Source organism: Giraffa tippelskirchi, chromosome 2 (assembly GCF_054371585.1).
Source record: "Giraffa tippelskirchi isolate mGirTip1 chromosome 2, T2T-mGirTip1v1.2.pri, whole genome shotgun sequence".
NCBI lineage: Eukaryota > Metazoa > Chordata > Mammalia > Artiodactyla > Giraffidae > Giraffa > Giraffa tippelskirchi.
Genome location: NC_137276.1, coordinates 107,269,913 through 107,411,981, shown reverse-complemented (window position 1 = coordinate 107,411,981; position 142,069 = coordinate 107,269,913). Strand labels below are relative to the sequence as shown.

General features: G+C 49.0%; 3 protein-coding genes and 2 long non-coding RNA genes across 14 annotated transcripts; 4 read left to right on the top strand and 1 right to left on the bottom strand.

Moving 5' to 3' along the window:
• Positions 1 to 7,894: 7,894 nt before the first annotated feature.
• TFF2 (trefoil factor 2) lies at positions 7,895 to 13,463 on the top strand. The gene is made up of 6 exons (XM_081572608.1): positions 7,895 to 8,001; positions 8,647 to 8,989; positions 10,106 to 10,321; positions 10,972 to 11,121; positions 12,249 to 12,395; positions 13,272 to 13,463. The coding sequence occupies exons 2-6, from the start codon at positions 8,968 to 8,970 to the stop codon at positions 13,283 to 13,285; spliced, it is 549 nt and encodes a 182-aa protein (XP_081428734.1). The 5' UTR covers positions 7,895 to 8,001; positions 8,647 to 8,967; the 3' UTR covers positions 13,286 to 13,463.
• Positions 13,464 to 60,971: 47,508 nt separating this feature from the next.
• TFF3 (trefoil factor 3) lies at positions 60,972 to 65,256 on the top strand. Its single transcript, XM_081570284.1, has 3 exons — positions 60,972 to 61,056; positions 62,610 to 62,756; positions 65,192 to 65,256. Exons 1-3 carry the CDS (start codon positions 60,972 to 60,974, stop codon positions 65,254 to 65,256), a joined length of 297 nt encoding a protein of 98 aa, XP_081426410.1.
• Positions 65,257 to 77,384: 12,128 nt separating this feature from the next.
• Positions 77,385 to 136,703, bottom strand: ABCG1 (ATP binding cassette subfamily G member 1). 9 transcript variants are annotated; one of them, XM_081574192.1, is made up of 16 exons: positions 136,538 to 136,678; positions 131,155 to 131,163; positions 129,274 to 129,508; positions 95,365 to 95,482; positions 94,098 to 94,230; positions 92,974 to 93,024; positions 88,903 to 89,048; positions 88,626 to 88,749; positions 87,557 to 87,671; positions 84,167 to 84,315; positions 83,912 to 84,013; positions 82,741 to 82,909; positions 81,765 to 81,865; positions 81,501 to 81,659; positions 80,134 to 80,252; positions 77,385 to 78,455 (listed from the first exon to the last, which is right to left on the bottom strand). In XM_081574192.1, exons 1-16 carry the CDS (start codon positions 136,577 to 136,579, stop codon positions 78,227 to 78,229), a joined length of 2,001 nt encoding a protein of 666 aa, XP_081430318.1. In that variant the 5' UTR covers positions 136,580 to 136,678; the 3' UTR covers positions 77,385 to 78,226. The 9 variants fall into 9 exon arrangements, with proteins under 9 accessions (XP_081430318.1, XP_081430313.1, XP_081430315.1 ...); XM_081574187.1 differs by lacking the exon at positions 131,155 to 131,163 and having other exon boundaries at positions 84,131 to 84,315; positions 88,903 to 89,042; positions 92,968 to 93,024; positions 136,538 to 136,703; XM_081574189.1 differs by lacking the exon at positions 131,155 to 131,163 and having other exon boundaries at positions 88,903 to 89,042; positions 92,968 to 93,024; positions 136,538 to 136,703.
• Positions 120,600 to 129,043, top strand: LOC145539900 (uncharacterized). 2 transcript variants are annotated; one of them, XR_014078038.1, is made up of 3 exons: positions 120,600 to 120,754; positions 125,824 to 125,926; positions 126,275 to 129,043. It is a non-coding gene; the product is annotated as an uncharacterized LOC145539900 (long non-coding RNA). The 2 variants fall into 2 exon arrangements; XR_014078037.1 differs by having other exon boundaries at positions 120,600 to 120,840; positions 125,728 to 125,926.
• Positions 136,704 to 136,846: 143 nt separating the features above from the next.
• LOC145539899 (uncharacterized) lies at positions 136,847 to 138,719 on the top strand. The gene is made up of 4 exons (XR_014078036.1): positions 136,847 to 137,020; positions 137,136 to 137,279; positions 137,396 to 137,529; positions 138,535 to 138,719. It is a non-coding gene; the product is annotated as an uncharacterized LOC145539899 (long non-coding RNA).
• Positions 138,720 to 142,069: the final 3,350 nt, after the last annotated feature.

Below are 142,069 nucleotides of genomic sequence, written 5' to 3'. Positions count from 1 at the left end.
AGCTGTCCTGGACGGCCTCTGCAGCCTGTCTTTGGATGCTGTGTGGTATGAGGGTGTGATGCAATGCTTCATGCAGCCATTCTGTGATAATGAGGAAAAGTCACAGCACTGGAAAATTGTTATCCCTGAAATGCTGACTTGGCCCCAGCATCACCCATCCCAGACTTCATGTTAAGTAAATCTGAATATTCTTATGGAGTAAACCAATGCTGGTTGAGTATTCTCTTCCTTGTCAGTGCTTTACCAAGGCCTGTGTCTTCCCTGTACCTTAGAGCAGTGAGCCTTCATCCCAGATACCATGGATAGGGGCAAATTCTCACCCAAGGTAAATGTCCTCACCCAGTCCTTCAGCCTGAGCTCTTCATCTATTAAAGGAATGTGGGCAATCCGCTCTCTCCAGCACATCTAGTGTTTCATTAACTTTTCATTGAACCATCTGCTTGTCTCAGGCTCTCATGAGGAACCTCAGGCTCAGAATCAGGAGTGATCAGGAGCAAAGGGAGGTGTGTGTGAGGAGAAATTAAAGGCATTTGTTTAGTTTTCAAAGCAAACCCCATTACAAATGTTATCTCACTTTCATCTTCATCCCTGTTTTGTAAGTTGAGAAACATTTAATAACTCGCCCAAGTGAGCAGACACACAGATCAGACTGGCACATCAGATTCTTGTGAACCGGAGAGCCTCCTGAATCCAAGTTTACTAATTTCAAAGATACAATCAAAAGAAAGCCAAGAATGGGGCCTGGGACATGACCTGGGCACACTCCTCCTTTTCCCAGGCACAGCACCGTGTGGGTTACACCATTTTCCAGGGGGCCGTGATGCACAGACTGGGGGTCCTTGGCCCTAAGTACTCCTGCAGTCAGGGTTTCCAGCAGGAAAATGCCTTCCTTCTTGTATATACACCAGACTGTGGAGCAGAGGCCAGGTGATAGGAGGTCAGGTGGGTCTCCTGCTTTCCTTCTGTTTCTCTGGACTCCTGCCCACTGAGGAAGTGAATGGATGGAGGGCCAGTGGCTTCAACCACCACCCCTGCCCACTCCCACCATGTTACACAGAAAAAATCTGAGATCTGTGAGGCACGATGGCTGGACTACCTCCTCTAGTGTCCATCTGCATGGATGTGTGACCTTGAGGCTCTATCATCTGGACACCAAGCCTCTCGGGCTCACCAGTGTGAGGAAGATAAAGTGGGGGACTCCTGCAGAGGCACCCCCACACGGCCCAGCCCCATGCACAGGCAGGAAAGAGGATTCCACTTGGCTCCTGCCACACTGCCCTCCGCAAGAATCACAAAATCCATAAGAAATCTGACAGTGGGGGCAGCTGAGAGCAGGCACCCAGACAGCACATCGGGAGGACCTATCAGAACAGACGCAGGATGCTCTGGATAACCAGGTGTCCTTAGAAGGTGATCAAGCCCGTGCCCGCCTCTGCTGTCCCGGAGGTCCCAGTGTGTCCCAGTGCTCAGGGAGGCTGTGGAGGGAGGGAGGCAGGAGCTGAGGTGTCATGTGTTTCCTATGTTCACAGCCAGGATGGGGGAGACAAGGCAGGAGATGGGGGGCAGAACAGGGTGAGGTCCCATGAGAGTGAAATATCTCCTCACTACTATAAAGGATTGTAGAGAAGTGACCACAACCCAGAGGAATTGACCTACCCCTGTGACCCCTCCCATCATGGTCCCCCATCATCTGCCTCTCCCATCATGCACCCACCTGCACGCCCCCCGCACCCCCCCATGAAGGTGATTGGTTGGTCCCAGGGAAGGAAGTCTAGGTTTTCTGGGAGCCTGGGCCACTGCCCCACCCCACACCTTGCTGCAGCCAGGAGTCCACGGCCAGGGAAGCAGAGCTGACGGCAGGTCAACGGGAGCCTTCTCACAGCCAATATGGAGGCCTTGAAGCATCCGGGGGTGGTGGGAAAATTGCAGGCTGCTTGATAAAGTGCTGTAATGAAAACAGCCCTGCTGATAAGGCCCCAGGAGCCTTTAACAGTTTGGAGAACTTCTCACATGCATGCACACACAGACACATAAACACATAGCTCTAAAAGGGTCTGTGCGCCTCCCACCCTCAATCTTGGACACCAGTTGGAGATGAGCTCTCTTGCGCCTCAAACCCATTGAATTTCTGCCAGAAGAGGGAAGGCCACCTACTATTTTCTACATCTGAATACGTCACTTGTTGGTGGGAAGTTTTACATTTTCTCTTTGTTTTTTGAGATAGGCCTTCAATTCGAGAACAGTACAATGGAGTGATGTGTCTGTGTAGAGTTTTCTTGGTTTTTGCACACGTGAAACTATGAGGCTAACTGGCCGGTCAGCACATCTGAATGACATCCTACGTGCCGCCCTTTCCCTCCATCCTGGAAGCCGCCACCTTGGAAGACTTTCTAGAACTTTCCATGTCCTTGAAGAGCTTCAGATGAAAGTTTAGGAAGTCTCTCATGGGAGAGATTCATGTTTGGGGGGGATGTTTGGAGTCTTCTGGTGGACCACTGTGGTGGGAGGGGGTCATCTCTGTCAGTGGAATGGGTGACAGTGTATAACCCAGGAGCCCATGAGAGCATAGCTCTCCACACAGCCTGAGGGGCCTGGCAGGGAAGGCGGGGATGCAGAGAGGGGCCTGGGGGGGAGCAAGTCCTCACCCCTGGGACTGTCTGTGCCCCCACCCTGGGGTTCCAGTAACACCTGAAGCCATGTGACACCCCTGTCCATTCCTCATCAGCTTGCATTGGTGTCCTCGTCAGCTTGGCTGCCAAGCAAAACACCACAGATGGGGTGGCGTAAACAGCAGGCATTATTCTCAATGTTCTAGAGACTGGAGGTGCAAGATCAAGGTGTGGGCAGCATTGATTTCTCCTGAGGGCTTCCTCCTTGTCATGTAGACAGCCGTTTTCAGTCTTCATTGCCTGTGTGAGTCTGTGTCCCAATCTCCTCCTCTTTCTAGAAGGACACCAGTCCTATTGGACCGAGGTCCACCCCACTGGCTTCATTTTAACTTAATTACCTTTCAGAGACTCCATCTCCAAATAAGATCACGTTATGAGGTCCTGGGGTAACCCCAGGACTTAATGGACTTCCACATGTGACTTTAGGGGAGATAATTCAACCCAGAACAGTTGGTGTCTCTTGCAATCAAGGAACCTCAGTCAATGCAAATTACAAAAGGGCAGGGATCATGACTGTTTGGGACTAGCCAGTTCTGCTCCAGTGGTAAGAAAACAAAAGGACTACATGAGCCTGAGAATGTGTCAAGTACAGACAGTGAGATGTGGGTGACACTCATACAGTGTGTTGTTGTTGTTCAGTCGTTAAGTCATGTCCAGCTCTTTGCCACCCTGTGTACTGTAACCTGCCAGGCTCCTCTGTCCATGTGGTTTTCCAGGCAAGAATACTGGAGTGGGTTGCCATTTCCTTCTCCAGGGGAACTTCCCCACTCAGGGATCAAACCTGCATCTCCTGCAGGCGGATTCTTTACCACTGAGCCACCAGGATGACCACAAAGGACATAAGACATACAGCGTGTTAACAACAGTGAGGGAGTGGGTCACATGTGGGATGTGTTACATGACAAAGAGGATGCAACAGGAAGACTGTCATCACAGGTGGGACTGGACTGAAAGGTCAGCACTCATCTCCAGGCTGACTGCTCCATCATCCCTGATCAGGTTCCCGTTGGTGACCCTTGTGCTGGTCCAGTTCAGGCCCCATGTGTCACCCCAGAAACACAGACTAACATCATGGCTGCTCTGTGAGTCACTGTGGGTGCAGCTGGGCCGGCACTGCTTGCCCAGAGTCTCTCCAATAGAGCCTGAGTGTGGTGGCCCTGCCCAAGTCCTGGCCCCTTGCTCAGACCCCAGTTCTGGTCCTTGTCACCACATACTGATGGGAAGTCCAGGACATCTCAGGACTCGGGATCCAGTCTTTCCACCCACTTGCATCCCATGCAACGTGCAAACCTGCCACCTCTACCCCTCACTTTTCTCCATGTGCTGGAGACTGATTTACTAAAATGCATGGCTCAAACACCGTAACTGGATCCGTGAGCCTTCCCACCCTGCGGCTGGCTGTGTGCATGGAGGTTATCGCTGCTGCCAGATGATTGCCCTCGCAACAACAGGCTTCTGTTCAGAATATGTTGAACTAAGGATCAGACCAGGAACCAACTGCTGAGGCCAAGTTGTGGCTTCAGATCCTATTTGTAGGGTCACTGGGAAGGGTCCTGTTAAAGGAAACTCCCTCACCTTTCTTTGTGTGTGTGGGCAGGGACAGTTTGTGGAAAAACTCAGAGCTTGTGAGCCCGATAGGAATAATCACCCAAGAAGAGACACGTCCTAGGCCAATCCCAGCAGAGGGACTTAATGGAAGGGATCAAACTGTCACCGGTTTAAAGGTTCGAGCGGGCACATCATAGATATACATAGAAAAAATGAACAGTATAATTTTAAAGGTATTTCTTAATTGTTCTCAGCTCTTAATATTGTCCTGAGCTGGACACTTTGGAGTTAGCAGACCGATTAAACTAAGAAAAACCAGACATACTCACATATATTTATGTAGCATATATGTGTGGTACAGTGAGGTTTGAAAGTGTTATTCACCCAGTCGTGTCCGACTCTTTGCAGCTCCACGTACTATAGCCCGCCAGGCTCCTCAGTCTATGGGAATTCTCCAGGCAAGAATATTGGAACGGGTTGCCATTCCCTTCTCCAGGGAATCTTCCCAAACCTGGGATCAAGCCTGGGTCTCCTGCATTGTTGGCAGATTCTTTACCATCTGAGCTACCAGGGAAGCTTAGTAAACCTGAACGTAGGGAACCTCTATGCTGAAGGCAAATATTGGTGGGACTTTCTACATTTAATCTGATCTAGTACATCAGTGTGGCAAACTCAGAAGGGCTGAGGGTTCACCTTATTTGCAGGTTAATGGCTTCACGGGTGCTGGCAGAGGACAGGAGACTCTTGGCTCAGAGATAAAGACCTCACTACACTGCACAGCTAGCAATGTAAGCAGCAGCACGTTGGTTCCCTTGTCCCCACGTCCTCCAGGGGTGACACAGATGAGCTCAGATGGACATCAGCACACACGGAGTTGCATCACAGGAGAGGAAGCCTGACCTCCTGGAGCTCAAATGGCACGAGTGATAAAGAACCTGCCTGCTAATGCAGGAGACACAAGAGACACAGGTTCTATCCCTGGATCGGAAAGATCCCCTGGAGAAGGAAATGGCAACCCACTCCAGTATTCTTGCCTGGAAAATTCCATGGGCAGAGGAGCCTGGAGGGCTTACAGTCCATGGGGCTGCAGAGCTGGACATGACTGAGTGAGTAAGCACACACGTACGCAAGCTTGCCTGCCCGCTGCTCCAGAGGGAGATACCTTATAAATGTTCCAAGGTTGTTGCCACACTAACATCCTTGCAAAGACAGCCTGGAAGAAAGGACAGTTTGGATCACGCCCTATTCATCTCACTGGGGAGGGGGGATTTCCACCCAAGGCTGCAAGGGTGGTGAGACCCATGACACCTGACCCTGGAAAGATGGGATGACAGCAGTTTACAAGTCACATATTGCTCACCCCAGGAGGGGAGGCCATCCCGCCATGCAGGGCCATGTGGGGGTTGCATAAGAAACAGGGTGAACAGCAGGGGCTGCAGGAGGAGCCGTGTAGTATCAAGAGGGTGGGGGGCCCACTCATTCCTGCAGGAGGATGTGATTGACTTGTTTGAGTAAGTCTGCAGGCTGGCAGGGAAGGGAAATCCGCTACTCGGGGATAAGCAGGAACTGTGCCCAGCCCCTTGATAAGAAGGTTGTTTGGCTAAGGGGCCCTATCTGTGGGAGCCAAGTAGGGCAGAGAACTCGTGGTTAGGCCACTCGAGGCCTCTCAATTTCACCAGATTTCAGGGAAGCATTTAACATTCAATTATAATTTTAGGTTCTATACCATCGGGACAGTTAGTGCCTCATTCACAACACGTGGAAACATGAGAGACTCATAGGGAATTGTCTTCCGGCAACCAGAATATTGAATATACCACTTTCACAACAGAAGAGGGAGAAAACACTAAGGCACATTTCTGTAACATTTTATTTATAAAATAAAATACGATTGTTTCTTTCCACTTTTTAAAATTTATCTTTAGAGTTGTAATGAAGTACAGAAATAGACTTTTTTTTTTTCTTAAAAGACCAGAGAGTAGATATTTTAGGTTCCTGGGCCATACAGTCTCTGCCACAGGTAATCAACTCTGTAATTGTAGCTAGAAAGTGGCCACAGACAATGTGTGAATGAATGGGTATGACTGTGTTTTAATAGAGTTTTATTTAAACACAGGCAATGAGCTCATGGGCCATCATTTGCCAACTCCTACAATATAATTTTTTTCCTTGATATGTGGTAATCTAAATTATTTAAGTATTTTTAAGTTTTAATACTACCCAGCTCCCACTCAGATACAAAAGGGATACAAAAAAGACATTTTGAAAGAATGTAAATCTTGGCTAAAGTCCTTCAAAGTAGTACAAGGAGGAATTCCATTGTACAATATATTGAAAAATGCTAAGGTTTATATCCATCCAATTATACCCCCAAATATAATTCATCAAAGTCTCCAATTTCACTCCCTCCCAAACTCAGTACCAAATTCTCAATAGTTGGTTTATCTATTTCTTTCTCCTCCCAACTTTGGCCACTTTATTTTAAGCAAATGAATTGTCTTGGGCTTTGGAAGTGTCTGTGACTTACCCACTCTGTTGATCAGCAGAGTCAAACTCCAGAAAATTGGAATGGTGGGGAGAGAAACTGCATTGGAAACACTGAACACGCAAATGTTGGTAACAAAATTTTTCTTCTTCCCCTAATGACAGTGTAAAAGTGAGATATTATTCTAGTCAGCATCCTAGTGAGGGTTTACCAGGCATATGAGACATTGGAGATCATTTAATAAACCCTCCTTCCGGCTCTTTTTTCACAGATGAGAAAACTAGTCCAGTGAGGAGAAGGGGCTTGCCTTACTTATTTGCATATACCCAGGTCTAAGTATTACTTTAACAATTCCAGGAGGAAATTTGGGTGATCCATGATATTAGGTGGTGGATTCCTGCACCTTATCTCCCGGGTGCCAGTTATCCTCACTAAGTAGGTCTAGTTTGTGCAGATGCTGGGTTAGGTTCTGGGGTTTCTAAATGAAAGAGGCATAGGTCCAGTTCTGTATGTCACCCTATACTTTCTGTGTGTTTGCGAAAACTAATTTTCCATATAGACTATAAAATGGGGGTGATCTTTTTAACTCTTCCTTTGTATTATTGTAAGAATTAAATGTGATATAGCACGTGAAATCATTAGAATATCACCTGGCACAAAATCAACATGCAGGTTTAGCTGTTACGTTCAGTACAATAAATAAAGGAGCCGGAAAAATAAAACTCCACTTGAAATGAAGATGTGACTGTGTGGTGAATCTAGTGAGCTTGTGGGAGGGGTGAAGGGCACTTGTCTTCTCTCAGGGAAGGAGGCCTTCCTGGATGGAGAGACTGCTGAGACAAGAGCTGAAGGATGGACAGGAGTTAGGAAGGCAAAGAGTAGAGGAAGAGTTTTGCAGAGAGACAATGACATGCAGGCAAAGGATCAGAGGTCAGGCTGTGTCAAGAGGGCTAGATACTTAGATTAGGAAGGAGACTTGACAACAGAAGAGGGTGGGGGCTATGAGTGGTCCAGTTCATAAACGGTCTTGCTTTTCATGCTCAGGAAACTCATGCCTGGGCTTTACCCTTCAGATTGGGAGGTGTGAGGGGGTGGCAGAGTAGTGACGTATACTGACTGTCACTTCATAAAGGTAATCAGGGCAACAGACTTACGTCTGGATGGGGACAAAGCTCTGGCTGAGCGATTAGTTAGTAGACAGTTGTACAAACCAAGGGAGATATCACGAGACTAGACTGGGCTGCAAACACAAATGCTGACAGAGACCAACAGCTGCCATAGCTGAATAAATCCAGCCAGGTAGGCAGTGGCTGCAGCAGACAGGAGAACTCATGCCCTGCATCAAGAGACCACCACAGCTTCAGTCACTTTTGGATTCCTTGGAGGATAGGTTGGCAAGTTACAGCTTCCTACAGACTTTGTCTAAAAAATTTTTTTAAAAATTTTATATTTGGTATGTTTTGTTCAATTCGGCTGTGAATCTAGAGCAACTCTAAATATATACATATATATGTATTTTTTTAAAGTATTTTGCTTTTATTTTTGCAGGAATTTTCCATGAGTATAGAATTCTGACTTGACAAGGTTTTCTCTTTTAGCACTTAAATATCATTTTATTGCCTTCCATATTGCATTGTTTCAGATGAGAGATCACTTGTAATTCTTAACACGCTCCCCTGATTGCGATGTGTCTTCGGTTGCTGTAAAACTTTTTCTTTTTGTTTGTTTGACTTAGTTGCAGAATGCAGAATCTTTTTTTAAGGTGCATTTTCAAGGAGCCTAGGTGACACTGTGGCTCAAGGTCGGTGTCCAGCCCCCAGCCTGAGCCCATGTGATGGGAGCACAGTCACCCAATTAGAGGTTGTTCTGTGCACACAGGTCCACGCTCAGGTGGGTGCCGCTCACACTGTAGACACTGCATCTAACATAATGACTTCCCCACAGGTGGAAGTAGCTTGTCTTGAAGAAAATGTGCCTTTTTCTAAAAGCAAAAAGCACCATGTGGATGGATGGTGCCCTGGGTGGGAGCCTGAGCAACTCCACCTAAGATGGAGGCAGAAGGAGCTTCCCAGGGAAGATGCAGGCCAGAGACCAAGGGATTGATGAGCCGTCTCTTTGGTATGGATCAGCCGGTTTCAGCAGGAATCCTGGAAGGGCCCAAATGGGACAGTGGGAAGTTGGACCAAGAGGAAAGAAACAGAGAGGAAAGTGGGGCTGAGAACCTGGAAGAGGAGAGAAGACTCAGAGTCCTGTGTCCTGGTGGTGATGAACGGTGACAGAGACACAGGTGGGGAAAGGTGACTTTTTCAAAGTTTGATAAGACAGAGCCCCAGGGCCACTCGGCAGGGGGATAGGTAGGGGTCCAATCTGTAGGTGCTGGAACTGGAGCTGGCAGAAGCCCTGAGCATGCAGGTCTGCTCTCCAGACTCGAAGACCCAGAGTTCCAGACTTCATGCATCTTCGGGTTCCTGGCTGCTTGAACCGTGCTTGACAGATTGGTGGTTCCCAGAAGTGCTCCAGAGTTGGGGGATCATGAGCTTCCTTGACCTCACACCCCATCTCTCCTCTGTTCCCAGAGGGTGGGGGTGACTTCTCCCCATTTCTCTTTTGTCTCTTTGGGTCCCATTTTCAGACTCCTTCCCCTGGAGCATCTTATGTTCAGCACAGGCTGGTTCACAGGTGCCATCTTTTAGAAGAAATGGTGGCAGCAGTGGTAAAGAACCTGCCTGCCAAAGCTGGAGACTTAAGAGGCAGGTTTGATCCCTGGGTTGGGGAAATCCCCTGGAGGAGGGCATGGCAACCCACTCCAGTATTCTTGCCTGAAGAATCCCATGGATAGAGGAGCCTGGTGGGCTACAGTCCGTAAGGTTGCAAAGAGTCAGACATGAATGAAGTGACTTAGCATCATGCAGGCTTTACTGAAATGAACTTGTCACTTTCACACTCATCTGAGGCTATTCATTTTACCCTGTCAGCCTCATCTCCATGGAGATCCATCTGTTCCCCAAGACAGAGACCTGGAGATACAGACCAGGTATCAGGAGCCCTGGAGGAGGGTCTCCTGCCATCCTCCCATTTCTGGAGAAGGGGTCTGTTCTGTCTGCAGCTGCCTCATTTTCCCTGGTAGCCTTGGGCCCAAGACTTAAAAATTCCTGTGGTGTTAGCCACGAGCTTTATCAGGAGAAATCCCTAACTTCTCCCTTCCTGGGTGGAACCCTGCGAGTGCCCAGGGCCACACGTGCACGTGTGCTATCTTCCACGTTGGCATCCTGGCATGACCCAGCTCCCTGCCTGGGGCAGGGGTGTGGCCTGGCTGTGCTTGCAGAGAGCCCGGTGCCCTGCTCTGTCACCCCTACCCCCCTCCCTACTGGCCAAGCTATCGCAACTCGTTTTCCTAACACAGGCCTCAAATCGTTGGTGTCACGGGCAGAGACGAGGTTATCTTGCTTGTTGAGCAAACAGAGAGAAGCTTATAAAACACCCCTGGCAGCGGGGAGTGTATGCTCTTCTGGTGGCCCTAGGGTGCAGATGAACGTGGACATGGGACCCCGAAGCACCTGGCTCCTGGCTGCGCTTCTCCTGCTGGGTCTGTGTGCCCTGGCGGGGGCTCAGAAACCAGGTGAGTGGAGGTTCGGGTCCCTGAGGGGAAGTGGAGCATCCGAGCCAGCAAGCCTGGGGGCCTTCTAGAACCCAGAGGGTGGGGTGTCAGGGTGTGAGGTCCTTGCCTCCTGCCCCCTGCGATCTCCGTTTGCATTAGTTTCCCTGGAAGAGAAAAGGTGAATGGTGTGTTATGTGGGGAAGCAGGTGGGAAGGTGTCCTAGGACTGGGGATGCCAGCCATGCAGCCAGCTTCTATGTGTGTCCACCCGCTTCCCGCCATTCAGGGAGGACAGTTGGGGAGGGGGGTGAGACCTCCCAGGAGGACCCCCTTTGGGATCGGTCAGGACGGCCTTGGGTGCCGGTGGGCCAGCTCGAGGAGGGGCTGGGCGGGAGGCCCACCAAGGTCTTCCAGCGGGTCCGACTTGCTCACATTCATCTCGATCTTGGCCTGAGTCCATCTGTCCACCCTCTTGCCAGAAGCTTTTATTTTTAAACTAATAAAACACTTTCAGGCGAGCCCTGTCAGTTCCTCTGAAGGACGCTGCGTGGTTCAAACACAAGCGAGATAAGACAGCCTTTTCAGGGCCAGAGTGGAGCTGATGGAGAATCCTGGATGTGCTGGTGGGCGGGGGCGCGTGTCGGGGGCTGGCTGACCTGGGCTTCTCTGCAGACGCCTGCCAGTGCTCGCGCCTGAGCCCCCAAAACAGGGTGAACTGTGGCTTCCCGGGCATCAGCAGTGACGATTGCTTCTCCAGAGGATGCTGCTTCGACTCCAGCGTCGCCGGGGTGGCCTGGTGCTTCAATCCCCTCCCGAAGCAAGGTAATGGGCAAGGTCCCCTCCTGAGCCCCAGCCAGCAACCCAGGACCCGGCTTCCCCAGGCTCCCTAACCACCCAGGCCAGCCCCAGGGGAAAAGAAAATGCCCTCTGCCCCCTGTGTCCACATTAGATCCCGAGGGGGAGCCACGTGTCCTTTTAGGGAGACTTGAGGGATCCGACTGCTTGACTAGAGCGAGTCTCACTACCCCCTTGGCTGTGGCTCCCGAACCAGCTTCTAAGGGACATGAAGGCATTAAAATCAGGATGTTATTAACATAACTGCGAACAGACCCCAAATGTTAAGAAATTAAGTTAAGGCTTCTAGAGTCACCTTTTGAGAGTGAGTTTTGTATCTGTGCATATTATCAACTTAAAAAGACACCTGTTTCAAGGCAGGCACACAAAAAGTTCTGTCTGCAAAGCAGACCCATTTGTGTGGAACTCAGTGCCCTGGTGTCCCATCTACACCCCTCAGGGGTGCCGGTTGGAGGTTCCCGGGCTCTGGGGGAAACGGAACTGACGGCTGGTGGTCAGTTTGTCTATTCCTAGGGCTCATCCAGTACTGGAAGGATCCTTGGGTGTCAATTCTTTGTATTAGTATTAGTCGGTATTAGTCACTCAGTCATGTCCAGCTCTTTGCAACCCCATGGACTGTATGTAGCCCACCAGGCTCCTCTGTCCATGAGATCCTTCAGGCAAGATACTGGAGTGGGTTGCCATTCTCTTCTCCAGGGGATCTTTCTGACCCAGGGATCTAACCCAGGTCTCCTGGATTGCAGGTGGATTCTTTACCACTTAGCCACCAGGGAAGCCACTCAATTTTTGGTCAAATGCTTTATAACTTTAAAGGGTCCTCCCAGGAGGTAGTGTGGGCAACTCCATTTTATAGAGCCATGTCAAGTCCACGGAGGTGAAGCAACTTTCCCTCTGACTTTGGGCATCAGGAAGAAGGGTGGCCACCAGCCGGTGCCCACATTTAGCCCAGGGGTGACAGTCCCAGGAGCCCCTGGTGCTATCCCGAACCTGTGAGCCCAAGGTGCTCCCCTAGCAGGATGAGATGGGTGTGTCTGGCTAACGAACCAGCCTAACCTCATCCCCTTGTTGTCCCCAAACCCGGTGGTGCCCTGCAGAGTCGGAGGAGTGTGTCATGGAGGTCTCGGCCCGCAAGGACTGTGGCTACCCGGGCATTAGTCCTGAGGAGTGTGAGTCCCGAAAGTGCTGCTTCTCCGACACCATCCCCCAAGTGCCCTGGTGCTTCTTCCCCATCTCCGTGGAAGGTAATGGTGGAGAACACAGGCAATTGCCCAGACACAGGCAATTCTCAGGGGCAGTGGGAGCCGGGGTGGAGGAGGTCCTTGGCTGGCCAGGATGCCTGATGTGAGGCCCCCAGACCCTGGGGGTGGCCAGCTCAGGAAAAACCATACTCGTGTGGGAGCTCACTGCTATTGTGAACCATCTCAGAAGTCAATTCTAGAATGTTCTCAACAACGACAGCTTTAAAAAAAAGAGAGAGAACTAACCCTCGGGTCTTCCCACTGTGTCTTTTGTGATGGTTGTATAAAGCATCTCACCCTCAGCCGCAGCCCCAGGTCCCAGCATGGTTGGCTGGTGTCACTATTTTGGGTGCTTCCGAATGCCCCGCCCTGCACTGGGCACCATGAGTAGGACCCAGAGCAAAGCAGACGTGGTCTCTTCTCTGTGGACCCTGATGCTCTCTCCCGTGACCACGGGTGACAGGTCCTGCCCCAATGCCAGACCTGGGGGGCCATCTCCTTCCTGCTACCCCCTTAGATGCAGTGTGTCCCTGACCCTGAGTTTGACAAGGGAAGACCAGATGTTTCCAAAAGATGGGAAGAATGCATCAATCCTTTAAGGAAATCAGGATGTTCCAAAGAGCACGGCTTTTTCTTTCAGAAGTTTCCAAGTGATTTTTTGTGTGACCTAAGGGTCTACTTGGAAAACTACCAGTTGTCTGAGGAGAATGGACCCCCAGAGGGCACCTGGTCCCAGGGGACTGTGTCCCTGCAGGCAACTTCTTCTCCAGCGGGGATGGCTGGACTGAGAGCTGTAGTCCCAAAAACCCATGGAGCCTCTTAGCCCCGGTTCCAGGCTTCCTGGCGCTCTTACCAGCTGTCTTGTGTTTAAACTTCTAGACTGTCATTACTAAGAGGCAGTGGCTTCAGAGAACCCTCCAGGATCCTTGGATGCTCCGAAACAGAAGAATACTCACCATCTTACAGTTTCGGATTTCATGTTTCCCCAGTTCCTGGGTTTTCGTCATCTGCTCATCATCCCTTTCAATGGCTTCAATATGATTTCTTCAAATAAAGAAAGCCCTTAAAATCTGCTAAGTTCCCTGTTGGCTTCATTGACACAGAGGTGGCCAGAGCTTGTGAGCATGTGTGTTTGAGAGAGAAAGTTATTGAGAGTGCATATACGTGTTGTGTGTAATTTTAACATTCTTTTATTTGCTATAAGAGCAAGAATTCATCTAATAGGTTCAGGCTACTCTGACAGTGAAAAAGTATTGTATGTAAGGAACTTCGGAATCCATGATCCCTTTAAAACTCTCATACTCAATCACTGTATAAAAATTCAAAGACTGTATCCGTAAAAACTGGCTTCTCTGGTGGCTCAGTGATAAAGAATCCCCCTGCAATGAAGGAGACACAGGTTTGATCCCTGAGTCAGAAAGATTCCCTGGAGAAGGAAATGGCAACCAGCTCCAGTGTTCTTGCCTGGAGAATTCCATGGGCAGAGGAGCCTGGCAGGCCACAATCCACAGTGTCGCAAGAGTCAGACACGACTTAGCAACTAAACCACCACCACCACATCCCTAAAAGCATATTAGAAATTACATGCAACTCTTGGAGTAACAAATAATTTCAGATTGCAATTACAAAATTGCTTTTACAAATACATCACTGAGTGCTTGCTTTTGAAATTCATGCAAGTCACCCTAACATCGCTTCCAAAAGTAAGTGGGGGACTTGGGCTCCTGTGCATTATCCCCTCGGCCTGGGAGTGAACAGCCATAGCACTGTACTATAATTTGAAAGCTGTTCTAAAGAGGAAGTTTGAAGCTTTCATCAAGGCTTCTGTGCGGCCTATGGGAAGGTCGTGGCATGAAAGATATTTTGGGCACATTGGTGAAGGGGTCCTGACATTCTGCAGCTCAGGGGTAGGGGTGCAGCATGGGTGACCCCAGGCCAGACTCTCTGTGGCCTGCCCCTCCTCCCTACCTCCTCCCCCAGCCTGGGCCCACAGTCACCCCAGAAACCCAGGGCCTCTCCTGTGTGACACTGGCTTTGCATTGCAAGGCAGGGATTCTAGAGCGTTTTTTCCAGGTAGAGACTTGGCTCCACATCCCCTCTCGGGGCCCCTACTTGAGAAAAGGGCCCCATTTGGTCTTGGGTCACTGTTGTGCCTTTATCTTGCTAAGACGCGCACATAAGTCCCATAAAACAATGGCTCTGGCTGGAACGCGGGGTCTGAAACACTCAAGACAAGTGGCTCAGTGGTTGTGAATTGATTTGTCACCAGGCACCGTGTCTTCTCAATTTGTCCTCACGTGCGGTTTATGAGTTCCTGAGTCAGCCTCCCCACCTTCCCACCGCAGGGCCAAGTCAAACCCCACCATTGACGTATTGAGGAAAAGGTTTGACACATGAATTATTCGTACTTGCACTCCCAGACCCGGAATTGGGCGGTTCTGTTGCTGGTGCCAGGCCATCTGGGGTTCAGGATCTGGTGGCGCTTCTGGCCTCAGGCTCCTGTTCCCGGGCTGCAGGCGCACCTGTGTTAGTCGCTCAGTCGTGTCTGACTCTGTGCGACCCCGTGGACTGCAGCCCACCAGGCTCCTCCGTCCGTGGGATTTCCCAGGCAAGAATACTGGAGGGGATTGCCATGCCCTCCTCCACGGGATCTTCCCGATCCAGGGATTGAACCTGGATCTCCAGCATTGCAGGTAGATTCTTTACCATCTGATCCATCAGGGAAGCAGGTACAGGCGCCCTGATTCTTTCGCAGGAATCCTCTTCTCACGCCCCACCCGCAATCCCACCTCCTCTCACAGATTCTTTCTGACGCACTGCCACTCTCATTTCCCAGACGACTCCTCATGGCCCTTCTGATAACTGAGTGAAGATTTTTAAGCTATTACAGTGGCATTCTCTGGGCTTGGGGGTTCTTAGGCCGTTTTAATCTGTGTGACATATTTCTATAGCTCCTCTTGCTCCAACCCCATTGACTACAGAGAACTGCCTGGTATCTCAGTGTGGTTTGGACTGGCCCCCGATCTCCTCCTGTAAGTGGCCTGCGGGCCCGGGGGAGGGGGGTACCCTTGTTGTTCCTGGAACAGCAGCCAGAGACATCCAAACCTCCCTCATCCTTCCCCCTGCCATCAGACAATCAACCTTTCATTCTCCTTCCTCCCTTTCTCTCCCCCTCTGCTCCCTCCAGAGGCACTCACTGCCCGGTGGGGCTCAGCTGGGAGGTTGCTGATGGTGAAGAAGGGCGGACTGGGTGCAGAGGGTCTGGTGGGGGATGGGACTCACTCCCACTGTCCTGGTCTCCAGGCTCCGGGGGTTCATCCAGGTCCTTGGCTGGCTGGTTCAGGTGATGAAGGTGCTTTGAGAGGCGGCCACAGGAGAGGGGACCGGGCAGGTCCTGTGAGAGGGACAATAGGAGACGTCACAGTGCTTGTCACAGTGACCTTGGGGAGGCTGTCTTATTACTGAGGTTTTCAAGTGTCCTGTTTGTCATTCGTGGGTGATGATTGTGTCCCCAGAAAGGTCTTGGTGGAGATTAGAAATAACGTGTGTTAGCTGCCTGGTGCACAGCCGCTCCCAATAAATGGAGCTCCTCCCAGAACCGTCTGCTCCTCCTGTCCTGACACCTAGCGGGCCACTCGGTGGCCTCAGGTCTAACAGTCCCTCCCCCTGCGCTGCAGAGCAGCACAACTGAGTCCAGAGCAGGCGTGGGTCCTCAGGATGTATGTTTATGTGTTACGTTCATTACATGCTCACTGTATATTAAATATACATACAGTGGATTCCATTATTCAAGGCAGTTCTCTTCTATGAAATCATTGACCCTAAATTAGCAAATTGTGAACAATCAGGATTGGGGAAAATGCAGAGCTGGGTGCCTTAGGGCCTCTTAGTCAATTTCATCAACTGATCAGTACATGGCCTTGCTTGATGTGTGTTCTTTGTGAAGACACCTTAGCAGTATAAGTATTGCACCCACAAGGAAGCCAAGAGACAGCGGGAACCCTGGGTTGAGTGGGCTATGGTGGACCCTGGCTCCCTTGTCATGGAAGGCTGTGCAGGTGACCGGAGCTGATGTGGCGGGTGCGGGTGAACACTGAGAGGCTGCTGCAGGAGAATGGAAATGAGGTGACCAGTGATAGAGGATTTGGGGTCACATACCAGCTGGTATCAAAAATCTGCCCTCTGATGATTTCCCGGAACCACTGTGTTTTGAAGCAGAATGCTGAGGGCCGATAAGCAATTATGGACAAGATTTTGGAGGGAAGGCTGTGATGGACATTACAAAATGAGGAACATGAGCATTTTCAGGGACTCTGTCATTTTCACTTGTATTTGCCTCTGTCTCTTTTTCTCTTTTTTTTTTTTTCACAATGGTGAAAGATATTTGTCAGTTTTCACAATCAATCAGTTCAGTTCAGTCGCTCAGTCGTGTCTGACTCTTTGCGACCCCATGAATTGCAGCACGCCAGGCCTCCCTGTCCATCACCAACTCTCAGAGTTTACCCAAACCCATGTCCATTGAGTCAGTGATGCCAACCAACCATCTCATCCTCTGTCGTCCCCTTCTCCTCCTGCCTCCAATCATTCCCAGCATTAGGGTCTTTTCCAATGAGTCAACTCTTCGTATGAGGTGGCCAAAGTATTGGAGTTTCAGCCTCAACATCAGTCCTTCCAATGAACACACAGGACTGATCTCCTCTAGGATGGACTGGTTGGATCTCCTTGCAGTCCAAGGGACTCTCAAGAGTCTTCTCCAACACCACAGTTCAAAAGCATCAATTTTTCAGCCCTCAGCTTTCTTCACCATCCAACTCTCACATCCATACATGACCACTGGAAAAACCATAGCCTTGACTAGATGGACATTTGTTGGCAAAGTAATGTCTCTGCTTTTAAATATGCTATCTAGGTTGGCCATAACCTTCCTTCCAAGGAGTAAGCGTCTTTTAATTTCATGGCTGCAATCACCATCAGCAGTGATTTTGGAGCCCCCAAAAATAAAGTCTGACACTGTTTCCACTGTTTCCCCATCTATTTCCCATGAAGTGATGGGACCAGATGCCATGATCTTAGTTTTCTGAACGATGAGTTTTAAGCCAACTTTTTCACTCTCTTCTTTCACTTTCATCAAGAGGCTCTTTAGTTCTTCTTCACTTTCTGTCATAAGGGTGGTGTCATCTGCATATCTGAGGTTATTGATATTTCTCCCGGCAATCTTGATTCCAGCTTGTGTTTCTTCCAGCCCAGCGTTTCTCATGATGTACTCTGCATATAAGTTAAATAAGCAGGGTGACAATATACAGCCTTGACGTACTCCTTTTCCTATTTGGAACCAGTCTGTTGTTCCATGTCCAGTTCTAACTGTTGCTTCCTGACCTGTATACAGGTTTCTCAAGAGACAGATCAGATGGTCTGGTATTCCCATCTGTTTCAGAATTTTCCGCAGTTTATTGTGATCCACACAGTCAAAGGCTTTGGCATAGTCAATAAAGCAGAAATAGATGTTTTTCTGGAACTCTCTTGCTTTTTCGATGATCCATCGGATGTTGGCAATTTGATCTCTGGTTCCTCTGCCTTTTCTAAAACCAGCTTGAACATCTGGAAGTTCACGGTTCACGTATTGCTGAAGCACAATCAGTAGCCAGACAAAAAATAAAAAATAATTACAGTTGCAGAAGGAAAATAAAATAAAGACAACTGATTTAATATATGTTGTTGTTTCACTAACGCTGAGCTCACCCCAGAGCCCCGTAACTCACACCTGCAGGAGGCTCCTCTGACGCCCGTGCTTTCTCTGGAGGGCACAGCTCAGTCTCCTGCACTTGGGACATGCGACAGCACTGTCACTGTGCTCAGGTCATGCGAAAAGCAACATCACCAGCTACAAGCACAAAAATATGAAAAACAGGCTTGTGAACAGGCCCTGAAAGGCCCCTGGTTTATAGGGTGAGCTGAAACAAGCAGGCAGGGTTGCCCTGGGCCCTCAGTGGGGGACCCTCAGGGTCTCCCTGCCGTGCGCAGGCTCGCAGAGCTGATGCCCGTAAAAACCGGGCAGCACTGACTCTGGGGCTACAATCAAGTTACAGCAAGCTGGTGAGTCTGTAGACAGAGAACCTGCGAATCACCAGAATCCACTGTGTGTTCATAATGGTGGTTATATATTCATTATATATATATTTTGGAGATGGGATTCACACTCATAAACACCCCTAGATGCTGCTTTGGGGTTCAGGGGGCCAGCCCCTCTGCTGACAACCCCTTCTCCCCACCTCTGCCTAATGATAAAGCAGGAGAGGCCACAGCCCAGCCTGACCTCCACGGTGACCACCATCGTGACCGCCTCAGTGCCCCCCACAGGGCACCGTGGAATTAGGGGGCTGCAGTAAGTTTACATACCACATCTCCAATATACATATGTTGGCTCAGTGTAAAGAACCTGCCTGCCAATTCGAGAGACACAGGTTCAATCCTTGGGTCAGGAAGATCCTCTGAAGAAGGAAATGGCAACCCGCTCCAGTATTCTTGCCTGGAGAATCCCATGGACAGAGGAACCTGGTGGGCTACAGTCCATGGGGTTGCAAAAGAGTAGGACATGACTTAGCGACTAAACAACAACATCTATTAATATATATGTATTGCACTTATGTTCTATAACAGTTTCTGTATCAAGGCTGCTTCCTAGCCGTGTGACCTTGGGCGAGTGACTTAGGTGGTTGGTACCTAGTTTTACTCATGTGCAATGTGGGAGGTATTAATAGCACCTTTTTCTGTGTGCTTGTTGTGAGGATTCTATGAGTTAAACCCTGAGATGTGGTTAGACCAGTGCGGAGCACGTGGTGAGTGCTTCGTGAAAGTGACTACTAGTTACTTTTGGATTCACATGTACCGACCCCAACAGTCCAGGCCCCATTACCTGGGGGGTGGGGGGGACAGAAGGGATCTCCCTTGTGTCAGTGCCAGGTCATCAGCCCCTCCAAGGTCCCCCTGCTGATACAGGAAGGCTAATCCCTGCCAGGTCCCATCCCTGGGGAGCCTTCTGTGGCTCTGGCTAAAGTGGTGGTCCAGGCGGGCAGCTGCCCCCACCACAGGCTGCACCCCAACTGCTGGACCCCCAGGAACACCCTGAGGGTCTGCCTGCTGGCAGCAGTCCTCTGAAATGAGAGACTTCATTTTCCCTCTTGCTATACTTGGTGGGGATTCTGGCAAGGATGCTGAGCCTCGGGGCCCCACAGCCTTGAGAAAGCAATCTTGTCTTCCACGCCGATGCATGGCGTCCTCTGCAACCCACGAGGCTACAGCTTCAGGGCCATACACACAGAGTGGAGGGTGCTTCTGGGGTCTGTGCCCCTCAGCACCACCTGGGCGGTGAGCAGCGCCCCTCCCCCTGGCTGGTGGCTTGTCCGTCCAGCCACAGGGAGGTGACACTGTGCCTGCCAGCCAGCTCAGCCAGGCAGACTCAGGGCTATGTCCTCACGGATCACTGCTCTCCCCAAGCTGTTTCCCAAGGCCAGTTCCCACTGGTCAAGCCCCTCTCCTTCAGCCCCAAGCCCTTCTGTTTACAGAGCCCCAAGGCTTGTCCCTGCCCCAAGGCTTGTCTGCGTCTGTGTGAAGAGCTGTAAGGTGTTCCGGGACACAGCTGGGAGCTTCCTAGGCCCCACTGCAGCCCAGATGGATGGTGACCCAAGGAGTCATTTCACTGCACGGCCCCAGGGCTGGATCCCTGCCCCAGACCAGCCAGGCCTCCCTGGCAGCTCAGACGCACACCCAGGAGTCAGATGCCTGAGCTAATACTGTTCTGGTGCTGGGGGACTGGATTTCTAGAAGGTCCCACGGCTGGCAACTTCTATATTTTCTGGGATCCAAAGAGAGCTCAGCAAGGAGATTAAACCAGTCAGTCCCAAAGGAAATCAACCCTGAATATTCATTGGATGAGCTGATGCTGAAGCTGAAGTTCCAATACTTTGGCCACCTGATGCAAAGATCTGACTCATTGGAAAAGACTCTAATGCTGGGAAAGATTGAGGGCAGGAGGAGAAGGGAACAAAAGGATGACGATTGGATGGCATCACTGACTCAATGGACATAAGTTTGAGCAAGCTCTGGGAGATGGTGAAGCACAGGGGAGCCTGGCGTGCTGCAGTCCGTGGAGTCGGAAAGAGTCAGATACGAATTAGCAATTGAACAACAGCAAAAGAGAGCTCCGCACTTAATGAAGGCTCGACCTTAATTTAGCACAGTCAGAAATGAGGCTTCAAGGAAGGAAGGATCGTCCTGTTTGTCTCACTTATGACACAAGGTGAATGAACAGGAGGAGTTTCCCCATGAAGAACCTTCCAGGGCCAGGATGCTCACAGGGCTGCCTGTCTTCCAGCGCCCTCTGCTGGTCACCCTGGGAACAGACGTTCCTACCTTCAGGTGGCAGAGATTTGGCATCTGACAGTACTCAGCTTCCTGATGGAGGATTCCCAGGTGGCATGCTGGTAAAAAATCCGCCGGCCAATACAGAAGAGGCAGGAGACATGGTTTGATCCCTGGATCAGGAAGATCCCAGGAGGAGAAAATGGCAACTCACTCCAGGATTCTTGCCTGGGCAATCCCATGAACAGAGTCCCAGGTGGGTTGCAGTCCATGCCATCCCAAAGAGTTGGACATGACTCAGCATGCACACAGCCTCCTGATGGCCAGAGATTGTAAGTTAATAACTTAATAACCTTAATAACTATGAACTATTAGTAACCTTAATAACTATTGTAAGTTGCTAAACTTGTAAAGTCGAATCAGACTGAATTTATTGACGTGTGTGTTAGCTGCTCAGTCGTGTTCAACTCTTTATGACCCCACAGACTATAGCCTGCCAGGCTCCTCTGTCCATGGAATTCTCCAGACAAGAATACTGGGGTGGGTTGCCATTCCTTTCTCCAGGGGATCTTCCCGATCCAGGGATTGAACCCGAGTCTCCCGCATGGCAGGCAGATTCTTTACTATCTGAGCCACAGGGAAGCCCCAGATTTGTTGACATGGGTTCACAAAGCAGAGATGCCACATTTAGTGCTGCGGTCTAGGAAGTTAAGGACTCTTGCTGGTTTGAAGATGGTCACCGTCTGGCTGTGCCTTTATATGGCCTTTCCTAGGTGTGTATACATGCAGAGAGAGACAGAGGCAGAGAAAGCGAGAAAGACAGGATTATAAGGCCTGCTCCTGTCAGGTAAGGCCCTACCCTGATGACCTCATTTAAGTTTAATTACTTCCATAAAGGCTCCAGCTCTGAACACAGTCGCCTTAAGGGTTAAGGCTTCAATATGGGAATTTGGGGACACACTTCAGTTCACTGTTTTCACATCAGTAATATTGCTAATGGTTATACCTTGAGGTTGTTGTTTTTTAAATTAGTCTCTGTTGTTGTTGCTGTTGTCCAGCCATTGTGTCTGACTTTTTTGGAACCCCATGAACTGTAGCCCGCCAGGCTCGTCTGTCCATGGAATTCTCCAGGCAAGAATACTGAAGTGGGTTGCTAGTTCTTCCTCCAGGGGATCTTCCCAACCCAGGGATTGAACCCACGTCTCCTGCCTTAGCAGGCAGATCCTTTACTACGGAGCCACCAGGGAAGCCCACAATTCAATACAATAAAATTAGTCTATTTTAAGTGAGTCCATTCAGTGAGTTTTGAAAAATGAATCCAGTTGTACAAACATTACCACATTGAAGATATACAACATCTTCACCCTTTGCCTCAATCCACTCAGGCCCTTTTGTAGTCCACACGCACCCCTCCCACATCCAGCCCCAAGTAACCAATGATCTGCTTCCCTTCACTACAGTTTTGCCTCTTCTAGAGTTTCCTGTAAGTTTAGCCAGGTCTTGCGTGGTCATTTGCATCTGTCTTTCTATTTGGAGTACATCTGGGTTGTCCACACCTGTTCCCTGCTGAATAGGGTTCAGTGGGGTCTGGGTAGGAGGCCGCTTCTCTGTTTGTGTACCATCCCCCTTCCATAGGCTTTTGGCGTTTTTTTCAGGGTTGTTTCACTGTTTTAGGAACAAAGCTGCTGGGGACAAGTGTGTGCACATCTGGAGCTGGCTATAAATAAAAGGTATAAATACCTTTTCTCATGGTAAATATCTGCTAAGTAGGATGGCTGAGTCCTATGGCAACTGTTCTGCTAAACTTGATAAGAATCTGACAAATTGTGGAGGCTTCCCATGCCCTCTCCAGCATGACATTGTTAGCTTTTACTTTCAGTTCTGCTTCTGTGTGGAGTGGGCATCTCGTTTCCACTTTAATTTATATTTCCCTGGTAACTAATGATGTCTTTTCAGAGGCTTGTCTTTTTCTCCGTAGGTCCTTATCAGTTACCTATTTTATACATAGTAATCTGTATATATCAATCCCATAGTTTTCATCAGGTGTTTTGTCCTCTTTATGTTGACTTGTAATAGCTCTTTATCTATTCTGCACACAGGACCTTTATCAAATTTATGTTGAACAGATATTTTCTTACCATTTCATTTCTTTAAGTGTCTTTCAAAGAACAAATGTTTGTAATTTTGAAGATGCCCAGTGTTTTCAACCTTTTTTTTTTTTTTTAACGATTCACACTTTCTGTGTCCTAGCTAAAATAATCCTTGCCTAATCCAAGGCCACAGAGATTTTCTAGTATGTTTTCTTCTGGGAGTTTTATTGTCTTAGCTCCTGTATTTTGGGTTTCTGACACATTTTGAGTTAATTTTTTCAGTGTGAATTTGGGCATTTTCTGTTTTGTTTTTTTTTAATTCTTTAGAGCCATTTATCGGACAAGGCAATGGCACCCCACTCCCGAACTCTTGCCTGGAAACTCCCATGGACGGAGGAGCCTGGTGGGCTGCAGTCCATGGGGGCTCGAAGAGTCAGACACGACTGAGCGACTTCACTCTCACTTTTCACTTCCATGCATTGGAGAAGGAAATGGCAACCCACTCCAGTGTTCTTGCCTGGAGAATCCCAGGGACGGGGGAGCCTGGTGGGCTGCCATCTATGGGGTCGCACAGAGTCGGACACAACTGAAGCGACTTAGCAGCAGCAGCAGCAGAGCCGTTTGTTTTGCACTGGGGAGTACTTGGTACTTGCAACTTTATTAGAATTTCCCTGTGAGACCGTCTGGGCATGGAGGGTTTTACAGATCTGTTCCTTGGTAACGTTCTCTAAGTCCTCTTCAGTTGTGTGCCTTGTCGCTCAGTCGTGTCTGACTCTTTGCGACCCCATGGACTGTAGCCCACCAGGCACCTCTGTCCATGGGATTCTCCAGGCAAGAACACTGGAGTGGGTTGCCATGACCTCCTCCAGGGGATCTTCCCAGCCCAGGGATTGAACCCAGGTCTCCTGCATTGCAGGCAGATTCTTTACCGTCTGAGCCACCAGGGAAGCCCAAGAATACTGGAGCAGGTAGCCTATCCCTTCTCCAGAGGATTTTCCTGACCCAGGAATCGAATCTTCAGCATTGCAGGCAGATTCTTTACCAGCTGAGCTATCTCTTTGGTTGATTTGAGTTTAATGCCTCTACTGGAGCACTTTGGGTAAAGTGTGGTTTTTCTAGGAACTTATCTATTTCATCTAGATTTTTCAAAATTAGCTGCATAGAGTTATGTAGAGCAACCTCTTATCATTTTTTAAAGCTTCTTGTATTTTAATAATGTTTCCCAAAGAATTCTTCTGTTGTTGTTGTTTATTTGGGTTTTTTTTCTCCTTTTTTGTTTTTCAATTTTGATTAGGTTAGCTAGTGGTTTGCATACTTTATTTTTTAAAAGAACCAAGATTTCAATTTATTACTTTATTCTTTCTCTCTTAGCTGCCTCATTAATTTCTTCATCTTTGTGTTATTTTACCTTGTGCTCTTATTCTTTTCCTAGTTTTTTGAGTTGGAGATTTAATTCCCTTATTATTGATATGTGTTTAAAGCTGTAAATTTTCCTTTGATTACTGTTTCAAATCTTCTTCATAGATTCAGAAATGTGATGTTTTTATTATCATGATTTTTTTAAAGAAAGTCTATAATTTCAGTTTGTAGTTAATCTTTTAGCTACAGGTATTTAGTAGAGATGTTTAAATTTCCCTTTGCAAGAACTTTCAGAAATGTTGTCATTATCTTGTGGCTTTTTTACATTTAATGGTAGAGTAATTGTGACGTTTCTACCATATGGAATGTAATGCTTTCTTTGTGATTAAATTCCGTGATTATTTCACGTACACTTAAGAAGTTGTGTTATGAAATCTAGATCTGGCTGCTTGCTGCTCATAAGCCAATAATTAGAAAGGCAAGTGTGTGTGGAAAGGAAAAGCACTTTAATCAAAAAAGCCAGCAATCTGGGGAGAAGGTGACTGATGTCTGGAGACCAGCTCTGAAGATTCTGCTCAGCCATACAGTTTTTAAGGAAAAAGGGGAGGATGAGAATCTCAGTGAATCGTTGAAGTGGGAGGCTGGATTCTGCACCCTTCTCCATGGTATGCAGACTGGCTGACTCTCTCTTCACATGTTATCTTGCCTTCATGATCTAAATCCAGGATTGCCAATGGGGGGCAGCTAGGGGTAGAGAGCTAGTCCTTCTTGAACTACTCAATTCTTCATTCTTACTTCTCATCTAGGAAAAGAATCCACAAGTTAGACAATGCCTGGTGTGAATTCAGGAGAACATACACCAGGAGTTAGTTTCAATTGCTTAGGGACCTCATTCCTATAAGTAGTTTCTTTTTAGGTTTAGAGGAAAGAGAAACGGGGAAGAGGAAAGAGTCAAAAAAGCTGCTTTCAATTTCCCACTTGTCAGGACATCACTCCATCTCTATGAGATTGAGGTGAAGGTCCATCTTCTGTAAGCTCTTCATGCTGACATAGCATGCCATATTCTTAAGAGTGGAAGATGTTGACATGGGTCTATAGCATCTCTTTTCTGACAGTTTTAGTTGCCTGCTTACATACACGGGCAGAACAAACTGCGATTATTTTGATGCCCACAAAGATGCAGATTACTATGAGCAATAGTGTTAGTCCCGCTCTCTTGAGGCCCGTTCTCAGAGCTGTGCTAACCATGGACACAGTACTGCTCAAGATGGAGCAGCTATGTCATGGCTGCAGCCTGGGCATCATGCAGTTAGATTTTTCCCTCTGGCAGTAGTTTCAGTCTTTGTAAAATAACTCATAAATGTGCATCAAAATCAGTCTGTGACTCTACTGTTCTCATTAACTTCTTGGTTTTGTACTCGAGGGTAGGGGAGGTGGGCAGTGCCCTGCAGGATTCTGCTCAGTTCCATCTATATTATCGGGACTTAAAGTTGGACATACATGTGTCACTAAACTAAGATCATGGCATCTGGTTCCAACACTTCATGGCAAATAGATGGAGAAAAAATGGAAAATAAAAAGTGGCAGATTTTATTTTCTTGAACTCCAAATTCACTGCTGATGGTGACTGAAGCCATGAAATTAACAGATGCTTGCTCCTTGGAAGAAAAGCTATGACAAACCCAGAGTGTGTGTTAACAAGCAGAGACATAATTTTGCCAACACAAGTCTGTATAGTCAACCTATGATTTTTCCAGTAGTCACGTATAGATGTGAGAGTTGGGCCATAAATAAGGCTGAGAACCAAAGAATTGATGCTTTTGAATTGTGGTGCTGGAGAAGACTTTTCAGAATCTCTTGGACAGCAAAGATATAAAACCAGTCAATCCTAAAGGAAACTAACCCTGCATATTCACTGGAAGGACAGATGTTGAAGCTGAAGCTCCGATACTTTGACCACTTGATATGAAGAGCAGACTCATTGGAAAAGACTCTGATGCTGGGAAAGTCTGAGGGCAGGAGGAGAAAGGGGTGACAGAAAGAGATAGTTGGATGACATCACTGACTCAATGGACATGAGTTTGAGCAAGCTTCAGGAAATAACGGTCAGGGAAGCTTGGCATGCTGCAGTCCATGTGATTGAAAAGAACTGGACATGACTTAGCAACTGAATGGACAAAAGATTTACCTTATTGATTATATTGTTTGTCCTCTTTTTCTTACTTGTTTTTTTGTTCACATAAGTTACACGCAGAATGGGGTCCTCATCAACACCCCATGTGTTTCCAACTAAACATTAGCTGTATTTTTCTCTCTTTCTGCACCATCTATATGTTATATTTAGTAAAGTAGAATACCTTTGCCTAGCCCAGGTGGCACTAGTGGTAAAGAACCCACCTGCCAATGCAGGAGACATAACTGATGCCAGTTAGATATCTGGGTCGGGAAGATCCCCTGGAGGGGGGCATGGCATGCACTCCAGTATTCTTGCCTGGAGAATCCCATGGACAGAGGAGTGTGCGGACATGACTGAAGTGACTTAGCATGCAGCCCATTATTGGTACAAAGATATTTATAACTGTTACACCTTTATTGTGCATTGTGGCTTATAAAGTGTCCCTCTTCATCATGTATAAGTGATTTGTCCTGAATCTTGTTTTGTTTGATGTCAAGACACCTCCTCTGCTTAGTGTCCCATCAATTAAATCACTTTTGGTCATTAGTGTTTTAAAGTTTATATTTTTAGCAATACATTGACTAATTTTTCATCACAAAGACTATTGGTTATAAGCTGAAAACAAAGAAATACTGATCAATAAATACAGAAAAGTAATGAAGAGAACAATCATAAAAGTAGTGATACTGAAAATTCATCTTCAGATTTTCAATGGAGAAGTTATTTGATGAATCAATTTAAAAATCTTATGCATGCGTGTATGCTGAGTTGCTTCAGTCATGTCCAACTCTTTTTGACCCTATGGACTATAGTCCACCAGGCTCCTCTCTCTATGGTATTTCCCAGGCAAGAATACTGGAGTGGGTTGAGATTTCCTTCTCCAGGGGATCTTCCCCACAGGGATTGAAACTATGTCTCATATTTCCTGAATTGGCAGTTAGTTTCTTTACCACTAACGTCACCTGGGAAGCTCCTAAAAAATCTCTTCTTGAAATCACACAAAAAAAGTTGCAATAACTTTGTATGATGTAGGATAAACTGAATTGACATAAAAATATTTTATTTTTGATGTTTCCTTAAAAATGCAATCATTTATATTATGATCCTATTTATTTCTCTAAGATTTTTATAGAGAACATCAATGTTTTTCCAGAAAGTAAAAACAAGGTTAAGAAGAAATAAACAGGACCATAATATCAGTTCAGTTCAGTCGCTCAGTCGTGTCTGACTCTTTGCAACCCCATGGACTGCAGCACACCAGGCCTCCCTGTCCATCACCAACTCTTGGAGCTTACTCAAGCTCATGACCATTGAGTCGGTGATGCCATCCAACCATCTCAACCTCTGTCATCTCCTTCTCCTCCCACCTTCAATCTTTCCCAGCATCAGGGTCTTTTCAAATGAGTCAGCTCTTCGCATCAGGTGGCCGAAGTATTGGAGTTTCAGCTTCAGCATCAGTCCTTCCAATGAATATTCAGGACTTATTTCCTTTAGGATTGACTGGTTGGATCTCTTTGCAGTCCAAGGGACTCTCAAGAGCCTTCTCCAACATCACAGTTCAAAAGCATCAATTCTTCACTGTTCAGGTTTCTTTATAGTCCAACTCTCACATCCATACATGACCACTGGAAAAACTATAGCTTTGACAAGATGGACCTTTGTTGGCAAAGTAATGTCTCTGCTTTTTAATATGCTGTCTAGGTTGGTCATAACTTTTCTTCCAAGGAGCAAACATCTTTTAATTTCATGGCTTCAATCACCATCTGCAGTGATTTTGGAGCTCAAATATGCTACTGGAGATCAGTGGAGAAATAACTCCAGAAAGAATGAAGAGACAGAGTCAAAGCAAAAACAACACCCAGTTGTGGATGTGACTGGTGATGGAAGTAAAGTCCGATATTGCATAGGAACCTGGAATGTTAGGTCCATGAATCAAGGCAAATTGGAAGTGGTCAAACAGGAGATGGCAAGAGTGAACATTGACATTCTAGGAATCAGCAAACTGAGATGGACTGGAATGGGTGAATTTAACTCAGATGACCATTATATCTACTACTGTGGGCAAGAATCCCTTAGAAGAAATGGAGTAGCCCTCATAGTCAACAAAAGAGTCCGAAAGGCAGTATTTGGGTGCAATCTCAAAAACGACAAAATGAGCTCTGTTCGTTTCCAAGGCAAACCACTCAATATCACAGTAATCCAAGTCTATGCCCCTGACAGTAATGCTGAAGAAGCTGAAGTTGAATGGTTCTATGAAGACCGTCTAGAACTAACATCCAAAAAAGGTGTCTTTTTCATTATAGGGAACTGGAATGCAGAAGTAGGAAGTCAAGAAACACTTGGAGTAACAGACAAATTTGGCCTTGGAGTACAGAATGAAGCAGGGCAAAGGCTAACAGAGTTTTGCCAAGAGAACACAATGGTCATAGCAAACACCCTCTTCCAACAACACAAGAGAAGACTCTACACATGGACATCACCAGATGGTCAATACCAAAATCAGATTGATTATATTCTTTGCAGCCAAAGATGGAGAAGCTCTATACAGTCAGCAAAAACAAGACTGGGAGCTGACTGTGGCTCAGATCATGAACTCCTTATTGCCAAATTCAGACTTAAATTGAAGAAAGTAGGGAAAACCATTAGACCACTCAGGTATAACCTAAATCAAATCCCTTACAATTATACAGTGGAAGTGACAAATAGATTCAAGGGATTAGATCTGATAGACAGAGTGCCTGAAGAACTGTGGATGGAGGTTCACGACATTGTACAGGAGGCAGGGATCAAGACCATTCCCATGAAAAAGAAATGCAAAAAGGCCAAATGATTGCCTGAAGAGGCCTTACAAATAGCCAAGAAAAAAAGAGAAGTGAAAGGCAAGGGAGAAAAGGACCATAATATAAATGATTGCATTTTTAAGGAAACATTGAAAAGAAAATATTTTTGTATCAAATCACTTTATCCTGCATCATTCAAAGGTATTACAACTTATTTTTGTAATCTCTAGAAAAAGAGTTTGGAGCTTTTTCCTTTTTGTAGTGAAAAGTGCAGCGTGAAAAGGGGTGGGAAGCCTGGCTCAGTGCCTGCTTCCACAGTCCTTATCACGCTGAACCTCAGAATTACCCCACCAGTTATGTATGAGATCAAGTATCTCTGAATTTTTCTGCCTTATGGCCACACTGTTCTGCAAAATGTACCTTGGCACAATGAGCATATTGAATTAGGGTCCAAATGATCCTCATTAATGCAAACAAAACCAGCGCAGTGCCTGTCTGCTTTGTTTGCTTTACTAGAGTCTGTAAACATGAGATGATAACCAAGGGCCCAGCTGATGGGTCTCCAATCTTTTAACAGCCTTTGGGCGCTGGCCGGAGCCATGCAGTCTGCTGGATGGCTGACTGCTGGCCTCAGAGTGCAGCCCTGGGTTACAGGGCTCCTCACACATGAGCTCCAGCCAGGTCTCCTCCTTCCTTCTCCTCCCTTACCAGTCCCACTTCTTACTGAGGGTACTTCCCTCCCCTGCAGCTGGGGTGCCAGGGAACTGAGCAGAAAGCAGCTTCCAGCTGAGGGTGAAGAGCTGGAAGGACAGGAGGTGCCAAGTACTGGGCCGCTGCTCTGGAGTGAGCAGCCCAGGAGTGAGACCCAGCCCAGGAGGCCAAGTCGAGCTGCAATGAGTCATGATGGATAGATGGGGATGTTTATAGAGTTCGCACCTCCAGGGCATCACAATGTAATAGAGCAATCACTGTGTACGGGTCACCTGTAATGATGTCAGCACCACCTGCAGCCGGCACGGGGATGATGCTTCACCTGTTAGGTGGCCCTGACATCACTGCTCCAGCCTCGTACCCTCACCTGTTAGGTGGCCCTGACATCACTGCTCCAGCCTCGTACCCTCCTCAGAAGAGATCGCAGTTGCCCATCAGGAAACCATGGCTCAGGAGTCTGAGGACACCCACCGAAGCTTCAGTCAAGTCTTCTGTCTTGAGACTCCACAGGACCATCTTCTGTCAGCTTTCCTGCTTGATAAACATGATGTCATGGAGAGTCCAGGTCACGATGCTGTGCTCTGCCCTTGAGCTGCTGCCACCTGGACCCAAGTCCTGGGACCTTTCTGCCCAGGGTTGTCCAAGGTCTCTCCCACCATGGATGCTCTAGTGTCAGGACTGTCTCATTCTGCCCTGATGCCCTGGAGAGAGGCATGTTTTAGCTACATCTTTATCTTGCTCTTCCTCACATTTCGGACACCGCACTGCCTCCTGCCTGGCAGAGCTTGACTCAGGGTCTCTTGTATCTTTCGTATGTCCTCTGTTCTGTTACATTCAGTCATGTCCGACTCTTTGTGACCCTGTGGACTGCAGCACTCCAGGCCTCCCTGTCCTTCACCATCTCCTAGAGCTTGCTCAAACTCATGTCCATCGAGTCAGTGATGCCATCCAATCATCTCATCCTCTGTCGTCCCCTTCTCCTCCTGCCTTCAGTCTTTCCCAGCATCAGAGTCTTTTCCAATGAGTCAGTTCCTCTGTTAGGAAGAGTGCCCAACACCTGTGCTTTCCCTCCCACACGACTGCCTTTGTGTTTTGAGTTTATTTAATTGTGTATTTATTTACTTCTGGCTGCGCTGGGTCTTTGTTGCCATGCACAGGCCTGCTCTTCGTGTGGTGCACAGGCCTCTCAATGCAGCGGCTTCTCTTGTTGTGGAGCACAGGCTTAAGAGCCCACAGGCTTCAGTTGTTATGGCTCAAGGGTTCCAAAGCACAGGCTCAATAGTTCTGGCGCTCAGGCTTAGTTGTTCTGCATCATGTAGGATCTTCCCAGACGAGGGATCGAACCTGAGTCCCCTACACTGGCAGGCTGATTCTTATCCCCTGGACCACCAGGGAAGTCCTGAATTTATTTTGAAATCAGCATATTCACCCACTCAATCCTTCCTAACATAAAGAATATGGAAAAGAATGCATATATGTGTATCACTTTGCTGTACAGTAGAAATTAACACAACCTTGTAGATCAACTATACACTTCAATAAAAGTTTTTTTTTTTAAATTGAGTTTGGGAAATAATAACAGCTTCCACATATGCAAATCAATGTTGGATTAATTTAATTATTCACAAAAGTCTAGGTGTTATTCACCTGTATTCAGATGGAATTAAAAGGAATACATTTAATAGAAAACAAGGCACAAAGTTGGCTATAGATGTTCTTCAATTAATGAGGAAAAAATTCTAGGGTGAAGTTAAACCTCGAGACAATGTTATAGCATTTCAATACACATGACCACGTAAAGAAAGCGAAAGTGTTAGTCGCTCAGTCATGTCTGACTCTTCACGACCCCATAGACTGCATCTCACCAGGCTCCTCTGTCCATGGTATTCTCCAGGCAAGAATACTGGAATGGGTAGCCATTCCCTTCTCCTGGAGGTCTTCCATGCCCTGGGATTGAACCCAGGTCTCCTGCACTGCAGGTAGATTTTTTCTACCATCTGAGCCACCAGGGAAGCCCTACGTAAAAGTAAAGAAATACCGACTACGGTAAAATAAATAAACTGTTGTGTTGTGTATACTGTTAAAGATATAAGCTATTTGGAGTTCAGTGGAGTTTTTCATGTCCTGTTAAGCATTTACTTAATAGCAGACCTCCCCCCCCAATTCTAACAATCAAGTTCCTTCCTAACGCTTGGAGCCACTGGAGGGCAGCAGCTACAGCAGAAAGGGCGCTGAGTGGATTTCGTAGGGAGGTGTCTGGGTTCGATGTCGTGCTCCCTTCATGAGCACAGCTTCCTTATCAACTGCGACCGTATCGTCTTCCTCCTTTGAAGCCTCCCACAATATTTGGGCTAAAGGCTGTGCACACAATGGATGTTTAGTAAATATTGACTGATTATTCTTTGTTCAATAACATATCAGTGTGCGGGAGTTGAACAAATATTAACACTTTGGTAGAACTCCTCAAGAGAGTCAAACATAAGCTATCATGTGAGTGCTACGGATTATGAATCATCTATTAATGAACTTGGTTTTAGCTTCTTTCCATTTAATATGTGAAACAGATCTATTTTGGGTTTGAGAACTTGTGAGCCCCTTTATAACTGAGAGCTACATGTAGCGAGGCATTGGCTGTTGAGGTTGGCTCTGACCTGTTGACATTGCCATTCTTGGTGGTCTCACAGAGCTGTAAATTTACTGATGGACCGAATTCTTAATGAGGTGAATATATTAGAGCAGGGGAAAAGCGGTTTTTGAAACTCTGGAATGATGGTGAGTAAGGAAGATCAACCTGAGATAAGCTTGCTTAAAACCCAACAAATGTTCAAATGGCACCTTAGCACAAACTGGTTAGAATCCCCACGAGCAACAGCCCTGGAGAGGTACCAACTGTGAGGACTTCTCCTCCCCACAGAGAAAGCTCCTTTGCCCTGTGTAGACAGCTTCAAGGGATCCCTGGGAGATTCCGGTCTGTGTGATTGATATGCTCTCTTTGAAGCTTTGATGGTCCGGTATGGTTTTGCTTTTGGTGACAAGTATCTTATAGGATAGATTTGCTTTCAACGTCTTTCTGAATTTCCTAAAAATTCTTCTCTACATAGTTGAGTTAACAATTGTCTGGGATGTGGTGGAAAGAACCAAGAGTGAGATGTGGCTGCATTTTTATGAGATGTAAGAGAAGGAAGTGGCGACCAACTCCAGTATTCTTGCCTGGAGAATCCCAGGAATAGGGGAGCCTGGTGGGCTGCCATCCATGGGGTCACACAGAGTCGGAACGACTGAAGCAGCTAAGCAGCAGCAAGGTACCTTGGGCTTCCCTGATAGCTCAGTTGGTAAAGAACCCACCTCCAACCTGTGCAGGAGACACTGGTTCGATTCCTGGTCTGGAAGAGCCCCTAGAGAAGAGATAGGCTACCCACTCCAATATTCTTGGGCTTCTCCTATGGCTCAGCTGGGAAAGAATCCCCACTTCAAAGTGGGAGACTTGGGTTTGATTCCTGGGTTGGGAAGATCCCCTGGAGAAGGGAAAGGCTACCCACTCCAGTATTCTGGCCTGGAGAATCCCATGGACTGTGTAGTCCATGGGGCCACAAAGAGTCGGACATGACTGAGTGACTTTCACTTTCACAAGATACCTTCAATGCAGACCATTTTTATCCTGCATGGTGGTGAAAAATCTATCAGGATGTGTGTTTGCCTCTGCCGGAACCACATACTCTTTGAACAAATTAGTGGGTCTTTCCTACAATGTAGAAAACATTACCTTTATTTGCTCTGATGTACTTTGAGGTGAAGGATGAGATAGTACATGGTGGCAGGGGGGGGTGTCACACTGAGAGCACTTTTGATCCAAGGATTCATCACGCAAAACATGGTCACTTACTAGTCACTTCCCCACGGGGATGCCAAGTCACTCACAAATGCCATCCATTCCCACCCAGTGACATAGCCAGGTCTTCACTCTTAGTGATTTTGGCAAATCTACTAGAAGAGGAAGTTGGGATTCCTCTGCAGAAGCCCAAGGACCTAGGAATTCAAGTGAGTAAACTCGAAGTGACTTGAGACTTTTATTTACTCTTAAACTGGATGCTGGATTCGATTTCATTGGTCCCCTTCCTCATCCCTGTGTAGATAAACCTCTCTGATCTTGACTGAGCATCTAGAATGAAATGTTCAAATGACTCCACAAGCTAGGTCCCCAGGATTCTGACCTCAAGCCTTGATGCCAGTTTCTCCCAAGTCTGCTCACTCTTATACCCTCCTCCCCCTGCTTCCTGGACCACTCTATTTATTTGGATATTTTTAATGAAAAATTTAAGCTGCCATATTTCAACCCCTTTTGCTTAGATAAACAGTAGGTAATGTTATGTTTATATATATATGTGTGCCACCCAGATTTATCCACCTTCAACGTTGCTTCTATTTGCCTTGATACCTTCCTTTTATAAAAAGAAATAAAACAATAAAGGTGCCCTCTCTTTCCATCCTTTCCCCTCTCTCCCCAGAGTAGACTGCTGTTCTAAAGTCATTGTATTCATTGGTTGATGCTGAAGCTGAAGCTCCAATACTTTGGCCACCTGATGTGAAGAACCAACTCATTGGGAAAGACCCTGATGCTGGGAAAGACTGAAGGCAAAAGGAGAATAAGGTGGCAGAGGATGAGATGGTTATATAGCATCAGTGATTCAACGGACATGAATTTGAGCAAATTCCAGGAGATAGTGAAGGACAGGGAAGCCTGGCATGCTGTAGTCCATAGAGTTGCAAAGAGTCAGACACAACTTAGTGACTGAAAAACAACAACAACAACATTATTCTCATCATGTCCATAAGTAATGAAGAGTATTTGTTGTTTTCAAAATAATCAGAAATGGGACCAAAATAGGCAGTTTTTCATCTTATATTTTACAGCTAACTTATGAAATTTATTTATATTGAGAATACGTCTGGTTCATTTAATTTAACACAGAATGCATTCCCCCACTGATAGGCAATTAGGTATAGTATTCTCAGTTCCTTCCTGTTGAGACAATACCGAGTTGCTCAATTTCCTAGGTATTGCCCAAATGCTTGCCAAGGTGAATGTGTCATTTATGCCGTCACCAACTTTAAGCAAGAGTTCTTAATTCTCTACACTCTTATCAACATTTGGTGATATGTTATTCTAATGTTAGTTCATTTTGTCTTGTGAGTGAGGTGGAGCCTTTTTCCACATCCTTATTGACTACTTAGGTTTCCTTTACTGTAAATATCCTATTTATGTATTCTAAAAACCATGTTGACGTTTTTGGCTTAGTTCATAGGAGTTCTTTGTGTATCTTCATCAATTATGTAGATTCCAAATATCTTCTCTGAGTTAAAGACTTGACTTTTTTTACTCATCTATTGAGTCTTAATAAACATCTAGTCTTGATTTTGAGTCAGATTTATCAACGGTGCATTCATAATTTGTGCTGTTTTAGAAAATCGTGAGAAATCTTGGCAACAACAAAGTTATGAGACAAAGTTAGTATACAAAATCAATTAAGGTTTTATATATTAGACACAAGCATTTGGAAATAAAGATCATCATCTGTGAATAAAGACAACTCTACTTATTCTTTTGCAATTTCTATGATTTTTTTTCCCTTGTCTTATTACGTTTTCTGAACCACCATCATAATATTAAATAGAAGTGGAGAGATTGAGAATTCTCTTCTTGGTCCCAATCTTAGGGGGAGAATGTCCAGCATTTCACCATAAGGTATGATGTCAGTTGTGGGATTTTTTTTGTAGACACCATTTATCAGCTTGAGAATGTTCCCTTCTATTTCCTCCTAGTTGCTGAGAATTTCTATCATGTTCAGGCGTGAATTTTGTTAAATGCCTTTTATGCGTTTATTCAAATGATTGCATGTTTTTATTTTCATTTTTTGATTAATGTGATAAATTATTTGATGCTAAATCTACCTTGTTTTCCTTAGATAAATCCATCTGCATTCTGATATATTATTGTTTTTGTATCTTGCTGGATTCAGTTTACTAATATTTTGTTAGGCGTTTTTGAATCTATGTTCATAATGATCTTTCATAGTTCATAATTTATTTGTCAGGTTTGAGTATTAGGCTCATGCTAGCTCCATAAAATGATTTGAGAAGTATTTCCTCCTTATCATTTTTTTCCCTAAGTTTGCATAAGATTAGAGTTCTTTCTTTGATAGAATGCAGAAACCACTGGAGCCTGAAACTTTCTTTGTATTAACAGGAAGTTTTTTGACAGTAATTCAGAAAGTCTAATAGAAACAGGAATATATTGATTTTCTATTTATTCTTGTGTTCATTTTGGTAAATTGTGTTTTTCACAGAATTTGTCGATTTCATCTGAGTTGTCAAATTTAATATTAATTAATATTATTCTGAACATTACCTATTTTTTCCTTTTAGTGTCTATAGGACTATAGTAATAGCTCACTTCTTCTCTTTAATTTTTTTTTCATCAGCCTAGTTAGAGGTTTATCTTTTCTTTGCCTTTTCAAAGGTTGTTAATTATTTTATCTTGCTCTTTTCTCTGTTTCATTTCTGTTCGATATTTCAATACTGCCCCACAGGTACTGAAGGCTTTGGTATTTTTTAAACTTTCTTTCTTCTCTGTTCTTCAGATAAGATAAGTTACCTTGCTCTATCTTTAAGTTGACTGACTCATTCCTCTGTTATCTTCAATTTGCTCTTAAGATCATCCAATAAGTTTTGATGGCACATATTGGAGTTTTCAGTTCTAGAATTTTTATTTGCCTATTTTTTTTTTTTTTACTGTATTCTCTCCTTCCTTTCTTCCTTTCTTTCTTCTACTGTTTTTCACTTTTCAAACGTTCCTCAAGCATAATTATGATTGCTGTTTTAAAATCTTTATCTGATCATTGCAACATCTGGGTCATCACAATTTGATTGGTTTCTTTTCTTCAGAATGCATGACACATTTCTGTTTCTTTGTCTTTCAGTAATTTTGCTGAAGCTCCAATACTTTGGCCACCTGATGGGAAGAACTGACTCATTGGAAAAGACCCTGATGCTGCGAAAGATTGAAGGCAGGAGGAGAAGGGGATGAGAGAGGATGAGATGATTGGATGGCATCACTGACTAGATGGACATGAGTTTGAGAAAGTTTCAGGAGTTGGTGATGGGCAGGGAAGCCTGGCGTGCTGCGGTCCATGGGGTCACAAAGAGTCGGACATGACTGAGCGATTGAACTGAACTGAATTTTGGATTATATGCAGTATAGAACACTACTAAGTTGTGGAGAATTTGGATTCTGTTATATCCCTCTGAAGAGTGTTATATTTGCCTGTTTGTGTGTTTGTTTGCTTCAACAGGCCATCTGCTTGGCTGGAGTCAAACTTCAAACTCTTCCTCTTGGGTGGTACTCAAACCTCAGTTCTTTTTATCTTTAGCTGGAGTGTGTCCTGTGTACACACGGTTCAGTGAAAGTGAAAGTGATAGTTGCTCATTCAAGTCTGACTCTTTGTGATGCCATGGACTGTAGCCCACCAGGCCCTTCTGTCCATGGAATTCTCCAGGCAAGACTACTGGAGTGGGTAACTGTTGTCTTCTCCAGACGATGTTCCCTTCTCCAGGGGATCTTCCCTTCTCCAGGGGATTGTGCCAACCTAGGGATCGAACCTAGGTCTCCCACATTGCAAGCATATTCTTTACCATCTGAGCCACAGGGAAACCCACATAGTTCAGAGGTCAGATCAAAATTTGAAAAGAGTTTTTAAACATATTGGAGTTTAGGGTTCTCCCTCTGTGATTCTCTTCTTTCTAGGATTTCTCCTTCACTTCCCAGAAGCTGAGCTTGTCTTGTTCGCTGTATGCTAGTTGTTTAGGCTAGAAAGGCTGTAGACTTTCTATTGGGGTTTTAGCCACCACTAGACAGGAACAAGAGATCAAATTGCCAACATCCATTGGATCATCGAAAAAGCTCGAGAGTTCCAGAAAAACATCTACTTCTGCTTTATTGACTATGCCAGAGTCTTATGACTGTGTGGATCACAAAAAATGATGGAAAATTCTTAAAGAGATGGGAATACCAGACCACCTGACCTGCCTCCTGAGAAATCTGTATGCAGGTCAAGAAGCAACAGTTAGAACTGGACATGGAACAGCAGACTGGTTCCAAATTGGGAAAGGAGTACATCAAGGCTGTATTTACCTTATATGCAAAGTATATCATGCAAAATGCCAGGCTGGATGAAGCACAAGCTGGAATCAAGATTGCAAGGAGAAATATCAATAACCTCATATCTCCAGATGACACCACCCTTATGGCAGAAAGTGAAGAAGAACTAAAGAGCCTCTTGATGAAAGTGAAAGAGGAGAGTGAAGCAGTTGGCTTAAAACTCAACATTCAGAAAACTGAGATCATGGCATCCAGTCCCATCACTTCATGGCAAATAGATGTGGAAACAATGGAAACAGTGACAGACTTTATTTTTGGGGGCTCCAAAATCACTGCAGATGGTGACTGCAGCCATGAAATTAAAAGATGCTTGCTCCTTGGAAGAAAAGCTATGACCAACCTAGACAGCATATTAAAAAGCAGAGATATTACTTTGCCAACAAAAGTCCATCTAGTCGAAGCTTTGATTTTTCCAGTAGTCATGTATGGATGTGAGAGTTGGACTATAAAGAAAGCTGAACACAGAAGAATTGATGTTTTTGAACTGTGGTGTTGGAGAAGGCTCTTGAGAGTCCCTTGGACTGCAAGGAGATCCAACCAGTCCATCCTAAAGGAAATCAACCCTGAACATTCATTGGAAGGACTGATTTGAAGCTGAAACTCCAATACTTTGGCCACCTGATGCAAAGAACTGACTCATTTGAAAAGACCCTGATGCTGGGGAAGATTGAAGGTGGGAGGCGAAGCAGACAACCGTGGATGAGATGGTTGGATGGCATCACCGACTCGAAGGACGTAAGTTTGAGTAAGCTCCAAGAGTTGGTGATGGACAGGGAAGCCTGGTGTGCTACAGTCTGTGGGGTCTCAAAGACTCGGACGCGACTGTGCAACTGAACTGAACTGAACTGAGGACAATATCAACCATGGCCTACCCTCAGGCAAAAATCCATAAAGAAAGCAAATTCACTTCACTGCCTTTCCCGTCTTCCAATTGTCAATGACCCTCTAGGATCTTGCAATGTTTTTGTTTTGTTTTTGCTGTGGTTTTCACTCCCCAATGCCTTCATATCGTTGTTTTTATTTTCCAGAGTTTCATTATTATTGCCAGGAGGGTTGGTTCTGGTATGAAGCTGTTGCTTGTCTGTATTTTCTTTTTAATACTGTAAGGCTTACTTTCACTTTGGGGCTTTTCATTCATCTGGAAATATGTTAATGGATTGTAAGTTGTAAATCTAACTTTGCCTTTTTCTCAAGATAGATAATTAAGAGATGCTTAGTGTTGTGATACAGGCATATAAATTTATCTTTTTTTCTAATATGGATGACTGGTTGTCCTGACACCAGGTACTCCGTTGTCCTTTCTTTCCCAATCATATGAAGTGTATTTCTGTTATTATCCAAATTTCTTATGTAAGTGGATCTATTTCTGGGCTTTCTGTTCTGCTGCAGCTGTTTATGGTTCCACCACTGTGCCAAAATTTCTTTGCTTTAAACTCAATTTATGAATAATCTGATTGGATAGATACTTCTACTCTTTCTCTTCTTCCTTTTACTGCTTGTTTTTTAAAAAGTTTTACTGGGTATCTTTGGCTATTTACCTTTACATATAAATTCTATGATCAGTTTGTGGTGTGTCATAAAAATCTCCCTTTGGAATTTTGATTAAAATGCATTAAATCTGTAGTTTAATTTTGAAAAAAATGACTCTCTCTGAAATCTGGTCTTCTCAACAAGTCGTGTTGGGTAAGCTGGACAGCTACGTGTAAACCAATGAACCAGAGGCAAGCCATGGGGTCCAGAGGAACTCTGTGCTTCCCTCTAGGGCTTGTACAAGAAGTGTGAACTCTTGAGATGTGACAGACACCTTAGAGCAACTCATGACATCACCGCATTTCCAGGCGGGGACAGCATCTCCAGCATCACAGTAACGGCAATTTAGGAATCTCTAAGAGCCCCCAAAGAAGCCCCTGAGACAATGAGTTTGTTTTAAACATCTGATGGGTGCAGAAAGGGTGGAGGCACCAGAGAAAACTCAGTTCAGGAAGAACTTGCCTTAACCACCTTTCCCTGCCTTGCCCTGCCCTGCCCCATCCAGGTTTCCTACCCTTGTAGGAGCAAGTCAAAAGAAGAGGGATTAACATTTTCATTCCAGCCAAAGTCCAACATATGTTAAAGTAGAGATGACAGTTTGATGAGGCCCCATGTGCCCATCAGTTAAATTCAACAATGATCAATTTATAGCTAATCTTGTCTTATCTTTATCCACCCCATCTATTTCTCCCTCTTGGATTATTTTGAAGAAATGTACATACAGATACACACTCATAAATCTATAATACAATTATCATGCTACCATTATTTCCTTTATAGCACTGAATGAAACTGAGTTGAGAATTATGATGATTGCATGGAGTCAGAAGCTTCATTTCCTGACAGCTACATTTCATGACTTTAGGGATCATGGGATCACCTGAGTTTTCATCTGAAAAGGAAAAGAAACTGTCCCCACTGAATGTGAGGTGAAAACAAGGCACTTAATGAAATCCCACGAGCCCTGTTATTCAGCACACTGACTACTGACAAGGACATGCAACGGTCTGAATGTTTGTGGCCCTCCCAGACTCAAGCACTGGAAACCTAACACTCCAAGTGATGGCCTTTGGGAGGTGATGATGTCATGCTGGTGGAGCTCCCATGAATGGGATCAGTGCCTGATAGACAAAACTCCAAAGGCCCCAGCCCCTCCCACCATGTGAAGCACAGATGACTCGGCAAGAATTCTCATCTATGAACCAGGAAGATGGTCCTCCAGAGAAGACCATGCTGGTGGCATGATCCTGGGCTTCCCGAATCCAGTTGTTGTTCAGTCACTAAGTCGTGTCTGACCCTACGACCCCATGGACTGCAGCACACCATGCCTCCCGGTCCTTCACCATCTCTGAGTTTTCTCAAACTCATGTCCATCAAGTCAGTGATGCCATCCAACCATCTCATCCTCATTCATCCCCTTCTCCTCCTGCTTTCAATCTTTCCCAGCATCAGGGTCTTTTCCAATGAGTCAGCTGTTCGCATCAGGTGGCCAAAGTATTGGAGTTTCAGCTTCAGCATCAGCCCTTCCAATGAATATTCAGGGTTGATTTCCTTTAGGATGGACTGGTTGGATCTCCTTGCAGTCCAAGGGACTCTCAAGAGCCTTCTCCAACACCACAGTTCAAAAGCATCAATTCTTTGGTGTTCAGCTCTTTTTATGGTCCAACTCTTACATTCATAGATGACTACTGGAAAAACCATAGCTTTGACTAGACTGACCTTTGTGGGCAAAGTAATATCTCTGCTTTTTAATATGCTGTCTATATTGGTCATAGCTTTTCTTCCAAGGAGCAAGCATCTTTTAATTTCATGGCTGCAGTCACCATCCAGAGTGATTTTGGAGCCCAAGAAAATAGTCTGTCACTGTTTCCATTGTTTCCCCATCTGTTTGCCATGAAATGATGGGACTGGATTCCATGACCTTCGTTTGTTGAATGTTGAGCTTTAAGCCAGCTTCTTCACTCTCCTCTTTCACTTTCATTAAGGGGCTCTTTAGTTCCTCTTTGCTTTCTGTCGTAAGGGTGGTGTCATCTGGATATATGAGGTTATTGATATTTCTCCTTGCAATCTTGATTCCAGCTTGTGCTTCATCCAGCCCAGCATTTAGCATAATGTACTCTGCATAGAAGTTAAATAAGCAGAATGACAATATACAGCCTTGACTTACTCGTACTCCTTTCCCAATTTGGAACCAGTCCGTTGCTCCATGTCTGGTTCTAACCGTTGCTTCTTTATCTGTAAATAGGTTTCTCAAGAGGCAGATAAGGTGGTCTCGTATTAATAGCTTACCATGAACCATGTCGGATTCATGATCTCTGAGGAAGATTTAGCTTCGGGACCAGAGACCAGACTTGACCACCCAGAGCTCTTGTGTGGCCGAAGTTTTATTACAGTGAAAAGGGAGAGAGAAACTTCTGACATAGACATCAGAAGGGGGTGGAGAGTGCCCCTGCCCCCTGGCTAGTCTTTAGCAAGGGAATTAGACACTTTTTAAATTAGTTATTACAATAAATCAAAGAATGTCTCAAGGTTGTAAAAACTTTACCAGACCACCCCACCCCCCCATCCCCCCACCCCCCCACCCTTGCCACAATTTACATTTTAGGATAACAGGATTAGAATTTAACAACAGAAAGATTCTACCAAACCCACTCCCACAAGATACATTTTAAGGTATCAGAATTAATCAGAAGGTTTTCAGGAAGGAGAAACTGTCCTCAAGCAGGATACATTGTTGCTATATAATCCCTAGTACAAAGTTTAAACTGAGTTGTTTGTTGTGTAATTATCAGTTCTGGTCTTAAAGAATAAAACCATTGTATGTGACTAAGACTAAGGGAAAAAAAAAGTTTGCTCTTTCTCTCTCCTTGAGAATTCCAGACCCCTATCTCCTCCTCAAGAATCCCAGACCCCTCTCTCCTCCTCTGGGACCCTGGACTTCTTATCAACCTGCCTAGGAATTGAATCTCTCACCCATGCCCCCCACCCCGCCCTTTTCTTTTAGGAGAATTATGTTGCCAAGGGAAAGGGGTGTCGTTTTCATTCTATAACTACTTCCTGCTGTTAAAGGGCATCATCCCTAAATTGTTGAGGCAACATGTTCCCCTAAACCTCATATTGAGGGTCTCTGATCTGGGGCCCCAAATAATAGCTGGAAGAGTCTGTGGCTCTCATAGGAGCCTGGACAACCATTTGTAACTTAAAAGCTTTCAAATGGTTAGAAACAAATCCAGTTACACAGCTACAGGTGCAGGGAGCAAACAGTAAAAACAAGACAATTAGAATTATTATGATTAAGATAGTTTTCCACCATGGGGAGCTAGTTAAGGTTTCCCAAAATGCAGTGACTGAAGCTTCAGGAGAATCCATAGCCTGAATCATTTTGTTCATGTGTTTGATAAAGTGAGTAACATTAGTACTCATATCTGGTATATAGGTGCAACATTGGGTATGAATAATAGCATAAGTTCCTCCGTGTGCGGCTGTTAGAATATCTAAGGCCAATCTGCTTTGTAAAACCACCTTTCTAATTTGTATTTGTTCAGCATTAAGGGCTGAAATATCTTTTTGAGGATCTGGTAAAGTCTGTTGAGTGAAGTTATCAGAGCATCAACTCATAGCATAACATCTGTAGTTCCCAGAGAGGGAAGGAATATTGCAACCAGATAATCATATCAGTGAAATACAGATCTTGCCCAGTGAGTTTTAAGGTTGGCAGATTAGCAGACTTCTCTGGAAGCTCTGAAAATATGAAGCCGTGAGTAAAAGGTAAACCTAGGGTGCATCTCTTTATCCAGCCAGGGGGAAGCCATTCCTATAGGTAAGAGCCACATATCCAGTAGGTCCCGTTTGGAGCAAACCAGCGTGACTGAGGGATCCAGTCCCAATCAGTGCCCAGCCAGAAAAAGGGAGGACCTGAACTGGAATTGGAAAACACAGGAATGGTTACACTGCATATTTCTTGAGGCAAAAATCCCAGTTGTTTCCAATCGTTATAATTTAAGTTGTCGGCTAACTTCTGGGGATGGCTCTGTTTATTCGCAGCATATGGGAGCATTAGACAGTAGGCGTCCCTTTTCAGGAGTTATCCCATATTTGATAAACATCAGGTAGGAAACCACCAGATCTAGACCCATTTACCTTCTTATGTGCAGCAAAATAGTCATTAAACCAAGATAATGTATAATCAAAGTTGAAAGTCACAGTTACACCAGTCCATTTTAGGATTGCTAGATATCATCAGATTAAAGAGAGGCATCACACGCGATTGTTGTTGGTGAAGATATTCACAGAGTTGAAGAAAGTCTTTTTCTTGAAATGGAGAAACCCACCATGGGAAGCCTTCAACTGATGAAGAGAGGAGTACTCCGCAGACCTAGCAATTAGACCGATTGTGGAATGCAGCATAAGAATGAGCCCAAGACAGGAAAGTTTTGTCTTGAGGGTCAAACGGAAGACTCAGGACTTTTAGATTCAGCAGAAGCAGGCCCACATAGATAACCAGGCCCATCTGAAAAGTAAAAGGTGAAAGCATAGAGTATAAAGACATAAAATGGCATTGCTTAATTTTGGTCATGGTGCCACTTTTTAACTCAAGTGTGGTGCACCCACGAATCAATTCCTGGCACCTTGACAGCTGTGGGAGAAGAAAGAACAACCTGGTAAAGGCCTTCCCAGAGGGGCTCGAGTGATTGGCCTCTAGATCCCAAAGTCTTTATCAGGACCTCGGTGCCTGGCTCAAACAGCAGCTTGTTTGACTCAGAGGCTGGGTCAGGGGTCACCTCCCTGAGTTTCTGTAATGTCTCTTGAAAGGCTGAAAGCTGAGTCACATAGTTAATTAATTGTAAGGCTTCAGGGTCTATAACAATGTCTGTGCATAAGAAGGGTCTTCATAGCTACATTCAAATGGGGACAGTCCTTCCTTTTTAAGGGCAGTCTGAGTCCTCATTAAAGCTATGGATAGAACTTTAAGCCAACTGTCCTGAGTCTCTTGAGTTAATTTACCCAGATGTCTCTAAATAATGTCATTAGCCTTTTCTACCGTTCCTGAAGATTGGGGTCTCCAGGAACAGTGTAAGCGATATTCTATTGCTAGAGCTTTTGACACCATTTGAGATACAGCAGCTTTAAAGGCAGAGCCATTGTCGCTCTGGAGGCTCCACAGCAGCCCAAACCTGGGAATAATTTCATGGATTAAAATTTTTATAACTTCCTTAGCCTGTTCACTATGGCAAGGTGAGGCCTCAATCCATCCAGTTAAAGTGTCTACCCAGACTTGTAAGTAAGAAAATCTGTTTTTGGCATAGGAGTAAAATCAGTTTCCCAATCCTCTCCAGGATACTTTCCACTTTGTTGTAACCCAGTTTGGGCTAACTTTTCAGTCTTTGGGCTATTTTTCTGACAAACCTCACATCTTTTGATAATGTTCTTTAAAGTTTTCATTACATTTTTACCCTCAAATAGGTGAGAAGCCATCTAGTAAGTGCTCTCAACACCTAAATGAAAACTCTGGTGTAAACTCTTAAGAATTTTCCATTGAGCATTTTCAGAAATTATGAATCGTCCATCCTCAGACTGTAACCAACCTTTATCAGTAATTTTTGCTCCTCTTTTCTCATATCTTTCGAATTCTTCTTCAGTATATTGTGGTTTTTCCTGTTCAGCAGGACGTGTCCAGAATAGGGGGGTTTGTAGGAGAGGGAGTTCGTAAAATGCTGATTTTCTGGCTTGAGAATCAGCCACCTGATTTTCCTTGGCTACTTTACTCCCATCCCTGCTGTGCCCTTTGCAATGTATATCAGCTACTTCTTTAGGACAATATACTGCAGTTAAAAGTCTCTCAATCTTTTTGAAATGTTTAATAGGTTCTCCTGTGCTGTTTTAAATTGTCTCTCTTTCCATATTGCAGCATGGGCATGTAAAGTCAAAAAAGTATACTTAGAATCAGTGTAGATATTTAGATATCGCTGCCCTCTGCTTAACTCTAGGGCTCGGGTCAAAGCAACAAGCTCTGCCAATTGGGCACTTGTACTGGGGTGGGGGGAAGCTGAGTGCTAAAGAATTGATGCTTTTGAACTGTGGTGTTGCAGAAGACTCTTGAGAGTCCCTTGGACTGCAAGGAGATCCAACCAGTCCATCCTAAAGGAGATCAGTCCTGGGTGTTCATTGGAAGGACTGATGTTGAAGCTGAAACTCCAATACTTTGGCCACCTCGTGCGAAGAGTTGACTCATTGGAAAAGACCCTGATGCTGGGAAGGATTGGAGGCAGGAGGAAAAGGGGATGACAGAGGATGAGATGGCTGGACGGCATCACTGACTCGATGGACATGAGTTTTGGGTAGACTCCGGGAGTTGGTGATGGACAGGGAGGCCTGGTGTGCTGCGATTCATGGGGTTGCAAAGAGTCGGACATGACTGAGCGACTGAACTGAACTGAACTGAACCGGGGGAAAGAGACTTTGCCTCTAAAACCTGTTCAGATGTAACCACAGTGTAACCTGCTCTCCAGTTCCCATTCCGAACAAAAGAACTGCCATCTGTAAATATTTCCATGTCAGGATTGTCTAATGGGGTATCCATTAGATCTTCCCGAGCTTTATAGTTTAAAGTTAGAAACTGGGAACAATCATGATCAGGTGTTTTATTTTCCTTCTCAGGAAGGAAAGTGGCAGGATTCAAGTTTCCACAAACTTTAAGCCTAGTTATTGGTCCTTCTAAAACAATGACTGATATTTAAGAAGCCAACTGTCTGTCATCCAAATATTAACCTTAGAGTTTAAGATTTCACTCACATCATGAGAAGTCAGTACAGTAAGATTTTTCCCATTAATTATTTCGAGGGCTTCAGGTGTTAATAAAGCCACTGACGCAATTACTCTTAGACAGTGTGGCCATCCATGTGAAATTACATCTAATTCTCTGCTCAGATAAGCTATAGATTGCTGGTGAGGCCCTCGAGGTTGTGTCAAAACTCCCAAGTTTTCTTTCAATGACAAACAAATTAAATTCTGACATTTTGGGCAAGCTCAAAGCGGGAGCTTTCAGGAGAGTAGGCTGAAGAGCCTTAAAAGCCTTTTGAGTATCTGGAGACCAAACTAGCTTGTCAGTTTTGACCTGCTGAGTTTCAGTTATAAGTTTATATAAAGGCCAGGCAAGTTCCCCATAACCCAGAATCCAAATGCAGCAGTAGCCTGTGCTTCCCCCAAATCCTCTCAATTGTCTTAAAGTCTTAGGTAAGGGATGATTTAGTGTAGGTTTAATTCTCTCCTGGCCTATGGCCCTAGTCCCTTCTGATATGATTAGGCCCAGATATTTAACAGACTGTTGACAAAGTTGAGACTTTTCTCTTGATGCCTTATAACTGTAGCCTGCCAGAAAGTTTTAAGAAATCTTCTGAAGCTTGTGAGCAAGCTTCCTCTGTCTCAACACAGAGCAGAATATCATCTACATATTGTAGTACCACTGCCTCAGAGCTATTAAAATTTTGTAGATCCCATGACAAATTTTGCCTAAATAGATGGGGGCTGTCAAATCCCTGGGGCAAAACTGTCCAGGTTAACTGAGAAGCTGGCTGAGTAGGGTCTTGAAGGGCAAATAGAAATTGACTTTCCTCCATCAATGGTACAGAATAAAAGTCACCTTTTAAATCAACTACCAAGAAATATTTTTACTGTGCAGGAATTTCAGACAATAAAGTATAAAGATTAGGCACCACGGGTATAAGGGAACCACAGCCTCATTTATTATTTGTAAATCTTCAACTAGTCTCCATTCATCATTTGACTTTTTCACACCCAAAATAAGAGTGTTGCATGGACTATTCCAGGGAATGAATAGCCTCTGCTCATTTGAATTTTCAATGATGGATTTTAACTCTTCCTTAACCTCAGGCTTTAATGGGTATTGCTTTTGATGTGGAAATAAGTGAGGGTCTTTGAGCTTGATAATGACAGGAATAGCGTTTTGTGCTCAACCCACAGTTTTTCCATCAGCCCATACTTTAAGTTATACATTTTGTTCAACTAATGGGAGAAAAAGAGCAGGCTCCATATTTATGAAAACAGAGGCCTGGACCTTGCTCAGTATATCCCTCCTCAGAAGGGGTGAGGGAGACTGGCACGATCAGAAACTCGTGAGGAAACAGCACAGAGTCCCAGTTGCAGCTTAAAAGATGACTGAAATAATAGCATTTGGCTCATCCTGGCAGTCCCATTACAGTAGTGGATTGGGAGGAAAGTGGACTAGGGGCTTCAGTGAGCACAGAGAAAGTTGCCCCAATGTCCAAAAGAAATCGATTGATTGGCCCCCCACAGTTATTAATACCTGGGGCTCCTCAGGTATTATTAGGATGGGAGCTTGTGTGGGGACCCCTGGGCACCTTCAGCCCTGATTGCCCTGAGAGTCCGACCCTTGGGGCCTACATCTCTGGGTGCAGTCTCTCCTACAGTGTGGTCATTTGCAGACTGGACAGGAGGCCGGGGGCAGCTTAGACGTCTGAGGGCAACTTCACTTGAGATGCCCCTCCTTTCCACAGTGATAGCAAGCCCATCCCTTTTCACCTGGGTTCCTCTGGGCATTTTTCCTCAGGCTGTTTCAGAGAAGATCTAACAGCCATTGTTGGGCTTCAGTCTTTTGTCTGGTTCTTTTTTCCTCCTCTATTCTCTACCATAATATACAGTCTGAGCCAGCTATAACATTTTTTAAAACTAATTTATTTATTTTAATTGGAGGCTAATTACTTTACAATACTGAAGTGCCTTTTGCCATACATTGCCATGAATCAGCCATGGGTATACATGTGTCTGATTTGGCCCAAACGCCTGTTTTTGTAACTTACAGCAGATATCTGGAGCTGACTGAATGAGAAATTTATCTTTTAAGATCATCTCTCCCTCTGCACTCTCAGGAAAAATATTAGTGAACTTTGAAGGCCTTCCCAAAGTCTCTCTAGGATCTGCCAGGAGCTTCCTTCTCTCCATGTTCTATGTCAGCCAACTTAGCATAATTTAGAGGCTTAGTTTAAGCTCTCTTAAGCCCTTCAATAATGCAGTTGACAAAGTGGGTCTGCTCCCATATCCCTTTCTCTTTGTGATAATCCCAATCTGGCTCTGCTGTGGGAATTGCTTAGCTCCCCGTAGGGAAGAGAGCTATTTCATATTCCCTCTTTCCCCTTGCCTCATGCTCAAGCCATTCATCTGCAAAAGCAGCTTAGTTCAGTTCAGTTGCTCAGTCATGTCCGACTCTTTGTGACCCCATGGACTGCAGCACACCAGGCCTCCCTGTCCATCACCAACTCCTGGAGTTTACTCAAACTCATGTCCATTGAGTCAGTGATGCCATCCAACCATCTCATCCTCTGTCATCCTCTTCTCCTCCTGCCTTCAATCTTTCTCAGCATCAGAGTCTTTTCCAATGAGTCAGTTCTTCACATCAGGTGGCCAGAGTATTGGAGTTTCAGCTTCAGCATCAGTCCTTCCAATGAATATTCAGGACTTATTTCCTTTAAGATGGACTGGTTGGATCTCCTTGCAGTCCAAGGGACTCTCAAGAACCTTCTCCAACACCACAGTTCAAAAGCATCAATTCTTCGGTGCTCAGCTTTCTTTATAGTCCAACTCTCACATCCATACATGACCACTGGAAAAACCGTAGCCTTGACTAGACAGACTTTTGTTGGCAAAGTAATGTCTCTGATTTTTAATATGCTGTCCAGGTTGGTCATAACTTTTCTTCCATGGCTACCCATAGGGAGGAGAGCTAGTTCATGTTCCCTCTTTCCCCTTGCCTCACACTTAAGTCATTCATCTCCAAAAGCAGTGGCTTCCCCCAAAACTTAAGTTTTTGAATCAGGAGTCTCTCCAAGTAAGCTCATAAAGTAAAGTTAGTCTGGTAAAGGCTTCTATGTACTTTTCTGGATCCTCTAGATAGGCTCCCAGATCTCTCTTTACCTGTTGTACCACTGGGTAAGAAAAGGGCTTATGGATTTTTATGGATTGGTTATTTTTCTCAGGGGGGGCCTCCTGAAGAGGCAGTAAGTTGTTTGGCTGTTCCTCAGCCCCTCTAGCTACCCTTTGCATATGTTCCCAGGGATAGATTAGAGAAATCTGCTTTTTCTCATCCTCATCCTCATCCTCTTTCTCATGCTTAGTTTTGGTTGTCTGTGCCTCCTCTACTTTGACTGTCTGAGTTCCTATTGAAACCAAAGTAGTCTGAGGCTGCGTTGGAACTGGGGTTGTTTAAACTTATATTGAGACTGAGGCACCACTTCCTAGAGGAATTCCTTGACCCTCAGCTTGCTCAGTTGTGAGCCCCGGATACAGAGGCAGAGGCAGAGTAAGAGGACAGGAGGGAGCTGAAGGCTTTACACCCAAATCTATACACTTAGAACATAAGTCTGGCATATCTCACAGAGAGAAAAAGAATAACACATATGGCACTTCTAGCCATTTCCTTTGTCTTCTACCAACCGGTCTAGTTGTAAAACAGTGTCGTAATTAAGAGACCCTTCAACTGGCCATTGTCTGCCGCCCTCCAATGGATATTGTGGCCATGCAGATTTGCAAAAGAAAGTCAAACCTGTCTTCTTTAAACTCTGGGGGTCAAACTTATCCCAGTTTTTCAGGACACAATCCAAGGGTGTGAGTCTGGAACTTTGAAGAGCTCTCATCTGTAAGAGAGAAAAAAAAGTGGCGACCAGCGCCTTTGCATCCTTCCATCAGAGGTGTCCCTCCCTGCTCTAGATGGAGGTGCTCTAGATGGGGACAGATTTTCCACCAAAGCTTCCCTTCCCTGCCTAGACTTAGTCTGTCCCTTACTAACACAGGTGCCTTACTCATTCCTTCCGGTTCTACCAAAAAGGTGTGGTGGAGAAGCACCAGGGGTAGACCTGATGGCATCCCAAATTGATTTCTAGTTCCATACCACCACGACCTTTGTTTGATTTGCTAGAGCAGTTTCCCAGAATGTTTCCCAAGCTAGTACTACTAGGGGAAGCATCTGTCTTACATGTGCCTGTTCACACTCCTGAGTACAGTCCTGACCGAAGAAGAAATGGTGAGTCATAAAGGGATGAACAACAACCAAAAGGTCCCTTCTGAGTGTCACCATGCCAGTATAGCAAAAGAGGTGGTGGAGAGTTAGCCAGCGAGGAAAAAGTGATTTTTGTCCTTGAGCTACTACAGCCAATCCTTCCAGTTCATTTACACAGTTTCCACAAAAGGAATTATCTAAGGAGCTGAGACAAAAGCCACTGGAGAGCTTTCTCTGGTCCACTGAGAGCTAGAGCTACCAAAGGAAGAAGCCCACTGTGCTCCCAAACTGGGATTCCTGACCCATGTTCTTAGAAACCTCATGTTCACTAGCAGCGCTTCCATCCATACAGTGTGGAGGCACAGCTACAGCGAGGACTCACTGGTTCCAGTTAGTTCCCAAACACACTCCTAGCAAGTCTGGGTTCCCATAGCTACCAAGCTTGGTGTCTAAGTCAAAGAACACAGTAACGGCATGAATCACAAGTCCATTGAAAGTCTATGATCCAACAGACTAGGTTAGTAGTTCTAATTGCCCACGTGTCGACTAAAAAAAGATATACAACTTGAGAGTTGTGAGTTAAGCTTTATTTGGGGCAAAATGAGGACCGCAGCCCAGAAGGCATCATCTCAGATAGCTCTGCGAGACTGCTCCAAAGCAGCAGTGGGGGAAAGTCAATATATAAGGTTTTGGTGAAGGGGGAGTTCAATACCATGAAGCACTCATTTTACAAAAGGGTTTTTGTTAGTCATGAGGGTCTGATGTCACCATGAAGGGATTTAGTGCTTCTTTAGATATGAGGAGATGCAAGGATTGAGATCATAAAATCTGTTCCTAAAAACTTCCAACTATCTAAAGACCTGTCCTGCTAGATTCCCTGGAGCACAGCATGCCTCACTCCACCCTGAACTCCTTCAGGGGTTGTTGAAGGTCAACAGCTATAGCAGCATGGGGTTCAATCTCCCTAGAGGCAGATGGCAAATGCCTTTGTTGTTCAGTCGTTGTCAATGCTCTTGGTAAGTGCCAATTTGTAGTTGACACACGTAATTATGAAATGGTCAAAGAGACTAGGAAAAGCTGACCGAGAAAGGAAAGTTCAGCCCACACGCTTTGCCCATTTTGGTTGCTCCCCTCACAGGGACCTTGGGTATCTCTTGGCATTGGCAGGTCTGTATAAACCTCCGACAAAGCTCCCCTTTTTGAGGCTGCCTTCAGTCATTACAAGGTGCTGTGAAACCACAGGGCAGGGCTCACCACTTGCTTCACACAGGGCGTGTCATTCATTCACACGAGCACACCAAAGAGTTAGTAAAATAAAGCCGAAAACGTGAATACTGAGAAAGCAGAGAGGCTAGAGCTCTGAGTGTTCTTGCCTTGTCCTGAAGATCCCAGATGAGCCGCCAACATGATAGTTTACGGTGAATGATGTTGGATTCATGATCTCTGAGGAAGATTTAGCTTCAGGACCAGAAACCAGGCTTGACCACTCAGGGCTCTTGTGTGGCTGAAGTTTTATTACAGTGAAAAGAGAGAGAGAAACTTCTGACATAGACATCAGAAGGGGGTGGAGAGTGCCCCCCCTCCCGCTAGTCTTTAGCAAGGGAATTATACACTTTTTAAATTAGTTATTACAATAAATCAAAAGAATGTCTCAAGGCTGTAAAAATTTTACCAGACCCACTCTCATAATATACATTTTAAGATATCAGAATTAGTCAGAAGGCTTTCAGGAAGGAGAAACCGTCCTCAAGCACGATACATTGTTGTTATATAATCCCTAGTACAGAGTTTAAACTGAGTTGTTTGTTGTGTAATCATCAGTTCCAGGCTTAAAGAAAAAAACCGTTTCATGTGACTAAGACTAAGGAATGCAGAGAAAGAAAAAAACAAAAAAAATCTGTCCTTTCCTCCTCCTCCAGAATTCCAGACCCCTATCTCCTTCTCAAGAACCCCAGACCCCTTTCTCCTCCTCAGGGACCCTGGACTTCTTATCAACCTGCCTAGGAATCGACTCTTTCAGTATTCCCATCTCTTGAAGAATTGTCCACAGTTTGTTGTGATCTACACAGTCAAAGGCTTTAGAGCAGTCAATGAAGCAGATGTTTTTCTGGAATTCTCTTGCTTTTTCTATGATCCAATGGATGTTGAAATTTGATCTCTGGTTCCTCTACATTTTCTAAATCCAGCTTGAATATCTGTAAGTTCTTGTTTCACATACTATTGAAGCCTGGCATGGAGAATTTTGAGCATTACTTTACTAGCGTGCGGTAGTTTGAACATTCTTTGGCACTGTCCTTCTTTGGTATTGGAATGAAAACTGACTTTTTCCAGTCCTGTAGCCACTGCTGAGTTTCCCAAATTTGCTGACATATTGAGTGCAGCACTTCAACAGCATCATCTTTTAGGATTTGAAATAGCTCATCTGGAATTCCATCACCTCCACTAGCTTTATTTGTATTGATGCTTCCTAAGGCCTGCTTGACTTTGCACTCCAAGATATCTGGTTCTAGGTGAGTGATCATGCCCTCATGGTTTTCTGGGTCATGAAGATCTTTTTTGTACAGTTCTTCTGTGTATTCTTGCCACCTCTTCTTAATATCTTCTGCTTCTGTTAGGTCATGCTGTTTCTGTCCTTTATTGTGCCCATCTTTGCATGAAATGTTCCTTTGGTATCTCTAATTTTCTCAAAGAGATCTCTAGTCTTTCCCATTCCATTGTTTTCCTCTATTTCCTTGCACTGATCACTTAAAAAGGCTTTCTTATCTCTCCTTGATATTCTTTGGAACTCTACATTCAGATGGGTATATCTTTCCTTTTCTCCTTTATCTTTTGCTTCTCTTCTTTTCTCAGTATTTGTAAGGCCTCCTTGGACAACCATTTTGCCTTTTCGCATTTCTTTTTCTTGGAATGGTTTTGATCACCACTTCCTGTACAGTGTTATGAAACTCCATCCATAGTTCTTCAGGCACTCTGTCTATCAGATCTAATCCTTTGAATCTATTTGTCACTTCCACTGTATAATCGTAAGGAATTTGATTTAGGTCATACCTGAATGGCCTAGTGGTTTTCCCCACTTTCTTCAATTTAAGTCTGAATTTGGCAATAAGGAGTTCATGATCTGAGCCACAGTCAGCTCCTGGTCTTGTTTTGCTGACTGTATAGAGCTTCCCCATCTTTGGCTGCAAAGAAAATAATCAGTCTGATTTTGGTATTGACCATCTGGCTATGTCCATGAGTCTTCTCTTGAGTTGTTGGAAGAGGGTGTTTGTTATGACCAGTGTGTTCTCTTGGCAAAACTCTGTTAGCCTTTGCCCTGCTTCATTTTGTACTCTAAGGCCAAACTTACCTGTTACTCCAGGTATCTCTTAACTTCCTAATTTTTCACTCCAATCCCTTATGATGAAAAGGACATCATTTCTTGGTGTTAGTTCTAGAAGGTCTTGTAGGTCCTCATAGAACGGTTCAACTTCCATTTCTTTGGTATTAGTGGCCAGGGCATAGACATGGATTACTGTGATATTGAATGGTTTGCCTTGGAAACGAACAGAGGATCATTCTGTTGTTTTTGAGATTGCACCCAAATACTGCATTTCAGGCTCTTTTGTTGCCAGAGCTATGAGAAATAACTGTTGTTCATAAGTCACCTGCTCTGTGGTGCTCTTGTAGCAGCTTGAACACACTAAGGCAGGGCTGGATGTGCATGCTTATACCCACATACACATTACCCACCAGTGCACATGTGTGTCGGAGCGTAACGGACCGTGACACACTCATGCTTGCACTATGGGCTTGTGTCTGTTTCCAGAGCTTTAGAAAGCACCTTGCCTGTGCTCCTTCAAAGTCACACACTGTACAGTTCATACTCAGAAGTGACTGCCACCAGGTTCAGGGCCGGTGGGATGTCCTCTTGCCAAGTGGCCTGGGATGCCACGCCTGCTGTCCTGGCATAATCACTGGTAGCATCCCACATGCTCTGAATGTGCCCCCATGTGGACGACTCACCACACAGTCACCTCCCTTGGGCCTCCCCTGGCGTGGTTGCTGCCTGCCCTGGTACCCTAGGTCCTGATTGGAAGGTGAGAGCTTTGCTCTTCCCGGCTGGCCAGTGTGGTCCAGCCTCCCTAAGCAAGGACGTTTGAATGGAGTGCCCAGTGGGGATTATTTGGATCTCATGTGGAAGTGTGGAAGGGATTCAGCAGACACTTGGTGATTGACTGTGGCCCGTGGTTCACAGAGACTACCAATCAAATATGCACAAAGAGGACAGAGGAAGGGGTGCTGGAGGGTGTGGGGGGTCTCAGTCTGCACAGCAGGAGGGCCAGGGTCCTGGGTGAGAGGACACGGGCCCTGGTCAGAGCTTGTCCAGTTGACCAAGGGGTGGGTGGTAGGCAGGGAAGGAGAGGGTTTCTTGGAGACATCTATCCAGATCTTTGACTGAATCCTCCCTCCCCTCAGGAGGAGAATGGGGTGACAGAGGATGAGATGGTTGGATGGCATCACTGACTCAATGGACATGAATCTGAGCAAACTCTGGGAGATGGTGAAGGACAGGGAAGCCTGGCGTGCTACAGTCTGTGGGGTCATGAAGATTCAGACACGACTTAGCAACTGAACAACAACAACAACTCCTCCCCTCCCTGGAGAAACTACAAATCAAATAGACCCTCAGAGCTGGGTGTCCCCTGGGGCTGCCATAACAAAGTACCACACACTGAGTGGTTTAAACCACAGACATCTCTCCTCCGACAGCCTGGAGGCTGGAAGTCTCTGTGGGCCCGGCTCCCTCTGAGGCTCTAGGGGAGCAGCCTCCCCAGCTCCTGGGCGCTGCCCGCGGTCCTCAGCTCTGAGTGGCATCTCTGGGTCTTGGTCCTTGTATTCAAAGACATCTCTATGTCTCTTCACGTTGTCTCCTCTCTGTGTGTCTGTCGCTGTATTTTCTCCTCTCTTATATGCACACCAGTCAGATGGGACCAGGGATCCACCCCACCACAGCCTGACCTCACCTTAACTGAAACACACCCAGACAACCTTGTTCCAAATAAAGCCATGCTCCGGGTTCCAGGAAGGACGTGACTCTGGGGAGGACATGACTGCGCCAGTTCACCCGCAGGTCACTCGGTGACAGTGGCTTGATTCGCAGGGAAGAAGAGCAAGGTGGCTTGACCCTAAATGGCTGAGGATGGAGTTCCCTGGGGGAGGTCTCCTGCCACTGCTGGGCCTTTGTCCTGTCCTGCCTGCACTGGGGGCTCTCAAGGACGATCTCTGCCTTCCCGGGCTATCTCCCTAGGACGCAGCACAGGGCCAGGGGCTGGTGCTGGTCAGGCTCAAGTGGAGGACACACCTAGGTGCCGCCTCAGTGGTTGCCAGGCCTCAGCTGCCTGCTGGAGCCCATCCAGCTGCAGAAAAAGGCTTTCTGGGTCCAAAAGTCAGGGCTGTCCATGAGGGGCCTGGTGCCGCTGGCACATCTACTCCAGGCTCTAACTGTTGATTTTTGACTTGATCCTGTGGGCTTCCTGGTCCTCAGCCGACTTGTTCCTGGGAAACTTTCTTTGTTGTAACAGCACCTGCTGCTGATGCAAGAGCTCCAACCCCAAAGGCACCCTGGACATAGAGGTCACCGTGGCCACACCACCGGAAGTGTACCCTGAGCTGGACATCACTTCCTGGAACCCCCAGGAGATATCACAAGCCCTGTTGCAGTAGGACCGGTGCTGGCCTGGTACTGGGGGCAGGAGACCCAGGGTCCACGGGGGTTGTCCTCAGGCCCATGGCCTCCAACCCGACTCAGGGCCTGCTGTCCTCTCCTGCTCTCCCCACGTTTGGTGGGTGATTCATTTGTACAACCCCAGCCCCACATTTGTCCTCAGTACAAACCAGTCCCTCTGAATCAGTCCATGTCTGTGTCCCCTGAACGTAGACACAGTCCTGCTCTTCAGAGAGGGTCTGGCTGCAGAGAACTCAGCACAGAGGGTGGGGCTGCACCCAAGACAGCTGCAGGGCGAAGCGACAGCTGGTCCGCAGGTAGCATCTTGGAGAAGGGCGTGACCCCAGAGCCATCCAGAGGGTGTCAATTAATGGACTTTGAAACTTCTTTCTCTGTGTGGCTCTCTGCGGGCTTGAGTAACTAAGAGGGACAGTATCAGAAAAGCTGAGTGGTGACGTGGAGTATATCACCCTGTGCAGGCCACACTGACTGTATTTTCTATGAGGTGGTGAGCTCATGGTGCCTGCCCAGAATGCCCTTCTGACCATCACCCATCCAAACTCCTACTCATCCCTCAAGACCCAGTGCAGTTTCACCCTTGATGAGAAGCCTGCTGGGTAGCTAGCACTCTGCCAGGTCTTGGTGCATCTCACTGCAGTTCATACTTCAAGGCCGATTCTCTAGGTTCTGAGGGCAGGCTTCTGCCTGGTGTCTTGAGTGCCCAGCATCAAAGGCCAAGTACCCATCCCATGATCATGCTAGGCCCATGCTTCTTACATACGTGCCAGTGGCCAGGCATCCTGCAGTAGGAGGTTGCAGCACCCAGGGCCAGATGGCCTGCTTCTTGGCCCTTGCTTGCCCTGGACGCCTGCACACAGCCCAGGTGGGGGTTGCAGGGCAGACTCCTGGGACAGCCCAACCAGCTGCTCAGACCGGCTCTAGGCACCGGGCAGCCACCTGTTGGTGTGGGGCCAAGACAGGGGGCCTGCCTCTCTGGCACTGGTTTTACTTCATTCCTGGAACTTGAAGTGCCCCAATGCTGACAGCTACAGCTATGGGCTTGTGCGCTCTGGGAGGCAGGGTGGGCTCCCCGCCCCCATCCTCTGCCCCTGGTGGGAACAGAACAAAGAGAACACACACACTGGACTTCTCCCCACAACCTGTACTCAGTTCCCAGGGCTCCAAGGCCAGCCCCGCCCCATTTTCTCCAAGAAGCCTGTGTCCTACGCCCCCATCCCCAACCTCTCCCACAGCCATGGCTTCTATGGGACCCGGGTTCTGGGGGACTGGACCCTCTGCACTGTAGCTGCTGCACCATACCTGGCAGGTGATCAGAGTGTAACCCTGGCATCTGGCTTGGGGTCACCAGCTCATGCTCGCCTGCGGGCCAGGCTCCATGTGACAGGCGAGGAAGCCGGGGCCCCAGAGACGGGAAGGGACAAACCCAGGGTTACTTGGCCCCGGAGTCTCTCGGCTTCACCACTGTAACTATGACCCCATCTCCTTGTGGGGGCTTTTCCAGGTTGGGGACATGTTCCATGTTATTCCTTCCTCGGCCCCAAGCCCCAGGCTCCTGCAGTGGGGCACAATCCACATTCACTGAGGGATGCTGAGCAAGTTACCAGGCAGGAGCTGGTGCTGGCTGCAGGAGAACTCAGTGGCCTCCCAGTTCCTTGCCTGGGTGGGTGGGCCGGGGGTCCACGCAGGTCCTGCTCTCCAGGCAATTCCAGGGGCAGCCAGGTGATCTCCCTGCCAGGAAAGGCTTCAGACAACTGTCACTTCTAAGCCTGTTTCTGGGCATCTGTGCCTTCCTGGAACCTGACCCAGTTCCCCTGCCTGGCCTGGCCTGGCCTGGGGGTACTGTGAGGAGCGGGAAGGCAGGGGTCAGGCCAGCAAATGCTGTGAGGAATTTGATGGGATGTTCTTGTTAATTACATAAAAATCAAGCCATCTGTTAGCTTGGGTTACTCCCTTCTCTGGGAACAGAGCAAATGCCCTGAAAACAATGCAGAAACTGCTCTGTCTGTAAGCTTTGTGGGAAAGAGGGGCAATTCAGACATGGATGTCTCTGCACATGGATTCACCCAGGGCTCCCTGGGTAGCAGAGCAGGGCCTGGGGAGTCATGAGGTGGGACACAGTGCCTGTTTCCAGTGCATGCACAGTCCAGCCCCATCAGTCCCTCGGGGAAGGGCAGTGCTAGAGATGAACCCCTGGGTGGTTTGGGGACCCCTCCAAAACCATACACCCACCTGGGGGTTAAGTGCAACCAGCAGGTGTGTCTGTCCTGGGATGGTGGACAACTCCCACCCCATGGTTCCTGGATCAGAGTTAAACAGAGAGAGAAGAATACCCCATTAGGAAGGAAGCCTGGAGAACACACCACAACTAGAACCCACACTCCCCCACTCTCCCTGCCAGTCAGGTGCAGATGGGGCTGGCATTCTGAATGGAGAGAGGAGACCGCAGGGTCCCACAGAGGCAGGTCGAACCACAGCTCGGCCAGGCCTCCTTGGTGACCTTTGGCAACTGTCCAGTAACAGAGACGAGCAAACCCGACTCCATACTGCATCTGATCCTTCAGCTCTAATCTTCGTGCTCTGTGGACGGACAGATGGATAGATGGATGGATGGACAGATGGATGGATGAATGGCATGCATGCTCAGTTGTGTCCGACTCTTTGTGACCCCCTGGACTGTAGCCCTCCAGGCTCCTCTGCCCATGGAATTTTCCAGGCAAGAATCCTGGAGTGGACTGCCATGCCCTCCTCCAGGGGGATCTTCCTGACCCAGGGATTGAACTCGCATCTTAAGTCTCCTGCATTGGCAGGTGGGTTCTTTACCACTGGCACCACTTGGGAAGCCCTCTTGTGCTCTGTGGCTGGAGCTTAATCATGATGCCCCTTCATCTTGGTACAAGTAGGTCACCTATAGTCTGAAATATACAATAGCCCATTCTCAAGGCTCTGTCTCCCAGCCTTAATCTTTAAAGGTAAAACACGTTTCATTCACATAGAGATAAAAAGTTGCAGAACAGAGAATGTCCTGTTGGGAGTTTACAAGAATGTGGTGCCTAAGCCTGTGTGGACTGCTGCAAGAACAAAGGCCTGGGGTCTAGCCGGTACCAAGAAGTTTGCAGCAACCAGTCACGCCCTTCCCCTTTCAGTGGAAAGAAACCTGAATTCTAATTCAGCTAAGACGGTTCTTTGGGACACGAGTCCACCATCTTCTTGGATTCCTGGCTTTCCAAATGAAATCGCTATTCTTGCTCCAACATCTGTCTCTCAACTTATCAGCCTGTTGTACCGCCAGCAGTATGAATTTGATAACAACATTTTGAGCCTTAGTTTGTTCCTCTGCAAAGTGGGTATAATTATTCCCATTTCATTTAGATATCCTTTTTAATTAATTGATTAATTAATTTTTTTTGGTTGTGCTGGATCTTCCTTGATGCACAAGGGCTTTCTCTGGTTGTGGAGAGCAGGGGTTACTTTCTAGTTGTGGTGGGTGCGCCTCGTTGTGGTAGCTTTTCTTGTTGCAGAACACAAGCTCTCGGCTCAAGGGCTCAGTAGTTGTAGCACACAGGCTCCATGGTTGTGGCTCGAGGATTCTAGAGCTCGAGGGCTTCAGTAACTGTGGCAGATGTGCTTTGTTGCTTCACAGCATGTGGGATCTTCCTGGAGCAGGGATTGAACCCGTGTCCCCAACGTTGGCAGAACAGATTCTTAACCACTGGACCACCAGGGAAGTCCCTAGATATGTTGTTATAAAATAATTTCCAAGCTTTAGCTTTCACATTAAAAAAAATGAAAAGGAAGCTGGGCAAGGTAGAGTAAGCTCCCTTTTGTGTGAACAAATGTGCTTAAATGTACAGAGAACATTCTGGGAAAATACCTAAGAATGTGTGAAACATGGACAGTGCCACAAGGAAGGGGCAGAGTCTTCTGTACTGTCTGACTTTAACAACCAATGCAGGTATTGTATCTTTATTAAAACATATTCAATACTTACTACATTTGTTAAAATGTAGTTGATAAAAATAATTTTTTGCTGGAGAAAAAGCAAAAAATAAAGAAAAAGCACTTCTACCTTTCAAGAGCTGTGACACAGAAATGAGATCAGCATACCCGTGTACCTGACCTTGGTGGTCGCCTGTCTTTTCAGGTACTCAAGGTTGGCCTGGGATTAAGTTGCCTGGAAACTCATGTCACTGAGCAGGGACCCTCCTGACCTGCTCCTGGGTGGGTTGTTGGGTGGTGCCCAGGCATGGCGAGGCTTCCTTGAGCCTCACGCCGAGGCTTTGTTCTTTCCTTCTGGCCAGGCTGGCAATGGGCGTTGACCCTGCTCTGCCCCCTGGTAGAGAGGTGCTCACACGCAGCTGCAGCTGCCATCGCCCCTCACTCACTACTGCAAAACAGTGGGGGTGGGAAGCACCTCTACCCTTTGGGATGGCTGAGCCTCTGGGACTTTGTCATCTTGTGCAGGGGAGGAGTGGGCAGGGCTGGAGGGAAGGGCTCCCAGACAAACAGAACCCGGAATGCCTGTGTAAACACTGGGGTATAAAGGAGTCTTCTCGGCCAACTCGACATGTCCTCTGAGCGGTCGGGTCCTCAAAGCCCGCCGGTGACCATGGAGGCCAGAACATTCTGGCTGCTGGTGGTGGTAGTCCTGGCCTTGGGGCCCTCCAGCTCGACTGGGCAGTACGTGGGCCTGTGTGAGTACCGCTCTGACCCCCTCCCACTGGGTGGCAGGGAGGAGGAGGGGCTGGATGGCAGAGTAGGGGCACAGGACAAGGGGACAGGACACGGAAGAGCCAGGCTGGGGGCTTTCTGTGGGCTTGAGGAAAGTCACCAAGCTCCTTAATAATTTAATGATTGCTACTTTGGCCATCTGATGCAAGGAGCTGACTCAATGGAAAAGATCCTGATGCTGGGAAAGACTGCAGGGTGGCAGAGGATGAAATGGTTAGATAGCATCACCAACTCAGTGGACTAGGTAACTCAATGGACATGAATTTGTGCAAACTCCAGGAGATAGTGGAGGACAGAGGAGCCTGGTGGGCTACAGTCCATGGGGTTGCAAAGAGTCAGACACAATTTAGTGACTGAACAACAACGACAAACCTACCAGACACACACATTTTCTCTCAACAGCCCTACAAACTGGGTCTTGCTGTCCCCATTTTTCAGACAAGGAAACTGAGTTTCAGAGAGTTAATAACTGACTCTACTGGTCAATGTGGAAAGCAGGATGGGAACCCTGGTAGCCACACCAAGCCTACCCTCCCACTGCCTTCCTTGCTGGAGACTTCTGAATTAACAGTATAGGTCTTTCTATATTATTCTGGCATATTTGCAAAACACAAAGAAAAGACAAATGAAAACAGCCACTTCCAGAACATTTTCAATATCTACAGTTTTCATTTAGCCATTGAATTATAATTCCAGGTGGGGGCATGGCTGTTCCATTAACTGGATTTTGCAGAAATTAAGGTGTGGCTTTTATCAGGTTCTGAGTGGTCTCAAACTTGGCAGCCATCAGAATCACCTGGAAGCTTTTAAATCTCAAAGCCCAGTAGGATGTGCCAACTACAGAATGTCTCTGGGTGGGAGCAGGTGTCACTGGTCCTGACCTCAATGTGAGCAAAGTTTGGGAACCAGTGGAATAAGGAATTATGAATTGGCAACCATAGAAGAGGATTTTAGGTTCTCTGTGAATTCTATTTTCCTAAGGAAAAATCTGGTTAAGGAATGAGGCACAGTGGACTTTTGCTGAGCTTCTGACATTAAGACTTATCTGAAAAGTGAATCGTAGAGACCCACAGATATACAGGCAAGGTGTGTCAAGGGAAGTAGGGAGAGGCAAAAAATAGCACACATTGCGGTTTTCTCACTTGAATGCCTTTCTGTTATACTACTCATTTTTAAGGGGGAAGTTCTGTTGATAAAACACTAAAGAGGAACTTTGTTTCCGGGTTCAAGGGATCCTGGATTCCTGTGGGTACTTGTCAGCTGGTGGGAACCCAGGCTCTACAGGTGCTGGGAGCACCCAAGTGAGAGACTCCAGGCAGCCAGCCAGATCTTTCACAAAACATTTGTCCTTAAATATTTACGGGGAAAGAGGGCCCTGGAGCAGCAGATGTTGGGGGAGGGGTGGGGTTGTATCCCATGAACTGGGAGCTGGGGGGAGGGTGCGGACTTGTAAATGCGGCCGATGGACCAACCCCAAGCCAGAGAGCACTCTCTGACTCCGCTTTGTGTGGGCCAGCGGCGAACCAGTGTGCGGTGCCGGCTAAGGACAGGGTGGACTGCGGCTACCCCGAGGTCACCCCCGAGCAGTGCAACAACCGTGGCTGCTGCTTCGACTCCAGCATCCCTGCGGTGCCCTGGTGCTTCAAGCCCCTGGAAGAAGCAGGTGAGCCAGATCAAACACACAAGGCCTTTCGGGCCCTGGGAAGCCGCACACACCTGGGCCCTGGGTGGGCCCCCTATGCCACAGCTGTCTGCTGGGCAAGGGGGGTCTTCCCAGGTGGCGCCAGTGGTAAAGAACCCGCCTGCTGATGCAGGAGACACAAGAGATGTGGGTTCAATCACTGGGTCGGGAAGATCCTCTGGAGGAGGGAATGGCGACCCACTCCAGTATTCTTGCCTGGAAGATCCCATGGACAGAGGAGCCTGGTGGGCTGCCGTCCAGGGGGTCACAAAGAGTCGGACACGACTGATCATGCATGCACTTAGTTTTTCATCATTTCAGAACAGTGTTCAAAGTCAAAGTGTTCAAAGTTCAAAGTGTTCCCTTATGTAGAGGGAAATAGTTTATTTTATTTTATTTTTTTTATAAATTTATTTATTTTAGTTGGGGGCCAATTACTTTACAATATTGTAACAGTTTTTGCCATACATTGACATGAATCAGCCATGGGTTTACATGTGTTCCCCCTCCTGGACCCCCCACCCACCTGCCTCCCCATCCCATCCCCCCGGGCCATCCCATTGCCCCGGCCCTGAGCCCCCGTCTCATGCATCGAACATGGAATGGTGTTCTGCCCCACATATGATAATATACATGTTTCAATGCTATTCTCCCAGAACGTCCCACCCTCACCTTCTCCCTCAGTAGTTTAAAAGCTATCCCGGAGAAAAGTGGATAATACATGGCTTTGGAAAACCGGCTGACTTTCAAGGCCATTTTCAGCAAGCACCGCACTCAGAGTCTCGGTCATTTGTGATCTGTGACGTGCTCTCTGTCTGGACGTAGAGTCCTGCCACGTCTCCCCACCGCACTACTTCCTCCTGCCCCCACCACGAGGGGCTCCCCTCTCCCTCGCTGGGGCAGTGGGGTGCAGGGTGGCCCCTGGAGGACCCCGCCCATGTCAGGAGCAGGTGGCAGTGCACTTGGTGCTCTGCTATCCTGGCTGCATTCCACCCCCACCCCCGCACCCCCAGTCCCCTGATCTCCACCCCCTTGGAGGTTTCCGTGAGCCATCTGGAGCCCAGGTGCCAGCTCACCTTCTAAGAGGCATGTACTACGTGAGGCCCCTTCCTGGAACTGGCAGTGTGTGTGGGGGGTGGGGGCACAGTTGCCCTTTGTCCCCGGGGAATGACAAAGGAGCCTGCATTCCAGCCAGCCTTCCAGCCAGCCCGTCAGCCAGCCTCCCTAATCAGTTAACGGAGGTGGGGGGCTACCCATTGCCCAAGGCTCCTCCCCTTCCCACAAACCTGGGCAGAGGTCCAGATCAGTCTCTGGGCCCAGTGGGGAGTCACCCCTGTGCTGGTCATCTCCCCCTCCACCGGCTCCTCAGCCCGAGATGATACTTGTTTGAACTTTAGCAGCAGCCCTGTCCGGCCAGTCTCAGGTTCCATTTGTCCTGACCCCTTGGGTACCCCTGGGGTATGTGGCTGTTCTCCCAGGGGGTGGGGACTGGACCCTTCTCCAGGGACTTGGCGGGGAGACACCACACACCACTGACCTTGGAGCCAGTCTGGACCTGGAGAAGCCAGGCAGCGGTGGTGGGGACCACACAGCTCAGGGTGATGCTTGTCTGTGCTTCATTTCCAGAATGCACCTTCTGAAGCCACGTGGCTGCCCGACACCCAGGGAGGGGACCTCCGCACTTGAGTACCCTGCCCGCCCACCCAGTGCTCATCCCTCTGCTTCTCTCACACTGCTCCTGGCCAGGCCTGAACCTAATGCCTGGGGCCTGATGTCTTAAAGAATAAAGCTTCCGTGCTCAGCATGAGGACAGGTCTTCATTCCTAAGACTTGACGCCACTGTGTTTTATTTCCACCAAGTCACTCCCTTCTCAGCCTTCCACCTATGAGGGCGGGGGGCAGTGTCTTAGCATCACCCAGCAGAGGGTCTGCCCTAGGCCTGGGGAGCAGGGAAGGACCCCAAAGTAGCTCCCTAGAGGTGAGGATGCTGCAAACCTGAGACCTAGTGTGACAGGACAGAGAGCATCACTTAGACACTTAGAAGATTTCTTACCTTCTAAGCGTCACTTAGAATGGTGTTGAGAAACACCATTTCAAATGTAAGTTTCCCCCAAAAGGTTATTCATGACTTTCTTGGTAAAGAAAGAGCCAATAAAACCATTTTACCAATTGGCACTTTTTTAATGTATTTCTTTGCAAGTCAAGTTTAGCATCTGTGACATCTTAGCTTTCTTTTGCTTTTTTTCCTCTGAAAATGGAGACAGTTTTGATACATGAACAAAGTGTCACCATGAGGGCTCCTGAAGTCTTAGCCATCTCCAGATGGAGAGTTGTCTCGCCCACTCTCGGGGACACTCGGCTCTCCCGGGACACCAGGAATGTGTCCACACCGTCAGACCTGAGCTCCTGCTCTCCAGGCCACACGGTCGACTCCCCTGATGCTACCGAGGGCTGTTTCTGCTGCTCGGGGGCCAGGAAGTAGTGCAGCCCCCGAAGGCAGGGCTTCTGGGTCTGAGCCACCCTTCCTGCTGGAAAAGAGACCCTGGCTCCTTTTCAAAACAAAAGGCTTCATTTTTAGCCTTGCACTTGGGGCCAGGACTGTAGAGTGAGAGCCTGTGTGTGTCCTAGAAGTGAGAGGTTAGTATCCCTGTTGTAGGATAAGCAACTCATCCCAAAGCCCTGTGAGGGGGCACCACCCAGAGCCCACCCAGGGGCGGCCTGCCTGTTACACTGAGATATGTCGAGTGAGGTCTGGTTGGAGGACCAAGAGCTGCCCTGATGTGGCATGTGATTCCCACATGGGAGCCCCCGAACCTGGTCCCCAGCCCTCTCACACCCTCCACCCCAAGAAAAGGCCTCTGTCCCATCCATCATCCCTGATGGCCCTGAGTCTGGCGCCAACCCCCTCCCCCCGTCCCACACTCAATTTGTCCACAGATTCCTAACAGCACCTCCCCCATAGGTCCCTGCTCACCCCTCACCCCCAAGAGGACAGGGCACTCAGTGTACAGCCCTGCAGGGTAAGGAGGGAGACAAGGTTGGGGTCACAGGGGACAATTCCCTTCCCCCACCACAGAGGCAGCCAAGGCCCTTGCACCCGCCCTCCTGGATGGAGCCCATTGGAGCCACCGTCTCCCCATTGACACTGCTGCCACTGCCCACCTGGCACTCCTGTGGTCAGCTCAGAGTCACTGCTTCTGTGTCAAGGCCTCCAACACCGTCAAGGGGAGGAGTCCTTGCCCCCCACCTCAGCCCCCAGATGGCAGCTTCTATTTGCTCACTGGTTGTTCAGGGTCCTGTCTAGAGAATGTGCTTCCTGGGAAACTTGGGGAGACCCCAGGCCAGAGTTGGACGCTGGAACTACCTTCATCCCTGCCAGGAGACCTACCCACAGGTGGGAGGATGGGGAGATGGAGCCTCAACCTTTCCGTCCTGGGGCCCACACATGTCTCCCCAAACTTCACTCCATTGTTCCTGCAAAGGTCAGAGGGGTCATGATGCAAGTCGGGCATCTGGGGTCCCGGTCGGCGTGAACACTAACCCCTCCCCAAAGCCAATACTTTTCAAGTGGCTCAAACAACAGGTGTGGATCAGAGTCACCCGAGGAGTTTCCAAGAATCTCAGACTCTGGTGATGAAATCAGGGTCTTCAGGGCAGCTCACAACCTCAGTGATGTCCAGTCAGACAGAGAGAAGCTGGGCACGTCCATCCGTGCAGGGCCAACATCTGACAATGGAAGCCAAGTGTGTTGTGAGGGTCTGTGACACCAGGAAGGACAAGATCCCCAGAGAGGGACCTGACCAGGCAGACTTGGACCGTCTTGGACCGTCTTTGAGACCATCACTCTCCAGTCAAAACGAAATACACAAGCAGAGCCAGTGGCTCACTTGTCCTCCAAGCCAATACAACCACAGACTTGTGGGGACCTGGACAGGCCACTTCATATATAATTACATATTATTACTGAGTTAGGGCACTCACTTCAATCCCATGCCTTATCCTAGCCATACAGGGTGGGGGCTGTGGCTGTAGTAGTCTCATAAGTGTGTTCACAGACCACCAACATCAGGCCAGACCGCTCTGACCGCGATGGAGCAGGACACCAGGAAGCCCAATTCCTCATCCTTCCAACCTGGTCCAAACCACAGTGACCAATGGCCTCCTCTGCTGGCTGACCTGAGTGACTGCAGCTTCCTGCAATCCCAGCTTCAGCCTGTCTCCAAGTCACTCACTTTCTAAATGGGACTTACTAAGAGGCCTGGTCACCTGACCACCTCGCCTACAGACATTATGGGATCTTGAGCAGAGCTGACCCCCAGTTTCCACCAATTAAGCAAAACTTCATCTTCGCAGGAAACTTGGAATTTTTTTCTCATTCTCCTTTTCCTTGCAGTTAAGTCTAACCCCAGCCGTGGTACTTCATTTCCTGCTCCCTGAGATGTCCTCTAGTCCCAGAGGGTGGGGGAGCAAAGGAGGCAGGGGTCTCATGGAAGCGTCTAGTGCCCCGTCTCCCTGAAAAAACACATTGAAAAGGCGGCTCAGCCTCCTTTAATGCACACGGCTGCAGCACCGTGGAGCTTCACACATTTTACTTCATTCAGCCCCCACAGCAGCCTGTGAAGTACAATCGTTATCTCTGTTTTTACAAGTGAACAAGCAGAGGCACAGAGAGGTTAGGTCAGAGAAGTCTAAGGTCACACGGCAGTGGAGGGAGATCTCCAGGGTCTGCAGGCACTTCCCCATCCCAGCAGCTCTGAGCTCTGAGTAGAGAGGGCTCCTTCTCATTCCCGGGCCAGGCACTGGGTGGGGCAGCTTCTGGGCCGGGGAGGTTGGGGGGTGCATAGAAGAGGGGCTTCCCTGTCCAGGTCAGTAAGTAGCAGTGGCTGGCTGGCTGCTGCGTGTCCTGCCAAAGAGAGCTGGAAGTAGCCACTGAACCTGAAGGTTCCAGAAGGGTCTTGGAGGGTGTCCCTCTGGGACCCAGCCTCCATGTGTGCCAGGCCAAGGGAAGAGGGGAAGGCATGTAGAAGTCCACATCACCCTGCCCAGTGTGGATGCCCAGACCCCAGCAAACCCCAGCTCACTCAGCAGGGCACTGGATGGAATTCACTCCAAACTGTCTGAGTGGGAGCTTTAAGTTCAGCCTTAGAGAAAACTCAAGACACTGATGTGCACACTGCAAATGTATTTTGTGTGCACTACATTTTGTGTGTCTGCCTGAAGTGTATGGCTGCCCCTCGTTTCATCCTCTGGACAGACACTCAAAGGGTCTGCGTGAAGCCCAGCATCTCATAGTGACACCTGAGGTGGGAGGAGTTTGGAGGAGTGTGGCTCCCAGGCATGCTCTGTGTTGAGGGCAGGGTGGTTCCGCCTTTATCCTTCCCCCAGGTGTGGACATCTATGCTGCAGCCAGCAGGAAGTCGCTGGCTAACACCCAGACGGATCTATAAAGATAATCAAAGCTAGTAAGATGATCAAGCACTTGGCATGCCGCAGAAACCCATTAGGTACTTGAGATTTGCTAAGTCCTTGACAGCCCATGTGGTGTGGGGGTTGGGTACTGCCATCCCCATTTTAATTTTTCAGAAGAGGAAGCTTTCATGGAGCCCTTTAGTAATTTGATCAGGCATCCACAGCCAGGAGGCAGCCTGTAAGGATACACTATGGCTGAATCATAGCGCCTCCCACTGGTCACTTCCATCTAATCATTTTATAAACAGCAATAGATTTCTGATGGCGCTAGTGGTAAACAACCAGGCTTCTGATGCAGGAGAGGTGAGAGATGTGGGTTCGAACCCTGGGTCAGGAAGATTAAGATCCTCTGGAGGAGGGCATGGCTACCCCCTCCAGTATTCTTGCCGACAGAGGAGCCTGGTGGGCTAGTCCATAGGGTTGCAAAGAGTCGGACACCACTGAAGCAACTAAGCACAAGGAAATTAAATTGTTAATATGTTTACAAGCTTGTGTAAAGAAAGGTCTATAACAACTGGCTAGGTTTAAAAAGGAAACACTGATGGGGAATTTCCTGGCGGTCCAGCGGTTAGGGCTCAGAGTTTCCACTGCAGGGGATACAGTGCAGGCAAAAAAAGAAAGAGGAAACATTGAAATGCTTATATACTTGAATAATTATCCTAATTACTGACTTGCCAGGACCCAGCAGAACATCCTCCGAGCCCTGCTCAGTTCTTGAGTTCTGTGTGACCTGGTGGGGGTCTCCCAGGGATGGGTGGTCTTCCTTGGCTCTGGACACTAGATGTCAATTAAGTACAGAGAATGCTGACCGATTTTAAAATTCTGGGAGGAGAGGTACTACAATGTGGACTGGGCACTTTTTTCTTAGATTTATCCTTACTTTACCAGTGAGGAAACAGAGAAATTCGCTCAAGGACACAGCCTTGGTAAGACTCAAACTCAAAGTGTGCTGGCGTTTTCCTGGGCTGCGTGTAATTTGATCATCATTGGTAGATTTCACGCCCCCTGGGCGCTCGACTGACACTGACTGTCCAGGTTCCGAATGGCCTATACACCACCCATTAAACCTCCCTACCTCCCGGCCGGTGCACATCTAAAATTTGAAGCCACTAGTGGCTCACGGTAGGTTCAAACAATGAATTGGGTCCCATCAGATCCAGGGATCACTTTGATATCAAATACCTTCCTCACTGATTAATGATGCACATTTGTGGAACCTTCCAGAAACCATGGGATGAGCGCTTTGACTTGCCCAGGAGAAGCTAGACCCGCTGCCTTGCTGCTGGTGGAAAAGGGAAAACAAACATTAGGCTTACTCCACCCCAGCATACACAGTGGCCATTAAACCTGCTTATTATTAACATTCCTTGTGATGTTTACAGGCTTTTCTCCTCCTCTTTTGTCAGTGTGGTTGGTCTGTGAGAATGTTGCTCCGACATTTCTTATTTGGCAATGACTCCTTCTGTATTGTTCCAAAATATGTCGACTATTCACTGGAATTCATCACTCTGTTCTAAGAATTCTTGAATGCTCAGAGGCACAGAGAGGAAGGGTTTTGCAGGGTCAGGTGATCAACGCATTCATCAGGGAAGCCTGCAAGGGAGGCGAGTGGGTGATGCCAGAAGTCCCAGATCGTGTTGTGTGTCTGACACCAACAAGTGGAACAGGGAAGTAAGCACTCGGGGTAGGGGGTGGGGGGCAGAGCCTTAGACCACGGCCAAGTTCAGACAAGGTTTCCAACAGGTGGATGAATGATCCCTAAACCAAGCTGCCGCTTAGAAGAAAACTGCATGGGGAGGAATGGCCGGGTGGAGAGAGGCCTGGGGGAGGTGTCCTGGCCTGGGTGCCCTGGGGCTAGAGGCAGGATGTGGGCACAGGGAGGGGCTGCCTTGGAAGTACCATAAGAGTGGGGGTCACGCGTGGGGTCTGCAGCCCCACCTCCAGGGGGAGAGCTCCTCTGTGCACCTGTTTCACATTGCACATTTTCTTCTGCTTGAATTTCCAGAAAAGCTTCTGTGGTTTAGATTATAGGTTTAAGGATATAAGTATAAGGTTGTTTTCCTACTTTTCAGATTTATTGAAGCATGGATGCAATGGTAAAAACAACCACAGTGGGGATCAGAAGGGACCTGGCTGCGTGGATTCTAGAACATTCCAAGGATGGCCTGAGTGCTGTACCTTCTGGTCCGATTTGGAGTGGGGGGTGGGAAGCTGGTGTGAGGAGGGTCTTTCTGAGAGTGATGAGGGGCAGGGTGATCACCAGCCTTCTGGTGGGCAGCTCTGGTTCCCTTGAGGGGATGTGCTTGGGACGGATTGGGGGTGAGATGACTAACTTTCGTCTTATTTGTTCAAAGACGTGTGTAGCATATTGGTGAAGGAGATGTCTAATAAAGATCATTTTGGAAGGAGTGGAAAGTGGCGGGGATTCTGGTGGGGAAGTGCGGCTGGCTTGGGAGTAGAGGACAGCATCTAGAGACAGAGAAACCTGCACAGGCAGAAAAAGTGGGGGCACCAGGTCCTCAGTGTGGCTTCTCCCTGTGAGTGTCCCCTCACACACACCTGCAAGGGAAACCTAGTCCTCCCCATCACGGCCTCACTCGGGTGAGGATCCCAGAGTGACACCCGGACCCAGGAGCGGCCTGAACCCCAGTGCCGACCCCTGCGGGGCCCTGACAGCGTGAAGACCCTCAACACTGACTCCTGGTGATGTTCACCCATCATCTTGTTGTTGTGGTTTAGTCGCTGTGTCCAGTTCTTTTTGACCCCATGGACTGTAGCCTGTCAGGCTCCTCTGTCCCTGGGATTTCCCAGGCAAGAATATTGGAGTGGGTTGCAATTTCCTTCTCCAGGGGATCTTCCCAACCCAGGGATTGAACCTACGTCTCCTAGCAGACACTGGGAGAAGTTTCATGTGGGTGTGGGGGCAGACCACTTCCTGTGACTGGACCAGGCCACTTCCTGTGACTGGACCGACTCTTTGCTATCAGCTCCTCAATGTCTTCTTCCGAAGGAGGGAGTGCAATGCAGGGGTCAGGAGTCCTGGGTCCCCCGCAAGACTGTCACTGTCTGAATTCTGCCCCCACCATTTGCCTTGGGACACTTGTCTCATCTCTCAGCCTCAGTTTCCTGGCCTGTGAAATGGGTTGGTCATGGTTTCCTGGCCCCAAGGATGGCTGAGAAATGAGATCACATATGAAAGCCACCTGACCTTGCATTACCACTTTGCCTAATGAGTGGGGCTGGCATATCTCCTCCTTCACTCTCACTTTCCTTCCAAACTTCATTCAGATCCATCATAACACCTACCAGAGGAACTGTTTCATTAACAGAGAGGGCAGTGCAAGGAGGAGAAAATTCCCCACAGCCTCCACCAGGCCCCAGGCCTGATTCTCCCTGCAGGTCTGTGAGCTGCTTCTATAAAAGGACAGAGAAGCGAGAAACAGGAAAATCTGAAAATAATGATGGTTTATTTTGATTTATGTCACATTTTCATAAATGGCATCTAATTTCAGAAAACAAAACTCAAGTCTGCAAAAAATGCACGTACAAATTATCTAAGGAGGTAACTCTACAGAGATATACAAAGCAGGACCAGGGTCTGTAAGGTTGAGTCAGAAAGCTCACACCCTAGGGTCTGCTTGGGTCCCTGTTCCAACAGCCAAGGAGTCAGGTACCCAAGGGGGCCACTGTCACTTTAAAATATATATATATATGTACGTATGTATAGATGTCATTCTCATCTACAACAGTGCACACTTCTGCCAGGATTTCCTAAAGCTATGTGGCTACATCAAGGCAAGTTTATCCACACGGCATTATAAAAACCAGAGATTACATAATTACATGTTAGATATACAGATATATGCACATCTTTGCACAATGATTAAAAATGTTATTTGCATTGACTCTTGCTTTGGAAGGAAGAACAAAGGAAAAAACGTAAAGTAGCTACTCATCGAGTGAAAGGCAGCAGTTCAGATTCCGCTCTGAGCAGGTATTAAGCCACTCTGTCTGAAAAGAAAAAACTCTTGGGGAAGGGGGTCAGCTACATGTGCTAATTTTTTAAACATACACATTCTACTGAGAAACCCACTTCTGGTCATCCCCCTCCCCAGGGAACATTTGATGATAGAGACAGAAAACTTCTAGTGTGGGGTGAATGGTTCATATTGTTAGCAATTTGGATGATAGAACTTTTGCTATCATTTTTCACTGGCCGAGGACTTGGAATGAGATATTTGTGATGAATCTTGGGCAGCCTGTGTTCCAAAGGTCATGGAAAAGAGTCCCCTAAGGTACACGAAGCCAGAATTGTGGGGAAAAAAAAGTAGAGATACAAAAACAAAGTATCTAACACAGCCACTGGAATACTCTTGAAGAAACCAACTGTGGTGCCTTTCAGACTGGGTTGCACCTGGAATGTCCAGGAACCCATGAATGTAGGGCTCTCAACCTTGACCTAGGTGCCCACGACTCTCAGCCTATCCCTTCGAGACCTGATCCATTCCACCCAGCTCGAGAGGGCATTTTCTGGGATCCCCAAGAGGGGAGGTGAGTTTGGTAACTTCTCCCCTTGGAATGAGTGAGCCTGCTGTTTCCTCCACCCCAGCAAAGACTTGCTTGGCAAACACTGTTTTCTCGAAAGATCCACGGTGCTTGATCCAGGGCTGCGCTGACTGGACCACTGCCTCATGGCAGGTGAAATGAAAGCAAGGCTTCTTGAACACTCCTGCAAGGAGACGCCCTGGGGGACTTGAGAAGTGGCCCCCAAGCAGGTCAAGGACTGTCACACCTCACCCCCTGGCCATGTCTCAGCATCTCCGCCCCAGCTCACCTTGGCCCTGCTGCAGGTGAGGGATGACCTCCATCCTGCAGAGGTACCAGCAGGTGGCTTCCAAGTTCCCCAGGACCAGATGTCCTAGCAGCAGTGAACATAGGAAGTACCATTTAACTGTACACAGAATCGGTGCCACAGTTAAATGCATGTGCCAAGTACACACCAAAGGCACCCGCAGGTGATCAGCAGAGTTCTCGCTCATGTTTATCTAGACACCCCAAGCAGAGGGTGTGGGCCATGGAGAAAGAGCTTCAGCTGACCATAGCCATTTTCTGCTTTGCTCTTTTCACTTGTGTGGCTTGGGCTCGGACTGTTTCCAACGTCTGGTTAAAACCACGAGCCCCAGGGAGAAATTCACACGTACTTGAGGCCTCATCCTTGGTTTGGGGGTGTCTCCCTGGGAACAGGGAGCAGACTAGGTGGGTCTGGCCCTCCCACTGTATGCTCACAGCCCATCTTCCCTCCCAAAGTGGGGCCCAGACCCAGCCTGTAAGCAAATGAGGACACATTTTTGTGCTTCTGTCCTTTCTCTATGGCTTTACATCGTGGAAAAGCCCCGAGGCTGTGCCCCTCCTGTGATGACCACTTGGCTGGCTGGAATGTGGTAGCCAGTGCACTTGGGGCGCTTTCTCCTCTGATGTTAAGGGACTATTTTAAGAACAGGGAGGTGTCAGGGGTCTAAGTCTGGCCTGCATTCACTTGAGTCATTTCTAGAAATCTGGCTTCCTTGGCTGGCCTCAGGGCCACTGTTACAGGCCACAGAATGCCTGTTTGAGGACTGACTCCAGCCTGATGCATTCAGAGATAACAAAAATGAAGCTAATGCTAAACCCTCATTTCCTCGAAGACGAGAAGAAGTAGTGGAGGAGGACATGTAACAGCTGTCAGAAAACCTGGGCTGAGCCTCAGGACAAACCTGAGTACTTCAACTTCATGCCGACCTCCTGCCCAGAAAGAGGGAATTTTCAGCCAAGGCTGAATGAGCCTGCAGGTGAGAAAAGTGGACTCCGCAGGCAGGGGTGTGGGGCTCCCTCATTTCTGGTCCCGGGGGACCCCCAACAAGGACATCAGAAACACCTGTTTTTGCAGAAGGCGACTGTCTCTGGGGCATTTCCCTGAGGCAGGAGGTCAAGTGCAGGGACTGGAAGGACCAGACCTTAATGGAAGCTGCAGAGAAGAAGGGTGGGATCTGCAGGGCAGCGGGGGTGCAGAGAGGAAGCAGAGGGAGGCTCTCAAGCCTGCCCCACTCCAGGGAGCTCTCCAATGTCCGCACATGCTCTCCGGTTACTTAGCAGGAATGCAGGGGCTGGCCATCCTGGGACTTGCCTGGCTCCATCCTCTGTGTCCCCAAGGAGAGAGGCAAGCCCATGAAGACAACGAGCCCTAGACATGCTTCCCTGGAAAGTGTGGCTCTGGGTGTATTTACCGATCGAAACCAGGGAGCTGTGCAACACCCTACACCAGCTCCCATGGTCCCCGTCCCCTGGGACCATCGCAAGGGAGGCACACGTGGTCCCTGTGAATCTGGGCTGTCGGCACTTTCTAAAGCCCTGGCTCACATTAACAAGGGGGGTGGGGAGAAGAGATGGGTGAGGAGGCTGGAACACAGAGGGAAAAAACAGAAATTTAAGACAGTTCAACATGAAACACAAAAGTTACTGAGAGAAAGAGAGTATTTACAATCAGGCATTAGACCGGAACACTGAGGAATAAACCAGAACCTCTGCTGGATGTCAGCAAGGATAAATCCAAATACAAAGACCCCCCTCTTTACCGAGTCAGATCCAAGCCCAGTATTTTGAGTCTGAAGCATTTAACACTGAACACAAGTAAAAAGTTATAAAATATTTTATTAGCGGTCTTATTTCTTCAGAACCTCTAACTTGATGGCCATAAACGCTGCACCTCCCTCCGCCTGGCTGGGTCGTTTGGGTTTGCTTTCTGCCACACGCTGATCAAGCCAGCATTTGCTGAAAGACTGAATGGGTTCTGACTACACTGCACCATCTGCTTGGCAGGCGTGAAGTCAGGTAATTTTCTCTTTCCTTCTTGGAGTAAAGGACGACTAAAGATTTACAGAGACACCACAGATAATACTATGAGATACACACCCGGAGCAAGCTGGCGCGTGCCCCTGCATGTGTGTGTGCACACTTATAGGCACACACACGCTGGACCCTCTTGGGCCCCAGCCAGCCCACAGGCAGGCTGCGTTAGGAAGCTAAGGCTGGGCACGGGCAGAGGAAGGCACCTCTCCAACTGAGACAGGGTGGGGGTAAGAAGCTGGGTCCCCAGGCCAGCTCGGGACTCGCCTACAAAAGGCAACTGAGAGCAGGCTGCCCCCCATCCCAGTGGTCTGCACGGTGACAGCAAGTCCAGAACTATCCTCATATTGCACTTTACACCTTGAAAAGCACTTTCGAGTACATTCACACACTGAGAACAGGAGGCAAGAGGGCAAAGTAAAAGTAATAGAGCATTTGGGGTCAGACCTGGCTCTCTCCTGGCCCTCCGGCCCGGGGCCTCACTGAGCCTCCCCAGCCTCGGTGCTCTGGCCGCACCAAGTGTGTGGGAGGGTGGGGGGCAGTCAACACACGTTAGCAAAGTGAGGACCTGAGCAGAGGAGCTGGTTAGGCACACAGCCGGGCCGCCCAGTGAGGAACGATGGATGCTAGGCGCACAGCGGGGATGTTCAGCCGTGAACCCAGCGGAGGCCTTTCTACCTCACACACTAGCCTGCCCCTGACCTTTCTCAGGTAGGAAAATGACCTTTCTGTGGGTCTCCAGGATGCTGCTGCTGCTGCTAAGTTGCTTCAGATGAGTTTTTACCTAAAAGCTTAAGTCCTGTTTCTTGGTCCTGAAAGGCCCTCTCCCAAGGTGACTTAATCAGATTCCAGCATCTTCTGTGTAAAATGTTTACCTGGTGTCTTTCCTTCCCATGTCACCCATATGAAGCTTTGGAAGCATTTAATTCTCAAGCTGATGCTCAGCAAGAGTAGGTGAAAGGGAGGTCTGAGGTACTGCAGACAGAGATGAAAGGCTCCCAAGATGGGTTGGTCAGCAGAGCCAGGCTTGACACTTCTGAGGAGCCAGGGGGTTAGAACACAGTGGAGCCCCTTCCTCTCCTCAAACCCATGGATCAGAGATTCTCTGGACTTGCATTCTCACCTATTCTAACAACCAGAAAGGCAGCACATCATTATTCCAAAGTTTCCTCCTTCCTTCTAAATGAAGAAATGAAATCACAGACGAAGGAAGATCCGAGTCATTACATTCAGAAATTACTTAAAAGAATTAGACTTGACAAGTGGGCCTGGTTTAAATTTCAATGTGTGAAAGACAGCACATCACCCCTCCCCCACCTCTTAACTAAACCCATTTAGAAAAATAAAATCAACAGGTTACTTGGATATTACCTTTTGTTGTTGTTTAGTTGCTCAGTCGTGTTAACTCTTTGCGACCTCATGGACTATAGCCTGACAGGCTCCTATGTCCGTGGGATTCTCCAGGTAAGAATACTGGAGTGGGTTGCAATTGCCTTCTCTAGGCTATCTTCCCGACCCTGAATCGAACCCACATCTCCTGCTTGGCAGGCGGATTATTTACTACTGAGCCACTTTGGGAAGCCCGGCTGTTATCTCAGGCCATTGCAGTAAGGGGTTTTAGCAAACTTCCCTACAACAAAAAGCAGATTCACTCAGAGACCCTGATTCCAGGTTCACAGCATTCTAGAAGGGGAAAACAGTTCTGTTTCCTTTAGAAACCTTCTTTGGCCTGAGCCCCCTTCTACCCTGTGGCCACACTGATTCCGACAAGCACACAGGCTCCTGCCAGGAATTCAAAGGCCATTTACCCTGCAGAAGTGCCCATGACTCTTGCCCTAGAGGAATTTTGCTTATGTGATCACATCATTGGAAAGACGTTTCCAATCTGGAAAGACTGAGAAGATGATGGTGCTGCTGAGTTGCCATGGAAACCAGATGTGGGAGGCAGCATCTCCCATAGCTCTCAGTGCATGGTTTGATGGAGCTCCAGAGTCTTGGCCACACTAAGCTTTGCCAGTTTCTTACAAAGGCCTTGGATTCTCAAGAAATCTCAGCATCTTCCCTCCTGTGCAGTTAGTACATCTTTCACGGGCTACACCTGCAGATCCTGCACATTCATACCTGGGTTTCTCTAAGCCCAGCATCCCCAGGTTCAGTGGAGGTAGTTGATGTGATATGTGAGAGAAGAGAAAATGTTTGTAAAAAATCAGCAGGATTGAGCTTCTAGAATTTTTAGGCAAAATTAAGGTGCTCGGAAAGTTGGGGGAAAAAAACCCAATATATTTTGCTTAAATGAAAATAAGAAGCGTGGGGGAAATAAAAGATTTTGAAAGAGATGGCTAAATTCGCCTTACAACTTTCTATACAACTTTAAAAAATTCCTGCGTGGCTTAGTGCACATGGTTGGTTCCAAGGTTTTCCTCCAACCTGCAACCAGCACCTGTGTCTTTCCCAGGTTCTGTTTGCAAATGAGACCACCTCAGTGATCAAGCCAAACCCCTCACATCTCTCCATGAAGTACGTTTACCCTGAATAATTTTCTTCACCAAGTACTAAAAAGGTACAGCTTCTGGAAATGAATGAAATGGATTGACTTTTGACTTGGAAAACAACTTCTCGTTGGAAAAAGAGACAAACTGTAGAAAGATGAAACTACGAAAATACCCATCACAGGATGGAGTCCCTCTTGGCTTCGCCTTTCCGCCCCTGGACATCTGACTGCCCAGGAGCCCCGGGAAACCACCCACAATCCTCGTCCAGAACCAGAGCTCCCCGGTCAGAAGGAAGAACTCTGCCGAGGAAGTCTCTTGTCACCCACTTTGTGGCAGTTTTAAATTCTGCCTCAGGGGTTGTATTTTAAAAATTTCTGCATGTGAAAAAGAAAGACCATTCTACATCTTCTTCCTAGTTACAGCTAGAAAGGGTAATGGAGAGAAGACCCAGCTCAGTGGGGCGGCAAAGTCCAGCACTGGTTGGCCGCCTGACAACCCGACGAAGCGCCCAGGGTCCACAGGCGTGTCTGCGTCCTTGAGCCCGCAAGGGTTCTGGAAGTGGCCCGTGGCCACGGTGTCCAATGTTCCTCTCTCTGGCTTTCCAGCGCTTTACCTCTCAGCCCGGATTTTGTATCTCAGCACGAGGTAGGCGATGAGACGCAGGGAGATGAAGAAAATCCCCAGGACAATGAAGTCCAAGTAGAGCTTGGCGTTCTCCACGTCCAGCTCTCGCAGGATAGCCTCTGACTTCTGGAAGTGGCACGTCTCATTGGTGTTACAGTGCAGGTCCTCCCGGTCGAGGCCGTAGATGGAGAGGATGACCCCTTCAAACCCATACCTGAGGGGGGAACGCTGGTGAGGAGGGCTCAGGAACCCCCATCCCTGCCTCTGCTCACGTCTGTGGAAGGTACACTGACCCCCACCCCATTCTCAGCCTGGCTCCCTCCTTCCCTGGTGGTCTTTCCTCCTGGAATACTTCTTAACCGCTCTGCAGCTTCCTAGCATAAATCCACTCAACAGCTTGACCGAGTGTCTTCCAATATCCTTGTCTCCAAAGTCTCCACAAAAATAAAAGAAAACCAAATTCAACCAAGAGTAGGTATTGCTCAGAGGTGACACAATGGAAAAAACACATCGATCACTTCTGATATCACAACTTTTTTTTAACAGTTAAATAGAATAAAGGGTCCGAGAGCTTTTCAAGGCCTGCAGAGCATTTGAATAAAACATTTCTGCACCACCTTTCATCCTGTTCCAGCTCTGCATTATCAGAATAAAAATGCTAAATCTGAGAAGAAAGACACGGGTCTCTGATTTCTCGGTCTTGAAAGGTACACCATTGCTGAAACTCTGCACAAGGGCTTTGTTTCGATTTTGTTCTCGGGAACAATATACCTGGCTCTGAATTGACATTCTAGAAAACACAAGCTTGTTCATAGCTTGGGACCCTGGGCATCACGTGGAATGGCTGTGGCTGGGGGCACAAGCTCTAATGACCGGCCCTGCTGCTGAGGGCCAAGGTGCCAAAGCGCCTGTGAGCCAAGAGCGTGAGGTCTGATGCTGAAGCACTAAGGCACCAGAGCAGTCTCGTTCAAGTATATGAGGACGCTTGAGACATGTCTTGTTTTCCACTGGATTTCTTACTCAGGACCTTGTACTGTGATGCTGGACTCCTGAGACTCCCTTAGACTTCAAGGAGATAAACCAGTCAATCCTAAAGGAAATCAGTCCTGAATATTTATTAAGGACTGATGCTAAAGCTGAAGCTCCAATACTTTGGCCTCCTGATGTGAAGAGCTGATTCATTGGAAAAGACCCTGATGCTGGGAAAGATTGAGGGCAGGATGAGAAGGGGGTGGCAGAGGATGAGATGGTTGGATGGCATCACTGACTCAGTGGACATGAATTTGAGCTACCTCTGGGAGACGGTGAAGGACAGGGAAGCCTAGTGTGCTGCAGTTCATGGGGTCGCAAAGAGTCAGACATGACTTAGAGACTGAACAACAACAAGAACCTTGTTATAAGCAGTGTTTATTCCAGAGTGGAATGAAGTTCTTCAAGGCAGCTTTTGAACATACACAGGACATGGGGCTGCCATGGCTTGGCCAGGGCACCAGTGCATGCTTGCTTAGTCGCTCAGTCATGTCCAACTCTTTGCGATCCCATGGGCCACAATGTCCAGGCTCCTCTGGCCATGGGATTCTCCAGGCAAGAATACTGGAGTGGGGTGCCATTTCCAGGGCACCAGTTACTAGGGTTTATTTTATCCACGAGTGTGTGTGTGTGTGTGTGTGTGTGTGTGTGTGTGTGTGTGTGTGTGTGTGTGTGTGTGAGAAGGTGAGGCACACAAAACTAGGAAGAAAAAGGCACTGATACTTTCTGGGTTCATGACCTGAGAATCCAGCTGGCATCTAGCTGATGGCCAAGGAGGGGCTTTCGTGAGCCTCTGCCTGTCCCCAGTTCCCTTCCCTTTGTCGTCCTAAAGTCCCTGAGTCCTAAGGGGCCCCACAGGCTACCTGACGTAAGAGACGTAGGACATCCACTGCAAGTAGGTGGGGATCGTGTCAAAGCTGACGAAGAACCCTGAGAAGAGGAGCACGGGGATGGCCGTGACGGGTCCCACGAAGGTCGCCACCTGGGAGGGGACACAGAAGGACCTTAGTCCTACCCGCCTCCTCCTCCTCAGGGGGCCCGGACCCCACAGCCCATGTTTCCAGGAAAGGGCCAGCACTGTCAGGACAGGTCATCCAGGTCATCCTGGGCCAGGATGGCACAGAAGCACCCCTTTGAGGAGGAGCAGGCTGGTCTCCGGCACAAGGAGGGGCCGGCTTAGTGTCCAGAGGCCCAGCTGGACCCGGTAGAGGGGAAGGAAGCTAAAAAAGCATGGAGGCCCTGAAAAGCAGGCACAGAGAGATGCTGGTGTGGTCATGGGGGCGCTTGTGGGGTGGGAGGCACACGCCTGAGGAGTTGACATCCTGTGTCCCAGCAAGGAAGGGTCAGCAGTGAGACTCCCTGGGTGCCGACAGCAGCTGGCGTAGGCCCAGCACTTTTATGGCTGTCAGCTGTGAGATGGACGCCATTGCCATTCTCGCCCATGGATGAGGGTGCTGCCCAGAGGCTGTGAACACAGAACAGGAGGCCATGCAGTAGGGGAGGGGGTGGCAGAAGGCCGTGGGGTGCTGACTCCCTAGGATTCTGGCTTTGTTTTCTAAGGGTTGAACTGGCCTGAGCACGTGAAGCCCTGGAGGTGCAAAAACTGTGCACACAGTGGGTTTGGCAGGCTGGGAGTATGTGGCACCAGACGTCCAGAAGGGGCATGTGGAGGGGCTTGGGCAGGTGGGAGTGTGGGGTGTCATAGGGTTGTCTGGGGAATAGCTGCGCAGATCCCACAGAGGCATCGAGAGCTTGGCCTCTGAACTGGCTGCGTGACTCTGACAAAATCACCTTGCCTCTCTGGGCCTCAGTCTCCCCATCTGTGAAATGGGAGCATTGCACCTAACTTGTGGGGGTGCTTAGACTCAATGAATTCATGTTCAACCACAAGTGTAGCTGGGCCTCTGGGCAAACTCAGCTCCTCCTTGTGCAAGAGACCAGCCTGCTACTCCCCAAACAGGTGCTTGGTGAGAATAGCACCTGGCATGCCCCACGACACATAAAGCCACCTGCTGCTGTCAATTTGCCAATCCTGAGCAGCCAGGACACCTCAAATCCCTTCTCCAGGGACCGACTGACTGACCTGCTGAAGCCAGGCTAGGAAGTCAGGACAGACTCAGGAGGAGGGGTTTCAGGGGCAGGGTACTGAGCCCACGGGGGCTGCAGCCCCGGCCACATGGGTGGAGGTGGGGAAGCAAGGTCCACCCCATGGTACATCCTCGGCTGGTACCTGCAGTGACGTGGATGCGGCTCCAATCAGCAGGCCCAGGGACTGCGCCACCAGCGAGGTCATGGTGCCCAGTGCCGCGAACAGGACGAAGCGCACAGCATCAGATGGCTGGGACGTCATCCAGTACACGATGCTGCAGTAGGCCACGGGGAACATGATCTGGAAACACAGGGCCCGTCACCCTCACCTGCAAACTGTGCTTCCTGCCCCCCAGGGATGCTGGAGAGCCCTACCCCATCACACCATGCCAGGGCGCTCATGTACCTGAAAGGGCACATCCGCCATGGTCTTGGCCAGGTAGTAGGCCTTCAGGCTGTACCAGTAATTCAGGTGTTCTCGAAGAAACACACTCATCTCCAGAGGAACTAGGGGGCAGGAAAATGAAAAGGGTCACTCGGACATTACAGCACCAAGAACTCAGACAGGGGGTCTCCTGAGAAGCCTTCTGCAGCCTCAACCTGGGCTGCCTCCCTGTGAACCTGAAGTGCTTCAAGTATTAATATCTGGAGTTTGAATGGAAAGGTATGAAATGATTCACCTACCTGGAGAAATTGCCTGGTACACTGGCATCACTGTAGTGACCGGTCCAAGTATCTACTGCTGAACATGTTTTCACTGAGTAGCTATGACAATGCAATGCCTTCCCTGGGCAAGTCCTCACGAGCTGCTCTTGGAAATTCAGGGCAACTTAAGGAGGAGGCATTGTCGTAGGAGGTGTCTAGGCTGGGAGACCTAGTAAAGCCACAGTTTTCTACACTGTCCTCCTGAAGTGACCAAGGGAAGCCTGTTCTGCAAGCAGCCTAGAATTGCACAGAAATCCACCTAGAACAGCATTGCTGCGTGCTAAGTCGCTTCAGTTGTGTTCAATTCTTTGCGACCCCATGGACTGTAGCCCGTCCAGCTACTACCTACTCACAAATTTGGCTGCACCAGGGCTATCTTAACTGAATGAGGTAATGCTCATGCACAGCATGTGAGGGGTTCCCAATTAGAAAATCTTATAGAAATCTCTCAGCCTTCCACAGGCTTACAAGTCTTCCATTAGTGATTCACTCCTTTGGCTTAAACATGGTATGCATTTTCTCATCTAACAGAACATACAATCATACCTACATCTGTCAACAAAGAAAACGGTATTTTAAAAAATAAAATAAGACACTATATTTTTGTGGCCAAGCAAGCCAGGATCTAGTGGCAGACAAGGAAGGAGGGGTGGGCGCGGGCTGGACCAGGCACTCACACGTGAGGACGGTGGGCATGAGGGCCGCGAACATGAGGAAGAGCATGGAGAAGAAGAGGAAGCCGGAGTTGCTCAGGACCTTCTTGGCTTCGTTCCCAATCCCCAGGTAGAGCAGGCCAATGAGGAGGCCGATGCCGATGTGGGACGTGATCCGCAGGTGTGTGAGGACCTGGGCAGATGAGGTCCACACTCAGGTGTGCGCAAGCTCGGAGGTGAGAGGACAAGGAGGCCAGGGGCCCCAGAGGTGGCGGTCAAGGCTTCCCCTGCCCCTTCCCTCCAGAAAGGTGGCAGTTAACCCACTTCTCCTGAGGCCTGTGCATTGCAGGCAGATTCTTTATGACTGAGTCACCCAGGAAGCCCATTCATTCACTACTCTTAGTTTAAGCTTCCATTACACCAAGCCCAGGACCCTACAACAGTTCATGTGAGTGTGTGCGTGCGCACAGCATTTCACTGCTGTTCAAGCAGAAGGAGCTGCTACCCTTCATTAAATGCCCTTCAACATAGCAAACCAGGACTGTCTCCCTTCGGAGGAGGGGACAAGTGACAAGAATGGTGGTAAAGCAGACAAAGAAAGGCCGCAGTACAGACCCACCCTTTCAGAGCACACCTGGATGGCTACCAGCCCCTCTATCTTTCAAACTGGATTCTGGAGACTCCTGGGCACTCAGGGATCCCCTACACAGGCTGTCAGATTGTCCACTCAAAAGGGGATCTTTTTCTGATTCCCAATCCTTCACCAACTCCTTCCTCTGCTGGGTGGAGCTTCCCAGAGGGAGGAATCCCCTCCCTGATGCCAGCCTTGGCCAATGGAATGTGGGCACCAGTGACAGGCTCCTCCACCCAGCCAGGAGCAGGAAGCTACAAGGGCTGCCACTGGGTTTCTCCTACACCTTCCCCTGCCACATTTTAGAAAGGAGCTGGTCCTCCATTCTGGGTCCCTGGATGAGAAGACACATGGGGCAGGACCACAACTCACAGCCGCCCACAGGTTACACAAACCAGACATGACTACTGTCGTAACCACTAGCAGCCGGGGCGTGTTTGTTACTGCAGCGTCACAGAAAGCTGACTGATGCAGATAGAGGAAAGCGCGAGCAGATGAACAGACCTGAAGGTGACCCCCACCCCCAGCTTCCGTTGCCACGGAGACCACTGCACACCGCCTTACCGAGTCCCTCATGATGCTGAGGAAAGTCCTTTTGAAGAGGATGCAGAACTGGGTGAGGCAGCTGGCGGAGAAGCTGTGACAGCCTTCCATGGAGGTGGAGTCCTGGGCACACACCAAGGGGGGAGGAGGGGTGAGCCCCCCAGCCCCCGGACGCCCCCTCCTCTGAGCCGAGGAAAGTGCTCTTGCAGCAGGCGTGCGGGGGCTGGGGGTGTGCATTACCTTTCTCCACCCCTTCCATCGTTTTGTCTGCTTTACCTCTTCAGAGGGCCGGTGCCAAATAAAAGGATTCACCTCGGCATCACCCCCAGGCTCTCTCCTGCAGTCAGAGTCGCACTTGCCCTCCCAGACCGCTCTCACCAGGCGGCCGTTCTGGTCGCCGTACTCGCCGGACGCGACTTCCATGACTGCATAGAGGAGAGAGACAGAGGGCTCAGCCCAGTCATTGCTCATGCGAGCCTCTTTCCTTTGCAACAAAGTCAGTAATCCAGTGGGAATATCTTTTAACTGATTATATAGATGCTGCGTGAGGATGCTAATGATGTGATAAAAATCATTTAGTGGCCAATGTTGTTTCCATTCTCAACAACCAGCAAGGCCGTTGATCATGTCAGGAGCCTGGAATGCAAATACAGATTGTGAAGTTGGACAGCCCGAGAAGTCATGAGCTCATGCATCTATTAACTTATTCATCTGTCTAGTGTTTATTGAGTGTTGGTATGGGCATGCATGCATCACAGTTGGAGCTGGGAGGAGGGCAGAAGGAAGCAAGATTCCTGTTGGGAAGGCAGTTCCCAGGATGAGGGTGAGTGATGGGCACTGAGGCAGCTCTTTGGGACCAAGAAGAAGTGCCGGGGATCCTGAGAGGGGTGCACTGAGCTCCTTGGGGACACTGAGGTTGTGGACTATAAGCTCCACCTCTCAGATTCCCAGGGAGCATCACTTCCACCAACCCTCCTTGACCCTGGTGTCACATCCTCTGCACCCCAAACTGTCCAAGGTCCCACACTGCTCTTTCTATCCTGGGTCCACCCTCCCCTGGAACCTGCTGCTCCTTCCTGTCCTCCCACCTGCGCTCTCCCTCCACCCTACCCCATTCCTCCTGGTGTGGGACCTCACCTTTCATCTCAGTAAGATTCTTGCTAATGCAATGCCCCCAGGGACCCTCCCTGACAAAACCAGCTGTTTCCAGAGCCCGAGGCAGGACGGCTAACTCTCTCTCCATCCGATCACAAACCAGGAGAGCCTGGCCCCACCAGATTGTCACGATCAATGACACCAACCCACCACCCTCCAAACAGCCCGTCTCTCCCCACCTCTCTCCCTCTCCTCAGGCGTGACACTGATGAGCCCCTCCCTGGGCTCTCCCCTGTGCCCTATTCCTTCTCCTCCCATCTGCTCTTCCCTCTAGGTCCTCACCTCTCGGCTGGCCTCACCGCCCTTCCCTGTCCAGCAGCACACGTCCCTGACTGTTCTTGCTCCTGAACAACTATGTAGCCAATCTGACCATCCCCACCATCAAGGACTCTTAAGACTCCTCCTCCTCTCCCTCGGCCTGCAGCTCCTTCCCGCTCACCCCACTCTGGCCTGGCTTCGTTAGAGCGCCCTTCTTGTAAGAAAGACGCATTTCCCAGCAACAGAATCTTATGGAACACAGTTTGGGAGAGGATGTGTAGAAAAGGTGGGGTCTGGGGGACTGGTGGGGCTGGATGCTTGAAAGTAAAACAACTGAGTGAGAAAGGCTGATGACCAGGAGACCAAGAAGGAGGAACAGAGTGGGTTGAAGCGTGTCCCCCAAAAGACTCATGTCCACCCGGAATCTTGGAATGTGGCCTTCTTTGGAAAAGGTTCTTTGCAGATGTAATTGGTTTTGGACCTTGAGATGAAATTATCCTGGATTTAGGATGGGCCCTGAATCCAACTGAAGGCAAAAGGAGAAGGGAGCGGCAGAGGATGAGATGGTTGGATGGCATCACCAACTCAACAGACATGAATCTGAGCAAACTCCAGGAGATGGTGGACAGGGAAGCCTGGCAGTGCTGCAGTCCATGGGGTCGCAGAGAGTCAGACATGACATAGCAACTGAACAACAGCTGAATAAAATGACTGGTGCCGTTATTAGAAGAGGAGGTGACACACAGACACACAGAGAAACACAGAGAAAAAAGCCATGTGAAGACAGAGGCAGAGACTAGAGGGATGGGTCACAGGCTAAGGACCACTGGAGCCTCCAGAAGCTGGATGAGGCAGGAAGGACCTTCCCCCAGAGCCTCAGGAAGAAGCCCAGCCCTGCAGACACCTTGACTTCTGGCCTCTGGAGTCTGAAACATGACTTCTTCTTGTTTCAGACCACACAGCTTGTGGGGCCCCAGGGAAGCAGGACATGATGGCCAGGATGAGACCCCACACACCATGGCCGAGGGGGAGGATGGGACGGGGTCGACATGTATAAGCACTTGGTGGTCTAGTAACTATGAAGCTCAAGAGAAAAAGAAGGCAATCCAGGGGGGTTGCAAGTTCTTGCACTTGGAGAGCAGGGAGCAGAAGTGGTGGATCTGATGGGAGGACAAGGGAGATAGTTCCAGAGGCACTGGACACAAAGAGGCTGCTGTCTGCAGATAAACATGCAGGGTGCACAATGGGCAGATCAGGTGGGGAAGTGACTTGGGACGTTGGTGTCAGTGTCCTGGGGGGCCCCGGCCAAGAGAAGAGGCCAGAGCGGGAGCCCTGGGGGCACCAAGCATGGAGCTCATAAAGCACAAGCTGCAAAGCACAGAAGCTGCACCCTCTGGGTCAGGAGGAGCGACTCCCACCATTAACCTGGGCTCTGGGTTCCCAGGGTGTTAGTCACTAAGTCATGTCCGACTCTGCGACACCACTGACTATAGCCCGCTAGGCTCCTCTGACCATGGAATTTTCCAGGCAAGAATACTGGAGTGGGTTGCCATTTCCTTCTGCAGGAGATCTCTCAGACCCAGAGATTGAACCTGGGTCTCCTGCATTGCAGGCAGATGCTTTACTGTCTGAGCTACTAGGGAAGACCTGAGTTCCCAGTAAAGTGAAGTGACAGTCGCTCAGTCGTGTTCAACTCTTTGCGATCCCATGGACTATACAGTCCATGGAATTATCCAGGCCAGAATACTGGAGTGGGTAGCCTTTCCCTTCTCCAGGGGATCTTCCCAACCCAGGGATCGAACCTAGGTCTGCATTGTAGGCAGATTCTTTACCAGCTGAGCCACAAGGGAAGACCTGGGATCCCAGGGTCTTGTTCAAAACTGCTTTGGTCAAAATTTGATGTGTTTGGTCAAAATTTAAGTTGAATTTTAACATCTGCATTAATCAATGCAAAGGAGATTTTGCTAAAGGTTATTTCTCTTTAGAAATAACTTCCTTTAGACCAGAAGCATCACACAGCCAAGTATTGGGAAATATTTGGCCTAAAAACATATCCCTTGTTTGTAGTCCCAGGTATTTCATCTGGTATAAAGAAAACCTCTTTTGACTTGGTCTTAAAAGTTCTGCCTCAGGACAGCACTTGAGCTATCTGTGGAATATTAAATTTATTCTTGATTTGAAGGCTACAAGTAAGAGTGGAAATCCACCAAGAATAAAAAAGACCCCCTTTTGGCTGGTCAAAGCTCAACTCACCGAAATCGGCCGGGTTGTGGTAGGTTGGGCAATTCAGACCCAAGTCCCTCAAATATGGTACAAGGTTTGAGACTTTCCCTCGGTACACACACTGTCCTTGACTGAGGACATAAAGCTGGAAAAAGTAAGAAGGAAAACATCAACTCTGCCTTCCTCTGTAAAGGGAGAGAAACTCTCAATCCATCCATCCAATGATCCACTCACCCACTCACCCACCCATCCATCCATCCATCCACTTATCCATCCACCCATTCACCTAACCACCCACCCACCCATCCATCCACCCACCCACTCATCCATCTACCCATCCATCCATCCACCCCATCATCCACTCACCCATCCATCCATCTATACATCCACTCATCCATTCATCCATCCATCCACTCATCCATCCATTCACCCCATTCATCCACTCACCAACCCATCCATCTATACATCCACCTATCCATCTAACCACCCACCCATCTATCTATCCATCCACTCATCCATCAATTCATTCATCAATCCATCAATTCCTCTCTCAGGACAGCTTTATGTTACCTCCCAAAGACTCAAAGTTCAAAGGGAAATCCATGATGAGTCAGGAAAGACAGAAGATATCATATGACCAGGAGTTATTTACTCTGTTGCCTTTCTTCCCCTCATGCTAACCACTTGCTTAGGCCAGATTTTGGAGCTATACACACTGCATTCCTTGGGACAATTTTTTTGCTCATGATGATATAAAAACATAAGTTTTATAAAAGAGATGATACCGTACAAATATCACAACCTGCTATCTAATTCTGTATGGCAAGTGTCCCCCTCCTGTCATCAGGGGGGACATAAACAAAGCCTCAGTAATGTCAGTGACTCACCCAAGACCATGTGGCTGGACACTAATCCTAGAGAAAGGACACTGGCCAGCTCTTCCTATCCCCTCTGGACCTGCCACCTAAGGTGCTTATGGCACCAAAGTCTTAAGAAACATAATACCTAAGGCCACTCAAAAATGAAGACACCCTCATGAACTAAGCCGTGAGTACCTAGATTTTGTTTCACCTGGGCCAATGACAGCGGGCCAACGTACCTGGTCGAACAGCTCGAAGAGCTTGGCACTGGGTTGGTGGATAGTGCAGATGATGGACCGGCCACCCTGGGCCAACCCCTTCATCAGGGAGACAACCTGGAAGCAGGAGGCGCTGTCCAGGCCACTGTAAGTCAAGGGACACCATGAAATGTCTGTGAGCCCCCAACCAGATCCCTCATTCAGAGCACCCTGGTTGTGTCTGTGCAGGCTTGCCTGAGCCCCTTGGCGGGTGGGGAGGTGGCCCCTCCTGCCGGCGGGGAGGGCAGGGCCTGATTACCTGGTGGGCTCATCGAAGAACATGACCGGAGGGTTGTTCACCAGCTCCAGCGCGATGGCCAGTCGCTTCCGCTGGCCACCCGAGAGGCTGCCGGTCCGCGTGTTGGCACAAGACAGCAGGCCCAGAGCTGTCAGGATCTCCTTGACCTTGGGGATAGCAGAAGCAGAGTGGCATCAGAGATCACCCGCCACTCCTCGTCACCTACAGGGCCCACATGGAACCCTGGTCCCCTCCCCCACCCAACTCCCAGACACACCTGGAGGGACTACACATCCGGCTCACCCCAGCGTTGCCAGGCCTAATGTCCTGATTAGGGAGGCTGAGACCCAGGAGACTGAGAGGCAGGGCTGGGGCCAGGCCAGCCTGGGCTGGACTCCTGGGCCTGCCTCTGGTTGGCAATCTAGCAAGTCCCTTCATGTGTGAGCCTCACTCAGGGCCAGGGCCGAGAAGGTGTTGGATAAACACTGCAGAAAGGGTGGATCCATGGACACATAGGTGGATGAGTGACTGGGTTTCTGACCAGCACAAAGGGGAGGGCCACCATGATAGTTTAATGCTCTGACAGATACAATGCTTGGCGCACAGTAAGCATTCACTCGGCAACAGCTGTTAGTGACACTGCTGCTACTGCACATAGCTCCTGTGGACTCAACCACACAGGCCAGGTCTCCCAGAAAGATGGAGCTCCATCCACACTTGTAAACGGGAAAAGAAGTTCTCTGATTCAGCAGCAAGGCAATGACACTGCTTAAAGCTATCACTGCTACTCTTAGTGATCCTGCCAACACTGCCCCTGGGAGCTGCCTGGGAACCAAGGTATAAACAGCCCACTGTGTGCTCAGCCCTCCATGGCTGCCCCCATCACTGATCCAGGATAGACTCAAGGAGCAGGAAGGTCAGGATAGTTCAGTGTAAACTGTTCATCAGTTTCATCCACAGTGGTCAGTGTTTGGGGCCCATCCTGGTGTCTTCTGGAGGTGGCCACAAGAAGCCAGAGATCAGCTGCCACCCTTCTGGCCTCCTTGTCAGGTTCACCTCCCAGAGGGGTGCGAGGCAACCTGCCACAGAGGTCCTGCCAGAATTCACTGGGCCATTGTCCCAGCAGCAGGTGGACCCTAGTCCAGCATCTTCTCTAGGGAGATGAGGTCATCCTCAAGGAGAAGGAACTCAAGGAGGAAAATTTCCACTCTGGCTCTTGAATTACTTCTGCATGGTCAGGACACAATGTGGCCTCGGTGATGGGAAGGACCAGGGCGCTGCTGCTCCACAGGCCGGAAGCAGGCAGGTCAGACAGATCTGCGTTCGAATCTTGCTCGGCCTTTCCCCTGCTGGGCCCTAAACCCAGCTCCACCACCTCTTCCAGAACATACAACCATTGAGGGACGCCATCCCGGAACCTCGCAATAAGGTTGCCCAGAAAAGGCCATCTTTCAGGAACGCTTTCCCTCGTGTGGACAGTCCACTAGCCTTCCCAGGATGACATGGCTCCAGCGGTCTCCAGGAATTCAGGCCAAAGGTTCAGGAGGAAGACCACCCACTCCCTTCTTGCCCTTAGCCCCACTGGAAGGATGCTGGAGGCGGAGGCCAAGGTCAGCACCTCCTGTTTCCCTTGCATGCAGGCATCTTGTCTAGGATTCTCTCAGGAGTGACGCCCTGCAGGCTGGTTTTGTTTTAAAGTGAATCAGAAAGAACAATGTCCCCTCCTGGGAGACCTCACTCCTGAGGAAGACTCCTCACTGGGGGGTTCTTGAGGCTGGGGCCACTTTTCTGGGAAACGAGGTGGAGTGGGCAACATTCCACTGCCTGCTGGAACATTCCAGTATATTATGTTTCCTCAAGAAGTAAACAACCAGGACGCAGGGACACAACGGGGCTGGAGGAAATGAGTCAGGGCCTGTCCTCTCCTTGGACAATCACGCAGCCCTGCTGATAGTTCTTGGGGGGCTGGACCCTGTTGAGGGTGAGGAGGACCGGTCGGGACTTGACAGACAGAGAGAGTGCAGGGCTGAAGCACTGGCCGTGGGTGCTCCTCTGTGGAGTCAGCTGAGAGGCACACATGTGTTCCTTGCCACCGCCCTTCAGCAAATGCTCCCTCCCAGCTCCCTCTCCCACCTGGAAAGGCTGGTCCCCTGGACCACGTTGCAGGCAAACCACCCCACACCCACTTACTCATGGATCGCATCTGCTCTGGGAGCTCAGACATTAATGAGAGCATCGAACTCAGCTCCCCACCTCCAGGAGGCAGCTGGGGCCCAGCCCTCCTTCATCCCTTGCTACTGACAAAAGCCCCAGGTGCCAGAGGCCCTGGCCTCAGGTTGTCCAGTGGGTTCCAGGAGGCCATGCCTGAAGGGTCCCCTCATGGGCTTAGTTCTGCTTCACTTCAGGGCCCTCTCCATGCCAGCAAAACCCTCTGAACCCCCACATCTGCTCACCCATCCTCCCAGGGGGCTGGCCTGTGTCTGAGGCTCGCCCTTCAGAACAGAGTGGTGGTCCTGGGTCCCCCCTGCCATCAACCCACACAATGGAACCCCATCCGGCCCCTCCACCCTCTTGGAGGGCAGAAACACCCATGCCTCCCATGCTTTTTCCCCACATCTGTGCTTTAGGGTCTGTTCATCCATTTTATTCCTTTCAGCTACAGAACCAGAGTCCACGCAAAGCATCTGCGAGGAGGGGTTTTCACTCCTCACAGAAATCGGGCTCCCCTACACTGGAGGTACCATTTCCTCACTCCCCCAAATTCTTATGTGAATCCTCAGCTTTCTGAAGGGTAGGGTTGGGGGAGAAGGGCAAGGGAGGGACAGGAGGGGCCCTAAAGACACCCCGTGCTCCAAGGTCTCTTGTGCTGCGTGCATGTTCAGTCATTCAGTCGTGTCCAACTCTTTGTGACCCCATGGACTGTAGCCCACCAGGCTCCTCTGTTCTAGGATTCTCCAGGCAAGAATACTGGAGAAGGTTGCCATGCCCTCCTCCAGGGGGTCTTCCTGACCCAGGGATCGAACCTGCATTTCTTTTGCTTCCTGCATTGGTAGGTGGGTTCTTTACCACTATCACCACCTGGGAAACCCAAGGCGGTTTACATCACATCCTATCAACTGTCATGTTGCTGCTGACATTGTGACTGTTTTCTACCACAGAGGATGAGATGGTTGGATGGCATCACCAACTCGATGGACATGAGTTTGAGCAAGCTCTGGGAGTTGGTGATGGACAGGGAGGCCTGGCGTGCTGCAGTCCATGGGGTCACAAAGAGTTGGACATGACTGAGCAATTGAATTGAACTGATTCCATTTTGCATGAACACATAAAGAGCCAAGTCGCATTGTTGGCACCAACCCCACAGATCTTACTCTCTCTGCTGCTGGCCTCTGGTCCCACAGGCACTGGAAGGCAGGATAATATTATAAAAGTAGAATTTTACCAAATCCCATCTTACACTGGAACTCCCACCGTGCCAGCCATGGCGTGAAGAGGAGGGGAGCTGGGTTTGTCTTAGACAGTGTGTAAATATAAACCAGGCCTCCCCACTAAGTGGGGGTTTCTGGTGCTCCCTGCTGGGTCTGCTTACCCAACACCCTTTGGCTCCCTGGGGTTTCAGGGAGGCAAAAAAGCAATGAAAAGGGTTACAAGATCTCTGTCATCTCAGAAACTTATTTGTGTTGTTTTCAAAAGGCTGGTTAATAACAGGTAAGAACCAAATTTCTTCTTGCAAGTGTGTAGGGGTGGAGGCTGGTTATTTTTAAATGGATGACTAACCATTTTCACTGTTAGTGTTTTATCAAAAACAATGGGGTACAAAGTGTGTCAGAAACTAAGAGGGGCAGAGTGCTGGGTCTAAGCCTGAGGTTGGTTCCTCAAGCCCGTGTCCTTGCTACATCTGTGAGCTGCATCTGTCTTGTGGCAGCATGCTCACTCCAGGCGTGTGCCAGTCCAAGGGCACACTGCTATGCCACTGACCACCCCCCCACAAAAACAGGTGCCAGGCGCCAAGCCACAACTCAAGTCATTCCCCAGAGGCCCCTCCACATGTGACTGCCAAGTGGATTTCATGTGACCCAAGCATACACTTACCATCTCCCTTCTTCCTTCATCCTTCTCCTGGAGTTTGAGGTGTGCAGATACCTGTAGGGGACAACAGCAGTGGTATGGATCAGAACAGATGGCCAGCAGCAAGACAACCTAACTGAGCAATGGTGGCCTCAGAGCCCCAGGGGCTGAGCTGCCATATGACAGAGGAAACCCTCAGAGGTCCGGGCTCCCCACCTCCCGTGGCTTCACTAAGGAAGGTCCTGGAGAGCAGTGAGGCCTGAGATGCTTCCAGTCATTTCAGTGGATTCTCTGCTGGTCCCTGAGCAAAGTTAGATGTGGGCAACTGAGCGACGAGGACTTCCCAGGCTTTGGAGGCTTCAAGATCACTGTCAGAAATTTAACAAAGCTACCTGTGAAACCACTGACAGCTTACCATTCTCCACAGTGGGAGCATTTACATCACAGAAATTGGCAAGTGGCACATAAAAGGAGTTAATTGGGAAAGACCCCGATGCTGGGAAAGACTGAAGACAAAAGGAGAAGGGGGCGGCAGAGGATGAGATGGTTGGACAGCATCACTGACTTAATGGACATGAGTTTGACCAAACTCCAGGAGATGGTGGAGGACAGGTAAGCCTGGTGTGCTGCAGTCCATAGGGTCGCAAAGAGTCAGATACAACTGAGAGACTGAACAACAACAACATATAAAGAGTCTAGCTTTGTTGTTCCTATTGTTTGGTTTGATATCCCGCCTTGCAGGACACACGGGGCCCCTGACCCTGTCTGGCGAAGGCCTGAGTAGCCATCAGCATGGCTGGCATCAGCCTCGGCTCTTCTGCCGACTCCTGAGACCTTGGGAAGCAAGGACTTTGGTCTCCTCCTCGGCACAGCACTGAGGTCAGAACCTGCCCACCTGGTGAGCTACTGAGGCTGCCCAGTGGCCCCTCAAGAGACTGTGATGCAGGGGTGAGGGGCCGAGAGGCTGAGCTCCCGGAATCAGGCTGGAGCAGCCACAACTCTGTGTGAAAGTGGGGTGCCAGTGCCACTCCACCTCATGTGGAGGGTGGGGGCTAGATGCAGGTGAGGGCGGGGTACAGGCACTGCTCCGCCTCATGTAGGGGATGGGGGGTGGCCAGGTGTGGGGCTGCAGGCCCCAGGACACTCACCATCATGGCCTCCTGCACGGTCAAGTGCGGCAGCAGCAGGTCGTCCTGCATGATGTAACAGGACACCTTCCGGAAGCAGCGCAGGTCCCGAGGGAGCCCATTGATGAGGACCTCACCCTTCATGCCAGTCTCCCTGCAGGGTCAGCGAGAGGACGTGTCAGCCTGGCCCCTCCTGCACCAAGGCTGAGGGAGAGGGAGACCACAGCCCCTGCCAGTATCATCCAACTGGACCAGTAGGGACACCAAGCTGAGCATGGCCAGGAAGCCCAGATCAACGGTCAGAGGAGGGAACCCCAAGAAGAAAAGGCCCAGTGTGGAAAGGGAGGGGAAAACAAGCGTGGGCCTCTCTGGGATCTCACGTTCATCACAGGTGCCTACAGACCAAACCAATACATGGATGCTCCTACCTGTGGACATGAGGCCCCATCCATGCCCCCGGCTTTGCAGGGTTTATAAGATGAGTGTATGAACAATCCTGTATGTAGCCTCAGTTATATCAACTCCTCCAAAGGCCAAGACTCTGCAGCCCAGGGTGGGACCACTAGGTAGGTCATAACCAGTTCCTGAAGGCAGCACGAATCTGATGCTGACTGAGAGGGACGAGTACCGGCTCCCCAGGCCCAGGTGGCTAAGAGAAGAGGAGGAGGTCTGGGCCCTGGACCCACTAGACCAAGCAGACGGGAAGTTGTTCTCTCAGACCACAGTGGAGGTGGGGCATCCCGGTGTACTGTGGAGATGGAGGGGCATGGCCCCACCAGCCACACTCACTCTCCCACTCAGACGCACTGGGAATCTCTATTGTCCAGTACTACTCTGGTGCATCACTGAAGCCCAGGGAGGTAGAGGGAGCCACAGGCATCCTACTAGGATCCATCTTATCCAGTGCTGCCTTGTTGATACCACGAAGAACAGAAACACAGAGAGTCTATGGAGACCAGTGAGGTTACACCTGCTCTCCAACTTCGTCCAGCCCACTACTATGACCATGGGTCCTGGGGTGGGTCCCTTCTTTCCTCCAAGGAATGGGTTGGATCAACTGGCTTCCCAGGGAACCAGGCTGGGAGACCTGTCTCCAGGTTGCCGCATGTGGCTCCAGGATGGTGCTGGGCAGTCTGGGCAGGAGTGTGGGTGTGGGGTGAGCTGAAAAATGACTGCATTCACCAAACAGAAGCTACTCCCCTGAGGCTTCCCAGAGCCTTAAAAAGTGATGGGGTGGACCATCCATGCCTCTGGCCCCTGGCGGACCGCTGGTCAAGGGTGTGCTTACCTGTATCCAGCCAGGATGTTCATGAGTGTGGACTTCCCAGCCCCAGAAGGACCCATGATGGCCACCAGCTCTCCACTGTTGAACTTTCCAGAAATGCCTTTCAAAAGGGTCTTGTATCCTGTGAAAAAAAGATCACGTTCACTTCCAACTATCCCAGGACATAGTGGTTCTGCCCCCAGTACTGTAAGAGGCAAACACAGAAAGCACATAATTGCAGAACCAAGGCCAAAGGCAAGGTTTTTCACTCCACAGTATTTATAAAAATGCTGAGTTCTGGGCAAGAACGAGACCTCCTGTCTTTTAGATGCCTGTGCCTACTTTCTCAGTTGCATTTCATGGGTTATATTAGTGATAAATACCAGTGGGTACATAATGCTGTAGCATTTACAAAGCCCTTTCCTGGACATCACCTAGGGCAGCCATCCCTAATCTTTTTGGAACCAGGGACCAGTTTGGTGGAGGACAATTTTTTCCACGAACCAAGGGGTAGGGGACGGTTTGGGGATGATTCAAGCACATTACATTTATTGTGCACTTTATTGCTATTGATACTATTATTACATCAGCTCTACCTCAGATCATCTGGCATTAGACCCCAGAGGTTGGGGACTCCTGATCTAGGGTACGAGGAATCCACCATTCTCATTTCAGATCCAGGAAGCACGTGTCCAGTGGGCCTCGGAGACTTGTCTAGGCACCCACTGCTAGAGCAGACAGATCCTAACCCAGGGCTGCACCACCTACCACCATGGTAAACTGGCACCTTTATCAGTCAAGTGATTAATTTATTATTTCATGTATGACTTATCTATTTAAAATCTATATTGGTATAAATTATTTATATGGAATTTATCCACATTTGTAATTAAATGTTTCATATGCTAATAATTCATTACTAATTGAAAGTTTATCACTTTGCAATTATACCACATTGCTAAATCTCCATCAGAGAGCCTTGTGAAAGGACAAAAAAAGAACTACACATGCCAGACGGAGTCACATTACTTCTTTTCAAGCAGACGGTTCAGATGTGCTACAAAGACTTGAAAGATCCCACATGCCACAACTAAGACATGACACAATCAGATAAATACATTTTCTTCTTTAAAAAGGAATCAAACAGAGGCAACTGGATTCATCTGAAGATTCCTAATTCAGAGACACTTCTCAGTCCCTGAGAAACATTCCCAGGACATGCCCTTAAATGATCAGAATCGGGCAAATGCAGCATTTTTGTTCCCCACGCAGAGCTGACAGGGGCCTGATGAGGACAGGGCCTTTGGGGCACTTGATGAGCCCCTAGTCACTCCCCAGACCCCAAACCCATGTTTACTCAAAGCCCAGCCTGGGTCTAGGTCTCAGCGTCTCCTCCCAGCGGCCTCTCTTCTTCTACAGATGGGAACCCCAAACCCCCACCTGTCACCAGGCGCCTCCCTGATTTGGACGGGGAGTCAGTCTCTGAGGATTTTTTAATCAGGCTGAGAGAAGCAAAGGGCAGGAAGCTTGCAGCCTTGCAACTTGACTCATTATAGGGAGTGGCAGTCACCAGGGAGGCCTGAGACAGTCATCCTGGGGGGAAGGGACCGAATGGCAGATGGACAGGTTGGGGGGCATCTGGGAGAGCCGCTCAGGTCTGCAGGTGAGTCAGATTCTTGCCACTGGGATGTCAGTGATGGCAGGTGGACAGACACAGAGCAGGGAAGCCAAAGAAGACCAGGGTGGGGGTCAGGGACCCTGATAGGTTACACCCGCTCATCAGTGGACACAGATGGAAGAGCTGGGGGACAGCAGGGGCCCCCTCTGGTGGGTAGAGCCCCAGAGTGGGCTCCATCCACATGGGAAGGAGCTCTGTGGAAGGGGACCTCAGGGGACCAGTGTGACATCACCGAGGGAGCGTTAATGCTAGGCATCTGCTCATTACCGGTCTCCTGGGGGTGCAGGCGGCTTTGGGGTTACTCCAGAGCAAACCTTCCTTCAGCTCTGTGCTTCCCCAAGTTCAGAACCCGCCAACCCCCAGCTGGTCCCCTGGAAACCAGGGCTGCCCGAAGAGGTATGGGGTGGCTGAGTTGACCACCAGCCACTTGGAGGTCATATACATTCTGGATCATGACACCTGAGGGCAGCCTCGCCATGGGGGTCTGTGAGGCCCCTTCCCTAGGGCAGGGGCTGTGGGAACTGCTTTCTTTGGGACCCTTGATGATGGGGTCCACACGAGGGCACTGGATATTAGTAACACTTCCAGGGATGCCAGGAACAGACCCGAGTCTGGAAGCTGGGGGAGCATCAGCCTTTCAGGGGAAAAGGCAGACAGACGGGTGTACAGACTGTGGTCTTGTCATTTACAGCCACCAGCTTGGAAATGGGGGTCTGACTGTGGACCCCGGGCTGAACCAACACAACTGGAGCCGAAGGAGTTATCCGCCTCCCAGCTCATTCCTAGGAGGGGGCGTGGGCTCCCAGGGGGACGGGGAGGGACAGCGAGTGTGTGTGACATGACGCAGAGCTGGCTGGCCAAGAAGTGTCCTTGTGTGTGGTCCACCCTCTTTGGTGCCACGTTTATAACAGAAACATGCTTTTCTTTTAGAACAACAGACCTGTATTTGGGATTGAAGACTTTGGAAGGTGACACTGGACTCAGAAGTCCAGGAGGCATCCACTTGCACCCACCCTGGACACATAGAGGCCAGGATGGGAGGACAGGGCATGCTCTGTGCTGGCTGAGGGGTGGGGAGCCAATGGGGGGCATGCTCTGTGCTGGCTGAGGGGTGGGGAGCCAATGGGGGGCATGCTCTGCACTGGCTGAGGGCTGGGGAGCCAATGGGGGGCATGCTCTGTGCTGGCTGGGGGCTGGGGAGCCAATGGGGGGCATGCTCTGCGCTGGCTGGAGGCTGGGGAGCCAATGGGGGGCATGCTCTGTGCAGGCTGAGGGCTGGGGAGCCAATGGGGGGCACTCCTGTTAGAGTTGAGTGTATGAGTGAGTTGGTGAACACAAATGCATCCTTGTGTTTAGTCACTCAGTTGTGTCCAACTCTTTGCGACCCAATGGACTGTAGCCCGCCAGGCTGCTCTGTCCATGGGATTCTCCAGGCAAGAATACTGGAGTGGGTTGCTATTTCCTTCTCCAGGTGCATCCCTGTATTTATGTAACAAGCTCGTCCTTCACTGCAGAGTCTGGTGTCTGGTCCCCATATAGAAACATGAAATTGAGATGCTCCACTCCACCCCACCCCACCCCCCTGCCCTACTTCCCAGAGGAAGCTCTGCTCGGCCCAGCTCTTGGTATAATGGATAAGCCGCCTCCTCCATGTCTAGAGGTCACTTGTTTACACAGGTGCGGATCCTGGGCTGCTCTTCAAATCAGGCCGGTGAGCACTCAGGGGATTGTAAGCACATAAACCTCCCGAGAGGAAGGGCCACTGAGTGCCCATCAGCCCCACGCGGGGCATGAGTGCTCTGTCCTTAAAAGGTCCAGCCCAGAGGGCAAGTCAAAACCCAGACCTGGGATGACAGGAGAGATGGAGAGACAGAAAGAGAGAAAGACAGACAAGATAGAGAGATGATAGTGCCTTGGGCCCACCCATCACAGGGAAGGAAACTCTGCTTAGACCCTGGGTTCAGTGGCGGAGCTTTGCTAGCATCCTCTCAGATGGGAAGGACATGGCCTGAAGTGAGAAGATGGGGACCAACAGTGGGAGTGTCCCTTGACCTCCAACTGCAGGAGCGCTGGAGCAAATGTGCTGATGAGTGGGCGGGGGTGGGGGCGGCACTGCGGGGGCAGCAAATGGAAACCCATAGTTTCCGGCCAGCCTGGGCCAGTCTGTCTCACAGCCCTGGATGCTTTACATCGAGGGGATGTTGAGGGGCTCTTCATGGGGAAAAGGACAAAAGTACAGTGTGATGTCTGGTTCTGGCTGAAAGCCCAGTCATGCCTTGGCAATTAGAGGAAATACTATTGCTGGAAGGGTGGCTAGAGCAGGTGCCCAGGGCACGGGAGGACGGAGTATCTTCGGGAGTAGAGAAGCCCAATGCGGAGGAGGAGTAGACCTGATTGAGAATCCCCACAGCCCCACAGGCCCAAGGGTACCCAAGGATCATCTTACCTGGCTTGTCTTTGGTGTTCAAGAGCAGTCTGTGAGAAGCAAGATTCATTTTCCAGAGTTTTGCTTTACAAATGCCCTTGCTAAGCATGCTGTGTTTTGTAAGGAGAGCTAAAGACATACCATAGCATTTCAAATGGTCCCGTGGCTCCACTAAACTCAGAACTGGCCGACAGACCCCGTGCCCTGCCCAGCAGGTATTAGGAAGGAAAACTATGAGAGTAAACCTGTAAAGGCTTTCTCCATAAATCCCGCTGAGGACATGAAAATGAAGCCAACTGGAGGTGACTTATCCAAGATCTAATCCTTTCTCCAAAATCACTGTGGATGGTGACTGCAGCCGTGAAACTAAAAGATGCTTGCTCCTTGGAAGAAAAGTTATGACAAACCTAGACAGTGTATTCAAAAGCAGAGACATCACTTTGCTGACAAAGGTCTGTGTAACCAGTTCAGTTCAGTTCACTCTGTCGTGTCCGACTCTGCGACCCCATGAATCGCAGCATGCCAGGCCTCCCTGTCCATCACCAACTCCCGGAGTTTACCAAACCCATGTCCATCGAGTCGGTGATGCCATCCAACCATCTCATCCTCTGACGTCCCCTTCTCCTCCTGCCCCCAATCCTTCCCAGCATTAGGGTCTTTTCCAATGAGTCAACTCTTTTCATGAGGTGGCCAAAGTATTGGAGTTTCAGCTTCAACATCAGTCCTTCCAATGAACACTCAGGACTGATCTCCTTTAGGATAGACCGGTTGGATCTTCTTGTAGTCCAAGGGACTCTCAAGACCCTCAAGAGTCTTCTCCAACACCACAGTTCAAAAGCATCAATTCTTCAGCGCTCAGCTTTCTTTATAGTCCAACTCTCACATCCATACATGACCACTGGAAAAACCACAGCCTTGACTAGACGGACCTTTGTTGGCAAAGTAATGTCTCTGCCTTTAAATATGCTATCTAGGTTGGTCATAACCTTCCTTCCAAGGAGTAAGGGTCTTTTAATTTCATGGCTGCAATCACCATCAGCAGTGATTTTGGAGCCCAAAAAAATAAAGTCTGATATTGTTTCCACTGTTTCCCCATCTATTTGCCATGAAGTGATGGGACCAGATGCCATCATCTTAGTTTTCTGAATGTTGAACTTTAAGCCAACTTTTTCACTCTCCTCTTTCACTTTCATCAAGAGGCTCTTTAGTTCTTCACTCTCTGCCATAAGGGTGGTGTCATCTGCATATCTGAGGTTAGTGATATTTCTCCCGGCAATCTTGATTCCAGCTTGTGTTTCTTAAAGCTATCGTTTTTCCAGTAGTCATGTACGGATGTGAAATTTGGGTCATAAAGAAGGCTGGGCACTGAAGAATTGATGCTTTCGAATTGTGATGGTGGAGAAGACTCTTGAGAGTCCCTTCAACTGCAAGGAGATCAAACCAGTTAATCCTAAAGGAAATCAACCCTGGATATTCATTGGAAGGACTGATGCTGAAGCTGAAGCTCCAACACTTTGGCCACTTGATGCAAAGAGTCAAGTGAGTGGAAAAGACTCTGATGCTAGGAAAGATCAAAGGCAAAAAGAAAAGGGAACAGAGAATGAGACAGTTGGATAGCATCTCCCACTCAGTGGACATGAATCTGAGCAAACTCCAGGAGACAGTGAAGGGCAGGGAAGCCTGGCATGCTGCAGTCGATGGAGTCACAAAGATTAGGAGCAACTGAACAAAAACAAATCCTTTCCGAGGGGAACTGAGATATGTTCAGAACATCCACAGTCCATTCAGCACCCGCCTGGTGGGGCTGTATAAACAGTGGAGATAAAGTTGTTTAACAGTTTGCATGAAGCGAAAACTGAAGGCCCTCAGTTATACCTGCAGTGAGTTACTCTTACAATGTTAGCAATTTGGAAAGAGCCTGTCTGGACATTCTGCATTTGGGGAATGAAGGACACTCTGAGCAGGCTACTTCTTCTAAAGACAATGCCCACCCCTGACATCTGATACCTGCCCCCAATGCATCCCTCCTTCTGCCTCCTGACCCCCTCAGCTCCGGGAAGACATGAGCAGAGCCATCTTCTGAAGCACCATATCCTGTGTTTGCAGTGGTGCCTGGCGTGCAGTGGTCACTGAGAAAGTGTCTGTGACATTAATAATCAGAAGGTGAGCTCTTTGCACAGGTGAGTTCAGAGTGATGGCCACCATCTCAGGCAGAACCATTTGGTTGTCACTTTTTTCCAAGCCACCCTCCAAGATGACCAGACCCCTCTGGCGAGTGCTGAGCTAGCTAGCAGGACATGACCAGGAGCTTTTGCAGGACCAGCGGCCTGGAGGGTCTCCGAGATCAACCCACCGAGCGGGCATTGCCTTACGGATGGGCCACTGTTGTCCCTCTGTGTCACATTCTGTGTCACATCCTGTGTCACATCCCTCTGTGTTACACACCCAGTCGTCTGTAAACTCTTACGTAACAGCAGTCAAAATGTGCATGTTCTATCACTTCCGAGGAATCCCTTTTGATGCAAATTTTACCGAAGTAAAGAAAGTGTGTGTGTGTTAGTCACTCAGTCGTGTTGGACTCTTTGTGACTCCATGGACTGCAGCCTACCAGGCTCCTCTGTCCATGGAATTCTCCAGGCAGGAATACTGGAGTTGGTTGCCATTCCCTTCCCCAGGGGATCTTCCCGACCCAGGGATCAAACTTGGGTTTCCTACATTGAAGGTGGATTCTTTACCATGAGCCACCAGGGAAGCCCGACATATAGAATACACAGAGAAAAGTGAACACATCGGTGGTGTACGCATGGCTCTGTATACCTTCCCCAGATGGAACCACCCAAAGAACAAGCCCTGAGATCAAGAAATGGGACCCACAGAGCTTCTGGAGGGTCCTCAGGCCCCCTGCCATCACTTTAGTGCGGGGTGGGTGGTGGGGGGAAATGCTTTCGAATCTTAAGTAGAACACCTGGGCTGTTGAGTTTTAATCAGGGAAACACATCTTTCCCAAACACAGGGAAAAAACAGTAATTTCCTCCCTTGGAAATGCAGATAGCTCTCCTTTGCTATGGAAAAATTAGGAAACACCCCTTAGACAGGAAATTGCTTCTCTGTTCCCCCTCACCTGCTATGGTGAGTTTGAGGGCATGTGACCCCAGCCTGGAGGTGGGCTACCCCTCCCCCCACTTGGCCAGACAGCAGCCCCTGGGATGAGCTAACTCTTCTCCAGAACGTTTGTCTGGAAGTGAAGTAAAAGTCACCAACTCTTTGTGACTCCATGGACTGATGGAATTCTCCAAGCCAGAATACTGGAGTGGGTAGCCTTTCCCTTCTCCAGGGGATCTCCCCAACCCAGGGATCAAACCCAGGTCTCCTGCACTGCAGGCAGGTTCTTGACCAGCTGAGCCAAGGGAAGCCCCAAGTCAGGATAGCAGGGAGAAAGAGCGACCGACTGCTATTACCTTCTCTATGTCAGCTAACAGTGCTTTAAAGAGAAACGGTGCTTGTCAACACCTCCGAGGTTCTGTAAGGCCGCTTGGGTCCCGGGATGGATTTTTTCACTCTAGAAACACGCCCCTAAAGGAGGGGTTGGAGCAGCCTCCTCCTCGGGAAGAGTCAGCCCTGGGCGCCCTCATTGGGTCAGCACGGACCAGCTCTGCGGTGTCTCCCTCTTCATGCCCCACAGCTGGCTGACTCCCGAGTGCGTCTCCATAGAGTGCAGAGGAGAAGCCAGGGCTCAGGGAGGGTTCATGACCTGCCAGAGGCCACACAGTAGCTGAGCAGAGAACCCAACATTCCAACCACCTCTCTGTCCAACCCCGGAGTGGCCAAGAACCTCTGCCAGCCTGGGCAGTGCAGTTGCGGGGTTCGGGCAGCCAGCTACCCCCAGCCCACCTTCCTTCCACGTGCAGGCTTGCTCCCAATGAATCCCAAGCATGTGTGTGCTAAGTCGCTTCAGTTGTGTCCGACTCTTTGCAACCTCATGGACTGTAGCCTGTCAGGCTCCCCTATCCATGGGATTTTCCAGGCAAGAATACTGTGTGGGTTGCCATTTCCTTCTCCGGGGGATCTTCCCGACGCAGGGATGGAACTTGCATCTCTGTGTCTCCTGCATTAGCAGGTGGTTTCTTTACCACTAGCGCCACCTGGGAAGCCCTAATGAATCCCCAAGGTCAGCTCAATTTGGGAATGTGCATCCAGTCTGCCGTTGCATGAAATATTTAACAGAGGATGGGAAGAAACACACACCTTCCCTCCCCAAACACGAGGTGCCCTTGGTCAGCAAAGGCCACATGTGCCACCCGGGTACCAGCAGCCTCTCCCAGCACTGATGTGGGAAGATGCTATGAGAGCCAGGCCCCCAGCCCCTCTGTGCCTCCAAAGAGCTCCCAACTTGTCCGATCATGTCTCATCCTTCAAATTCTTTTTCACTTTATGAAACGTTCTCAAGTTTTTTTTTAAAAAATAAAGAAAACCAAAAGTTCTTGCCAGGACACAGGAAGCCTCTTTGGTCTGGGGGGAACTCAAGCCCTGCTTCTGTAAAGACCTCTCGCTGCAGGTGGGGGAGGGGGGGTCTGTCCTCCGACCCAAGTAGATGCTCCCAGCCTCTCCTTGTCATAAAACCCTCTGCTGGGGAAGAGCAACACACAGACCCGTGTAGAGGGTCCGGAGCAGCAGTGTCACTGGCACATTGGGGTCTGCTGCCCCTCAACACCATCAGGCCCCCGACCCTGTTACCTCCAGAAAATGACAAGCGGCTTGTCCCTCATCTCCAGCCCAGTGGCCTACTCACTCAAGTTTCATTTAACAAGCTTCGGACTTTTTAACAAGGGCCGGCATTTCTAGGGAGATCCCGAGGTCAGTCAGTCTGTTTTCAGAGGTCTCTAGTGTGTGGCACAGCTGGAGCGGACAGTGGGTGCCCTCCCAGATGGGCTGGCTGGAAGTCCAAGGCCACAGCAGCAGCTCAGCACTCAGACCCCTCCAGGGGGTAAGTGTGCCGTAAAAATACTGTGCTCAAACCACAGGAACCACAGGTAGCATGTGGGTCAAGCTTGTGGACGTGACTGAGCCAGCAGCTCACATGGAAATGAGGGCCAGGGGACTTCAAGCAAGTCCCCATTTCTGGGCTGTCTTTCTATTTGCTCTTTCTGCTGACAGATATTTTCCTGCCATCAGCTCCTCGGCCCCTTGGCAGAGCGGGGGCGGGGGCACAGGGAGGGTGGGCACAGAAACTGACCACCTGTCCTGCCTCTTGCTGTCACCTTTGATACCATCAGTTGGCGGGGGGAAGTTCAGACCCAGGTCTTTAATCGCCGGGACTCCACATGTGCATCTCCACGTTCTCCCTGCCCCCCTGCAAACAGCAAGCTCTTGGATATTTCGGGCAGCTCTTTTTAATGCTCACAACTCAAAAAGGACCATAGCAAAATCATTCAGAGGGAACACAAGGAAGGGAGAATAGAGACTTGCAGGCACCTCCTGGTTTCAGCACAGTTCACGTGTCACCAAGTGGCAAGACCCTGGCTTGTCAAGTGCTGACAACTCACATCTCAGGCCCTTTGGGAGGAGTCCGGTCCCAGCTCAGCCACCATCGAGCTATCGAACTTGGGTCAGCTCCCAGAAATGTCCACCACCCAGTCTCTGGATCCCACCTTGGGGTAGAGGTTAAGTGTCCACTCTAAATGGGCCCCAGCTTTACCCAAGAGGTGACACAGGGTCCTCACCTTCCTCCACGGGCTCATCCAGGAAACTCTGATCCTTTGCCCTTCCTGCCCTGTGAGCCCTGATACAACTGGTGTTAACAGAATAACACACCCAGGATACCATGACCCTCATGTAGTGGGACTAACCACATGGAGGGAAGCACCTCTGGAGGCCATGACTGTGGGCACCAAATGCAGGCACTATTGCCTGACAGGCGCAGAGACATGGTTCCAGCTATCTTGCCAGTCCACAAGATGAGTGGCAGTTAGGAGAACAAGGGGCTTCCCTAATAGCTCAGTTGGTAAAGAATCTGCCTGCAATGCAGGAGACCCCGTTTCGATTCCTGAGTTAGGAAGATCCGCTGGAGAAGGGATAGCCTATCCCCTCCAGTATTCTTGGGCTTCCCTTATGGCTCAGCCAGTAAAGAATTCTCCTGGAATCCAGGAGATCTGGGTTCGATCCCTGGGTTGGGAAGATCCCCTGGAGAAGGGAAAGGCTACCCACTCCAGTATTCTTGCCTGGAGAATTCCATGGACTGTATAGTCCATGGGATCGCAAAGAGCTGCTGTCTTGCAGCTTTCCCAGGGGTCCTTCTCCAGTCCAGGGTCCTTCTCAGACTCTCCTGTGCAGCCCATGTGGGCACAAAGCCTGATTACATCATCTCCTGTACAGGTTTTTTCATGATGAGGTTAAAGGAGCCGATTACGCGCCGTGCAATTAAATATGGAAAGAAAGATAATCGGCCTTGGAGCTTCCAGTGGGGACCTCTGGAAAGAAGGACGGTGGTAGGAGGCAACCTGGGCCTCACGTCTGGCTGTGCTCATGGCTAGAGAGTGGCCATGCACAGGCTGCCCACCATCCTGGCCTCAGTTTCCCATGAGGAAAGAAAGACTTAGACATCTCCAACTATGAGTCACATGGGGCTCTCTTGCTGAACCAAATGTCAGCTGAGGTTCAGGAGCGGGCTCCTACCAAAACAACCAAGGGTCCTGACATAAGGGGCGGAGACACAGAATTCCATCTGCAGACACGATGCTCACAGCAAACACTGCTGTTGAGGCTGAACCCAAGGTCACCAGCCTGCAGAGCCTGGCCCAGAATCTTGCCTCAATCTGAAGCATCTTTCATTTCAAAGAGATGTTTTTCAGTTGGTTCTAAACACTGACAACTAAAAAGAAACAAGGGAGCCCAAGCAGATTATAAAGGCAATAAACCTAGATCATTATTTTCAAGTGGATGTGTGTCTTCAATTATTTTTTAATGGTAAAATTTTGCACAGCAGACTCACAGAACCATAGAATGAAACATTTTCTAGGTCTGCCAAACAAAACTTGCCTAACCCCAGGGCACTGCCTCATGCCACACACATCAGTGATCCCCCACTGCCCAGAACTGAGCTCATTGACTGCATATTTTCTCTGCTGAGAGGCAGAGACACAGGAAGACATTCCTACTCAATGGATGAAAATGAACATCAATATCATAGGATGCAAATATTATGGCAATCATAGGACTATCTGATCTGGTGAGCACGGAATCCTTCTGGATCCTTCTCCATGCTTGGGAACCAGGAAGGGGAAATGGGATGAATGATGGGAGAGGGAAGTGGGGTAGGGGGAGACACAGAGAAGGCATGTGTGGGCTAGAGGGGCTGCCTCCGTGGCTCAGGAGAGGATGAGTCGTGTTCTGATTGGTCAGTCACCTCTGGAAGAGAGTGTAAAGTTTCCCTGTGCTTGGTGTGCCTGACTGCAGGGAGCAATTCAGCCCATAGCACAAGTTCCATCATCTTCGAAATCTCCTTTGCTGCTGTGATGACTTCACTCACTCCTGCCGTGCAGGAAGGCACCTGTGGACTGCAGGCATTTCAGTGGCCAGTTCAGTCACACCCTTCAGTGTGTGAAATTCCTCTTGACCACAGATTGAAACACATTCCAATTTCTGGAGTGTTGGATCCAGTGTGGGAGGCAGGGAGCACAGTGGGCAGGTGGCCCGAGTGAGAGGTCTATCAGAGTCTGGATGTCCCAGCATTGTCTTTCTCAGGGTCATGATCTTGTCCTCACGCTGCCTTGCCACAAGCTTTGGGATGAGGCTGCTTAGAGGAGCAGGGATGGATGGAGGGTCCCAGCTCATCCATCCCCAGCACCCAGCCAATACTAGCACATGCCCTGTTAACTCTGCATCTCTCTTCACCAGCCCTGTGTCTCTTTAATGATAACTCCATAAACAACAAGGAATAATTCAGACCAGATGCTGACTGGAAAATACTTTTGCAGAGCCACCAGCCCCATGGTCCCCAATATCACTGGCATGTGGGGTCTTCCTGGAGCTTTGAAAGCTATTCTGATGGAGTCGGTCTGGCCCCAGTGGCCCCTCCACCAGCCTGGAGCTCAGCCCCTAGTTTGCTGTGTGACCAAGACAAGTTGCTTCAGCTTCCTAGACTCATTTCCTCACCTTGACCTTCAAGGTGTTTGTGAAGTCAGAACAAGATCAGATGTTTGAAGGGCATCCAGAGGAGGTAGGGGTACTCTCCCAGCAAGTAGGGGCTGGAAGACGTGGTGGAGCTGCAGCTGCAACAGGCACAAAGTGCACCCGGTGAACTGCAAGCCACCTGACAGTGATCTTGTCACCTGAAGAGGGACAGCTAGGCCACCATCCCCATTCATGTGGACTGAGGACCCTGTGCGTATCCTGGTGCATCTGCAGGGAAGGAGCACCCAAAAGAGCATTCACCCCAGGGTTAACATTCTGGATCTGGTTACTCAAGCCTGTGATCATTTTCAATGAGCCAGAGCCCATTCCTGGAATGCTCCAGAAAGCCTCTAAAGGCTGCTAGGTACAGAGCCCGGTCAGCACCTGTGAAGAGGAACCTTGACCCCAGCCTCCCTGGGAACAGGTCTGCCTCTGTTTACACTGTGAGAACTGCTGATTCTCAGTGGGTCAGCGTCCCAGACAACACTGATGGCTAACTGCTGTGACATCATTTCCTGTCACCAGGCTCTACGGGTCATCTGTAATCACAGCCCCCTAGAGCCAGGACTCCTGGGCTGGGTGCTCAGAGCAGCTGTTATGTCAACAGAACAATGTACTATGCACCTCCAACATGCACACACATACACACCATGCACACACCATGTGCACACATGTACACGCTTGTCTTCACACACCATGTTCACACACATACCATGTACACAGGGCACAGACATTGTGTACACACATGTACACACACCATGTACACACATGCCATGCATACATGTGTACACACATCATATGCACACACCATATAAAACACATATACACACATACCATGTACACACATCTACACATTCCATGTATATTCATGTATACAAACATACTATGTACACACACACCATGTATATACACATACCACATGTATATACACTATATCATGTACTATACACTATACCATGTATATATACACACCATTCACACACACAGCATGTACACACACCCCATGTACACACACTGTATACACACACACCATTATACACACCCCATGTACATACACCTGTGTACACACCCACACCATGTACACACACCATGTACTCACACATATACCATGTACACACACACAGCATGTACACCCACACCATGTACACACCAACCATGTACTCACATACCATGTCCACACCTACCATGTACACACACATACCATGTGTACACACACACCATGTACACACACACACCATGTGTACACACACACCATGTACACACACACCTGTGTTCCACAGTTGCTCAGTACGTAAGTCCACTGGCAGAGGAGCCCCTGCCCCAGTGCAGGGACTAAAAACTAGACGGTGGCATTCACATCTGCCTGTCAGGCATGAAGCAGTTCTCCATCACCGTAGTATTTTTATCCTTCTAAAAGCAGAACTGATCTTTTTCACAAGCTTCTAAACCTGCTAGAACATTGAAGAAAAAAACCCTTCTGATAACTTAAATTATGCCAAAAGCACTGATAAGGGTGCCAAATAAGCTCCAAGTATCACATCAACCTCAAACTGAAATCAACACGCAGGACCATTTCTACACCCAAGGTCGTGACTTTCCCCTAGATGCCAACGTCGACAAGAGGAGCCCAGCTGCACTCCTCCCCACCGCCCCTCCTCCCCCTTTCCTTCCCCTTCAGTCTGGTCTTAGAGCTCAAAGGGACTCATGGTGCGAACAGACTGCCTTATTCTCCAGACCCTCTTCCTCACTCTTCGAGAGTATGCTCAAGGCAAAAAGTACAAGGTCCGTGTTCCCAGACACCGATGACATTTCCTTCTTAACCCTGCCTGCTTCTTACCCTAATGACCACGGGCCATCTCATCAGTGCCTCACTTTTCCTTCAGTTCAGTTCAGTTGCTCAGTCATCTCTGACTCCTTGTGATCCCATGGGCTGCAGCATGCCAGGCTTCCCTGTCCATCACCAACTCCCGGAGCTTGCTCAAACCTATGTCCATTGAGTCAGTGATGCCATCCAGCCATTTCATTCACTGTCGTCCCCTTCTCCTCCTGCCTTCAATCTTTCCCAGCATCAGGGTATTTTCCAATGAGTCAGTTCTTCACATCAGGTGGCCAAGTATTGGAGCTTTAGCTTCAGCATCAGTCCTTCCAATGCATATTCAGGACTGATTTCCTTATTAAGTACTTCTCCTTCTTGAGGGGCAAAGCTACACCCACCACTCAGACCTCTTTCTTCTTGTTTTTTGCATCTGAAGTAAAAGGGGACTTTTTTTCCCCACAACAATAACAGGAACCAAGCCTGGGAAACTGGACCTAAAAACGTCCACATGTGAGAGTTTCTGAGTCTGGGGGAAGGGACTACTTGTAAAATGAGGACATTACCGTTCATCCCCGAACTATGCAAACAGCACATGTCACCTGTCACCCCCAGTGGGTGTCACAGCAGGAAGTCCATTCTGCCTTCGGAACAGCAGCTCAAATGGTCAAGCTGTGAACACTGACCCCTGGGCTTTTAGCAGGTGCTCCACTTTGGAAGTCAACTGGACAACAGACAAGGCAGCGAGTTTTCTGGACGGTTTCTCCGGGGCATGACTTTAATAGGCTTAAAATGGTCCCCTGACCACAGCTCAGCGATGTTTTCATCCTTGTTTCCTCAGAGCCTCTCCTTGCATCACCATCATAATCTCCCTCCTGTTTCGGGGTCCCTGTCATTCCACCTGCTCCGGCCCCCCAGCATCCCAATGCCCCAAACCTCAGCAGAAGCAGCCCCTCACCCTCCTGTCCATGTGGGTTCTGAATTTCGGTGGGCGATTATCACATTAGTAAATATCATGCAAAACGCTGTTCTGTGTCCACAAGCATCCCAAAGAGCCTCCCATAGCTTCCTCTTGCTCCTGACTCCACAACAAGGTTGGGAAATCCACCAACTTAAAAGGCACCCCTACAACACAGGGCTCTTTGCCCATCCTTCAAAGCCCAGCCACTCAGCGGACAGTGACAAGTCAGGGGCCACTTGACAGAGTCACTGAAATGCAGTTTCCTGTTCGTGTTCCCCAGAGAAAAGTCACAGCACCAAGGGTGGTGCCCAGCTCCTGCCACGCAGGCTCCTGGCCTGGGGACAGTCGGGTGTCCACTACACCTGCCCCATGGGTCCCATCAGATGGAAGTCTCTCTCCCTGCTGTGGATAGGGGTGAGCGGGCTCTTCAGTGGAGGTGGGGCTCTGCAACAAAACACTGTAATGAACTGTGTCCCAGGCCTTGCTGAGCTGAGTCCAGAATGGTTCTGGATTACTTTCCACCCTCCACGGGGGCCGGAGTGCTCTCCCCATATGGGCACCTGCACATCCCTGCTCTGGTCTTATGACCTGCTCTGAGCATCTGTCCCGGCAAACACTGGGGTTTTGGCTCCTCGCCCATGTTCCCGGCTGACAGGCCCTTGCCAACCCTTGAATCTCCTGCTGGAGCAGCCCTTGATTCAGGGCAGAGGAGGCGCACTCCCTGGGGACAAGCTGCCCTCAGGCTGGGATCTAGGTTTAGATGCCTCTTCTGCTGCTTCTCACAGGTCCAGCTACGCTGGTCTCCAAGAGCCACTGTCACATGCCGTCACATGAGGACTTTGGAAAAGGCAGAGCACAAAGGCAGCAGCCCCAGCACGGAAGTCCCTTCTCCTGCCGCCCCCAAGCAGTGGCCCCCGAACCTCGCTCACTGCCACCACCTGGCCTTGGATGACATCAAGAGGTGACCTTCCCTCCAATGACTTCCCAAACCCTGGTTCTGGAGTGAGTTAAAATTCAAGCGTGCGTGAGTCGCTCTGTCATGTCCGACTCTTTGTGACCCCCTGGACTGTAGCCCTCCAGGCTCTTCTGTCCATGGGATTCTCCAGGCAAGAATACTGGAGTGGGTTGCCATGCCCTTCTCCAGGGGAGCTTCTCAACTCAGGGATTGAACACACGTCCCTTCATGTCTCCTGCACTGGCAGGTGCGTTCTTTACCACTAGCGCCACCTGGAAAGCCCCATGAGTATGAATTAGTTTGATTCTCACCACAGCCCTGTGTGGTAAAGAGTTTAATACCCCCATTTTATAGAAGAGAAAATTGAGGCACAGAGAGCTAAAATAACTTTCCTAAGGTACCATGGCTAACAGGTGGGAGGCCAGAATGTAAACCAAGCAGTGGGCTGCCAGCCTAATTCTCTGCTGCAGATGGCAAGTTTGTGAGGTTTAAGAAAGAAAAATAAGTGAAGACACACGCCATGCCCCTCCTGATCTCACCCATCTGGAATTGTACTATCCCCTCATTTTTGTCTCTATTGTATGACATTTGTTTTTATCCTTAAATAATTTTGGTAAGTTTTACACGGTTTTGGAATTTGTATAAATGTGTCATAATGTGTGTATTCCAAGAATTGCCCCTTTTCCAGTTCCACTTTATTTTTTTTTTAATTATTTATTTAATTTTGGCTGTGCTGGGTCTTCGTTGCTGCGGGGGTGCTCTTCTGTAGTTTTGGCAAGCAGGGGCTACTGCCTAGTTATGGTGTGCAGGCTTCTCATTGAGGTGACTTCTCTGCCTGTGGAACACAGGCTCTGGTGTGCGGGCTGCAGTAGCTGCAGCTGCTGGGCCCCAGAGCACAGGCTCAATAGTTGTGGTGGACGGGTTTAGTTGGTCCATTCGATTGTCTGATTTTTTTTTAACTTATTCTAATCTGGTTACATGAGGCTTTAATATTGACACTAGAATCATCAATATCTCAGTCAGAACAAAATAAATACATGCGTATAAGATACAAATTTAGATGTAGCAGTAATAGGACTGGATCTCAAAAGCTGGTTATCTCAAACCAAAGGTCTTTCAACCTGGGCTTTCTCATCTATAAAATGTGAAGATTGGACCATTGGAATCTTTAATAGCTTTTCCTAACTTAGAAAAAATACTAATGTATAAATATGATCACACAAGGATGCATTTATAAACACAAGCACTAGTATATGCACCTGCTATTGTATATTGAAATGTCATCTCTTCTCTCTGCAGGGAAAATTGATGAAAAAGAAACTCAAAAGCTCAAGGAACAGCATTCATCCCTTTGTCAGTGAGGAAAAGCTGTGACTGATGATTCTTCTCGCAGCCAAAGCAGCTCTGTTTACTCTCTTTGCACTGCACTGAGCTTTATCTACGAAAATATTCAGTCACAGGTAAATCATTAAGACAGTTTTATTGTTTTGCCAATATCTTAGGTGAAAACTGTCTCGATAGCAGTAATTCCTTTCAAAGCTATTTTATGTCCATTGATGACTGTTTTCCCTCAAGAAACAGCCCCTGTAAAAGTCCCCACCTTTATTTCTCTGAAGTGCCTGGATGGCAAATTCAGTGCTGCCCCCTTGAAAGTCTGGGAGTTCACAGGAGAGCCCGTGAGGTGCCCAGAGGTGGGTGGGGCAGTGACATCTGCCTCCTGGCCATCAGTCCCTGTCCCCACCACCCAGAGCTGCTGCCTCCCCCGGTGACAGGTGTTGGAACGCTCCTGTCCGGGGCCACGTCCTGGATCTTATTCTGGGCCATTCCATGGAGGAGAGACGCAGGCAAGGTGTCTCGGCTGTCTCACCAGCACTTTCCCCGCCTTGAGCTCCATCTGCTGGTCGTCAGATTTCCACCAAGATGCAGAAGTGCATTTGAGAAAGGGAGGCAGGCACTCAGGAACAGGGAAAATGCCAAATTGCCTGGATTCCCCCAGAGGTTGTCCAGTGAGCTCAGGAACCACCTGCCAGGCCTCCTACCCCCTGAGCCGCTCTCGTCCTTGCCTCGACAGGACGCTGCCTGCCTGTCCAGCTCTCCCCTGCCTCCTGGGCCTCTCCACGCCTCCCTCCCATGAAGGGAGGCTCGTCTTTGCTTCTGCTTTGCCATCCTCCTGTCCCCTGGCTGGCCATGTCATATGCACCAGACTGCAGGATGTGTGGCCCAACTCACAAACAAGAGGACCCCAGTGTCCATGAGAGCACCCCATCCAAGCAGTCCTCTCGTGAAGGAATCAGAGTAAAGACATCCTGCTGCCCTCACCAGCTTTTCCCTTTATCTGGCCCGAACTCCTAAAGTCAGCTGGAGAAGAATGCAATTTCCAGTGGCTTTATAATTTTTATGACTACAAAACCCCCAAACCAACATCTTCCTTATGAATCAGGCTTCTACACAAGCTAACGGAACGTGTCAAGCTTTTACATAAATCCTGTTTTCTTTGGTTCTTCCATCTATGGACTTTTTGATCCTGAAGTTGGCTTCATCCTACACCTTCTGGTACAAAGCACAGGATGTCCACAATTCAATGGAAGAGGCCCAGAGACAGTCCCAGGGGACACACTCCTGACACTCAGCTCCTGGGATGAGGCTGAACTGCAGGAGGCATCTGGGGTTAGAGCTGGGCCAGTGAAGGGAGCATCTGGGACCTGCCAGGCTTGGGGTCGTTTTACTCAGGGTTCACCCTCAGCCAGCGAGTCGTGAGACGATGAAGCCCACGCTGCTGGCTTCCCCTCCCCCTCCCAGGATGACTTTCTCCAAGTCTCAAGTTCCTCCAGTAAGTCTAGGGTTTTCTCTGCCTCTGGCCAACCATCATGAGAAAGTGCTTCACCAGGGGTAAAGGTCACAGCGCTCAGCAGGTGTTTTCCAAGTTCTTTGCAGAGTCAGTTGTTTTGTGTCAGGGGAATGAGCCTCTGTTCAGCACAGAGGCAAGAAGGCTTCCCACCACCCAGCTCACACTCCAACCACTAGGACACCTGCGTGCTCCAAGCAGAATTTTTAAAACTCATAAACTATGATCCTTGCAACTCAGAACCTGCCATCTGGGAGACCAGGAAGAGGCTCCAGTTCTTTGCCAAAAAGAGAATGGGGATTGCGAAGTAAGACAATGCCGCCTATTAGACCGTGGAGACCCGGTGCATAAGAGACAATTGGGCCTTTTAGATGCGCTGACTGACAGGCAAATCAGTGACTGCATTGGCCGCCAGTGTTCCCTGACTGGTCGCTGATGCTGCCGCAGAGGATGGTGGACATGTTGACCTTATTCTGCGGTGACCGGTATCACTAAGAACGAAATACCCAGAGAAGGGCTCGGGCATGCCCATGTAGGCACCCAGCTCCAGGAGGGTTTCTTAGAAATGTATCTGGCTCCTTCATACTCTCCCCAGCAGGCAAGTTTGTGAATAAGTGACCAAAGCACTGTGGGGCATCCTCCATACAACAGAATCATTTATGAAACAGTATAAAATTACCAAAGCCTATGGATTTTCAAGTTCCACCCAGAAACACAGTTCTGATGTGTTCCCTTTTCAGTCCCTGGTGAGCTCACTGATGTTACGTGTAGCAAGAAGGCCCACTTTGCACGGGGTTTCATGAAGCCTGTGGCCCAAGCTGGTGGTCCAGCTCATATTCCAAGAGGCAGGCACTTCTGAATGTGGGCAGGGCTCTCAGAACAAGTCCTCAAGCATCAGAGTCACGAAATTCCCGGAGATCCACGTGCTCCTTCCTGGCTGGTCCAGATCCCTGGGCCCCCAAGTCCCTCTGGAAAGGCTTCCCATGTGGCCACCCCAATGCTCCTCCAACCCCTGCAATGCTGACAAAGTCCCAGAGCAGCAGATTCACCCTGCACCGCCCTGCCCAAGTGAGTGTAGTGCCCACTTGTCACGACAGTCTGCTGTCCACAAAGACCTGCAGCAGGTTTAATCTGGGCCAGGCCTGAGCCCTGCTGCAGGCTCTGCTCCCACACCCTCCAAGCTCATCGGATTTCTCCCTGACAACTCGGGCTCACTGTCTGTGTAAACAATGCTCCAGGGCACAAGCATGCAGGAAGTAAGCAATTTAACCTTTAGAGTGTATAGATAACCAATGGGAATTTGCTGTATGATTCAGGGAACTCAAACAGGGGCTCTGTGACAATCTAGAAGGGTAGGATGGAGAGGGATGTGGGAGGGAAGTTAGGGAGGGAGGGGACATGGGTGCATCTATGGCTGATTCTTGTTGATGTATGACAGAAAACCACAAAATTCTGTAAAACAATTAATTCTTCAATTAAAAAAATTAACTGGCCAATAAAAAAAAAATGCCCCTGGGCCAGGGAGGTCAAGGGATCTTTTGACTGGACACAGAACAAACAGAAGGAGCCTGGGGTCCAGACAGGATCCCGGGGTCCTCGCAGAAACTCTGAACTTGCCACTCTCACTTCTCTAACCAGGACTTTCCTGTTGATGACCTAGAGACCAGGCCTGACAAAGTGACGGGGACTCACTTGGCAAAGCAGGTCACACCACTGCCATCCTCCTCTGGGAGCCTACTAGGGGGGTCTCACAGCCCAAGACGGGGACACAGGGCTGGACTCTCCCTCTCACTCGAGACTTACAGCCTCGTGACCTCAGGAAGGTCCCGAACGCTTCCCTGCTCCTCCCTCACACCCAAGAAACGCTCAGCTAAGTTGACTATATAGTATCTTCACTCTTTTTATTTCTAAAGCCTCATATTTTACCCCCAACTTACTTTCAGAATGATAACCAAAGGCTCTGATCCATCCTATGATCTCTAGGCTATTATTATTTAATTATATCCTATATAATACCATTCATAACTACTGTGAAAAAAGTGGAAGTCGCTCAGTCGTATCTGACTCTTTGCAACCCCATGGACTGTAGCCTGCCAGGCTCCTCTGAACATGAATTCTCCAGGCAAGAATCCTGGAGTGGGTTACCATGCCCTCCTCCAGGCATAAGGACATGTAGCATTCATAAGGACTGTAGCTACTGTTTATTAAATACTACACATTGGGCACAGAGCTTCACCTATATCAAGTTATTTGGTTCAATAAGATGGGTATTAGTACCAATAATCCCTTTTCACAGGGAGGTTAAGTAACTCACCCAAATGCCCAGCTAGAGGAGGGTAGGTTTTGAACCCAGACTCTAACTCTTGAGGCAACATTCCCACCCTCAACCCCTTCTCTGCTTAGCACAAGCTACTAAAAGGCACTAGACCAGGAATCATTTTATTAAAATAAACAGAGAGAGAAAGAAGGAAAATTTTAACTAAGCCCCATATAATACAGAAAATTAACCAAACTGATCCATGGACTACAGCTTTGTCTAACTCAATGAAACTATGAGCCATGCCGTGTAGGGCTGGGCATGATAAAGGACAGAAGCAGTATGGACCTAACAGAAACAGAAGATATTAAGAAGAGGTGTAAAGAATACACAGAAGAACTATACAAAAAAGACCTTAATGACCTAGATAACCACGATGGTGTCATTACTCACCTAGAGCCAGACATCCAGGAGTGTGAATTCAAGTGGGCCTTAGGAAGCATCACTATGAACAAAGCTAGTGGAGGTGATGGAATTCCAGTTGAGCTATTTCAAATCCTAAAAGATGATGCTGTTAAAGTGCTGCACTCGATATGCCAGCAAATTTGGAAAACTCAGCAGTGGCCACAGCACTGGAAAAGGTCAGTTTTCATTCCAATCCCAAAGAAAGGAAATGCCAAAGAATGCTCAAGCTACCGCACAATTGCACTCATCTCACACACTAGTAAAGTAATGCTCAAAATTCTCCAAGCCAGGCTTCAACAGTATGTGAACTAAGAACTTCCAGATGTTCAAACTGGATTTAGAAAAGGCAGAGGAACCAGAGATCAAATTGCCAACATCTGTTGGATCACAGAAAAAGCAAGAGAGTTCCAGAAAAACATCTATTTCTGCTTTATTGACTAGCCAAAGCCTTTGACTGTGTGGATCACAACAAACTGTGGAAACTTCTGAAAGAGATGGGAATACCAGACCACCTGACCTGCCTCCTGAGAAATCTATATGCAGGTCAAGAAGCAACAGTTAGAACCTTACATGGAGCAATGGACTGGTTCCAAATTGGGAAAGCAGTACATCAAGGCTGTATATTGCCACCCTGTTTATTTAACTTGTATGCAGAATACATCATGCAAAATGCCAGACTGGATGAAGCACAAGCTGGAATCAACATTGCCAGGAGAAACATCAATAACCTCAGTATGCAGATGACAACACTCTTAAGGCAGAAAGCGAAGAGGAACTAAACAGCCTCTTGATGAAAGTGAAAGAGTAAAAACGATGGCTTAAAACTCAACATTCAGAAAACTAAAATCATGGCATCCAGTCTCATCACTTCATGGCAAATAGATGGGGAAACAATGGAAACAGTGACAGACTTTATTTTCTTGGGCTCCAAAATCACTGCAGATGGTGACTGCAGCCATGAAATTAAAAGACGCTTGCTCCTTGGAAGAAAAGCTATGACCAACCTAGACAGCATATTAAAAAGCAGAGATGTAACTTTGCTGACAAAGGTCCCTATAGTCAAAGCTATGGTTTTTCCAGTAGTCATGTGTGGATGTGAGAGTTGGACCATAAAGAAAGCTGAGTGCCAAAGAATTGATGCTTTTGAACTGTGGTGTTGGAGAAGACTCTTGGGAGTCCCTTGGACTACAAGGAGATCAAACCAGTCAATCCTAAAGGAAATCAGTCCTAAATATTCATTGGAAGGACTGATGCTGAAGCTGAAGCTCCAATACATTGGCCACTTGACTCAAAGAACTGACTCATTGGAAAAGATCCTGATGCTGGGAAAGATTGAAGGCAGGAGAAGAAGGGGACGACAGAGGATGAGATGGTTGGAATGCATTATTGACTCGATGGACATGAGTTTGAGCAAGCTCCAGGAGTTGGTGATAGCCTGGCGGGTTTCAGTCCATGGGGTTGCAAAGAGTCAGACATGACTGAGCAACTGAACTGAAGCTCTTTGTAATAAATAATAATTCAGTTCACTTTAACTTCCTCCTTATTACACATTAACTCAAAATTACTCTAAAGGAAGGAAAATGCGTTTTCCACAAAACTACGGCCAATGGGATTTCAGGTTAAATCTCTGCATACCCAAGAACAGCATTTATGTGCTGGTCATGCGTGGCCACACAGAGACTGGGCTCACCACCAATGCCCCTGTGGCTGCCAGTCAGAGCAGAAGCCCATGACTAGACAGTCTGCCCTCTCATACCATTTAGGACAGAACCATTTTCTGGACAGGCCAATATACAGGTCTTTAGAAATAGGAAACACACAAGCTTCTTTGCAGGTCTTAATGGGGACTCCAGTGATATGTGAAACTAAATATAAGGGCTCTCCACTTTTCAACCAGCTTTTGGAAATAATCTGTTCTTGTGTTGGCAATAAGCCCTGTTTTTGTTTATAATGAGGGGACAACTCAGCTATCATAAATGTGCACTTCCTTTTTTTTCCAAAGGTTTTCGACACACCTCACCAGCAGCACCTCAGGAAACCATAAGAGAGAATTTATTGCATAACAACTACCCTTCACCATTTCTGATTCCTGTATCCCACCTTCAGGTCAGCAAGTCTTGGTGCTTAAGAACTACACTCTCTAGGTAGGTTTACAAAAATGTCAACTCTACAATCACAAAATCAAACAACCAAGAAAAACCCAAGGCTATGAGAATAGTTATTAACTCCCTGTCTCCTTGTGTTTGGTCAAGAACCATATAAATGATGGTGCTGAATGTTTCATGTGTGTGTGTGTGTGTTCAGTCTCTTTGCAGCCCCATGGACTGCAGCCCGCCAGGCTCCTCTGCCCATGGAATTTTCCAGCCAAGAACACTGGAGCAGGTTGCCAAGCCCTTCTCTAGGAGATCTTTCCAACCTAGGAATCAAACCCACATCTCTTTAGTCTCCTGCATTCGCAGCCGGATTCTTTTTTTTTAATAAATTTATTTATTTTAGTTGGGGGCTAATTTGCAGCCAGATTCTTTACCACTATCACCACCCGGGAAGCCCTGAATGTTTCAAAACTCACCTAAATTCAGCACAGAGGAACCACACTGGCCAGGTGTCCAGGGAAGACCCTGGTCCTCAGGGAGGGGCAAAGCATGGCACCTCTGCTTCTACCAAGGCATCCCTGGCCTTCGAGGCCCTGGAATGGAGCCCAACTTGTAGATCATGTTTATATTTATGATCACATGAATGGATTCACACACAATGTACACGTGTATGCTCCAGGAAGCACACATCAAGTTCAGCTGCTGTTTCTCCGAGCCTCACAAACCCACCCAGGGTGGCAGTGAGTCACCAGGGAGTGGGGAGCAGCAGCCTGGCAGCTGACACTCTGGATTCCAGCCCCCTTACTCGATCTGCCCCTCGGATTCCTAAGGGGGAACCCCAGGATTCCAAGAACCACCCTGCTCATTTTTAAACGCTGATTGCTCAGTCTGCCCGGCCCAAAGCAGGAAGCCCTGCTTCTCACTGTCTCATCTACAGGGTGAATCTAAAACAAAGCATAACAAGAATGATTCACAAGGATTCAGATGTGGCTGTCTCACAGGAAACACGTGCACCTGGCCTCACGGTCCTACCTTCCACTTTCAACAGAAGTCCGGAAAATTCATGAAGCTTCCCCATTCTGAGGAAAGCTTCGAGGAGGAAGACACTACACAAGGAAGCCAGCCATTTTCCCTCAAGATGGTCTTTCTAAATATCTGTGTGCTATTTCTATCCCAGTGAAGTCTCCCAATTATGCTTAAATAGACATCAAAGTAATAATCACGGGTAAAAAGGAACTCCATTCATCAGATGCATGTCAGTGACGTCTCCAGGGTAAAATCAGGCTACTGGAAAGGTTCTCTCATTTTCTGGGCCCAGGTGTTCGTCGGATTTGGTCTGAAGCCGTGTGGCACTCAGGCTCGGCATCCGATGTGCACAGGGCAGGGTCTGGGAAGGGCGGCCCGGTCCGCTCAGAGAGGCCACGGCATCCGGACTTAGCACCTTGGCATCCTCTGTTCGCGCTTAGCAACAGCTACCGCTTAGCTACAGCGCCCTGCGCGCAGCCAAGCGCGGCGCCGCCGCGGAGGTTACCCGCGAGCGTTGACCGGTAGTAACCCCGGCGCGGGCGGCGGCGGCGGCAGGTGGCCTTCGCGCATGCGCAGCGGAGCGCCCCTGCCCAGCCCGCACCTACGCGCGTGAGGGGCCGGCCAGAGCCCTTCTCTTCCAACCATTCAGAATATGGGGTTCCCGACGTGCACAAAACCACCAGGCAGCCTCCGCCGGACCCTCAACCATATCTACGTCTGAAAGCAGGTGTGGCCCCGTCGCTTGGCAGGGACAGTGCAAACGTTACCCAGGGCCCTAGGCCTGCAGAATCAGCATCCGTCCCGGCGGAGAAGGCAAGGGTTTTTACTCCATTTTAAAAGCCGGCGCAAGAGCTCTGCTGGCTGACCGGCCGGCCAGAACCTCGCTTTCCCCAGAGCCGGCCCTGGGCGGGGCGCCGGGGGAGGGGTGTGAAATAGGGAGGGGGGTGCGAGGTTTGGGATTGGCCACAATGAATTCGCTCCTTGGAGACAAGCCAGTCTGGTCGCCCTTGGAAGGAAGGTCAAGGTGAAGGACAGGTGGCCCAAGAACCCCATCCTGGAGGGCACAGGATCGATGGAGTCCTTACTCAGGGTGGTGACCACAGCCGCCCCCAGCCCAACCCATGAAGGAAGTCTGGGGGTCTCCTCCCCAGGATGTGGGGGTCCTTCTGTGGCATCTTTGCCGCCACCAGGGTCTGGGGTTGTGTTTGTCATGGGCAAAGAAAGGTGAGAAAAACAGCTTATCTTATGCGGACCTGCGAAATGACAGAGGGAGGAGGGTTCTCAGTGGAGCTCAGAGCTCGGAGCTCGTGGAGAGGCTGGTGGTTAGTAAGATTCGCGGTCTAGGCCTGAATCTGACATCTGCCTCCTTCTAAGACTCCTTTCCTCCCCGGTTAGGTCCACACTGACAGTGATGCCCTGTGGCTCTCCCATGAGCACTTAACAGTGACAGTATGCTAAAGCAAACAGCATTGGTTTAGAAAAATTATTTTTAATTAAAAAATAAACACTTCTCCCCAAGAAGTGGGAGGGAAGAAATAACAACTGAGAAATCCCATTAAACTCCTGCTAAAAGTTTCACTTTCAAGATAGGCAGAGGAGATATCAAGGCGAGGGACTTTTTGTCTGAGCACATTAGCTTGTCTGATGACAGTAAAAGAAACAGACAGAGTGACTCAGGTTCTGTTTTTCCATTTATCCCCACCCTTATCAGTTCACCACCAACAGCATTCCGGCAGGGGCTCCTGCTCAATGCCCTGCCCCCAGGAGCACCACTGTGCTACCTTCTCCCAGAGCAGGGCTCTAGCTTTATCTCCTCTACCAGCCACATGCTTTTCATCCCCTCCTTTCCAGATAGCCCTGGAGCTTAAGGCACCTGGTTTGTACATAGGCTTCTTTACTACCATTTTGTGAGCTCATTTCAAGACCAAGATAATGCACATTTCTGCAGAGTTTCGAAAAGCAGGACTTGGATCAACAAATGAACATTACTCAAGTTGAGATTTCAGCTCCACAGACAGAATTCTAAGAATGAGAGCTGTGCAAACATGGACCTCGTCGAGCTGCTGGGAGGTGCCAGGCCCTGGTTGCTGTCAGGATGGAGCAAGAAAGATTGCTCCATGGGTGAAAGGTCAGAGGAGGGAGCTCCCAGGCTCCTTTGGGCTCCAAAATTCAGCCTCTAAATATAGGTCTCCGTTGGACATAATGGCAGTCTTGAAGTCAAGCATAAAGAAGACTAACAACAGACATAGCTGACCAAGTGAGAAGTAAAACTAAGGGCTGTGGGTCAGGTCAAGTCCTGGCAGGCACACCTGCCTCCATCCTAGACTCTGAAAACTCCTCCTGATCCCTTTTTGCAAATTATGGGCAAAACCACTCAGTATTAGAGATATTTTATTCGAAGGTAAGTTTTCTATAGTGGTTTTGGAACTCTATCAGTGAAGGTTTTATAGAGGATTTACCTCCATCCTAAAAACTCATTGTTTTGTTCAGGTCAGTCTTTCCAAATGTTTTTCATCTGATCCACGTGGTTGCCTTTGTTCCTTAAATAAGCAAATCTGTTGGTTCTAGAACTGAAAACAAGCAGGTGTGTGGTTACTAAACATTTTCTTCTACCAGTTTATAGACAAAAGAAAGGGTTTCATGTTCAGCAGAATGTCACCTTGGGTTATATCTTGGCCTTGATGGATTCAGTTCTGGTTCATATGAGAAGACGTTAGTTCCAGCATATGAAGTTTTTAAGACATGAGCATACTTGGGGGTGTTAAAGGAAGGCAGGAGGGCACCTACCCAGCAGGTAAAGATGAGTGTCACAAGCGTGTACTCAAAAAGTGACACAGTGACACCAACCCCCCACTGAGCAGAACACAGTCCTGCAAGGTCACACTGAAGAGGCCAGATGGCTCCAGACCAGGCACACTGTTTAGAAAAGTGGCAGCATGTTAATGGGTCCTGCCAACTGGAAGGCGACTAGAGTGGCTTGACATGGACATGAAGGAGAAGAGGAGACCTCAAAGCCAGTGTCAGCAGGGTCACGTGTGCTATGTCTCTGGGGGCTGTCAAGTCTGATCAGACTACACACAAATCATGCACCCCTGATTCCAGGTCCCCGTTAGTGATGGCTTGACCTCCATGCAGCATGCCCCAAGAGAGCTAGAGAAAGGGTGCCTAGACCCTTTGGATGTTCAAGTTCTGCCTGTAAGCTAGCAAACTCTTTTGGTTTTATACATGGTCGCACTACATCCATCTGTCAGGAGAGTCGGCCCATCCTCTATAGTTTTTCAAAGCCTCTTTCGGAGCCTATAAGGCAGAGTTTCAGAACTATTCCAGAAGACCTCATCATCAAAGAGGCCTGAGCCAGTGGCCTGTCCCAGGGAGCCACAGAGAACCTGGCAACTGGCCCCGGAGAGGGCAGAGGAGTGCCCCAGCTGTCTCCATTCACCAAGGTGACCTGGGGTCATTGGGCTCCCCATGTCAACACCCCAGCATCAAGCAGGGAGCCCTTGTAAGCAAGGTCTAGGTTTGCTACAATGCACCATAAAACCAGCCACAGCCTCAAAAACAAAGGCAGAGTATCAAAACCCTTTTCTTTGCACCCCAAAGAAAGCTTGCCTTTGCATGACAGTTCCACAGAAGACGGAAGTAATTTATGTATGGCCGATTCATTTTGCTGTACAGTAGAAACTAATACAGCATAGTAAAGCAACTATATTCCAATAAAAATTAATTTTTTAAAAAAGTCATTCATGCTAGAGGAGCATAAACCCGCCTTCACACCTGAGCAGCCCACCCCCTGAGCCCCCTCCCCTTTCTACTGTCCTCCTTGCACTGGCCTTCCTCCCCATCCATGTCCCCATCAGTTGGATCAAGTCACCCAGTGCTGGGTTGGAATCCAGTCTTCCCCTTAATGGAATTGCTGAAAGGGATTTTAATGGCACCTTATACTCATTTTAGCCAGCCTGTCATTGCAGGCCTTGTGAAATAACTGTGGAAATTAAGAGAAAGCAAACTTGAATTTGAGAAGGGCATTCAAATGCATTTTTATGGCTCAGAAGCAAACCAATACAGATAATCTGATGTGGAGCTGCCCAGAATGTTGAACTCTATCCTGGCGTTTGGCAAGGATGAGGCTGGAGGGTCTGGTTTCAGAGTAGGAGGTGCTGTCCCATTCCATCGGAGTGTTAGCATGTTGAGACCCCAGCCAGGCTGAGGAAGAGGAAAGAAGACTCTCTAAAGCCCCAGCTAGGATTACTTTTGTTCTCAACCCACAGGTAATTTGGGGAGGTGTATTTCATTTCTAAGAATCAAGTCACCTGTTTGTGCAAAGCATGTCAGGCACACCAGCCTCACCTCCCTGGGGAGAGGACAGGATAGCCAAGCCTTTCTAAGAGATTAGGAAGCCTCTTTATGGGTCCCTGTGAAAGACAGAGATGACTGACATCCAGGCAGGCCTATTAAAGGGAAAATAAATCAGAAGTAACAGTCAAGGCAACCCTTAGTGGTTTTGTAAAAAGAGGTAAAGCACACCCATGCCATGGTGGTCCTGTTGTCAGGTGCTCATGTTGGGGCTGGGGGCTTACTGGGTGTCTCGTCGGGTCCTAGTCTCAAAGCCCCCATGCTTTCGTGCCCCACCTCCCCTGCTCCTGTGACCTGGGGTATGTCCCCAAACCTATACGCAATGCATTGAAAGGACAGAATTGGCTCCAGAGTCACCTGAACCAAAGTGCTGCTTGAATTTTATAAATGGAAACGGCTTCAGTCTCCCTGGGAGGCAGACGACTCAAGAGTACCCCCTACTCCACTTCATGGACAAGCTCTGAAAGTCAGGGAGTGCTGTCTGCTCCACCTGAGCCTTTCATGATGTGGATTCTCTTCCTAACAGGGGTCCTGAGCTGCTGTCTAGCACAGGAAGCTCAGCTCAGTGCTCTGTGACAACCTGGAGGGGTGGGATGATGGGGGTGGGGGAGAGGTACAAGAGGGAGGGGCTTATATGTATACATATAGCTGATTCACTTTCTAGTACAGCAGAAACTAACATGACATGGTAAAGCAATTATACTCCAATCAAAAGCTTAAAAAACATATATATATATATATAAAAGGAGTCCTAAATGTTACTAACACCAATGCGGTACCTAGCTTCCACAAAGCAAAAGCTACTTTCAAATTTAAGTTACACTGGGGTGAGTGAGGACAATTGAACTAGATGTTCCCCTACGTCCCTCAACACAATAGTTCACGTGCTGCTCCTGCTGCTGCTAAGTCACTTCAGTCATGTCCGACTCTGTGCAACCCCACAGACGGCAGCCCACCAGGCTCCCCCGTCCCTGGGATTCTCCAGGCAAGAACACTGGAGTGGGTTGCCATTTCCTTCTCCAATGCATGAAAGTAAGAAGTGAAAGTGAAGTCGCTCAGTCATGTCCTACCCTTAGCAACCCCATGGACTGTAGCCTACCAGGCTCCTCTGTCCATGGGAGTTTCCAGGCAAGAGTATTGGAGTGGGTTGCCATTTCCTTCTCCAATAGTTCATGTGACTTGATACCAAAGTCCAAATTGTTCCAAGTCATCTGTCCCATCAACTCAGGCTCCATGAGTGAATTCCTTGAGGGAAAGTCATTACTGTATCAGAAGTCAGTGAGATCCTCCCCGGGGGCACTCTTTTCTCCTGGGAACAGTTCCTTTCACAATTGTGTTCTCTACTAGGAATCTATTACACGATCCACATTTTCCTCTAAAGACATCATTAATCATATAGTGAAAATGTAACTACAGTTGAAAATACAAGATGTTTTCTTAAAGGCCACAGTCAACGCCTGGCAATCATCAAGCTCAAGAATTGTAAAGAACCTGTGCTGACATCACCTTCTTAAACATGGAGTCACTCACATCCTTTCCACTAAAGGTATGAAGCTTCCTTTTTCCATCTTCTTTAAAGTAATTGTGTAGGAGCTTGTGTTATTATTCTAACGCCAGTGACAGGCTTGGCTACAGCATTCTGTGTCAAGTTAGTGTATAGCACCATGTTCTGGGATGGGGGTTGGGGGAGGCTTTCCTGGAGTTTACTTGAGTGGACCAGCGTCTGTGTGAGGAGAAGAAGCCTGGACAGGAATCCAAGGCTGAGTGGAGGTGCTGGCTCTGACTTTGAGCGATCACCCTAGCCTTCAGGCTCCTGTGTCCTTCACTCATTATACAACCAGGCAATCCTGAAACACATCAACCTCTCAACCCACAACTCTCATTTTCCTTTCAGAAATGCCTCTCCCCTCTTCTGTGCACTGCGTTCAGCCCCACTGTGATCCTTATAGTGAGCTCGGCACATGATGTTGAATTTTAAAAAACAAACAACTCAACACAAAAACAGAACATGGTGAGAGAAGTAAGCACAAAAGCTCTTGCTCCGACAGTCAGTTGCACTCGGCATGACGCCTGGCATCAGACATCATGCAGAGGTGACGCCAAATATAAAGCTGCCACCAAGAGACAAGGGAGACGCTGGCCAGCTGGATGAGCAGCAGCAGAGTGGGCCTCGTGGGCACTGAGCCTGGAGAAGAGCACTGCTGCCCTGTGGCTGCAGGGACCCTGGCACTCTGAGGCCCTGTACCAGGCGTGGCCTGGGCACCAAGCTGGACCACCGAGTCCAAAACCACCGTCCAGCCTCTGGCCTGTCCCCAAAGCTGAGGCTCGAGGCAAGTCCTGCACATGCTGCTTCCTCTGTATTTGGTGAGAAGGTGGACAAGTACCCACCAGCCTCCGGGTGTGTGGGAGTGATAAACCACCGGGGCAACAAGAAGAAAGGAAATGATGGAGCGCAGGGAAGGAGGGCAGGGCCGGGGGAAGTGGACACAGGTGCTGCAGAGGCCAAGGAGGAAGCCAGACGCAGAAGTCAGGCCTCGCTGCTTGAGAAACCAGCAACCCGGACACATCAGCCTGCCTTCCGCTCCGGCCCTAACTATCTGACTCACAGGCAGGGCCCAGGGGCCCACACCCTACTCCTCCACCCAGCCCCCCATCCCGAGCCCACACAGAGGTTACTTCAGAGCAAGTGTCTACCTGGAAACCACCTGGGCAAGGCTTCCTAGTAGGCCACTGGCCATGGACCTTGGTGGCCTCTCCGTCACTAATTAAGAGGCCATTTCCGTTGACAGCCAGCGTGACCAGTTCTAACAAGTAGAGAATATAGTGTGGGCAAACCACACATCTGGCCAGGAAATGATACTCTTCACCTGCCAGAGCCCCAAGTGAACACCTGGCCAGGTTGGATTTCAAACCAAGATTCTGCCTCTGTTTTCAAATGTTGGCATTTCTGCATTGCAAGTTGTCTCCATTTGAAAAATACCCATCTAAGCACTTCTAACATCATGATCACATTTCTAAGGCCACACATAACATGTGGACAGAAACCTGTTCATGTCGCCCACAGGTTTGCCACCGTTTATCTATAGAGACCCATCAGGTCAAAACCTCACAATGCCCTCCTACTCACTTAGTGCATTTTTTCAATAAAAATCTTTGTTCAAGTGGAGAAGGAAAAAGCTGGAAACTTATGTTGAAATTTCAAGAGGCTCAACAAATGGGCTCAACCCTGAGCCTCTCACAGAATTTCTTTGTTAATGAAACAGGCTGGCACACCCTGAAAATATAAGTCTCAGATCACTCAGATACTATCAGCTGCTGATAGTATCTGTTTGGGATCTGTTCCTGGTTGTGGTAACAGACACAAAGTCATCCCACAGTCAACTTGGCTCCAAGGTCCCAGTGATCTGTCAATCAAGGCTCTAAAACCACGGTTCCAAGGAATTCTGGGGTGCCACACCAACCGTCTCAACAGATTCGCTTCAAGGCAGTAGGAAACAAAATGAAGGCAAGAGAGGGCAGAAAGATGAAAAGTTAAAAAAAAAAAGAAGTGAGTGTTGGTGGGTCTTCTTCACAAAGGAAGTAGGATAGAGCGATAGAGCCTAGATTAAGTTAAAAGGTTTAAACAATATGAACATTTAGAAGGTACCTGAATCACGCTGTTCCAAATTCCTCATGATTTTCCAGTTGTTTTAAATGGTTGATTAGAAACTAAAGACCATCGTTTCTGGGTGACATCTAACATGTCCTCTCCCAGTCACCTCCCTCCCCCGCCTCCAAAGATGGACTCAGGGTGGGTGCACAGAGCTGGGGGGAATAGGGAGTGAATTCCACAAAAAGAAGTCAATCAGGCTTGAAAAAGAAATACCAACCCAGGGAGGCATGAACTGTACACCCTGAAAATGCAGAGCTAGGAAAGGAGCATCTCCATTGCAAAGAAAACTCAAAATACCATCAGTTGTTGATTCCCAACAACAAGCAAAAGGCCAGCGGCAAACTCCTTTGTATGTGCGTCTCCCAAGATCTCTTTAGTCTCACCCACTCTATCAGCTCTTTTGTGTTTATGGCTAGCCCACCAACACCCCCCTGAGTCAGTCCTTTCAAGATCTGTAAACATACACAACTGGTTTCCAGAGAGGTTACGCTAGGTCACTGGTTACTTTTCAACACTTCAAGCATGGGAGGAAACACCTGGTTTCCATTTTTCTCTGAAACTAAAAAAATAAAAAAGTCACATCTTGAAAGACTAACATTAACAGCATCCAGTAAAGAGACCCCTCCGTGTTCAGACTGGAAGCCAGCACACAGGAACGTTGGTCAAACTTTGTGATCATATCAGAGTTTAACAACTATTGTGTGATTCACAGACACAGAAAGCAATCTTGTGGTTACCAGAGGGAGAAGGGGAGGGATAAATTAGGAGTTTGGGGTTAACAGATACACAACACAATGTATAAAATGGATAAACAACAAGGACCTATTGTATAGCACAGAGAACGATATTCAATATCTTGCAATAACCTTTAATAGGAAAGAAGCTATAAAAGTATGTCTATATATATATAAAGCTATATATATATATATAACTGAATCACTTTCTGTACACCTGAAACTAACACAGCATTGTAAATCAACTACGCTTCAATTAAAAAGACAAAAACAAAAATACTGTGTCTCTTGAGTCATCTAATCTGATCTGTTCATATCATAGATAAGAAAAAAATTAGGCATAAAGCAATTAGACAGATTGGCCACAGCAGAGCCGGAGTGGAAAGAGACAGTCCCCCACCTTCCAGACCCAGATTTTCCCAAACCACCTTATGATTCCTTCAAGGCTCCGCCCACCGCCGAAGGCTCCGCCCACTGCCGAAGGCGCCCAGCAGCTCCCCTCCCTACCTTTCTTCCTCCACCAGGGGCCTTCTGGGACCGAGTAGGAGAGATCCTTGAACTCAATGTTCACTGCCGCTCTCCGAGGCAGGGAGGAGAGGCGCTGGGCTTCTGTGAGATTGTTGTCCTCTTTCTTCAGATGTCCGTTCAGCAGCTCCTTCTCCATGGTGTCCCTGTTGCTGAAGACTACCTCGTCCACCGAGACGCACACTGACTTGGGCTCTGTCATCCCTGCAGAGCCGTTCTAGAGAAGACAGGAAAGAAGCGCCGAGAGCGGGTGTAAGCTACATCACAGCAAGGACCAGAGGGACAGAACCATCCATCAGTCAGAGTCATCTTTCAACACTCCTCACCCTCCACCGTGCCCTCAGCAGCACAGGACACGTGCTCCCCTGGAGGAATTCCCTCTCTCCAGCCCTCACTTATTCTACCACTATAAACATGCTAAAGATAAACTATGAAACTGATCTACTGCCTTATTTAGGAATCATAACATCTAATCACAAATCCAAAATAAATACACCACTTGTCTCAAAGAATGAAACATCAGCCACCATAAAAAATTATCTACTTACAGTCCACTCATTAAAAAACCCAACAAAGATGCATGAGACTGCTAAGAAATGCACAGTTGAAAAAGCTTTATGATGATCTCGTTCAGTACCTCCCTGGTGTAACCTCATACACATTTCTCAAGAGCAGTGGTATCGCTCGGACCACTGGGAGTTGGTCTTTGTGTTTTCCTTATAAATTTCCAAATCCCCTACAACTCTCCTCTCTCACTGTATCTTCATAATAGCTCCGAAGTGTTGGAAAGCTTGATTTTTTTCTCTGTGATACAGACAAGGAAACTGAAGTACAGACTATTTTAAGGAACTTGCTCTGAGCTCTACGATCAAGTGAGGGGCAGAAGGGATCCCAGAATATGAGTCATCCATAAAAACAGTTGCCTCTTCCACTGCATCACCAGGATACCTAATATGTAGCTCTGTTGGCCTTCAGGCTTCCATTGGGAGTTCACTGAACAGATGACCCAAGAACCAAAAGTATTTATGCGGAGAAAGGAATATCCTTTCTAATGGCTTGGCAATGCTGAACAAATCAATATGCTTCAGGCACCTCCAAAACACAGAAGAACCCTAGAGTGGACAAATAATGTACTGTGCTTTTTCTAGCTGTCTCTTGAATCGAGAGAGAACATTCCTCCATGCCAAAAGCATGGGCCTCTGATGACACACCTCCATAGTGTTGAAGGCAGTCCACCTGATCTAGTCTGATCTGGATGACCATCTTTGATAATCCAGGCCCTTCTAATGGCTGTAGGGCTGGGTAGCTCCTGCCATACTGCTATTTGTTCTAAATAGAATAATATCACACTGTTATTTTTCCATAGGTTTGTGGGGTATTTCTTTAAAGTTGATGGCTCTTTGATCGTTATTGTTTCTAATAAAAAATCTAAAACAAAACCAGAGAGTGGACCATCAATAAACATTCTTACAAACCCCAGCAACTTTAGTGACCAAAACAAGCCCTCTCCCCATTAGCATGACCTCTTGTGTGTACAGTGACTGCATCCTTAATGAACTGACATTATTTCCATCGTGGGATTTAAGGGCCCCTACATTATCAGAGGATTTGGAGGTTTCAAATCTTTAAAGCAGGAGTAAGGGGATGGGGAGATGTGGCCACAGGGGTTTCTGGTTCTTATGATGCTTGAAAATGTTGTTTTGCTGTTTAAGAAAAAGACACAACACACACACACACACACACACACACACACACACACACACACACACACACACACACACACACACACACACACACACACACACCTCCCAGGCATCTCCCACCTCTGGAAAGCTTAACTGAATCAGAACTTGGTTCATTGACTGTAACATTCTGTGGATAAAAATTAAAGTGCAGAGTAAAACTCTTGACAAAATTAATCTTGCTTTGCCGCTGGCACCGAGCACGTGAAGTGCTTCAAACGCAAACATGAGTGGGTTTGTGCACCCCTCACACAATCGGGTTTGTGTCAGCCTGACAACAGGCCTCCTCAGAGCCTGGGCTGTGGAGGAGCCCCTCCTGCGCCCAGGAGGGCGCTGCAGGGCTCCCGCATCTGCGCTGGCCCAGCGCCTTCAGTGATGGGGCCCCTTGAAGGAACAACAGAGACCCTGCCCCAGTTCTGCACGAGCTTGGCTTTGACCCACCAGTGCGATGCTCACCTTCAACTCCAGCACACAGAGCAGCCCCAAATGCCATCCCTGTGCCACCTGTCTTGCCCTTCCGGGAACAGGAGCTTCTTTCCCCTAGTTATAACCCAGTTTGACTCCACAGGAGTCCTGGAAGCACCAATCCTGGCTTTGGCCAGGGGTAGGGTAGTGGAAGGGCTTGGGGGGGGGCGGTGGCGGGGCTCAGCAGTAAAGAATCCTCTTGCAGTGCAGGAGATGTAGGAAAAGGGGTTCGATCCCTGGGTCAGGAAGATCCCCTGGAGGAGGGCTTGGCAACCGACTCCAGGATCCTTGTTTGGAGAATCCCATGAACAGAGGAACCTGGCGGGCTACAACCCATGGTCGCAAAAGGTCCCACCCTACTGAGCACCCACGCACGCACGCATGGGGCAGTGGAGAGACCAATAGGCAGGGCAGTTAGCTCCAGGCCTGGTTCCCAAAATCCGTCCTCATCCCCCACCTTGAAAGGTGAGATGTCTGCGTCTCCTCCTGAGGCTCTAGAGCCTGGGTGGCCAATCGTTTTGTGTTCAGTTAGCGACGGGGAGTTTCCAGCAGCCCCTCCCCAGGGCGTGGCCTCCTCCCCCTCCCACCGAGGTGGACGGTCCTGAGGAAGCCCAGGGACAGGACGGGCCTCGCGGTGCTGACGAAGCCCACACCGGGGATGAGCAGCCGTTACTCCACCTTCCTCCCAACTGGAGCAGATGCCGACCTGGAGTGTGACGAGGGTCTGATTTCCCCCTCTAGATTCCAAGCTTATCTACTCCCTCCCTCATTCACTCTTAGCCCAGATAAAGCCCTGGGGATCAGCAGCCAGCCAGCCAGACACGGCCTGTGGCCTCAGCAAGCTCAGGGCCAAGACTGGGACCCAAAGAATTTCAGTACGAAGGCGCCAGGGTTAGAAAGAAGACACTATTGGGACCCACAGGGGTCACCCAGTGCAGCGCGGGATATGGGACGCACGGTGCTTCTGAGGAAATAAACTGTGAGCCGGGCTTAGCAAGGGGAGGTGGAGGAGAGGTGCTGCTTCATGACGTTCCCTGCGAGGGAACAGCAGGTGCAAAGGCTGGGCAGCAGGAGAGGGCAGAGCACCTGGAGACCGGAAATTCAGGGGTTGGAGCGCTGATGTGAGGTGGGGGTAGGGGCTTCTGGAACAAGATGGGAGTAGAGAGGCTCACCGGGTCCACACGGTGGAGGGCTTGCCAAGATTGTTAAGGGATTTGCACTCTATCTGGAGGTCTCTGCGGGGCCGCAGAGGGATGTCAAGGAGGAAGTAGCCAGTAGCCGTGTAGGTCCGCAGGGAGCCGGAGCCCGGGCGGCAGGGGAGAGGTAGGGGTGTGTGGGTGGGAGTGATTGACCTCCACCAGCTGGGGCAGTGGGGAGGGAGACAGATGGACGGGCCGGTGGGACAAAGCTGGGTGAGTAAACTGATTTGGGACTGAAAGAGAGAAGCCAGAGGCCCATACTTCCTATATAAAGTTTTGAATTATAATGCCTCCCTCATGGTAGGGAAACGATTATGAACAATAGCGACTATTCATTCAGTAATGCACAACAATGTGCCCATTACACTCCAGGCTGCATAGATTACTCCCCTTCTGTCTCCATAGCTCGACAGGGGGTATACCCTTTTCCACTCCACTTCACAGAGCCTGAGGCCCCACCGGTAAGGAGAAGCTGAGCTGGGGGCCAGCTCCTGCAGGGTGCTCCCACAGGCAGTCCCCCTAACCATGCCAGAATATTGCTTGGCTTTCTGTAGGCAAATTGCAGTGGTCCCTAGGCCATCCCAGCCCCTGTCCCTCACAGGCAAAGCCACAAGAGACTGGGGAAACCGTACAAGCTCACCTTCCAAAGCAACCAAAGCAGTGCATACGATCACCCCTCTTTCCAACGGGTGTCCAATTAATAAAATCCTGCAATCCTGTCTGATGGGAGGTAGTGGCTGTCACTCCGAAATAGATCACCTCTCTTCAAACACATCCTCAGATGAGAGCCGCCGAGTATGTAGGTTACAGCTAGCTTGTCCTTAGCCTCCGGAGCTCATTAAAAATGAAACAAATACATCTTCCCTCCCTATTCGTTCCCTTTCATTGTATGCTTCCCTATCTTACCAAAGCATTGTCTTTGCCCTCTTCCTCCACACAATTTGTGCCACATAATAAATGGTAAATAATAGCGAGTCCATTCACAGGTGTTGAGTGCTGAGGAGACCCATTTGGACTGTTCCTGCTTGCTATTGGTAAGAACTTTTTCTTGACCACTGATCTCCTTACAGGAGAAGGCGATGGCACCCCACTCCACTACTCTTGCCTGGAAAACCCCATGGACCAAGGAGCCTGGTAGACTGCAGTCCATGGGGTCGCGAAGAGTCGGACACGACTGAGCAACTTCACTTTCACTTTTCACTTTCATGCATTGGAGAAGGAAATGGCAACCCACTCCAGTCAGTGTTCTTGCCTGGAGAATCCCAGAGACGGCGGAGCCTGGTGGGCTGCCATCTGTGGGGTCGCACAGAGTCGGACACGACTGAAGCAACTTAGCAGCAGAAGCAGCAGATCTCCTTACACATTGAGAACCCTATTTAGTTGGGGAGGGTCTCTAACAGTCAGCAAGCCCCCCTGGACCACAGTGACCCCGGTTCACTCTCTTTACTCAGGGAAGCCCAGCTGGAGATAGAAACTTTTCAGCATCTTTTCACAGCATCTTGGGGAGGAAAGGAAAGAAGAACGCACAGGCTCCAGGTACTGGCATGCACTTTGTCCCACTTCTCTCCCTGCTGCCAGCTACAGTGTCCACCTAGATGAGTGGACCCTGCATTTGGAAGGCAGACCCCCCACACACACACTGGAACCTTGAGCACAAAAAAAGGAAAACTAGGTCCAGCACCCTCAAGAGCACTGCCTAAGGGAAAAGAACCCAAGTGTCAAGCCCTTAATTAAGCAAAGGGTAGGTGTCACTGATACGGTCACTCAGAGTGCCAACCTCATTGTCTCCAAAACCTGGCTTCCAACAACCCCAATGCCAATCCCATTGGGAGCCCTGCCCACCCCACCCAGCCCAGTTCAGGGACTCGCGAACACAGGTGGGTGGTTTTCCCATCCTCCAAGGCACCTTCTCTAGACCCACACCTGGCAGTCAGCCCTGGGCTTGATCCTAGAGGAAAGTTTAGGGCCCTGGGAATGTCTCTAGGGCTCTGTTTATGACTTGGGTCAAAATTTTAAATTAAAAAAATCACAAGGTTTTCAGGGAGAATGATTTTCACACAAAACAACATTCTCTGAAAAAAGTGAGCTCAGCCTCACGTGAAAGAAACACCTAAGTTCTGGTGCTGCATCAAACCTTAAGGTAACATTCAGGAAATCTTAACAAAAACATCTCTACCTTAAAACATTCTGATTCACTATTGTTCCACATGTATAAGCCACTTTTGCAGCTTTGAAAGGGCTTCAAGAGTTAGTTACCAGGCACCTCCAAGACCTAAAACTTTCTTTACCAACAACTAACAATAATCTCCTGCATTTTCCATTCTCACCATCATTCTGGAATCACAAAGACATGAACAAGTACAAAATGAAAAATGGTCAAGTGTTACCCAAACATTCAACCAGATAAAAGCAAACGTCATGAGGGGGCTACCTTTTTCATTTGGGGATCCCTCTCATATATAAGAAGCTAGGTCATAAAGGCAGAAACCGTCCAGAGATGGGACCGGGCTTGTGGATCCCCCTGCCCCTGGCTCTTTCCTGCTCTGCCAACCTCCTCAATGTGTCCGCGGCCCCATTCTCTAGGTTTACACAAAATCATTATATAATGAGCTGGCGAGGCTGGGTATGTTCTACAGTAACCTGTTTGGAATCATAGGATGCAGTTGTCAGAACAGAGCATGCGCAGAAACCCGGCTACGTGTTTTTTTTTTTTTTCTTTCGCTCAAGGCAAGAGGTAACTGTCGGTCAAATCCTACCGAGCCCTGCTGACTTCAAATACAGGATGCTAAAAATGAAATAAAGGCAAAGGGTGGGGAAGAAACCGGTGCGTGCTGTGCACGGTGGGGCTACAGCTCATGGGAAGTGACTAGCAGGATAGTAAACACACAGACAAAGGACAGAAGAGGGATGCATGGGGGGTTGGTAGGGTGAGGGCGAGATGGCTTGGAATACGGAATACTTTATTCTATCTGTACTTTAGATGACCTGAAATCAGTCCAGAAGTACCTCACTGCACTGCCGGTGTGCTGGGCATAGAAATGAAAGACCCTGGGATGGGTGAGACAACAGTTAGTTTGTTTTTCTTTTTTTCTAATGTGAGTTTATGGAGCTGTTTTAAAGGGGCAAGAGGAGACTCCTGACCACCTATAGAATCAGCAGTTACTGTAAGTGTCTAGCAAAGAATTCGCCTGCACCTGGTGGTCCCCATACGGAGCTGGCACCCTTGGGAAGAGTGAGATGAGCGCCTTTGTCCCCACCCCAGTCTCTCCCCAGGGTAGAGAAATGTGACCGGAAGTACCCAGGCTCGCCCCTCACCTGCCTCCCCGTAACTCCGCCCGCTGCCCGCTCCTGAGCAGGTCCGGGAGAGGCTGTCCCCGGGGGCGAAGGGGCAGCCCAGGCTCTCGACCACCTCTCTCCTTTGTTCGCCTGGACAGAGCCGGCGCTCCGGAGAGCAGCTCAAGAAGCGCCCGCTCCTCAGGCTCCCGCCACGCGCGCGGGCAGAGGGATGGGACCCCCTTTGCCTCTGGCCCAGGCTGCCGCCCCGCCCCAGTACGCTATGGGTCCCCAGGCCGGGCACCCTTAGGCGGACGAGGTCAAGGCCATCTGTCCAGTTGTGGGACCTCCCTCCTTCCCTCCCTCCGTCCCCTGGCCCTCTGCCTTCCCCGCGTCCTCGGCTGCAAGCAGCATCCTGAGGCGTCAGGTGGCCAGGGCGGGGGGCGATGTGAGTCGGGCGCCTCCCCCAGGGCTCACGGGCAGGTGTCAGGGCGCGGGTCTTTGTGCGTTTCTCATTCTCCCGGAGAACAGAACCCAGCCCCGGGGGCAAAGGATGCGCTCACTCACCATGGCGGTGCCGACCGAGAAAGTGGCCATCAGACAGGCCATGCCCCGGGGGCGGCGGCGGCGGCGGCGGGGACAAGGCTGCGGGCGGCGGGGACGGGCGGCGGGGACGAGGCTGCGCTAGCACCGGCTCGGCTGCTGCGCGCCGCGCGGGCTCCGGCTCCGGCTCAGCTGCTCTGGGGCCCCGGCCCCGCCCACGACTCGCCCACTCCGGCCCCGCCCACGAACCGCCCACATGGCCCCGCCCTCTACCAGCGATTGGCCGGCGCTCGGGGGCGGGGCGGAGCCGACAGGTGCGCGTGCTCTTGTTTTGCTTCTGCGGGGGCGCGGCTGGCCCAGTTTTGGGCATCCCCGCTCCACTGGCTGCCCGAGCCCCTGGCCTGGCAGGTGCCGAGGGTCCTCCCCGGACCCCGAGTCTTCGAGTTCCGAAACTCGCAGGGGCTGGGCCAGAGACCCTGGGCTCCCGACTGTCAGCGGGGGGTCCCCGTCAGTGCTGTGCCGGGGGCGGGGGAGGGGGAGGGGTTCGTCTTGGGAGGGAGAGTGGAAGGGTAAAGGAACTTCTCTCTTTCTTTTTTTCCGTTGTTGGGCACCTCTCTGCCAGGTAGCAGCGTGAGAACTAAAGAAAAGGAGATGGCCGCTCCAATACCCGCCCCCCATTACAGCTCTGTATCTGGGGCACCCGCCCCTGCATACTGAGGCAGCACATTCACTCGTTCACCCAACATTGCTGGGTGCCAGACGCAGAGTTAAGGCCTGGGTAACAAAAGGGTGCTAGGTGAAGATGCCCAGGCCTCTGTCCTTCCCAGTACCCCAACTCCCGCCTCAACAAAAAACCAAAAACATTTTATTTTTTAATTTTAGATGCAGTGTTCCCAGTACCTGGCCCACAGCTGTGTTCATGTAACTGCATAAGGAGAGACACATCAGGCACCCTCTCATGTGGCCCCAGACCGGAGTATCAGATGGCCTGGCTTCTGCTAAGACCCTTATTATATGTAAGTGGAACCATTTCCTGGTAACCATGGTGATAAGACATTCCTTACTCCCAACCTCAGAGGCTAATGCTTTTATTCACTGGCTTGGCATGTGGGGACCAGAGGTAGGAATGCATCCCTTTTCACCTACAGCACACTGGGTCACCCCTCCCCACTCTTCCTCGGGTTGGTGAAGCCCCTGCTTTTCTCATGGGGAGAGGGAGCATGGCTTTTCACACCAGGCAGGGGGGCTTCACACCTGAGGTCTCATGACCATAGGCAAAATCTCCCCTCGAATCAAAGGATAGAGGAAAAGACAGTGTAATGCATGAGTTCAAGGGCAAGAGGGCCCTGCCTTTGTCTGCATGGTTCACTTGGAATAGTTCATGCATCACCTCTATTCTGTTGTTAAAAAATCTGACTGCTGTATCTCTAGGTGCCACTCGCTCTCTACATGCCGGGCCCACCAGGCTGTGTGGTGCCTTGAACATGCTGAGCAGGGAGGCCAATGAACTCCAAATGTTCTGGAATGAGGTTTCAGATTCACAAGCCTCTCTGTGAGAACTGAGACCCAAAGGCAGGGATGGAGGTACCTCATCTCTGAGACCTGGGATTTGTGGGCAGCCCTGAAGCCCAACACTTGCCCCAGGGCCAAACGGAACACAAAACAGGGGCGAACGACACAACAGAACGTGACCATGGAGGAACTCTCCATGAGAATCGACTGGACCCTGCTGTGCAGCCAGGCAAAGTGACAGTGTGGTCCTGCTGCCCTGGCATGTATTCTCTGCCCAAGACCCACTCTCCTCACTGCTGGGCATGTGCTCAGAACATCCTTCTGGAACTGCCCCTGCCCCCAGTTCTACACCACTTGATCTGGTCAGTGATTGGTCAGGTACCGGAAGTATAAAGCTCTGCTCGCGGAGCTCCTGGGAATGGCCAGGAGGACAGTATGTGGAGCCTGAGGATGAAGCCAGAGAGGGAAGACAGTGATAAAGTGGGTCCTTGCTGGCTTTTCTGTTACAGGCCATGGAGAGCTCCACTTACACATCTGTACATTGGGATAACAATCATCTCAACCACGTGGCAGATAATGTGTGCTCCACTGCTCATGGACACATAGCCAGCAATTCTAATCCTTGCTAATATTATCCTTCTTGTGCCAAATCTGGGAATAAGCAAATGGTGAATAAAGTCAGTCAGATCTGTGATATGGCTATCAGGACTTCTTTGGGTGTAAGTGACAGAACACCCTCTCCAACTGGCTCAAGGTATTTCACTGTCTTAGGTAACAAGAAGACTCAGGGTGCACTGGTTTCAGGCTTCAGCCCTTGATCCCAAGCTCTGTCCACAGCTCTGCTTTCTGTCTGCTGGCTTTCCACTGTGGGAGGCTGTCACCACATGGTCCTCCCAGTAACAAGCCTGCATCCCATCACTGTGACCAAAACCAAATCAGGTACACTCTTCCATCATGCAGCAAAGCCAAGCTACTGACACTGGAATGTGAGGCAAGAAAGTGTAGCTTTAAATGCAGGGCACCAAGCCAGGAATGGGGAGATAAGCCTCAGATCCACTTCCACCGGCTCTTTGATTTGGGGATTTTTTTTAAGGGGAAGAACAAAGAAGCTTGGGTTAATTATCATCTGAGTCGTGGTTTCAGGAAGCAGGAGGTCTCAGGTGGTCCATGGCTCAAGGCATGGGTCTGAGAATATCTTGCCCTGGAGAAACAACCTGAGTACATATATTAATGATGAATCTATCTGCTGTGCTTAGTCACTCAGTCTTTGCAAACCCATGGACTGTAGCCCATCAGGCTCCTCTGTCCACATGATTTTCTGGGCAAGAATACTGGAGTGGGTTGCCATGCCGTCCTCATAATGGAGTGGGTCTCCATCCCCTCCTCCAGGGGATCTTCTCAACCCAGGGATCTAAATTTGGTATGTTTTATACTTGCTCTGTGAGATTAACATATTTTGTAAATATTAATCATTCTTTGCCTAAGTTAGAGGAACTCTTATTGTGTAGTTTGAGGGACACCCTGCCAGAAGTACACTGGTGCCACTCAGGCCTCAGGTCTCTCATGGCCCTGCCCTTTTGAAATCAGTACTGCAGGTGTCCCATCCTGGAGACTATATATATATCTGCAGCTGCACCCCCTCCCAAACCATCTCATCCCTGATGTTATACCCCCTTATAATCCATGCATCACCTAATTAATTCACTATTGATTCTGTTTCCTGTCCGCCCCACCGCTCAAGAATGTAAGCCCCATGTGGGCAGGAATATCCACCCACTTATGGATCATCAGCCCCAGGAGCAGTGTCCAGGCTCATGGGCTATTCAGTCAATACCTCCCACCCCCAGTCCCTCTGGATCCTCCATGCTGGTTGTTCCCAGTGTGCATGAAGTGCCCAGAGTGGACATGAGCATGCCGGCAATGTTCCAGCAGGGGGGCTTCTCCCCTATTTGGTGCCCACCATTGCCCAGACAGGCTTTCCTGGTGGCTCAGTGGTAATGAATCTGCCTGCAATGCAGGAGATGTGGGTTTGATCCCTGGGTCAGGAAGATCTGCTGGAGAAGGAAATGACTCCCCACTCCAGTATTCTTGCCTGGGAAATCCCATGGACAGTGGAACCTGGAGGGCTACAGTCCATGGGGTTACAAGGTTGAACATAACTGAGCAACTAAATCACCACCACCACCACTATTGCCTGGAGTAAAACAAAAAAAACCTATGACAGAAGGCTGACCCCCCACCTCCTTGGCTCCTCGCATCATGTTGACCCCTGCTCTGCAGCAATGTGAGAGCTTATTGGATTTCTTTCCCCAAAGCCTCAACCGAGCTTGACTTTGGAGGTGTGGTGTAGGAAAGCATTTGTTTGCTTGCTTATTCTTTACAACCCAAGCTCTGACTCTGAAGGTAAAATTATCAGACAAATAAAAGCAGAATCTGGTGCCACAACAACCAATAGGAAAGAGGGGCTTGCCTCTTCCCCAGACTGGCGGTGATGAGAGACGTAGTGGGGCCTTTGGGAGGAAGGGATGGTCTGGGGAACCCTGCCCTGTAATACCCCCAGGCCCACAATATAGATGGTATTGGTCACTGGAGGCGTCCCGAGGGGAGACTTGCCCTTGGCCGGGCTAGAGACCTGCTTTCAGGTCATGGCCCCTGATCTCTTGGCCTCTGTGGTCCTTCCACTCATGTTGGCAGAGTTATCGGACCCCTTCTACTTCTGTTCACATCACCTCCATTGCTTCCACTTTTAAAGAGGAGGAGAAAGAGACAACAAGAAGAGGTGAGAGGGAGGAAGGAAAACAGGAAAGAAGGAAGTGGCAAGGGGGAGAAAGAAAGAGTCTTAAGTGGGAAGAATAGGAGTCTTAGCCTTTGATGGGAAAGGGTGGAAAGGGGAGCAGATGAGCAGACAGACGCATGGACAGAGGCTGCCTGGGAGAATGACAGGCTAAGCCACACACCAAATGGGGACTCTGTAATTGGTGTAGTTTTAAGCAACATTGTTTTCCTCTCTATGGTTTGTTTGATTCCTATTTTGCTAGCCCTCTTGACTCCCCGGGGGTTCCCAGTGGCTCAGTGGTAAAGAGTCCACCTGCCAATGCAGGAGATGTGGGTTCCATCCCTGGGCCAGGAAGATCCCCTGAAGAAGGAAATGGCAACCCACTCTAGTATTCTTGCCTGGAGAATCCCATGGACAGAGGAGCCTGGTGGGCTACAGTTCATGAGGCCACAAAGAGTTGAACACAACTAAACAACAACAATCTGACTTCCCCAGCATCTGTCTCGATCCAGATGTCCCACCCACCCACCCCCATCACATATGAGCAAGAGCCCAGCTCCAGAGAGGGACCCTGCCATCCCCAGCCTGTCAGAGGTGAGAGCAGGGAAGGGGTCACCACTGAGAGTGTGGTGCAGGAGGGAGGGAGAAAAAGAGCCCAGATGGTAAGAGGGAAGGTGGAGGTGAATGAAAGAGAGAAAGAACAAGGCAGGTAAGTATTTTATAAGCTAAGTTAGCAAGAGGCAAGTTAACCGTTGCAAGCAGATTATTTCTGTTTTCTCTCATTAACATGGAACACAGAGTGGTGGGAAAGATACAGGAAACCAACCATTTCTACAAGTGAAGAAAGAGGAAATAGCATCTGGTAGTGAGATGACCTTCAAAGCTGAAAATTAGGAGAGGTCTCAGAGGCAGACATCAGAAAACTACCAGAGGCCTCCTTCCCCCACAGACATAGAAGCATGTCCCCCCATAAAAGATGCCAGCTGGGGAGTAGCTGAAACCCACCCCCCAGGCCACAGAGCACCCACTTTTCTTCTGGGGAACTGCCCTGTACAGTACAACTCCATGTACTCAATCCTACAAGACAATGCCCACCCAGAGCCATCAGATCATTCCATCTAATGGTATGAAAAGTGCTGTAACGTGCGTAACCCGCTGAGATGATCAGAACAGCCCTGCAGGGTCAGAGGGCAGGTGCCATCACAGGAACATGTGTGCATTTGATTCCCAAGCCCCAGGAGCAGGACAAGTCAGGCCCACTGGAACAC

Excerpts from the sequence above, each read along its gene's own strand:
- TFF2 (XM_081572608.1), top strand. The coding sequence starts at position 8,968 with ATGAACGGTGACAGAGACACAG. Across the intron at positions 10,322-10,971 it reads GGCGGGGGCTCAGAAACCAG|ACGCCTGCCAGTGCTCGCGC; the intron begins GTGAGTGGAGGT and ends GCTTCTCTGCAG. Across the intron at positions 11,122-12,248 it reads CAATCCCCTCCCGAAGCAAG|AGTCGGAGGAGTGTGTCATG; the intron begins GTAATGGGCAAG and ends GGTGCCCTGCAG.
- TFF3 (XM_081570284.1), top strand. The coding sequence starts at position 60,972 with ATGGAGGCCAGAACATTCTGGCTGCTGGTGGTGGTAGTCCTGGCCTTG. Across the intron at positions 61,057-62,609 it reads TGGGCAGTACGTGGGCCTGT|CGGCGAACCAGTGTGCGGTG; the intron begins GTGAGTACCGCT and ends TGTGTGGGCCAG. Across the intron at positions 62,757-65,191 it reads CAAGCCCCTGGAAGAAGCAG|GCCACACGGTCGACTCCCCT; the intron begins GTGAGCCAGATC and ends CCTGCTCTCCAG.
- ABCG1 (XM_081574187.1), bottom strand. The coding sequence starts at position 136,579 with ATGGCCTGTCTGATGGCCACTTTCTCGGTCGGCACCGCCATG. Across the intron at positions 129,509-136,537 it reads TCTCGGTCGGCACCGCCATG|AACGGCTCTGCAGGGATGAC; the intron begins GTGAGTGAGCGC and ends TGTCTTCTCTAG. Across the intron at positions 81,866-82,740 it reads CATGCCCACCGTCCTCACGT|TTCCTCTGGAGATGAGTGTG; the intron begins GTGAGTGCCTGG and ends CCTGCCCCCTAG.